This window comes from Battus philenor, unplaced genomic scaffold (assembly GCF_028537555.1).
Source record: "Battus philenor isolate CCGP_79_NKW_IND1 unplaced genomic scaffold, ilBatPhil1.0.hap1 SCAF_22, whole genome shotgun sequence".
NCBI lineage: Eukaryota > Metazoa > Arthropoda > Insecta > Lepidoptera > Papilionidae > Battus > Battus philenor.
The window spans coordinates 11,292,694-11,436,872 of NW_027181685.1; the positions used below are offsets into that span (position 1 = coordinate 11,292,694).

The 144,179-nt window shown below is 34.0% G+C and overlaps 1 protein-coding gene across 2 annotated transcripts; it reads right to left on the reverse strand.

The window, feature by feature from the left end:
* Positions 1-47,024: 47,024 nt before the first annotated feature.
* On the reverse strand, positions 47,025-101,050 carry LOC137923777 (leucine-rich repeat-containing protein 24-like). 2 transcript variants are annotated; one of them, XM_068767048.1, is made up of 2 exons: positions 100,915-101,050; positions 47,025-49,245 (listed from the first exon to the last, which is right to left on the reverse strand). In XM_068767048.1, the coding sequence occupies exon 2, from the start codon at positions 49,212-49,214 to the stop codon at positions 47,451-47,453; it is 1,764 nt and encodes a 587-aa protein (XP_068623149.1). In that variant the 5' UTR covers positions 49,215-49,245; positions 100,915-101,050; the 3' UTR covers positions 47,025-47,450. The 2 variants fall into 2 exon arrangements, with proteins under 2 accessions (XP_068623149.1, XP_068623150.1); XM_068767049.1 differs by having other exon boundaries at positions 47,025-49,249.
* Between the last annotated feature and the right edge of the window lie 43,129 nt (positions 101,051-144,179).

Sequence of the window (144,179 nt, forward strand, 5' to 3'; positions counted from 1 at the left end):
CATTATTTATCTGTTTTTGTATATATATATAAATATATTTATATATAAACATTCATTTGTTATAGTCAAAATAAAACTTTTAAAGCTTGTGTACATATAACACTTGACGGCATATATGTGTATGTTTGTATGTATTGAATCAAAAACCTCCACGATACCTCCAAGATTGATATTCACTTGACGCGTATTAAAAATAACAGTAAAAATTCACAGGCCATAAAAGTGTTTCAATAGTTAGCCGCATGTAAACAACAATGTCCTGTGTAATCCGAGCGGAAATTATTAAAAATTTAAAATATTAATTAAAGCAGTATGAATTTATTGAATAAATCGCGGCCAATGGTCATTTACGTGATTTGTTGTGTCCATTTGCGTAATCATCAATAACGGATGGCGCTGGCTGCAAGCGAATGCTCAATTATTTATTAATTTATCGAATAAATTGTGTAGATAAGTACCGAGCTACTGGAGTATTGTATTTATTAGTACAACCCTAATGATATTGAAATTAATTTTGAATAATTATTGAATCTACATTCTCATCATCCTTTCAGCTATGTCCCCCTAGTAGACATTGGCCCCCTCCTAAATTTCCAATAGGAGGATGTCTGCGACCAGTGCTCTACACTGTGTTTGCTGGCTCGTATTTAATCTATTTATATTAGGTAGGGTATTAATGAAAAAGCAGTGGTTGCCCATCGTAGATCACGGGTTCAATTCTCGGTATACAATCTTATATAATTAACACTTTTTGCATTAATTATATAGGATTACCACTGCTCGAAAATAGATTTTTAGGACATGGGCAGCAGTGTCGTCTGCGCACCATAATACTATACATTTAAGTAAGAAAAGGACCGATATTAGCCACTTCCGCACATGCAGTGGTAGTCGTGCAACAAATGCACCGCCCGCCAGCCCGCTGATAAATGCGTATGCGGCAAACAATACGAATTACACAACCGCCACCGCCAAACCACTCAACACTTGTTTCACCCCTCCACGGGGCATCTTCAGGAGTTATGTTACACCGATTAGTGCCAAACACAGAGCAAACTATACGAGTACATTTACACACATTACACAACTCGCCTGCCAATACCTTCGGGAGAGGAAAATGCCTTCAGTGGACTGAGAGAACGACGACTATCGGTCATTGTAATCTGAAATATGTCAATATATACAAAACATATAACTTTTATGACATCTCATTTGTGGCGCTTATAGCATCTGAGTGCCATCAACATAGATGGCCTCTTGCAATTTCAGATGATTCATTGAAAATTCATAATGCTATAATAAAAAAAAAACGATATAAAAACGCAGTGTAACAATATAAGCCGCCGCGAAACAAAGAGGTGTTTCGCGTTCATTTCTCATTTATTATTCGCGGTTTGAACGCGCGGTGGGTGTTTTTGCGGCGGTGGTCGGACCATTTTATTATCGGCATTACAATAGAAATCTTGCGGTGGGGTAGCGTCATGTTTGACTTACATTTCATAACGTTTTCATTTGAATTGAGAACGTTTTTTTTTTTAAATATTCGCTTTTGTTCGGATGATTTTACTATTATTTTTATTTAATCACATACTTAAAATAATAATTATATAGCTTTCTATTGGTACTTTAATTTTAAATTAAAATACTACTGACTCTTAATATTGAGTGTTGATGACTCAGTGATAGAGGACAGACAGACAGATAAGTCCTCTAATTGAACTGACGACATAGTTAACCCTTAATAACCACAACAAAAATAGAGTTTCAGTTTTGATACCAATCTTTTAAACTGAATGTTCATATTACTATTAGTTTTTTCATAGGTTGGCTGTACGTATTTTACTGTTGTATAATATTCTTTCCAACGAAATTAATAAAAAATCTATTTTTCCCTTCATCTAGACCCTCGAGCGAACACAGTAATATTAAAAGAAAAACACTTTCGTAAATCAGGCTACTAAGGGTTAAAGTCGCGAGGGTTTATGCCGTACAGTGGGCATCCATCGGCTGAAAAGAAGAATAATAGGACAGATTTGCGATCATAGATCAGGGATTTGATTCACTGTGCATAAATCATTTAGAATTTCCATTGCCCACAAACAAGTTTCTGACGGACTGGTTGCAGAATCCTTTGCGTACCATAATACCACACTCCGGTTGGCAACCGGCTTGCCAAGTGTGGCAGTTACGGTATATACCCTCATAGATGTATTCAAGAGAGGCCAGTGGGCATCTCTGGGCTGAACTGATGACGACATCTCTTAAAATTACAAGGCTAAAGTCGAAGACACTGAATGCAGCTCGCTTCCAACAGGTCTTATTGAAGATCTTTGGGTTGAGGTCTATGTCCAGCTGTGAACATCTTAAAAGATGATGATAAAAGTCAACAATGATATATCGCTATGTAAATGATGAATCAGAGAATCATAACTGATGGATTTATTAAAATTTGAATATCACTGCAGATTCCAAGCATGCATAAAGATGTCCCATAAATTAACGTCAAGAAAAAAATGAGGCGTTGAGTAGGTAAGAAAATTATTGGTCTTCAAAAATGTAAGTAAATATTGAGTAATGTTTTTTTAGATACTATTACTTCAAATGATTTCTTTTTATATTTGTTTTCACAAGTTATCGTGTTACATATTCTGTAAACGATATACAACAATACTAGAACTGAAAATTATACAAATATCCAAATTTTACTGAGTGTATTAAATAATTACGTCGCTTACACTTTTCTTTTTTATCTAGCACACGATTCTAACTTGGCGTTGATTTATGGGATTTTATAAATGACTCTTAGAAAAAGCTGTGTGTTCCATAGTGACAAATGAAAATATTGTAAGATTTTGTATTTCATAAAAGTCGTACTCTGTCTGTCCAAATCACGATGTCTTATATATTAAACTATTTTTAAAAATGAGCATCTAAATTGTTTCGTAGATAAAATATGTTCATGTAAATAAAAGTCAGCTAATTGCTCAACCAGCATAGCTCAGATGGTGAACAAGTTGAAATGCTAATGGTCAGATCAAGGAGCACGTATGATGACTGTTGGTGTCGTAGAGTGGAGACCATGTGCAAGTAGATCGTAATGATATCCACCAGGGTAGAAGACCTTGTTAAAAACGTTGGAAGATGCTTCGATGCAAGTCGCTAACAATCGGTTCCATAAGAAATCTAGGAGGAGGTCTAAAAGCAGCTGCGTGCGTCTTGTACCTGAAATGATGACAATAATAAAATAAATAAAAATAAAGTATAGCTTTTAAAACCCTTATTTTTCCAATTTCAAAAGACGTCCAAGAAAGATGTCATTAATTTATTGATAATTTCGAGAAACGAAATAGGAATGTCTACAACAAAAGTGAGCGTTTCGAGCAAATATATTGTAGAGGCATTAACTACGGGAGTGGAATGCGGCGTTCCGTTTATTGTGGTATTCCAGCGACATTTTACAATCAAAATAGATCGGAATCCGATTTAGCACTGATATGCTTTGTCTGCCGGATGAGCGGCAAATGTTTAAATATTCAAACCCACATTAACATTTATAAATCGAATGCCACTTAAACGGCGATTGTGTCCGTTATTTTACACACGCTAACATACGACCGCACTCGTTTAGAATTTTCTGTAAAGATGTAAAGGTATAATTATCATGTTCTGTTCTATTTTGTTCTTTTCTTTTCTATTTTACAACATCATGATTTAATTCTCTGGTCTCTTCTATTTTATTGTTCTCTATTTTGCACTTTATTTTTCCTTTTTTGTTTCTCCTATTATATCTATCCTGCTATATTACTTTCATACTTTCTCCCTCTTCTGTCCCGTCTGTTCTAAACTAAACTATTTTGTTTCTTATCCTCTCTTATTTTATCCTGTTCTAATCTATTTTATTTCGTCCTATACTATTCAGTTCTGACATATTCTGTTTCTACCTTTCTAACATTGAGGCAACCCTTTAGTTACTTTGATTAAGGGTCCATGCAAATTTGGAAATGACAGCAACACAAAATGTTTTAAAATTGTCGTGGGTTATAGTGGCTTCTGAATTATCAAGTACAAATTTTAAAAAGTTTTAATACGAAATTTGTAATTTTATGATTATATTGCTCTAGCTACTGGATATAAACGATCACAGGAGATAAATGCGACTAAGTTTCTTATTGGCTAGTCTTCTATCAGGGTGCCTTTGAAACTCTTGTAGGCATGTATTTTAAGTTGGAGAATTATGATATTTGTTTGTGGTTCCTATCAAACTAGGCTCTCTTTCTCCAAAGTACATAAGTTATCACTAAATAATCTAAAGTTGATAATAATTAATGTATTAAGTATCATGAGTACTGAGGTAGGTTGGAATTTCTCAACCTCCTTCAGATACGATTCATAAAAGGCTATTGATGAAAGAATGCATCATATATTAAAGGCAATAGATAATCGTATATCATCATAATTTGGTAATAGGTATATTATCATTATTTGGTACATTTAATTAAATTTTTAATTTAATTTAAAAACTTTAAAAATAATTAGTGTTAAGTGCACTTGTGCAGAATTTAACCCGCAGGTATTTCAATTGGGCCTAAATTTTGGCCGTAAGTAAATATAGTAGGTTATACGAAAACATCGAGCTTTAAAATGAATTCTAGTAATCCTTTTGTCTGTCTTTGGAAATTCAAATATTCAGCGCTATTTATTTATTCTGGTGCGCATTTGGACAGCCGTGATAAATTACTATTAGATATTAGATGATAAAATCTATTCTAAGAAAGAAAGATGAAAAAAAAACCTATCTGTTTGAACGATGCCTTTATTTAAGACTACTAAAAGATTGCATGTACAGACTTTCAATGACTGTTATACTGATACTTAAATTTAAAAATGTCTGAAAAAAAAATCTTATAGTCTGAAGAATCATAAATATAAATAAAATTACGGAAAATTACTACAATCATAATTTATCTAAACTACTTTTCACCTTATTGACAAGCTAGCAATCGCTCAAAGAGACATGAGCTGTAGTCGGAATTTCTCTACAAAATTAAGCCAACGATTTAGAACGTAGTCAACGACAAACAAAAGACACCAACATAGATCTGCAGATTGTTTGTATCTGGTAAAGGGCACATAGTGCGCAGGAAAGTTGACTGACGCTTTAAAGTCCTGGAATGGAGACTATGAACTCACAAGCTAAAAGCGTAACGTCTACCCATGGTAAACTGTGTATATTGTTAAGATCGTAAATAAACGCTTCTTTTGGCTCACTTCCTACTGGACTGGAAAATTTGTGCGGAAGATATTTCTAGCAGTGATGATAATGACGGTGAGCCGAACTAAGAGAGATCTGTATCTTGGGAAACTATATTAGAGTTATGAAACATTTGCATTTTATTAGTAATCAAGAATAGATAAAAATATAAGAGCGGGAAAACATACAACTATTAATGTAAAATTAAAAAAATAACATTAAATATTAACAATTTATATGGTTTGTTTGCCTTAAAAATACAACGAATAATTCCTTTTAAACTGTACAAAATATCAGACGTGGACAGAACCGTTGCGTTTGAAGGTATATATTCAAATGGGCTAGTACAGACCTTCTAAAACTCAATATCACAGAAAAAGTCGATAAAATGGGACTAAGAGATAGAATTAGTATGTGCATATCTGAACAAACCTGCACCATTCTAAATGTATACATCACTGACAACCGAAATTGATGGAAAATCCTCAGCAACCTCACTCCACCAAACCGCTCCTGTACCCCTTTATCTGGATTCCTACTGGCGTGGAGCGGTTCCTGCGTAATGACGATCTTCACAACGACCTTAAACTCACAACGGTCCAAGAATTCTTTAAGGCTTGCTAAGAAACCTACTTTGAGTCAGCTAACTCCTACCTAATTCCCTTTATAGAGAGCGTATCATGCTACTCCCGAGGTACTGCAGTCATGACCAATAGGCCTCTCAAAGACGACCTCGTCACTTTCATTATAGGGTTGCCACAAATCACTCGCCACACAGCAAACACTATATCAAAAGCCACTGCACCTGTTACGCATCACATAGGACATCGCGTTCTTCACAATAGAACAAAACATTGCTTACTACACCAGAAGGAGGAAAAAGGAGAAACGTTGTAACAGATAAGGTTACTGCATTATTAAGGTCAAGATTCGTAAGAAGAAGTATGCGTTAAACATTGCACTAGTATTAAAAATAGGCATGACTTGCCAAGGCTGATTTAAAAGGAAATAGTGTTCCATCCAATATTAAAGTTCGAGTCGGGACGGTCATAAATCGTACGTGCTCTCACAGGAGCGACATTTTTGGCCTCACGCCATGCAACAAACTTGTACCATAAAATTTGAATTTGCGCTTCGATTTTCGATCTCCAAAAAAGGCGTATGTATATAAATAACGCTCGAATATGTTTGGCGTTATTCGAATTTTGGTGCAGAACTTGTGTTGTAGCTTGTACGGTGGCGTGATTCATTGGGCAACGCTGGGAGTGTATTCAAGCACGTTCTCCGATACATGAAGGTTTACGTGGAATTTACGAACATGAAATCGTCACCGACAAGTAAAGGATGTATGCGGTTTAGTTAAATTTCAGTAACGTTACCACGCAATTTTCTTAAAAGCTTTACTACTATACTGGGTGAATATATATGTGTAAAAGCCTGAAAATGGTGAATATAGCTTCTTAATTTTCATTAACATATGGTGAAACTTGATACAAAAATTCATGGTTTCTGAAAACCATTTTCAAAATTAGGATAAGTACATATTATAATTAATTATAGATTAATGAACAGTAAATCGATTCCTGTCGACTTTGTATTTATACAAGTTACTGATCTGTCGTAGTCCAATAGAAAAATGAACGAATGCAACATATTTCATAGTTCATACATTTTATACGTTAAGTGTGTGTTGTATATGTACTTTGTCTACCTTAATTATTTAAAAATGCAAACACAGATATGCATTCTTTAATAAAGATGTGCAAAAAACATGTTAGTGTTGTCTCAAAACTAGGTAAGCACTATAATGGCTAGCTAGCAAAGAGCACATGAGTACAATGAACTCATAGCTGTCTAAACAGAAATTGACATTTTCTATAATTCTTTAACAAAATTTAAGCATTTCGTTATGAAAAAAACCGTGAAATATTTTTTAAATGATCCCTGTTTTTAGGGGTGTATCCTTCTTCCCCTGTTTTGGGTACACAGGAACTATTTTTTGCAAAATATTTTTTCCATCATATTATTTGCGTTCTCATTTTTTTTTAATGTTATTTTTTCATTTATCTTTTATTTTTCACAAATTCATTCATTCGTTTTTCATCTATTAACTTCCGCCTATTAACAACGCCTTTCCACCAGAACACTATTGGTTTACATTTTGTTCTGTTTCGCTTAATTTTTATTTCTTTGTTTGATTTTTTCTTACATTTTCTTTCCTTTGTGATTTAATTAAAAACTACATTTATTACAGATTTCATTATTAATTTTGACCAGTATTATACACTTGTTTTTTTTGTCTACTTGTTCCTTTTAATGGTCTCTCCTATGACCCTTCTGCAGTACTTTAGAAAGGTCCCGCGAAGCCCTTCGTTGTCCATAAGTGATGTGATCTTCCTTTCTTCAACCCCTTGCTGCAACTGAAACTGGAAATTAGTTCTTAGCGTGGTCGTAAATATTGTAGAGTAGTGTTTATCATGTATTATTTAAATTTTGTTTTAATTAATTTATTACTTTAATATTTCAAAGCTAGAAATATCTAAATCATCAGTTTGCTGACAATTTATTGCGTAATCTTTATTAAATAACTTAAAATAAAACAAACAATAAAGTACATATACAAAATTCCTATCTTCTTTAGCTCTATCGTTTCTCAATATCAGTAATCTGTTTATATCGCCAGGCCTATGTCCGGCGGTGGATATCCTTCAGTTTAGTGATGACGAAATTGAAATGTTTTCTTTTTCGTGATAAAAGTATTTGATAGAACAACGTTGTACAATAATTTGTCGGCTAAAGAGACACGGCTTCAGTCGGTTCGCAACCGGAACTATGGGTCTGATTATTTGGACTAGAGAACTGCGGGGTCCACATTCCTGCCTATTGCGTGAGCTGCAGATGGTTATGTGGTTGGTTGACTCCAGACTTCAGACATATTCGTTTGCTGATTTTGTGTGTGGCCGGGCGTTTGGCGTCTCGCGTGGGCGGCCACCGTCACTGATCTAGCTAACGGACCTCATGATGGCCAGGAGTGACTGTTAGCAGGAGATAGAGCAACTGAAGAGTTACAGCAGCTCGGTCACTTGCCTGCTCAGCAAGAGGTATATGCTAGATAATACCCACTGCAACCTGATGAAGTTTGGGCTAGATCCGGTGATGGAAACTAGGAAGTGAGTGTGTCAATAACTCTGGTAATATATCTGGATACTATGGAAGCCAGTTTATCTGACGTCCTGACCGAGGATTGTATCGTTAGTGCGTTGTGGAGAAGTACGGGGTGTGAGTGAGCCTTACAATTTCATCACCTGCTTGGGGTGGTTGCGCGTATCTAAGGGGCACTTACTGAGTATTGTTGTCGGAGACGGTGGAAGCAAGACCGTAAATAGGTCCGTATCGTCGAAATGATGTAGTGGTATAACTTGAAGGTTTGGAACTTTGGAGACAGTGTAATCAACGAATTAGGAATAGGTTAGAGAGGATATATTCGTTAGTTTATGAAGAGATATTTCATTATTTTTTTTTAATTACCATAAAAATAATATCACTAACTACAATATGTATAAAATTCAAAATACTGAAAGCAAATATTATTTTAATAATTCTTATTTTAAAGAAGGTATTTCTCCAAAGATCTCTATCGAGACGTAAAATGAATGACAGAATATTTAATTCAACGGCCATCTATCCACGTTATGTCATCACAGACAAGAAATTGAAACGTGGCGTCCTATAAATCAAGATGGCGTCGATATAGAACGCGCTATATTGGACGGTTATATCAATTTCTTCAAAATTTATGTGCACTACTTTGTACGATGTCCGACTTTTTAAAAGTAAACATTTTAAATGTTATTAGACATTGGTAAATAATAATAGTAATATATCGTAAACTTTTTAAAAAAGCATTGATTTGAAAAATGAAGATGCCCCGTGGAGGGGTGAAACACGTGTTGAGTGATTTGACGCTTGCGGTTGTGTAATTCGCATTGTTTGCCGCATACGCATTCATCAGCGGGCTGGCGGGCGGTGCACTTTTTTGCACGACTACCACTGCATGTGCGAAAGTGGCTAAATATTGGTCCTTTTCAAACTTAGGATGGACTTTCGCAAAGTAACGCCTGATTCCATTAAATATTGAAAAATAATATTCAACGCATTGATAACATAGTAAGATATTTTTTTTTCAAAACTCGGATTAAAACATACTAAAATGAATTTCTATTTACTATGTGTCGCATTTTAATAAGAAAATCAAATTGAACTAACATATTTCAAAGTGATCACTTTATATACCGTGATCGGAAAAAGGTGCAAAAATTTTAAACGGTTTATTGTATAGATCATTCTTTGCATATTAATATATGGTACACACTATGAAAAAAAACAATATTTTCAGAAATAATTAATTTAAAAAAATTCAAATTAATTTTGTTTACTATCCCTACAAGCTTTGTACTGCTAGAAGTTATTGGGCTTTTTCTTTTCAGCTAATAGACACATACTGCAAGGTAAAGGCTTCTCTCAAATATCGCCACGACAACCGGTATAGCGCTGCCCGCATTCAACAATTTCAGGGCATGGGTGTACCTGATGAGGGATCTACCCTGGCCGTGTCAGGTCATGAACCTTTCTTCCCTAAAGGCCATCGCTTGAGTGAACACTGTCCCTAAACCACTGCCACTTAAGACAAACAATTCTTCGAGTTACGTCAGTGAACATGGATTTTCTGCAGTCCTCCTCATTTTTGATTCAATCTCGCAACTAAACTCCAACTATAGCCCTCTCCATTTTTCTCTAGCTGGCTATATTCGAATGTTGATGTGCGCTGTTAGCCGTTTTGGTTTTTACAGCTTCATCGGACTCGGGGATCGCGGATCCGCGAGCTCATAAACTAAAAAAATCTGCGTCAGATGCTACACCTGACGTATTGTATTAGCTAATTGTTACCTAGTCGGTTTTCGGAGAAAGGTGTGATCCCTTCCTCCGATGACATTTTATCTGAATAGATATCGGAGCTGGGATAGGACCGGTTGGAGTTGGTGGTTACGACTGTTAACTTAAGTTAATAACTTCATAGAACTCGCAGCGAAACTCCAAGCATAGCTCTCTCCATTGCTTTCTAGTCGACCTTGGGTCTTCTTATAATACTCCTCTCGGATCCGTAAGATATCACCGGCAGCACACAGGGCATAAACCTTCAAGCTACCTAAATGCTACCTATCCGAATAAGATCTCTTTTTAGAAGTTGAACTTATTAAGCTGTACGGTTTGTACCAGGTTTAACCCTTAATAGCCCAGAGTTTCAAATTTTGATACCAATCTTTTAAACCGAATGTTCACATTACTATTAGTTTTTTTTTATAGGTTGTCTTTACGTAATTTAATGTTGTATAATATTCTTTCCAAAGAAATTAAAAATAAAACTATTTTTCCCTTCATCTAGACCATTAAGCAAACACAGTAATATTAAAAAAAATCACTTTTGTAAATCAGGCTACTAATATCAGTCGTCGCTTGCGCTTTGTTGTGACTGCACGCGTTAACGATGTCCGGTCCGGTGAGGTCAACGACCTCCACTGTGTTAAAGTGCGCTAATTGCAATATCGTGGTGAATGAATTACTTACTTTCATTCAAAATAAATGTGATGTAATGGACGAGGAAGGGATGATTCGCCTTTGTACTACAGCATTTAAGCCAGAGGATATTTCTGAAGCCAAAAGTTTGCTGTTTAGCTCACTAAAAATAAAGAAGACAAAAGTTAATCGTAAACGAGAGGGAAAAAGTCAACGTGAGTTGGAAGATATTATAAGCACAATAAAAGAAGTAGACCCGGAAGAATTGCCGAAATTTGTAGCTCGAGATTTACAAAAACTGCCGCCTGTAACGTTTGATCATATTGACGTTACTCGCCTGTTAAAGGATTTATTATTATTACGAAACGAGATCGATCATTAAAGACAACTGTGTAGATAAGAATACCTTTTTAAAACTACAAGATGAGTTTACGAACGTAAAAAAGACTTTAAGTATCGATAACGATTTTGATCGCAATAATTACGTGAACAAAATGCGGGGTACTACTAAAGAAGTAGACAGTTTTAATTGTGATAGCGACCCTATAGGCATAATTCATGTACCACAAGAGTCGATGACCCCAAACAAAGGAACATTGGAATCGTCGCTGTTGAATAGTAGTGCAGGTAAGTCGTTACCTATTCATAATAAGCGTTTAGCGTCCCTCCCGCACGCGCAGACCAATGCACTACCTATCCTTTTTCCAAATTCATCAGCACAGTGCGTGGAGGCCGCGACCTTAGTTACGAACGGCGAAACCGCAGTGCGAGCCTCATCGGCCGTAAGAGTATCGGCTACAAAGAAGATAGATACAAATATTATGGAAAACAGGGAATTAGCGTGTGAGCTGAATACTAATCAGTTAAGTATGGCTGATATATTACGTAAAAAAGGCGATAGTTGGAAGGATAAGGAAAAAAATGAAGGATGGGAAGTTGTGCGACGAAAGAGATATAGAAACCGTTTTATAGGTGAAAAAGGTACATGCATGGATACAGAGCTAAAGTTCCGCGCTGCGGATCTAAAGGTTCCTCTGTTTATAAATAATGTGCACACAGATACGTGCGAAAATGATATTATTAGTTACATAAAGGATAAAACAAATATAGATGTTACTTTACAAAAAATTATGGCCAGACAACAGAAAGAGTACAACTCGTATAAGATTTTTGTTCCTAAACATAAGTTAAGTATGTTTTTGAACTGTAACTTGTGGCCTGACGGTATATCATTCCGCCGCTTTGTTGACTTTCGCCTACGCAGGCAAAACAACAAAGATACGTGTTCAAAGGGAGGCGTTACTGAAACACAAAAATTATGAACGATACGACACTGATTAGTTTTAATTGCCGATCACTGAAACGATCAATGGAGTGCGTTCGATCCCTCAGCCAAAAAGCTGACATCATTGCTCTGCAGGAGACATGGCTTCTACCGAACGAAATTCAGGAACTAAGTACCGTGAACAAGGCTTTTGGATACGCAGGTAAATCTGCGGTTGACACTTCAGCTGGACTTTTACGGGGACGTCCATACGGCGGTGTGGCCCTTTTATGGAATAATTCGAGATTCGAGCGCGTCTCGATTATTGCGTGTGAGAGTGATCGAATCGTTGCAATTAAAGTGAGTGTTATGGGTCGTACCATGCTAGTGTTTTCAGTCTACATGCCGACGGACTCATCAGAAAATCTTGTGGAGTATGTAGAATGTTTAAGTGAGATAGTTGCCGTTGTGGAAACTAACAATATTGAATGTGTGTATGTTTTGGGAGACTTTAATGCACATCCGGGGGAGCCTTTTTATCAGGAATTAATAAGTTTTTGCTCTGAGCAAAACTGGGAGTGCATCGATTTAAACACATTAGGCTCAACATCTAACTCATACACTTTTGTTAGCGATATAAATGGTAGCCGACGTTGGCTCGATCACTGTTTGGTCACCGAGGCCGCGAGTGGTTCCGTAACTCAAGTTAGGATACTTTATGACGTTTACTGGTCGGACCACTTCCCATTGGAAATCCACTGTGATGTGTCCACTTTTCAAAAGACAGCGGAGCCGCCGCGAGCTTCTAAAAACAAAATTGTATGGGGGGAGCGTGATGCTAAGCAGATTGAAAAATACGCCAATTACTTTAATGAAAAGTTGAAATTAATTGACTTTCCTCACGCTCTTCACCACTGTTGTGATTTTATTTGTACAAATAGTAGCACAGAACATACAAAGGTTATTGATGACTTGTATAACAAAATAATAGTGACGTTGCAAAAGGCCGCTAATGTTAGCTTTCGTGCTAGTCAAGGTGGGAATAGCAGAAGCGGGGGCAGGCCCATAGCTGGGTGGAACCAGAATGTTCGTGATGCTCACCGGGATGCCAGGCAAAAGTTCCTAAACTGGGTATGGTACGGACGACCTCAGCAGGGCCGCATATACAATGATATGTATGTCTCTAAAAAAGTATTTAAAGAAAAATTGAAGTATTGTCAAAAAAATAAAGAGTTAATAAAAATGAATATTTTAGCATGTAGTCATAAAAATAAAGATTTTCGAGGATTTTGGAAGCATACAAAAAACATGAGCCCGAAGCTAGGCGTACCGGCGAGCATCGAGGGCATACACGATCCCAAGGAAATAGCTAATCTGTTCAGCTTAAATTTCCAAGTGCAATCGCCTTTAAAAACACAGGTTGAAGATGTTGAAGTCGTCGTGTCCGGTGTGCCGAAACGTATTAGCGCTAAAGAGGTGGAATTATTAGTAAAAGGAATGACGCGAGGCAAGTCACCGGGGCATGATGGCCTCAGCATCGAGCATTTTTTGTATGCCGGGCCCCACCTCCCGAGACTGTTGAGTTTGTTGTATACCATATGTATTAGACATTCGTATCTGCCGGCGGATCTAATGTGTTCGGTCGTGGTTCCCATTATTAAGAATAAGACGGGCGACTTAGGGGATAAGAACAACTATCGGCCGATCACATTGGCTACTACTGCAGCGAAGATACTTGACGGTTTGATTGAGGGACAACTTAAGCGCTACTTAGTCCTGCACGACGCTCAGTTTGGTTTCAGGCCACATTTATCTACAGAGTGTGCTATTTTGACCCTCAAACATACTGTCAAGTATTACACGGATCGGAAAACAGCTGTCTATGCTGCATTCCTGGACTGCTCCAAAGCATTTGATCTGGTTAGGTACGACATTTTATGGCCTAAGTTAGTCGATTCTGGTGTGCCAGGTGAATATATTAACATTTTAAAATTTTGGTATGGCCACCAAACTAACCAGGTCAAATGGCTGGACCAGTTTTCCCGCACGTACAGGTTGGAATGCGGGGTGTTGCTGAGTCCGTCGGTGGCTGCTTTGAGAAGGCTGATGGCCATATGTGAGGGGTACGCGAGGTCCCATGGCCTCTCGTACAATGTAAATAAGACAGAACTCCTTGTGTTCCAAACAAAAAATCACAAGGTCACTCAGGTACCGCCCATTAAACTTAATGGCGAACCGTTAAAAAGAGTGTCGTCTTTCAAGTACCTCGGCCATGTGGTTACTGAGGACTTGAAAGATGACAAAGATATTGAAAGAGAGTGGAGGGCGATGGCAGTTCGCTGTAATATGTTGGCCCGCAGATTTGCACGATGTAGCACAGAGGTGAAGATCACCCTGTTTAAGGCGTACTGCCAGACATTGTACACGTGCAATCTGTGGGTCAGCTACACGCAGCGGACTTTCAGTGCCCTCCGTGTACAATATAATAATGGTCTTAGGATGTTGTTGGGGCTTCCACGTCACTGCAGCGCGTCCGAGATGTTTGCGCTTACGCGCACCGACGGGTTTCACACCGTATTGCGCAAACGGACCGCATCACTTCTGCACAGAATACGTGGAAGCACCAACGACATTCTACGACAAATTAGTGATAAGCCTGACTGCCCTATTCTGCGACACTGGCTGCGTGTTCATGTTCACGTAGCCGGCACGAGTACGGGCAAATATTTAAATTAATTAATTACATATATTTTATTGTAAAACCAATATGGACAAACGTCCGAAATAAATGATAAATAAATAAAAATAAATAAATAAAATATTTATCTGAAGCTACTAGCACAGCTACTCCAATAACAACTCATTATTGGACCATCGCATTCCAATAGAAACACTCAATTAACTAAAGGTCACTGCCTGAGTCATCACTTTATTCAGAGTGATTGAAAATAGGTGAACAAGCTGCCAAATGTGATTTACATTCATCCCTTTAACAGGCTTGCTGCGTCAACATTTCGACAACCTAAGAACTACGAGATTGTTCCAAGGATTATATTTATCGTATAAGACAAATTCGTGAGATCTTTTAGATCTTGTAACGCAATGTACATGTTAAAAGGAGTGTTTAGTGAAACTATATGACATACATTTAACACTGTTTAGCAGTATTGAGGTTATATTTACAAATCTACATCTAAATGAATTAATAAATTTGCAATAATATAAACAGTATTCGAATCACGTAAAAACAAGTGCGTCGAGCAGTGAGAACTTATTAAGAGAACAGAAAACTTTTAATTACTACCGCTAACTGTAAGCGATGTCATTCCTTTTACCCAGTGTACTCGGAATTATGCTAACACATTATCACGTAATTGAAAGTTTAACTTGTATTATTTAACACCTTTTACATTAAAAAAATCCGTTTATATTACAACTTTTACATTTGTAAAAGTTCTAGAGATCTCATAGATAAGAATCGCTTCATCTTCAATAGCCATAGCCTTGTCACCCTTGTGAAAGTAATAGTAAAAATATCCTCATTAATTCAGCCGTAAGACGTCCAATACGACATATGGCTCCCTACGGGACTTTTTTATTTATTTTATTTATCTATCTTTCCATTCTTCCACTCTACAATTCTATCTATCTTTCTCTTTCATTCTATTTCATTCATCCATCCTCAATAACTGCAATTATGTCTATTTATTGTTTTTAATTTTCTTTTATAGATATATATCAATATTTTCGTATCACATTTAATTTTTACATTTATAATATAGTTTATTTTAATTCGTTTTAATTTACATTGTTTATCTTGCCTATTTACATTTCATTTCTGTTTGTTATGTTCTTTGTCATAAACTTGCAGAACTTGTGGAAGGACTCTCTACCAAAGAGACTTACGATAGGACAGGTTGGAAGGGATCTTACGGCGACCTTAAAAAGGTCATCTGTCTACCTTATAGGACGTCCCAAGTCTTGTCAGTCAATGGTCTCATCAGTACATGCCATTTGGCCTGCCTATTGTTACTTCAACTTGCCAATTCGCTGGTCAATGTCGGTTACATTCGTTCATCTCCGAATCTCCTCATTCCTGATTTGATTAGGTCGATAAATCCCGATCTTACTCATCTTCATGACTCGTTGAGAGACGAACTTTTCAATAGACTCAAGACCAAGTTTCTGTTTAAACTAACTTGTCAAATGGAAATGGGTAATAGCATTACTTGCGGTAGTATCGCTTCCCTTTTTGAAAAAAGAGAGCCGCTACAATTACTTGCGGTTTTGTTACAAGTGATATAATTAAGCGTAACAAAATCGTGTTACAATAAATATAGCGAGGGATGGGATGTGATGTGTGAATGCAATGTAAATGAATACTGTGAGAATGATAGAAAATATGAAAGAGGGATGAAAGAGAAATTTGTGAAGCATGAGAGAGAGATGTTAAAAATAGGAAGGTTTATATCCCTGTCCCAAAAATAAGATAGGGAAACAGGAGGCCCAACAATAACGGAGGCGATTAAAAATAAAATAAAAAAGTTTCAGGTGGTTACGACTGTTAACTTAAGTTAATAACTTCATAGACCTCGTAGAGAAACTCCACGCGTAGCTCTCTCCATCTCTCTCTAGTTAACCTTGGATCTTCTTATAATACCCCTCTCGGATCCGTGAGTAATCACCGGCAGCACATAAACATTAACCTTCAAGCTACCTGAATGCTGCCTATACGAATATGATCTCTTTTTAGAAGTTGAACTTATAAAAGTGGACGGTTTATACCAGGTTTAAATTTACAAAGGTGGACAGTTTGTTTGGTTTATATATTTGTCTGAAACTACTAGTATATCTCACCCAATAACCACTCGTTATTAGCCCATTGCATTACAATAGTGCATTACTTTATTTTCATTACCGAGTAATTGGAAATAGATGAACAAGTTGAGAAGTGTGATATACATTCGTCCCTTTAAAAAGAGTATTTAGTAGAACTATATCACATACGTTTAACACTGTTTAGCAGCATCTAGGCTATATTTATAAATCTGCATCTAAATGAATTAATAAATTTGCAATAATTTAAACAGGATTCGATACACGACGAGAGGGAGATGTTGAAAATAGTAAGGTTTACATCCCTCCCCCAAAAAAAAATGGGAGTACTAAAGGTCCCAATAACGGAGGCTTTTAAAAATAGTTTCAGTGTGGTTACGACTGATAACTTAAGTTCTAAATTAGCTTAAATAATAAGAGTATTATAAATAGGAATTAATACTATAAGAATATTAGGAAATAAGCAAAATAGTTAGAAACTAATTGTAACAAAGCCGACGGTGGGGGGTTTTAGTCAGTAAAAGTCTGACACTGCCTGGGCCCTCCATTCCCAGGCGTCCGATGAGGATTCCCCCCCCCCCCCCGTCTAGAAATTGTTAACTAGAATTAAAAAGGCTCTGACCATGTTAGAGGTACTTTTGCATTGTATATTTTAAAAAAAATAATAACTTAGGTTAATAACTTAATAATTAAATCTTGAATTGAATAACTATTTAATTCAAAACCCGTACTTTGACATCGGAGCAAGGCCTGCGAGTGTAATTGGCAATAAGTTTATTCGTTAGTGGCTTTCGTATAACCATGTTGTTTATTAAGTTAATGGTCGTTGGTATTATGCGTCAAGCCCGGCGCCATATTTATACGAAGAGGCTTTTTCAATTTATTTATCCATAAAACCGCCATTTAAAATGATATACCGTCAAGTTTGACCAACCGAAGCTTTTATTATTTTTTTAAACATTTCACAAGTTGTATTTAAAATTGTACGTTCTGTTTACGATAAATGTGAATGAAAATAAAAACATAACCTCTTTAACAACTTATTCATCGTATAATAATTCTGTAAAAGCACTTTATTTTTATTTTTATTCTACTTTATTTGAAGTAAACAGAAACAAAAGTCAGTATGAAATTACAAACTTATAAACATAAATTTAGTTACAATTATTACCTTGAAAGCGCATTCTGCAGAACAGACAGTAATAATTACGAGTCACAACAAGTAGTCACATTCAAATGATGTTTAAATTGTATTGTGTATATCCAATAACTTCGAATGAAATTGTCTTTTAAAAGATACAAGAGAGAATATATCAATATCACTAATAAATTAATTGTGGAGGTCACACATCCTATACGAGTATAATGATGCACGTTTACCGATATTTGGCTTAGCAGTTGATAAAAAGGAGACAGATCGCGAATTTTGTGAAAAGCAGCGGGCCCAATCCTCCTTAGGACTCTTTTCCACGGTGTTTTCAAATGCAACCATTGGTTTTTCATCTTGAAACCATAAACCTTAACGTTTTGTTTATTCATAATTGAAATTTAAATTCTTAATATCTTTATTTTTATTTGTATGCACTTTTAAATCGTTAAAAATGTTAACATTAGAAGTATCAAACTACTATCGGAATGCTGAGATATTGAGTAGAGCCAGCCAAAAATTCAACAGCTACTCTTTTTAAACCAAATTTAACAAATTAGATGTATACTGATGTGTGATGTATATGACAAAATAGATGTATACATTATATTTTGAACCACGCAAAATGGTAAATAAACCAAGTTTCAAATATTACGACCATCTAAAAACTTTTGAATGCTATAATAAGATTTATTTAATAATAATAATAAATTTTATTTCAGAATCTAGTGAGTTCATAAAATATAAGTAAGTTAGTAACAAAATTTACTTAAAGGCTTTATTACTTATGAATTAGTATTTCATACAATATAATATAACAGTAAATTTAAAAAGTCGCTTAATTTAGAAAAAAAACTTTTTAAAATAATTTTTAATAGTATTTGTTATTTGCCAATCACATGCTTTTGTAAGTTTGATAGATAGAAACCACTTTTGTACGCATCACGCGCGACCACAGCTAAAATACCATTAGTACTATTTCGTAGCCTATTCCACGCACTAGGTGCTCGACATCTTAAGATTGGGCAGTAATCGGGAACCCAGGCGTCTGCAAACATGCCCTTGGCGCTGCAGTATTTGAATTTTTCCATAATTATACGAAAAGCGTCATTATACTGCACTCGAAGTACGATGCCTTCGTATAATTTATCCATAGTTGGCATGTGTAAGCTTTGGTAGTAGGCTCTAAGTAATAAACTTTTAATTTTAGATTTGAAACTACGAAATGAAAGGTATAAGATATCTGGTGCAACTATAATATATATGCATACAAACGGAGCTTTAAAAGATATGTTTTCAGTTTATAGAAAATTCTAGTTTACACATTTGGTATTTCCTCAATAATAATCCCTATTCAACGAGTGTAGAAATGATATAATCTGCAAAGCTTGATAAGATATTATTTACGTGTCATAAAATTAGCGGCATAGGATAGATATGAGCAAAAGCGCGGGGAAATAAAATAGCGAGTGGCAGTCTAGCGTCTATCGGCGTCTGGTCGCGTCTGCGCGTGCGCCGGCTGTAATGTTGACAGTGATGCTAGTGGCGTGCGACTCTGAGGCGGTCGATGGTTCGACGTGGTCTCGAACCATCGTGATAGCACCACGAGGGTTTCGGGGGTAGCGTATTCACGCATACCCCGGGACGGGCTATCGAAAAATAGCACGGGCCGAGGGAAGACCGCGTGGCGATCCCTGACCGGGAGATACCGCAGTCCCCCGTTTAGCGCAGAGGGCGACCACCGGGGGGGTTTCAGTGGGTAGGACTCCCGTATATCCCTGTCCTCCCCCCAAAGGCAGGGCATCTTGAATACCGGAAGATTTCCCCCCACCGAGACAAAAAAAATGATGCTAGTGTCGTGCGCACGCCACACAAACATTTCTTAGTCTTCGACTATTTTAACGTTATAAGTAATAAGCTACCACTGGAAAGCTGATCTGCTAAGAACAGCCAATTTGAAACTTATTAGTTGCTCTTTCTAATTGATATAAACGATATATTATCAACCATGTAAATGAGTTCCACGCATTTCGATCAACCAAAAACTTTTAAATGCTATAATAAGATTCATTTAATATTATACTTTTAATTTCGTGTTTTAAACTAAGAAAAGGAAGATCTAAAATATCTTGTGAAACTTTATTACGTTTGAACATGAAATTTACGCGTTACAAGTTTATTTTTATCTCTTGTATTTATCACATGTATTTATTTTTTACTAAAATTGATTTTAAATTTTGACGTATAAATTATATGTTATTAAATATGTATTGAGAAGCAGCCGCCAGAGCATTAACTTCTATTGAAACATCTCTCTGGGAACTTCTAGCTTTTAAGATATAAAAAGTTACTTTTTTGTAAAATAAATAAAGAAATAATTCCGGCAGTATTGCGCCATAATCAAATACTGTAATATATAATTCTATGAGCTAAACTAAATAAACGACTCATGTCCAAAAATGTATTTATTCTTTTAATACCATTTATGAACTGGCCAGTTCTAGAAACTTTATATCACCGATATATTCACATATACCATGTCAAGAACAATTAAAACATTCAAATTAAAGCGGACTTGCACAACATTTAAAAAGCTAACATCATCATTTCAGCTGTAAGAAGTCCACAGCTGGACATAATCATCTATTAATTTACAATAGGACCGATTTAAAGTAGCCTGATTTCAGCGTCTGATGACGACCTCAGCATGTTTTTTTGTGGCCCCCATTGGGCCACTCGTACGTTCCTCCGTCATGGTTACAAACGAACAATTTTGGCTCAATAATTTTTCTGTGATCTTTTTTATTTGCTCTCTTCTTATATTCATCTTTATATCATTTACTCATTTTTCTTTTTCTTTCTCCCATTATCTCTCATTCCTATTTATTCCTTTACCTTTCATACATCGCTTCTTTTCCTTCACCTTCCTTCTGGACTGCTATTTCATAATATTTATTTCATTTTCTATATTTATTTAACATTTTACAATTATTTAATGTCTTAAGAAAATGTCATATTTATTTCACATGTTTATCACAAAATTTACAATTCATCTCCATTCCTAATATTATTTTCTCTTATTATTTTTGATTACTTATCTTATAATCTTTCGGCATTAATCCAGAAAGATCTGGAGGCTATCTCTTTTTTCACCAATGAGGCAATGTTCCTTTCTTTTATCTTTTCGTGCAACCGAGACTGGCATTCAACCCTTTACGCATCAAAAGTAAGACACAACATGTCGTTTGTCCGCATTGTGGATGCTCCTTAGTATCCATTCCAGAACCTTAAGATATCAGCAGCAATCTGTTCTGCACGCTGTGTGGCCTGTGCACTCAATCTTCGGGTTTCCAATCCGTTGGGTTATGTCGGCTACTTTCGTTTATTTCTTCAGATCTCCTCATTCTGTATTCGATATCGTTGAAGAGGTAATATTCTACATTCAATCTTGTAGAAGAGGTAACATTTTACATTCGATCTCGTAGGAGAGGTAGCATAGCCCTCTCCACGACTCACTGAGCAACGTTATTATTATTTTCTTCTTTTTTTCTTTTTCAGCCGATTTCCGCCCACGTCTCGTAGAAGTAGCATAGCCCTCTCCACGGCTCACTGAGCAACGTTATTATTATTTTCTTCTTTTTTTCTTTTTCAGCCGATTTCCGCCCACGTCTCGTAGAAGAGGTAGCATAGCCCTCTCCACGGCTCACTGAGCAACGTTATTTTTATTTTCTTCTTTTTTTTTCTTTTTCAGCCGATTTCCGCCCACGTCTCGTAGAAGTAGCATAGCCCTCTCCACGGCTCACTGAGCAACGTTATTATTATTTTCTTCTTTTTTTCTTTTTCAGCCGATTTCCGCCCACGTCTCGTAGAAGAGGTAGCATAGCCCTCTCCACGACTCACTGAGCAACGTTATTTTTATTTTCTTCTTTTTTTTCTTTTTCAGCCGATTTCCGCCCACGTCTCGTAGAAGAGGTAGCATAGCCCTCTCCACGGCTCACTGAGCAACGTGATTATTATTTTCCTCTTTTTTTCTTTTTCAGCCAATTTCCGCCCACATCAAGGCATAGGTTGTCACGATTACTTTTACACTTGCGTTACCCGCATCCAGTGATCTTAACTATGTCGTCGGTCCCTCTATTGAGAGACCTGCCCATGCCGCGTCTACCATCTAGTGGTCACCACTCGAGAACCTTTTGAACCCCAACAGCCGTCCTTTGGACGAGGGATATGCCCCGCCCACAGTCACTTCATATGAACAATTCTTTGAGTTACGTCGGTGATCTTGGTTCTTTTGCGAATCTCCTCATTGCTGATTCAATCTCGCCCTTTCCATTAGCTTTCTGGTTGACCTTGAGCCTTCTTATGAGGCCTGTCATTAGTGATCACGTCTCGGATCTATATGTCATCACCGGCAACACACATTAGTCAAAGACCTTCGTCTTCAAACATTGCTGTAATTTGAACAAGAGCTTTCAGAGCTTTCTGAACGTTGCCCATCTGAGTTAGATCCAGTGAGAGATTATTATATTATTATTTATTTAATAATATTCTTATCAAGTCTATTCTATTTGTTTCTAAGTCTATGTTAATAGTGTTCACTACAACGTGAAACTTTAATTAAAACCCAAATAAATGACTCAACTGAAACGGCACGCGAGGTCTAGATACGAAATTCCTTCCCTTGGCAGCACATCTAACAACATTTTCCATTGAAAATTCTTCACGCGGAAAATATTCCAACGATTGGAAATTGAAAAAAATTGAGGAAAAACTAGTTCAATTCACGTCGTACGCAAGATTATTCTGCCGGGCGGATTCTGTGAATTTTGGGTTCCTTTTTTTATCTACAGGAGATAGCTACTATGTAGTTTTATGTTTTAATTTTTGGCTTATCCATAATTTTCTTGAGAGAAATTAAATAAAAAAGATTAATCGTTAATTTCCAGTTTCTCTCGATTTCTGAATTAGCATGTAATAAATATTTATTTTTAAATACAAATAAAAAACATGCTAATAAACCTCATTGGAAAACCTTGTGATGTTTTAACTAACTGTAAATTAACTTTACGGTTCTTCTACTACTGATTCTCTCTCTCTCTCTCTCTCTCAAAAATATATACATATAACAGCTAGGACATATATATATATATATATATATATATATATAAATAAATAAGGTATATATATATATCCTAGCTGTTAATGTGAAATAATGGATTTATAAGTGATAATAAGACCTACGTCTATATTATATCATAAATATAAAAAAACACGTTTGAGTTTCTTGTGAGCATTTCTCTGATGAAGGGCGCTTAGGACACTTGTAGCTTTAAGTTGAAGAATGCCTTTATACTTACACTAGAACTACCTTAATACTCTTTCTCAGTACTTTAAAGGCGCACCAGGATCTGCGAAACAAGACAATGCCAGTCAATTCTGTATCAAGATAAGTCCTGTTGAAGACTAAGCACAAGATTATTTTATGTTACAGTCGTCTGGTTCCCCACCTTTAAGTTATAAAAGCTAAGTTATAAGAGCTGAGAAGTGTTTAATTAAAGACAAAGCTCGCTCTCGACTCAAGCCGGATGTAAGACTGCGAAGTAAAAGCAAGAAAGATATTCAGTACAATTCCAGATGAATTATTGCAACATTATATTCTTTAGTAGTTAAGGCAATTCATTCTCAAGATGTATTATCGTTTTACACTTTGCTAGTTTTAACTAGTTCTTGTTTGATGATATTTTTATTTTATTACCATTCCATAGAACTTCCACTGTTAGTCAAAAGCCTTACGCACAAATTTTCCAACATTTTCTTCAAACCTCCTGAAATCCTTTGCGATCAAACAACAGAGATTTTTTATATTTGTTACATTTATTATCATTTCTACTTTTTAGATTTTTCCTTACCGCTATTTCCTTACGAACTTTTTTTGTCTATACGATACCTAATTTTTTTAACCTAGATTGCTTATTGCTAAATTCTAACCTATTTATATTAATTTTTATTTACTGCCTTATCATAATATTCTTTACCTATCCTCTATTTGTTTTAAATTACCTACTAATTCTTAGAATTAACAGGTAATATAGGACACACATTATAAGATAGATTATCTACATGTACAATGTGTGCATGCCTTCTATATATTTACAAAAAAAAATTGTTCACACTTCTTTTATTTTACGTTTCTAAACTAATAAACTCTCCGTATTTTATCTTAGTTTGTGTTGATGCGATTTATTATACAAATAGATGGCATTGGACACACTGTTAAACCAAACTTCTTACCCTTTTTATCATATTTAAAAAGATGATATATTTCAATTTACTTAATCATACACTTATTTTGCGTTTCACGATATAATAATAAGACCAGTCGAAAGCAGTCGTCATCTAGCATTTTAGACGACCTTAATAATCTTTTCTGCACGTAATGTGACCTGCCTATTGCAACTTTAACTTGATAATTGATATATATATATAAAGTCAAAACAAGGAATTGTCCTTTATATATTTAAGAAATATGTAAGTCTTATATATTTTTTAATTTTATTTAGAGCCCCCTACAGAGAGAGAGTACAACAAAATACATATAAGTTCACATAATTACAATAATTACATTACTCATTTCTTGTACCTACTATTATAGATTAAGAAATTTTTAATAATTGAGACATTATGGGCAACACATCAAATAATTTTAAAATCTAAATTGGCCCGTTGATTTAAAAGGTTGCTCGCCCCTGCATTACTCGGTGTGAAATTTGTCGTGACATCTCGTCTTTCATCATTGCAGCCCGTAAACGAATTTACCATAGAAACTTGTTTCAGAGCTGTGACAATCCTATATAGTTTACACATAGTATGAATGATATAAGATTGTGTCCCAGGAATCGAAACCGCGACTTACGACCGCAAATCTTATACCTCTACCGCTAAGCTACCACTGCTCATCTAATATTTATACATATAATTTAAAAATTAATCTTGTGAATGTCTCTGTTGCTTTTATGAATAATATGCGTTTGTATAACAAAGCCAATTGAACCAAATCCGTGTTATTCTTAGTTAAAGTGGTAATTAAATCCATACTTTGACCACGGAATTCAATTACTCTGGCCAAATCTAATTGAATTTATAATTAATATATAGTATATGTATAGAATCAGAGGCGAATAATGTAACTGAGAGGTTATTTTTGAAAATGCTGTGAGCTATGAATCGAAAAAATGATTGATGTGCTGTTTTGTTAGATTATAATAAGTTTAATTTTTTGTCACCAGGTGTACAACTCTGTTCCACCCCCTAATTATAAAAGCAAGATACTATACTTATACTTGAACTGATGAATATGCTATGAGAATACCCTGTGCCCCATGAAATTTTGGACGGTGTCCTTAGTAATAATATTATAAAGAAGTTCCATTTGCAATTGGAGTTGGTCTTTCATTTAACTTAACCAGACTTAATTTGCTAAGAGCACAGGGATGCATCTATGCTCATATTGTAGCCTAGACCTCTTTCTAACATCGGTATGCATATGACCTATCAATGAGTATATCTGGAAATACACTTTCCTCAATTTGCTTATTTTCACCAAATCACTTTATCACTTACTTACTTGTTATTTGGATACCATGGTCGGCTTATCGAGCCCAGAGAGTGAACCTTGGTAGGGGTTATTGGTTATACCCTAGGAAACACTTCTGCTGTTCCAGAATATTCGGTTGATTTTTATTTCACTAGTTATTTTTACCATCAATCTTTGACCTCCGTAGAACGTCCACTAGCCTTTGCCTCCCCCTCCCCTTCACGGATTTACTATAAGACCACTTGGAAGCAGCTTGGATCTAAAATCTCTTTCTAAGATCTCTTTTTTTAAAAAGCAGATCTAGCGTTTTCCGTCTACAAAGTCATCTGTACACTTAGTGCAGCGTTTTCTTAGATCATCTACCCACCTGGTGGGTGTATGTCATGCGCTGATTTTTTTTAAATATTCCGTCTCGTTTTATCTCTCCCATGCGGCTTAGAGTTAAGAAAATACTTCTACCAAACCGCTCCAGGTACATGCGATGGAACAGATTTTCGTAGAGAAGCAACGATTAAAAAAATAAATCGAACTATATTATATTACATAACAAAGCCTTCGAATTACTTTAATAAGGTCTCTATTCATAGTAAATAGAATACGTTGAATAGACCTCTGAATAAGAAATGTATTGATTGCTATATTGTTTGCGTGGCGTGATGCCAAAAACTTCCCCATTGCCGCATCGCATCACTTGTTACCTAAATGAGATTACAGCATCTTCAATTTAATTATACACTAGCATATGGTTATACTTCACTCCAAATTATGTAATACTTTTAGTCTAGACATTATACAGGATGATTCATTATAAATGTACTCATTTGTAACAAAAATGCTCTTAAGCTTTTATACTAATTCCAAACACCCTGTATACACTGATCACTGTGAAGGGCCAATATCTTCAGACATTTAAAAATCTGCTGATAGAGATAGTAAACAATAATTGATTTCAATACGTAGTCATACAAATTTTGTAAACACATCCTTACTATTTTATAATTTCATTATAAACCCTTTCTGCAACAATTGATTTTCCAATAGTGTACCATACTTTTATTGAAATAGAACGTAGTAAACATTTACAACAAAATCTCGTCAAATCAGCTATCGTCATTGTATTTTAGTAAAAATTAACAAATAAATATTTAATGGAATCAGGCGTTACCTCGCGGAAGTCCATTCTAAGTAAGAAAAGGACCAATATTTAGCCACTTCCGCACATGCAGTGGTAGTCGTGCAACAAAGTGCACCGCCCGCCAGCCCGCTGACAAATGCGCATGCGGCAAACAATGCGAATCACACAACCGCCACCGCCAAACTACTCAACACGTGTTTCACCCCTCCACGGGGCATCTTCAGGAGTTATGTTACACCGATTAGTGCCAAACACAGAGTCAACTTAACACAAGTACTTAACAAATAAATGTAGCAAAAGTACACCTGTACTACATCAATACTTCACTTTGCGTCATAGTTGCATTCCAAAAAATCACGACGCAAATTGAAACGACGCAAAGTAAACTAAGATTATCTATAGTAAACTATGTAAAGACTCGAACCCATTACAAAGCAACCTCAAAAACCTAACGACGCACAGTGAAAATTAGTGCTAATTAAGCAGGTACACAACTTCGAAAAAACAAAGAACGGAACGGCGCGAAGTAAAGTATTGGTGTACACAAAAAATATTCTGTTTTATTATCCAAAATTTTGTTTATTCTTCAATCTCTTTATATTCGATTTAACTCTGTACACACAATTGTACACGACTTTTGTTTATTCTACTTCCAGCTACTTCATTCTCCATTGTTCTGCTATTAAATCTCAATTTCTCTGCATTCTACCTCTTTATCTTTTATTCTAAAATACGATTTTGTACTATTCCTCTCCATTTTAATCTGCCTTACTTTATTTTCATTCATCCTACTCTTTCTGCTTCGTTCTGCTTCATTTACTCCTGCACAGTCCGTTGGTGAAGAAAAGTTCTTGAGTAGCGATAACGTGTTAGTAGACGCGGAGTAGGTAGGTCCCCTTTAGGTGGGTCGACGACCTAGTCAGTGTTAGGGGGAGTCGCTGGATGCAAATATGCAAATATAATATAATAAAATAATATAAGACCGAAGTAAGAAAAAGACCAATGCGTATGCGGTAAACAATGCGAATTATACAACTGCCACTGTCAAATCGGTGTAATACGTCGCATACGCATTTATCAAAGAGCTGGCGGGCAGTGAACTTTGTTGCATGACTACCATGTGCGGAAGTGGCTAAATATTGGTCCTTTTCTTACTTATGATGGACTTCCGCAAGGTAACGCCTGATTCCATTAAATATAAGACCAGTCAAGAATGAAGACCTATGCCTTGATTTAAGGATGATAACGACAGTTCTATTTCATTCTGTTTCGTTTTACTCTCATCTGTTCAGTATTTTCATTTTCTTCTACAATATTATTCAATCTAATCAGTTTTATACACTTCTATTCTATTCTGGTCCGTTAATCTCTGTTCTTTACTAGCTTATTATAATTTAAATACCATACATGATCAGTATTAAAATGATTTATGTATTACAATGTGGAGTACTATGAAATCAATAAACTTGACCCAATTCACATTAACGTCAATGTCGAAGCTTCTGTAGCCACGTGACAGACGTTTCACTAGTGTGTTATCAAATATTCATAACCTCAAATTAAACTATGACCTTTATAGCTATATGCAGTTATCTGAATAGGTAGATCGGTTCTGTAAATCATTTTGAATCTTTATAATACATACATGCTTTCAAAATGTATAGATGGATAATTAATAAAAAAATATTTGTGGAACCGGAAAGTATTGTCGCTTTCATAAATTAAATTCACATGATTTTTATTATCAACAATCAACAACCTTTTGCAATCTAGGATATAAATTTTTAATGCCGAAGTTGTAAAATTATTCGGTTTTTCTGTAAAATATGTCGTGAGAAACGATATTATTTTCCGGTCCGGTTCCGGTTTTTCCAAACTGTTTTATACTGCAAGTATGTTGTAGTTATACATACGTTGTGTTGTATTATATTAGTGATGTCAGAAAATCAGGTATTTGGCACAGATATACATATATAATAAAAAAAAATCTTAAAAAAGATCGCTCCAAATTCGATCATTTCACGTATATTACTCCACTAATGGGTGGTTACTTTACCCCGCGGATAATATTCCGAACTCAGTGACAGCCTACTTGCTCGCGACACGTAGCCAATTTGCATGGATATAACATTCTTCGCGAATGGAATTTGCATTTAATTTAAATAAACCGAAGGTGAAATTTCGCTTACACCCCGCGATGCACGATGGGGGAGAGAATTTTTTGTTTCATTACAAATAGGCGGAGGAAATTGCTTGCGTAAATACAAAATGTTTACACATATAAAAATTATATTATTATTTACATTTGCTTTATCAAAATACTCATGTTGCTATTTATTGTAAGTCTAAAAGGTAGAAAATTTGACAAACCATTTGACCTCTGTCACGCCTGATGGTGCTATGGTCTACGACGGTACAAAAAATTATATTGTTATTTACGTTTGCTTTATCAAAATACTCATGTTGCTATTTATTGTAAGTCTAAAAGGTAGAAAATTTGACAAACCATTTGACCTCTATCACGCCTGACGTTGCTATGGTTTACGACGGTACATGCTTGCCCATAAGAAACCTACTCACTCTTGTTTTGAAGACTTAGTTGGCTGGAAAAATGTATCCAGTAGGTTGTTACACTCCTTGTTCGCACAATAATGGTAGCAGCGAAACATTTAGTGCGGATAGAAGGAATTTTAATCGTGTACGAATATCGTGAATCCCAGCGTCATGTTGTCCAATGGAAGAAAAGAGATGGTGAAAATATTTGATGTAATTCCAAAGCACACTACAAAAGTGCAGTGTGTAGAATACAGATAAACTGGAAACTTTTCGCCGATGCTCCAAGCTTTGAAACTTAGCGCTTACTAAAATGACTATGCGAATCTCGTATGAAAATACTAAATTATTATAAAATGTTTTAGTATATTAATAAGGATGATTATAATAATAATGTTATTATTTATTACGAGATTATAGATCAGATAAAGTCATATTAAGATTATAGATGTTTTAGTACAATTGTTTATTTTAAGTTTACATGTTAGGTAATATAAAATATCGATTTTATTATTTATAGCATGATTACAGGGTAGATAAATATATATATATGTATATATATATATATATATATATATATATATATATATATACACATTTATACATATATATATATATATATATATATATATATAAATGTGTGTGTGTGTGCGTGTATGTATTAATAAATATAAATATCTAAAAAACAATGTATTTTGTGTTATTTAAACAAAAAAAAAACTACATACTAAAGAGAATTTACTGCAGGTTTAAACAAACTATTTACAAAATAAAATAAAGGTTTTTGTGTTGTTTTGGTTAATACATACATTTATAATACAATACAAATACAGTTAATTATAAAAGCGTTACAACTGCTCTACCAATGTAGAGACGGAGTACCCCAATTCAGAGCTTAAAGTGTCACGTATGCGACGCCGAGCACAGAACAAGGTAAGTCGACCACTTGACACATAACTTCAGGTGGCTCTTTTAAGAATTGTCAATGAAGATCAGGAATGGAAGTACCTTGGCGGCGGTCTCCTTTACTCTTGCGATGTTATAAATACGCTTATATTACTGGATTAGTTTTATTATTTCTGTAAAATATATATACATACGCCTTTTTTGACCCTGGCCATAAAGCAGCAGCAATTTGTTTTTTTTATCAGACATTTTATTTCTTACTTTTTCATTTATTTATTTAATATTCCTTATTGTACACGTTAGGATACATTTAAATAGTACAAAAAGTACAAAAGGCGGTCTTATCACACAAGGCAATCTCTTATAAACAACCAAAGTATGGAAAAGGTAGAAGTACAAGTAAAGGTAGAAGCAGGTAGTTGAAATGTATAAAACATACATATTTACAAACAAACGTACATAAACATACATATATATGTATATATTATATTCATTATAAATAAGGTATAATAAATATAAAACAATAATAAGCAAAAATATCAAACGATAACGTTCGGATCTAAGTGGTGGTCGTTTGCAATCGGCCTTTAAGGCTCAAATTCACTGAGACTGCATTGTAGAGGGAATTTGCTCGAACTTACCTTAGCTGCTATCTAAGCAGAAATAATATCTGCAGAAGAACCAAAGTTATTTAAGTAATTCGTAGAATTGTAAGTTTAAAGTGGCAGTTTGCATATCTCTCGTGAAATCAACAGACTTTGGGACAAAAGGTTCTTGACTGTCCACCACCAATCGAAAGACGCAGTGTACGTATGTCAATGTAATATGATATGTATCTTAAAAAAGGTTAATCTAAATATATATATATATATATATATATATAAAATTCTCGTGTTACGGTGTTCGAACTTGAACTCCTCTGAAACGGCTCTAACGATTTCTAGCAAAATTTATATGCGTATTCAGTATGTCTGAGAATCGGCTACCATCTATTTTTCATACCCCTAAGTGATAAGGGTGGTCCACCCCTAAATTTAATTTTTTAACCACCCCTAATTTTTTAGACAATTATTTTAGTTTTTATTTTATTATGATACAGCATACAAAAATACATACAACCCTAAATTTTCACCCCTCTACGATCAACCCTTATATTTTATTTGTTAATAAAAAACTTAATTTTTTTTTTGCAAAACAACGTTTGCGGGATCAGCTAGTATATATATACATATATCATTTCTACTAAGTCAAGGTCTAACAACTCCTTGTAAACCATCTCTTGTTCCCGCCCACTCTCTAGTGGCGACCCATTACAACGAGTAGTTCCACAGACAATAATTATAGCGTGCCTTTGTTTGCGCTCGTAGCCTGTATTAATGCATTTAAGACTTATGTAACGTTACAATAGAAGTTCACTAGCATGCGTAACGTACTCGCACATTTGCGGCAAACTTGGTTCTTTAAGATAATTAACTAAATATAAACAAAATGTTATAAGAACTTTAAAAAAATAATATATATATATATCAGAGTTCCCCAAACTTTTTTGTGTCGTAGACCCCTTGCCATGTTTTTCCGTGTTGGGTAGACCCCCTACTTACCTGATATTGATTTCCTGTAAATATCTAACTGTAGTGAAGTTTAGTGTTAAAAACGTAAAGTAAAGACACATGTTAATTTATACATTTATTAATTGAATTTAAATTAAAACTACTTAAAATAAAATTTTGTATCTACTATACCAACTAAACCAATCTATTATACCAACATCCTACAACTTACACAATTTTATAAACATATATAATAAATGTTTACTTCATAGGTACTTTTATAAATAATGTAAATGTTTTGATATTTTAAGGTAGTATGATGTAAGTAAATAGGTACTATGTATGTGTTGAGATCCACTATCGTGGACCCCCATTTTCATTTCATGGACCCCCAAATTTTTTTTCGCTAACGTAGACCCCTTGCAGGTTGTCATAGACCCCTAGGGGTCGATATAGACCACTTTGGGAATCACTGGTATATATAAATACACATATTTGTTATTCCAGAAAGATATAACGGCTCATATACATATAATAAACTAAAAGAATGAATTATAAATAACAAGCCTTATCTGCCTTTCACAACAAAACAATTTTAAACCAAAGAAGTTATTTACATAGGTCGTTCCAATTTTTTTTTATTTAAGTGTCTGTCCCCTTTACGAGGCATATATGGTGTGATTAGTTGTGAAAGAGGTAAATGTATAACTCATTTTAAGCAAAAATCTACAACTAGTTCGAATCCTCCTGTATAAAGTCGTTATTTCAGTCAATAGATGCCAACAGCAGTGCATAAGCCACCCTAAAGATATTTATGGATATACCATTATTTTCAAGGTTGATAGACGGGTTGGTGATCATAGTGTAGTATTATTGTACACAAAAGACGATGCTGCATACTCTGGAAACTTGATCATGAGGAAAGGTAACCTAAGTTACTAAGAAAAGGACCAATGTGTATGACACTAATCAGTGTAACATAACTCCTGAAGATGCCCCGTGGAGGGGTGAAACACGTGTTGAGTGATTTGACGGTGGCAGTTGTGTAGTTCGCATTGTTTGCCGCATGCGCATTTGTCAGCGGGCTGGCGGGCGGTGCACTTTGTTGCACGACTACAACTGCATGTGCGGAAGTGGCTAAATATTGGTCCTTTTCTTGCCACCGTTACTGCCACCGTTAATTCACTCAACACGTGTTTCACCCCTCCACGGGGCGTCTTCAGGAGTTATGTTACACCGATTAGTGCCAAACACAGAGTAATCATAAATAAAGCAAATAATAAAAAAATAAATAGCTATAATTACATAATAACAATACCATAAATAAAATCAATACCATAAGTAAAGTCGTAAGAAATAGTAAAATGTTGTTTACATTTTAAAAGAAAAAATTGAGTCAAAACTTTGATAATGTAGCAAACTGTGGTCTAGGAACGAAGACGAGGGAACGAAGGTGATGGACGGGAGACGATTTGAATATGAAGAAAGATAGAGATTATGAAGGATTAGAGAAAATAAAATGAAAAAAATAGTCTACCCAAGTTATAACATCCCTGTATCATACATGGTTGGAGGGAACAAGGTATCCCCGAAAATTGGGGCCGTATATAAAAACACAAGTTATTAATACACATATTTTTATATTGACAGTAAACATGATTGGTTATAGATATAAAAGATTGATGAGTGAATGAGCAATAAATACACCCCGTGTTAATATTACGTTGGTTAGCGAAAAGTTTTGAAACTTGTACATCTATTTTTAATCAAGCTTTATTGAATGATCACTCTGAAACTATTGAAATGCGATAAACAAATAATTTATGGCAGCACAAATACTTTAATTTACATATATTTCATTACCTTATTTATTATTACTACATATATTATTTTTGTATAGGATGTACCATAAAATAAATGGCAACTGTTTGAGCTTTTATACCTGTGAACAATCATCCAGTATGTGAATCAAAGTTCGAACAACGCTACAATATATTTTTCATTCTCTGAAGCATCAAAGTGAAATCCTCAGGAAGGTTCTTGTTTCGACGTTTGCGGTGTGAGACGTTTACGTCGCAAATTCCGCCTCCGGCAGCCGGCACGATCCGTGTATTACGTTTCCTTTGTACTAAATGTTTTCATGAATTACGCACGTATTTATACTTGAAATGTTACTCGAAAAATAGATACTTTGTTACTTGAATTTTATACAAATATATGTAATAATAGACTTTCTTCAAATTCTATCTTAATATGTTTTTAAATTGTTTTATTTTGACAAAAATTACATAGGAAAATGTTTATTTGGTTTCTTTAAAAATTTACTAGAAACGGCCTACAACTGGTCAATGTGAAAACTGCTTTACATAAGTAACGAATTGTATTTAAAGTGTTTTATGTTAAATTATGATTTTTTGTGTAAAAAACATTACACAAACCATTTTATGTTTAATAATTTTATTGATAAAAAATCTACCTACTTGGACACCTTCCTAGATTCATGCAAAACAACTTTGCTCAATATCATCACATGATCAAATGCATAGTTCAAGATTCCATAAAGGATATACAGACAAACATTTATTTATATTTATATAGATTTATAGATAAAAATGGCATGAAATAACGCAGAAATTAATTAATATATTAAAAATTGCGCTCCCCTCCAGATTATTAATAGAAAACGGCCTGCATCCAACAGTCTTTCGCCGACCTTTTTTTAGACATTTACACCTATACCTACTGATTATCTCTACTTCACTCTTTGGTTGGCTAATATAAATTGCCTATGAAAGCCATGTGAGTTTGGTATATTACTCCAAAAATTTTTTTGGTGCTTTATGCCTTGCAATGGGTGTCTATAAGCTGAAACAACGAATATATTAAAAACTTATTATGAAAGAACTGGAATAACCAGACGGTTTGAATCACGTCTCTCGCCTTTAGCTTCAAGATTCTTTTATTTATTTACATAAAGAAACATTAAACATTTGTTGTATGATATGTGTTTATCTTATCAACAACATCTAAGAAACGCACGCTATATTCACAAATATAATGATACATATAAAGAAGTCAAGGTTTCATGTAAAATATATGTTTTTGACTTCTCTTTTGCATTTTTAGCTTCAAAATGTAATAAATACGTAATTTACGCAAAAAAAAACATTATGATGTTTCCAAAGATCGCCATATTATTTGGTTTATAAATATCCTGTATCCAGTGACTTCTAGTGTCTTCATGATTGCCACTAGAGAACCTTCTGATACAACTACAAAATACAATGCAATTTAAACCATAATATAAATATATAAACCATAGTCTTTGATCCCTGTTTAGTAATGTTTTTATTTGTTTTTTCGTTGTTTGACTATAAATCATTATATCTCAGTGAGATAGTTATAAGGTAACAACTGTAACTAATTTTATATTTCTAAGCTTCTAAGTTTGTACTTTCTTACTGCCTTTTGTTATTGTTTATCTCCAATAAAGTAAATAAATAAAAACTGTCAGTTTCACAAGCCTTATTAACAAAATCATTCATAGCATATATATAGCTCCATATTTTACAATGCATACATATCACAAAATTTAAGTTTAACCTAGTTTTGTAATATAAAGGTATTTAAAGACAATTACTATAGATTTATTTATAAAACAGCTTGGCTAACGACGTATGGTATACATAATGCTACGTTCGGAAATGTATCAATATAAACTTTTGCGATGAAGATAATAACACGATTCGGAGTTATTGCACGTCCCTTTATTTCTGAACGTTAAATGAATAATACGTACTACGTAACGTATACGGGGTGGGTCATATCGATGGCATAAATAACCAGACACGTGTCGTCCCCGCAATGCGGGCGTCCGTGATTTTACTTTTACGCATTTCCTTCGACTTCTCATTTTTTAGTCAACTTTTTTTTTGCAATACATCCGAAGTTTATCAAAATCAAATAGAGCTTTAAGTTATTTTATAAAACTTTCACTTGGAGTGAAAAGTAAAATATTTAATGGAATCAGGCGTTATTTTGCGGAAGTCCATCCGTTTCCATGCTGTTGCATTTATCATCGGGCTGGCGAGCGGTGCACTTTGTTGCACGACTACAACTCCATGTGCGGAAGTGGCTAAATATTGGTCCTTTCCCACACGGTCGCAAGTTTCAGTACTCCACCGCTGGGCTACCACTATTTACTATTACTATTTTCCTTTTCTTACTTAAAAGTAAAACTTGAATATAGAGAACAAAATTATTTTTACTTACAGAATACTTAAAGCTGCAATAACTAATTTTAAAACTAACTTTATTTACACAACCAATAAAACTCTCAAAAATCACGATACCTACTTTATAACCAATCATCACACTTGTCGTTTATGTGAGACGACGGAAGACTGTGTAAAAGAGAACGGCATACATAAACATGAAATATCCTGGTTTTGTAGCGCGCAGCAATCTATGCAGAGGGATGGTGTCGTTACAAGATCAAATATATTGTTAACTTAATATCAAAGCTTTTTAATAAAGATAAAAATATTGAATAAGATACGAGTAGTCAAAGAAATGGAAGACCGACCGAAAAGTCAAGGCATGTGCGGAAGTGGCTAAATGTTGGTCCTTTTCTTTCTTTTAAATACGTTATACCTAGATATGGTGTACTGCAGGGATGTATATTTTCGCCTGTACTGTTAACATATTATAAAATACATTTACCTATTTACAAGGCTGAAGACGCATCATATGTCTAGGTAACCTTAGATATGTAATTGCACTGGATTTTGCTTTATTATCATTAGTAGGATGATGTAGGAAATCGATCAATATAAGGACGTCCATAGATGGGCATAAGTCTTCAACATAAATTTTAATAAGACCGTCAACCTTAAATAGGCCTATTACCACTCAGTCTTATCGTAATTTTGCTTACAAAAGTGAGTGGCATCGTTGTATATATTGCTGACATTCAATAATATGTAAATGTGCCCTTAGCTTTAAATGGGGCTTGGTTTGAAACAAAATATACAATGTTTTCTTCAGGTCAAGGTTGTAAGGGGTTTGATAAGATTCTTTTGTTTTATTTTAAAGTTAGTTGAAACGTTTACTAATACGTGTGAGTAAGGCTTATAACGCACTATTAAGTTTAAAAATAAAATATTTGAAATTAAATTAAGTAGAAATTATGTTGTTCGGATACGGGTCTAGATAATATACAATCTGTGTTTTTCTTTATCGTTTGTAAGTAATAAAAAAGAGACAAAGTATACTGTGTCACGAGAAACCAATTTTCGTATTTTGGCCATAAATTGGTTTACTTTTAAGTAATAGACATAACTGTCGTCATAAATAGTTAAAGAAAATCTAACGAAAATTTAGATGATTATTTTATTTATTTGTTTATGAACCTGATCGTACCGGCTGTCCCGTATTTGGTGCACTAAGAACAGATTATCAGTTTCGGTTGCAGCAAGTGGTCTAAGAAAGGAACATCGCATCGTTTATGGACAACGAGGAGAGTCGCAGTACCTTACTAGAGTACTGCAGAAGGATCATAGGACATGCCATAAAAAGGAAGTAAAAGAAGGCAAAAAAATAACAACAAAAAGTGTATAAAACTAGTTAATATTAATACCGAAATCTGTGAAAAGTGTAAAGAAAATAGAAAAGTAAAAAATAAATTATATAAGATAGAAAATGTAAGACTAAAGCAAAATTAATAAATATAAATCAAAACAAAACAAAATGTAATGCTGTAGTATTCTGGTGGGAAGGCGACAAAATTGAGGTGATGAATGAAAGGATTACGAAAAAATGAAATAAATAAAAAAAAAGAATTAAAAATCAATAAATTAATGACTTTGAGAAGGAGAAAATTTGAGATCGCGAATAATAAACTGAGGAAAAAATTATTCTGTAAAAAATGCTCCCTGTGTATCCAAGACAGGTATAGCAAGACAGGTCCCTAAAAACTGGGGCCGTATTATAAACCGAACTCCGAACAGCTAAAATGCCCCGGGCCTTTTTGATTATTTTATTTAAACCATGGGAACGCCTTCTCATGTTTAAGTAGTTTTAATGGTGGTGGCTTCGTACCTCAACGTCTTGTAGAGCTGGAGTTCCTCATCTGTTATCATAAACACGAAATCAGAATTAGCTCGTCACTGCGGCTTCAGGACATAAGTGGAGAAGAAGCGGAACACCCTACTCCTCGGTACAACCTCCTCTGACTTCCAGGTCTCAAGCTGCGAATAAGGAGCTCTGATGAGGTGTTTACAAAAAAAGCCAACCTAATACATATTTTATACCTGGAGAATCTAAGTAAGATTTTTATACTGTCTGTGATTATCTTAGCAAAATTAAATTAAACTAGTAAGCCTTTTGGCGGCAAAGGAATATGAGTTGCGAAGAAATTTCATCCATGTACATGAGGTTTTAGAAATATGATCGTAGAGAAAAATTTTATACTTAACCGAGTATGGAATACAACTAGTTGCTTGTAAAAGCCCAATAATAGTCGACAAAGATCTTGAATTTTCTAAAACAAGAACAAAACAACGATTAAATAAAGCAGTAGTTGTTTTCAATGAGGTTTCTTCTAAGTTCTTTCTGTTTTTCTTGTTCTCTACAGCCTTTCCTACTTTAATTCGCTTAACAGGAGCCGCATTTTCGTCTACCTCTTCTTAAATCAACCACATACCTTTTTTATTACTTTATACTTCCTTTACTAGTAAACATTAACACTTTATGGGCTATAAGCTCCATAATCACGTAAATAAAATGCTTAATGTATATTTTATGCTTTATATAATGTGATAAGAGATCTGAATGATCTAATCCTATATATATATATATATATACACGTATATTCGTCTTAAATATCTTATCTATCGTACAGATTCTTACTACATAACAAAATTAAATCTGTTCGCAAAGAATTATAATATAAAATCATTATGCGCAGAATGAACTAATCATTGTGACAGTTATGATATATATCACCACGCAGAAATCCATTTTCTCTACTCGAGTCTAATTCTTCAAATTATCCAACTCATTACAAATTCTCAAGTGATTATACGTGACTTAAACTCACGTATGTGTAATCTACATATTTAAACCATTTAAACATGTATGTTTTGGCTTTGTGTAATTGATAAATGATTTTTGTTTCATGAATTGTTCTACTTTAAGGTTTAGATTTGCTATTTGATTAGTTATCAATTTAAATTGATTAATTATGTAATGATACATACCGTATATGATAACGGGACTGCTTCTATAGTTTACTTGCTTAGTATCCTTGAGTATTTTAGCTATATGACACAAAAGAGCTTAGAAAATCTGGCGAAGCTTATAATAAAAAGAATAGAGGATGTACGCATCTCAGTACCACAGTGCACGTCAGGTTTTTTATTATGTTTGATTATGTGACTTGATATAACAGTGATAGTCCAGCGATAGAAGTCTCACTCTCAAGTCTCGCGATTGTAGGTCGTGGATTCGATTCCCGGAATACAATCTTACGTAATTCACAACCTGTGCTTTAATTATATAAGTTTTTCACTGCTCACAAAAAAGTTTTCAGATGGTCAGCAACTTCCTCTGCGTACCATAACACCACACTGCGATTGCCAATCCACCTGCCAAGCGTAGCTATTATGGTATTCCCCATTACTAAATTCAGAACTCGTATCAAAAATAAATCGAAGGAAAAGGCTTATTATTTAGACAAGAAAGTAAGTTAAGACAAAACTTCTTGGCACGACATCGTTGCCTTGATTGTTTTGATTTTATTTAAGCAAAATCTATTATAATAAAGTGTATGTGTATAAATCTGTATTGTTAAACTTTATTAAAAGATATGTTGATGTTGAGTTTGTTCTTGGTTGTTCTCCACAACTATAGCACCTTGGGAGGCAGATTAAAGTCAAAAATAAAATATATTAAATAAAGTTGACCATCAATAAGAGTTGTGTTAAAATTCTAAAGGTCTTCCATTGTTGAAAAAAATAATTTTATCTTTATTTTGGAAGTCTCTCGCTTCGGAGGCCAAGACCCACTTTGGGTCACTGAGCTAGCGGAGTAGTAGTAGTATCTTTATTTTCATCATAGATAGCTATGGTGGAGGCCTATTTCAAGCAGTGGATTAAAAAAGAGAACTTTATTTTAAATAAAGTTTCAAAACTGTTTTTGAGTTGTCCAATAGTATAATATTTAAAATAAATGAGACCTCTTTTGTTTAAATAAATTACTGCATTTCGAGTTTTCTTCTTAATACTGTAAAATAACATCATCAAAATCAGCTTGTACTATTGACATCTCTTTATTTACTACTTGTCAATGTCCTTTTCATGTACAAGAAATTACGTAGTTTTATTGAAAAGGTATACTATAGTGAATATCTCAGATATTATAAATTTCTTCGGTGAAGCATCAGCTGAATATCAAGAATTACAATATTAGTATAATAATTTTGAATCCAGAATAACACTGTAAAATAGAAAGGCTTTGATATAATCATATAATGCATCCTTAAACCATTATTAAAAAAAATTCTAACTAGCAGACTCGGTGATTATAAAAGTGGAATTGGATAAATTATTAAAATATGACAATAATTAATTTGAAATTACTCTGGAGATTGACGTATCTGTGCTATTATTTATATATACAATCTGCTCTAGCTTGGAGAAACCAAAAACTAACTTTGCAAGGAACTACTACCTCGGAGAGCACAAGACGCGTTGCCTTCTATTGAATTTAACACAGTTTTAATTAAAAAAATATCTGTTATTATAAAAATAATATGCAAATAAAGAAAAAAGTTAAAAGATTTTGTATGATTTTGAAACATAGCGATATTTTGATATTAATATATAAATATTATATCAGATATGAAAACAAACTAGTTTCATTGCAGCAAAGTAGGTAAGGTTAAATAGATTATCTATTGTAATCAAATTAACGGTCGGCTTAGATAAACAGGATTAGCCGTTTTGTGGGCAAATAAAACTAAACACGGCATTTGATTCGTTTATTTTAATATTTTATGCATTCAAATAAAACGCTCAGAAGCTTTATTTTCGACACCAGTTGAAGTTTATAGCTTTAAACATTCATACTCACTAGAAAGAGGGACGAAAATAAGATGAAAGGGTCAGTCTTATATTTGGGAAAATTGTATAATATGAATAAACGATATTTACAAAAGTTGGGAAGACATATATACGAATGACTTAAAGAAATCACTAGGAAATAAATAGATTAAGATCGAAATATTTCTCACCAATCACCCACCGCACAAGTGACGAGTCGACCTCGAGTCAATTTGTAGTAAAATTTTTAATTTTTAACATCGATAACAACGACTTCTAGTGTCTTCATGATTGCCACTTGAGAACCTTCTAACACAACTGTCAGTTTCACAAGCCTTATTAACAAAATCATTCATACCACATATATAGATCCATATTATACAATGCTCTACCCCTATTCTATAAAAAAGCATACATATCACAAAATTTAAGTTTAACCTAGTTTTGTAACATAAAGGTATTTAAAGACAATTACTATGGATTTATTTATAAAGCAGCTTGGCTAACGACGTATGGTATACATAATGCTACGTTCGGAAATGTATCAATATAAACTTTTGCGATGAAGATAATAACACGATTCGGAGTTATTGCACGTCCCTTTATTTCTGAACGTTAAATGAATAATACGTACTACGTAACGTATACGGGGTGGGTCATATCGATGGCATAAATAACCAGACACGTGTCGTCCCCGCAATGCGGACGTCCGTGATTTTACTTTTACGCATTTCCTTCGACTTCTCATTTTTTCAGTCAACTAATTTTTTTTGCAATACATCTTAAGTTTATCAAAATCACATAACGCGTTAAGTTTTTTCTAGAAAACTGTCACTTGGAGTGAAAAGTAAAATATTTAATGGAATCAGGCGTTATTTTGCGGAAGTCCATCCGTTTCCATGCTGTTGCATTTATCAACGGGCTGGCGGGCGGTGCACTTTGTTGCACAACTACCAATGCATGTGCGGAAGTGGCTAAATATTGGTCCTTTTCTTACTTAAAGGTAAATCTCGAATGTAGAGAACAGAATTAATTTTACTTACAGAATACTTAAAGCTGCAATAACTTATTTTAAAACTAACTTTATTTACACAACCAATCACGATACCTACTTTATAACCAATCATCACACTTGTCGTTTGTGTGAGACGACGGAAGACTGTGTAAAAGAGAACGGCATACATAAACATGAAATATCCTGGTTTTGTAGCGCGCAGCAATCTATGCAGAGGGATGGTGTCGTTACAAGATCAAATATATTGTTAACTTAATATCTAAGCTTTTTAATAAAGATAAAAAATATTAAATAAGATACGGGTAGTCAAAGAAATGGAAGACCGTCCGAAAAGTCAAGGCATGTGCGGAAGTGGCTAAATGTTGGTCCTTTTCTTACTTTTAAATACGTTATACCTAGATATGGTGTTCTGCAAGGATGTATGTTTTCGCCTGTACTGTTAACATATTATAGAATACATTTATCTATTTACAAGGCTGAAGACGCATTGTATCATATGTCTAGATAACCTTAGATATGGTGTTGCACTGGATTTTGCTTTATTATTATCAGTAAGATGATATAGGAAGTCGATCAATGTAAGGACGTCCATAGATGGACTTAAGCCTTCAACATAAATTTTAATAAAACAGTCAATCTTAAATAGGTCTGTTACCACTCAGTCTTATCGTAATTTTGCTTAGAAAAGTGAGTGCCATCGTTATAAATATTGCTGACATTCAATAATATGTAAATGTGCTCTTAGCTTTAAATGGGGCTTGGTTTGAAACAAAATATACAATGTTTTCTTCAGGTCAAGGTTGTAAGCGGTTTGATAAGATTCTTTTGTTTTATTTTAAAGTTAGTTGAAACGTTTACTAATAAGTGTTAGTAAGGCTTATAACGCACTATTAAGTTTAAAAATAAAATAATTAAAATTTAAAATATGTAAATTTAACATTGTTCGGATACGTGTCTAGATAATTTAAAATCTACATATTTTTCTTTATCGTTTGTGAATAATAAAAGAGAGGCAAATTATACTGTCTCACGAGAAACCAATTCTCATATTGTGTTCATAAATTAGTGTAATTTTAACTAATAGACATAACTGTCGTTATTAATAATTGAAGAAAATCTAACAAAAATTTAGATAAATTTTTTTTTATAGGTTCATGAACCTGATTGCACCGGCAATCCCGTATTTGGTGCGCTAAGAACGGATTATTAGTTTCGGTTGCAGCAAGTGGTCTAAGAAAGGAACATCGCATCGTTTATGGACAACGAGGAGAGTCGTAGTACCTTACTAGAGTACTGCAGAAGGTTCATAGGAGAGACCACAAAAAAGAACTAACAGTTGGCAAAAAAACAACCACAAAAAGTTTATGAAACTAGTTAGATCAATAGTTAAATCTGTGAAAAATGTAAAGAAAATAGTAAAGTAATAAATAAATTACATATGAATGGAAATGTAAGACTAAAGCAAAATAAATAAACATAAAGCAAAACAAAACAAAAGAAAACCTGTAGTATTCTAGTGGGAAGGCGACAAAAGTGAGATGATGAATAAAAGGATTAGAAAAATAGGAAATAAATTAGAAAATAAAGAATAAAATTTCAATAAATAAATTACTTTGAGAAGGAGAAAATTAGAGATCGCGAATAATAAAACTGAGGAAAAAGTTATTCCGTAAAAATAGTCCCTGTGTATCCAAGACGGGTATAGCAAGACAGGTCCCCAAAAACTGGGGCCGTATTAAAACCGGACTCCGATCAGCTAAAATACCTCGGTCCTTTTTGATGTATTTTATTAAAACTATGGGAAAGCCTTCTCATATTTTCGTAGTTGTAATGGTGGTGGCTTCGTACCTCAACGTCTTGTAGAGCTAGAACTTGTGATCTGTTATCATAAACACAAAAGCAGAATTATCTCGTCACTGCGGAACACCCAACTCCTCGGTACAACCTCCTCTGTCTTCCAGGTCTCAAGCTGCGGATAAGGAACTCTGATGAGGTGTTTACAAAACCAATCTACCTAATACTTTTTTATACCTGAAGAATCTAAGTAAGATTTGTAAACTGTCTGTGATAATCTGGACAAAACTAACTCAAACTAAAAAGCCTTTTGGCGGTAAAGGAATGTGAGTTGCGAAGAAATTTCATCCATGTACATGAGGTTTTAGAAATATGAATCGTAGAGAAAAATTTTCATACTTAACCGAGTATGGAATACAACTTGTTGCTTGTAAAAGCCTAATAATAGTCGACATATATCTTGAATTTTCTAAAACAAGAACAAAACGGTTAAACAAAGCAGTATTTGTTTTCAACAAGGTTTCTTCTAAGTTCTTTCTGTTTTTCTTGTTCTCCACCGTTTTTCCTACTTTAATTCGCTTAACGGGAGCCGCATTTTCGTCTACCTCTTCTTATATCAACCACATACCTTTTTTATTACTTTATACTTCCTTTACTAGTAAACATTAATACTTTATGGGCTATAAGCTCCATAATCACGTAAATAAAATGCTTAATGTATATTTTATGCTTTATATAATGTGATAAGAGATCTGAATGATCTAATCTTTATATATATATATATATATATATATATAAATATAAATATTTAATGATTTCTGAATATAGCGTTTGTGTGATCATTTTCATTAATGCAATGTAAGTATCAAGAAATTTCATAAAGCAAATTAGACTAAATATATTTGTGTATAGATATATATATATATGTGTGTGTGTGTGTGTGTATTTATATGTGTGTGTATATATATATCAATTAACGTTTTGATGTCTTCAATATGATAAGACAATAATATCTCTTTAGAAGATTCTAATATCAGAAACATATATATATTTATATGAAAAAATTTTTTTCAATTATACTGACTGAATACATAAGACCAATTTGATTTTTACATACTTAGATATTACATATATAAATATGCACACGTATATTCGTCTTAAATATCTTATCTATCGTACAGATTCTTACTACATAACAAAATTAAAATTGTTCTCCAATAATTATAATATAAAATCATACTGCGCAGAATGAACTAATCATTGTGACAGGTATGATATATATCACCGCACAGAAATCCATTTTCTCTACTCGAGTCTAATTCTTCAAATTATCCAACTCATTACAAATTCTCAAGTGATTATACGTGACTTAAACTCACGCATGTGTAATCTACATATTTAAACCATTTAAACATGTATGTTTTGGCTTTGTGTAACTGATAAATGATTTTTGTTTCATGAATTGTTCTACTTTAAAGTTTACATTTGCTTTTTGATTAGTATTTAATTTGAGTTGATTAACTACGTAATGATACATACCGTATATGATAACGAGACTGCTTCTATAGTTTGCTTGCTTAGTATCCTTGAGTGTTTTGGCTATATGACATGAAGGAACTTAGAAAATCTGGTGAAGCTTATAGTTGGCGGCAATGCAGGTGATAAAAACAATAGAGGATGTACGCATCTCAGTACACGTTAGGATTTTTATTATGTTTGAATATGTTACTTGATATAACAATGATAGTCCAGTGATAGAAGTCTCACTCTTGCGATTGTAGGTCGTGGATTCGATTCCCAGAATACAATGTTACGTAATTCACACCCTGTGCTTTAATTATATAAGTTTTCTACTGCTATCAAAAAAGTTTCCAGATGGTGAACAACGTCCTCTGCGTACCATAATACTACACTGCGATCGCCAATCCACCTGCCAAGCGTAACTATTATGGTATTCCGCATTTCAACACGCATATCAAAAATAAATCGGAGGAAAAGGCTTATTATTTAAACAAGAAAGTAAGTTTAGACAAATTAAACAAAGTAAGTTAAGACAAAACTTCTTGGCACGACATCGTTGCCTTGATTGTTTTGATTTTATTTAAGCAAAATCTATTATAATAAAGTGTATGTGTATAAATCTGTATTGTTAAACTTTATTAAAAGATATGTTGATGTTGAGTTTATTCTTGGTTGTTCTCCACAACTATAGCACCTTGGGAGGCAGATTAAAGTCAAAAATAAAATAGATTAAATAAAATTGACCATCAATAAGAGTTGTGTTAAAATTCTAAAGGTCTTCCATTGTTGAAAAAAATAATTTTATCTTTATTTTCATCATAGATAGCTATGGTGGAGGCCTATTTCAAGCAGTGGATTGAAAAGATATTTTAAATAAAGTTTTAAAACTGTTTTTGTGTTGTCCAATAGTATAATATTTAAAATCAATGAGACCTCTTTTGTTTAAATAAATTACTGCATTTCGAGTTTTCTTCTTAATACTGTAAAATAACATCATCAAAATCAGCTTGTACTATTGACATCTCTTTATTTACTACTTGTCAATGTCCTTTTCATGTACAAGAAATTACGTAGTTTTATTGAAAAGGTATACTATAGTGAATACCTCAGATATTATAAATTTCTTCGGTGAAGCATCAGCCGAATATCAAGAATTACAATATTAGTATAATAATTTTGAATCCAGAATAACACTGTAAAATAGAAAGGCTTTGATATGATTAATGCATCCTTAAACCATTATTAAAAAAAATTCTAACTAGCAGACTCGGTGATTATAAAAGTGGAATTGGATAAATTATTAAAATATGACAATAACTAATATATACAATCTGCTCTAGCTTGGAGAAACCAAAAACTATCTTTGCAAGGAACTACTACCTCGGAGAGCACAAGACGCGTTGCCTTCTATTGAATTTAACACAGTTTTAATTAAAAAAATATCTGTTATTATAAAAATAATATGCAAATAAAGAAAAAAGTTAAAAGATATTGTATGATTTTGAAACATAGCGATATATTGATATTAATATATAAATATTATATCAGATATGAAAACAAACTAGTTTCATTGCAGCAAAGTAGGTAAGGTTAAATAGATTATCTATTGTAATCAAATTAACGGTCGGCTTAGATAAACAGGATTAGCCGTTTTGTGGGCAAATAAAACTAAACACGGCATTTGATTCGTTTATTTTAATATTTTATGCATTCAAATAAAACGCTCAGAAGCTTTATTTTCGACACCAGTTGAAGTTTATAGCTTTAAACATTCATACTCACTAGAAAGAGGGACGAAAATAAGATGAAAGGGTCAGTCTTATATTTGGGAAAATTGTATAATATGAATAAACGATATTTACAAAAGTTGGGAAGACATATATACGAATGACTTAAAGAAATCACTAGGAAATAAATAGATTAAGATCGAAATATTTCTCACCAATCACCCACCGCACAAGTGACGAGTCGATCTCGAGTCAATTTGTAGTAAAATTTTTAATTTTTAACATCGATAACAACGTCTCATAGTCTACCTGGAGGATGCAGCGCGTTCATATCATTCCTTCTCGATATTTACAATTTAAATGATTAATTACCGACGAAATTATCATAAATATAATAAAAATTGGGAAATAGTCTAATTGACTCAAAAATAGTAGGTACCAGGTCACCTCAAAGCCGAGGGATCTAGTACCAGAACCCTAGGCTAAAGAGAGACGAACTCCGGTGGTGGAGGTGGTAAACTTAAAACAGGAGTCTCGGATGGTTCAGGGTTCTCGCAGCTAGCGCCGGGTAGCGACCATGTAGAGCTTCCAGTAGCTGTTACTCTCGGACCCATGTTATCATATGCTGGAGCCGTGCAGCAGGTTCTGCTTCGACGAGGTAAAGTTGCTCCTCCACTCAAGAGATCAGGGTATTTACCCGGCTCACTTCTACCAGAAACTTGTACAGAAATAAATATGTTTCCATACGGCACTGGAACTGCGAACTCAGCAGGCGGTGGAGGAAATACTCCAGGTGTTCCTTCAATAGTAATATGCACTGGGTCAAACCCACATCCTCTAGGCTGATCGTTATCAACAGATAGCGAACGCTCTGTCAACTCAAAGTCGCAAGGGGAAGCCATATCGGCTATTGAACGATCACAGCTGACAACCACTGAGGCGTCGATCAGTCGTTTTTCCTGATCCATGAAGCTTCGGCTAGGCGGAACTGTTCGCCTTCTGAGATGCCAACAGGCGACTGCGGCGACAAATCCAAGGGCAGCTAACGCTCCCAGTGCCCCGAAGACTACTCCAAGAAGCTGAGGTATACCTGGGGCAGTACGAGCAGTCGCTGTTTGGGATCTTGGCAAAACCAAACTTATTACCGCTCTAGCTTCCCCAGCTGTACTTTTTGCCACACAAGTCCATTCTCCAGCAACACTAGAAGTTATATTTAATAACGTTATGTTTACCCATCTTACACTTCCGGGTACTCTATCTTCAGAATTATCATCTTCTACTGTGGTATCAGTTTCTTCCATGTCGCAATCGACTGTATTGTTATGAATGTTCATTCCATCAAACAGCCAAGTCACATGTGGTTTTGGTATGCCGTGTATCCAGCATCCGAATGTAACAGATAACCCGACCTCAGCCCTTACGACCAGTGTACTCGATCGTACTTCCGGGGCGCAAGTCATATTATCACTGGGAACGTGTCGCCACTTATTTCCGGCCTGCGTTGTCGGTTCTACACATAACAGTTCCTCTGTACCCAATTTACTATCTAAGAACCAATCTCTGAATTCACCCAATCTACAGTCACACCGCCAAGGATTGCCAGATAATGACATAGTTTTTAGGGCAGGTAACGAGAACGTTATCAAACGAAGGAATGTTAGTTGATTTCTACGCAAATCGATAGTTTCTAACGACCGTAGATTCCTCAAGGCCTTTGTGTGTATTATCCTCAGCCTGCATCCATCTAACATTAACATACGTAAATGCGGCAACGGTGGGAACTGATCTGCGATCAGAGTCGTCAATGGATTGTTGCTTAATACTACCAGTCGCAATCTTTCGTTGCCTCTGAATATGTCTCTTGGTAGGACTGATAAATCGTTATCCGCCAAGTCCACTTCTATCAATATCCTTAATTCTAAAAACGCGTCTGCATGTATGGACCGTAATTTGGTCGATTTTAAATTTAGACGTTGTAAGTTAAGCAAGCCGATGTTGGAGAAGACGCCTTGTGGTAGATTCCTCAGGGGGTTGTCGTGGAGGTCCAGCACTTGGATGTCGGATGATAGAGAGGGCGGACGGCGAAGGTCACCGGAGGCGCAGGAGGCGGTCTTCTTGCCCGAGGACCACTTACAGCGGCAAGTGGCGATGTGGGCGCAGTCCAGCCAGTCGCTGGCAGTTCTGGCTGCACAAGTCGTGAGTATAACGATCCAATACCATCTGGCCCACGACACGCGCATACTCATCTCATTTCGGATTTATGCTTACATCGGCCGTCTGCCTGAAACAACAAAGGAAACGTTAATCACAAGATATTACGCAAACAAAGAGAATACGAAAATACAATAGTCTTAGTCATCGTATCTGGTTCAATGTAATCTCGTACGTTATTATCGTTTCGATATCTTTTATGAGACGTTTACGTTGCGTTTATTTCGCTTGAGCATAGTTTCGACTAATTGATATGTTTATGCATTGACATCGGTTCATAAACCGTTTTTTTAAACTATAATTTCTAACAATTTTTTTTTTACTTTGTTTTTTTTTTAACATGAATATTAAAATAAAACTTAACTAAAAATCGAAAATACACAGACATGTTTATATGCTAGTATTACTTTTCCGCTTTTTTGCATACATTGTACATATTAAAGAGGGAAGCCTCACTGAATATGTTTGCGAGTGTAGATATTTCCAAATGAATAAAACGTTTTGTTAAGCTGTCTTTTTTCACACCTGAGAAACGTTTCACGTCATATTAAAATCATAATAAAAAGCGGTAGAGTATGTCCCATAAATCGACGTCACTGCTATGTATCGTACAATGGTTAACTGCTGATAATGAATAGATTTTTTTTAGTCAATTTAAACCGAATGCTATAACGAAGCCTACATATTTATTGTGTACATTCGTATAAACTTTATGGCAGCATATTTTGGAAGTTAATAAAATTAAGGCTGTTGAAAATTAAGAATTTATCGCCTGAAGTGGCATTGAGAGTAGCTCGTGCAATCGGTGGATATTTGGGACGAAAAGGTTCTCGGCTAGTGACAACGCGCTGGTTGACGCGGTAGGCTAGACCCCCTCTAGGGGGATCGACAATATAGTTAAATCGGTTGAAGTCTCTGGATGCAAGCGATATACAGGTCTTCATGGTAATCTTTGGGCTTTCGGCTCCGCCTATTAGAAATACTACAGAGGACGCTTATGTTTATCACTGTCTTACTCTTGATGATGAATTATTTCAACATAAAAACTCAATTTTATATATAAGGCCTTAATATATAGAATCAATTTTAATGTCGACCGGCACTACCCGTAATGTTGCAGCCTTCTCTTAACTTTAACTTTATACCGCAGCGGGTATCCTGACTTGGGATAACTTAGGGTAACCTAAGCTTTTAACGACTCATTACTGTTGAATTGTTGAAGCTTAGGTTTAATGAAAGTTGTAAATTCTTATTCAAGTATAAAGTTACAATATATGCGAAAGAAGATTTTTTTTCATCTTTACGCTTTGAGATATTTCACATATTTTTATATTAACAAACAGTTGTTAAATATTTATAATATTTATCTAACACAAATAGATAATTTTTGCGCCTTCAGCTGTATTTCACAGAGGCACTTTCGCTTTGATATTTAGTGAACTGTAGCATGACACGTGGGATTAGCTCTGAAAAGAATGCTCGTAGCACAAAACAAAGAAACTAATTTATAAACACTGATTTATAAAACAACTAGCTATTAACATTGATATAAAGACAAACTAAAACTAATTAATTGGAAAACTAACTACGCTATGTTTTAAAGTACCGTAGAGTGCTTAGATATGGTACAAAGGTCTCTTATTTTATTTTTGAATGGCCCCCACTATTGGGAGCCTCTCGTACCCCCTATCTTGTGTGGGACAGGGACTATTCAAGATTACTCAATTTTTTTGGATACTTTTTATTTTCATCATCGTCTTTCATACATCGTATGATCTTTCGTTCTTTTCATTCTTGTCACAATTCTTCTGTATTTCCATTTCGCTCTGTAACGCCTTTCATACATCCCTCATTACTCTTTTATATTTTTACTAGCTGATCCCGCAAACGTTGTTTTGCAAAAAAAATTAAATTTTTAATTAACAAATGTAAGATAAGGGTTGATCGTAGAGGATTAAAAATTTAGGTTTGTATGCATTTTTGTATGCTGTATCATAATAAAATAAAAACTAAAAAAATTGTCTAAAAAATTAAAAATAAAATTTAGGGGTGGACCACCCATATCACTTAGGGGTATGGAAAATAGATAGTAGCCGATTCTCAGACATACTGAATACGCATGTAAAATTTGGTAAAAATCGGTCAAGCCGTTTCGGAGGAGTTCAAGTTCGAACACCGTGACACGAGAATTTTATATATTAGATTATTATATTTCTATATAGGTGATTACAATATCACTTGATTTTACATTATTTTTTTTTATTTTTGTTGTTTAAATATTTTAGCTTTTATTTCTATGTATTACTATACTTATTATTTTTCTAAAGGTCTCTAATTTAATCTACTCGGGCCTGAGCTCTGGTGGAAGAGATCACCGTCTGGTCATTTCAGCAAATCTCTCGAGTCACGGTCCGCGAGGTAGAATACCACGCATGCTCGGCGCAAAGCGTCTAGATGCTAGGCGCGGTGCGTGTTCACCTATGACCACTCAGCTCAACGTCGGCTTTCCGTAACAGCAATTGATGAAGTTCAGCGGATTAGCAAGTACAAGTGGAAGAGAGCAGGTCACATACCGCGTAGAAAAAATAGCGGTAGTTTTAGGATTCAGAAGTGACGACCTCGGATCGGCAGACAGATGACCGTGTTTAGGTCGCCGGATGACGCTGAATGCAAGACGCTATCACTCCACTTTCACTACACCATACGATCCGTATTAGAGGGTGGCCCGTTTCCTAATCGCGAACAGCGTGGGTCATCCAGTGGAGGATCCGGATCATTCCTTGGTTCGAGTGGCCACGCTGCCATTTCAAACCGCAAACATGTCAAATACACTACATACTGGTAGAGCTGTTTCCTAAATGCAAAAGCCTAGGCATATTATATTAATAATTTCACGAATCCTTCAGTTCTGATGATGCTGTAAAATCAACAGAAACAAGAAAAAACTTGAATTTACTTCGAAAACTCTAATTAAAACAATTGCTTATCAAGTCCACCAAAACACAACAACAAAAGTTATCTGTCAAAATTTACCAGACTTCAATGAATTTAAAATGTTACTAAAATTGAACATTCCTTAATATGCATAGCATCGAACTTACAGCTGAAATGGTGATATTAGTGAAGATAGGACAACGGTTGAGCTTACATTATTATAAATAATGATAGACAATTTCATTAGTAGGCAGAAACTGCTAGAACAGAGATGATAGAGAACTATTTTAAAACTCTACATAGTACGAACGGTATAACAAATGAATCTACACTTGACTAAACGAAGGAACCAAATGAACAAAATTATTACAAGTCACGATAATATTATATGTTAGTTAAACCAAACTGTCATACGGATCTATTAAATGACGTCATTAACCTAAAAGAACTAACAGGTTAATTGCGTCATTTAGTAGCAAGAATCAATAGCCAATCAGAAAGCTTAGTTTTCGGAGGAAATGTTTACAAAAACCTCGCACGGCTACACCATTTGTACGTCAGCGCCAAAGTGGTCATTAACATTCGAATGGAAAGGAAGTTTCTGGAAAAATAATGACATAAGACGAATTGAGTTTCGTCTAAAGCGGTATAAAATGAAATATTTTAACAGCTGTCTATTAAACATCGGAAAGCAACTAATCAAGTACAGGTGTTAGTAAAATTGTCAAACAAAATAGCTAAATATCTACAGGTTGATTGGTTAAAGGTATAAAAGCATTTATATTGTGAATATATAAATCATTTGCTGTTAATTAATGTACAGAACCCTATTCGAAAAATCAATTGTGAAACAGTAGAAAAAACTAATCAATTTTTATATTTTGATTGGAAATGAGTGGTTTTTCAGCTACCATTTAGACCTTATTCATTTAAATAATAAATAAGTAATAAAAAATAATAAACAACTGTACATATATAAAAATAACTGCGCAATATGCACCTCCAATCTGACTATAATTAACATTTTCTTTAAATAGCGATAAAGGTTTTATCTGCTGCAGGTGACTGCCCTAAGCTTCCTCCCACGAATGTATGCCGAGTGACCTTGAATCAAAACAAAAATAGTCTCCCTGTCACACATCTCACGATCTATTTTCACAGAAGTTGCGTACGGTGAAATTTTTTCACACCTAACAAATCGCAGCTGCGTCGTTTAGTTTTCTATGGATTATATCTCGCGGGCTAAGCGTTGGAAAATGAATAGAATTCTTTTCATGGAGCTCTACGTGAGAAAGTTCCCACAACAAGAGCGTCGCATAAAAGTTCACAGTCCGAGATTCTTGAAGGTGGGAATGGAAAGTATTTTAATAAAATACCCTTTGATCTAAAAGTGACGTGAAATTGTCATATAAAACTCCCGGGTATAAGAAAGGAAGATATTTTTTCCTAGGTTGGTAGAACTGTCTATAACATTTGTCAAGCATCTGTTTGTCAAAAGGGTTAATTATTTCAGTGTTATACGTGTTTTTGTCAAAACTTTTCATTTTTTCAATCTCCATAAGTGCCAAAATCGCTCAAATTTAAAAAAAAACATTAAAATCTTGAGTCATATCCTTCTGCAACCGCTGTATTCGCTGATTTTGCTCCTTGTGACTTCTGTCTATTCAGCAAACTTAAAAGGCCAAAGTGGGGACACCGTTTTAATACGATTGAGGAGATAAAAACCGAATCGAAGATCTAGAAGGCTTTACCGGGAAAAGACTACTACGACTATTTAGTGGACTGTAAAAAAGCATTACATCGGATGGGGATGGATTATTTTGAAGAATGAATAAAGAATAAATTTTACAAACAAATTCACCTTACTTTTTGATCACAGTATTATGTACCTAGATATTAACTTCTATTTACTTTAGTCATACTGTATCTCGTGAACAACTACCGGTTTCATTCATCTCTATAAGTCTTGATACTTTTGTAGAACATTTCAGAAAATATGACTTGAAATTTCGCGCGTTTGGCAGTTCGCTTTGAACTTCGCCCGTTTGATAGAACGTTACAAGCTTATGTTGTTGTTTAAAAATAGCATCGGTCAGACACATATAATAAATATATAAATTGATCGATATGATATATGTTACATCAATTTACATACTTTAATAGATATATACGATAATCTGGTCATAGATGGTGGACTTCGGTCCATAAGAATATAAATAAATATAAGAAATAACGAATACATAAAGTTAACAAAATAAATAAATTTAAACTTTTATGATTACTCTTTATGTACTGTTTCATAGCGTATTACAATTCATTGTAATTTAATATCTTTGAATTATCATACTACGCTATGCTTTATGTAGTTTTAATTATAGATATTTAATAATTTATATAAACCACAGGTGAATCAGTAGGAAACGGAAGCGAAAGTTGGATCACACTGAGATATGTGTTATTATTTTTTTTCTGCAAGAGGAGAGGTTGCACAGCGGTAAGGAATGTGACTTGCGATCGTGGGTTGCGTGTTTGATTACCGTGATACAAGCTTCTATAATTTACCCTTTGTGCATTAATTGTAAAAGGTTGCTCTGCTCAGGAACAAGTTTCCAGGATAAGCAGCAGCATCTTCTGCGTACCATAATACCACACTGGGATCGTCAACCCGCCTGATAAGCGCGGTGATTATGATATCTCCCCCGATAGATGTCTTTGTGGCATACGCATTGCAACAGGCGTCTATGGGCTGCAATAAAAGACAAACAATTTTTTTTCTATTCGAGGTCAACAAGAGACAGGGCGAGCCATGATGCTTTACTTTTGTCTTTTAAATTACTTCTACAACGAAATCTTCAAGAGTGCAATGGTTATAACTCCTTAACTTGGTTGCAATATGACTGTGCTACTTGTAACATATCTAACATTAGCATGAAGATCGTACGATAAATGTTCATAAGAATCATATAGGGAGGATTTCAAGAGAAGATTTTTTAAAGAATTTAAAGATCTGTCTCCTGTACGTCTAACAAAACACATGCTAAATTAAAGCAAAACACTAGACAGAAATAGTGGCGGTTTAAATATAGAGTACACACATATTTTTTAAAATTTCATATAAAAGAGAAACTGTTGAGTTTCTAGCCGGTTCTTCGCAAAACAGTGTTCCGAGGCGGTGGTAACTTACTGCGTACTAGAGTGCATGTAAATGCATGCCTACTTGAATAAAGATATTTTTAATAGCCTAAACATGCTGGCGTGTTTTTGAAAACGCGTCATTTGAAAGAATGTTCATAACAATGTTCATAATGAAATGATTATATAACACTCACTCATTTCGTGTCTCGTCGTGTTTCACCCTTCCACAGGGCATCTTCAGGAGTTATGTTACACCGATTAGTGTCGGCCACTAATTATTTGGCGGTGTCAGTTGTGTGATTCGCATTGTTTGTCGCATATGCATTTATCAGCGGGCTGACGGGCAGTGCACTTTGTTGCACGACTACCACTGCATGTGCGGAAGTGGCTAAATATTGGTCCTTTTCTTATTTGGGATGGACTTCCGCAAGTCAACGCCTGATTCCATTAAATATAAGCCTTCAACACAAATTTTAATAAGACCGTCAATCTTAAATAGGCCTATTACCATTCAGTCTTATCGTAATTTTGCTTACAAAAGTGGTCCTTTTCTTACATGTATATATATATATGATACATATATATACATAAACATAAGCACAACATGTATTTTATTTATATTATTTTCAAAAGTGAACTTTACTCGCTCATTCTTTTTAGACGGTGTGACAGGGTCTCGTTTAAGACAATCAACGGTGTAATTGTAGCAACAAATGTAACTGTAAGACATTCAATATTTCCGCATGCCGCAACCGCGAACATATAGTCTGAACCGGCTTGCGCAATTCCTAATGCGCATAGAATTAGTTCCAGCGTTGGCATACGTCCATCTTTTACGCTATTCCGGGCGATGACCTCTTTAATTTCGCTTCGTCTTCGTACAAGCGAAAACAATACATTTTATAACGAGACACAATGAACTTTTGACTCGACTAGAGGCATTTTATATTTAATAAAATTTAGAAGGGGCTGCCCGTATCTTCTTACAATGACATAACTATGAATCAAAACACTCGCACTTTGCAAATATAAATAAAATTTATAGGGTGGGCCATAAATTTTTGCACTTTTGAAACATGTGTAGAAATAAAAGTACAAATGCTATTTTGTTTATGATTTATTTATCGTAATTATCATTTATTAAAATTTATTTTTTAAAAATTACATCGTCGAGATGTGCTCCGTCTCGCCGTTGGCCCCTTACTCTCACGGTTTTGGAGAAATCAAGTGTTGATATTTGCAAAAATTTTTGGCCCACCCTATATTTTAATGTATTTTTTATTCATCCTTCCTCTTCTCTAGGAACACAGGGATAAAAGTTAGAAACATAATTTACTCACTTAATTTTATTTTCCATACTCTTTCATCTTAATGTCATCAATTCATTCCCCTTATGTTCGTCACAAATTCCTTTCATACCTCGCCTCACTTACATTTAACGATTAACTACAGGTGGTACTTTTTATCTGGTTCATTTTTATTTATTTATTAAAACTTTTTTAATACACAATAGACAATGAATAGAGAAGAATAATAAACAATTCATATGGTAGAAGACGCGGTCTTATCGTTCGGGTCGATCTCTACCAGACAAGCTGGATGGAAATAGGAGACGTGAAGGAGAGGGCAGTTTAGGGTATACGTACATACAAACATACATTACTATACGCACATACATACAATAATAGTTACACAAATTCTTTTTTATTTTATTATAGAACTTATAAATTTTAAATGATATTTATTTACTTATTTTATATTTTTTTAACATAATAATAGTTCTATCACGTTTTCTAGATTTTGATATGTCTGAGTATTTGACTAGATTTTTTTTAAATTTTCTAGAATGTTCACATGGACTATAAGCTCACGTGGTCTTTTTCTTTGGGCCTCATTGATAAGCTCAGAGTCGTTCAACAAGCTATGAAGAGGGTTATGTTCATTCATGATATGGGATCCAATCAGGAAATTGTATCTGATGTAATAAGAAGTAACTAAGACTGCTTTTATTCTAGAAAAACTATTTAAAGAAAAAAGAAAGAATTTAAAGATAGAATAGAAGAAGAAGAGATATAATATATATTATCTGTATAAATACAGTGCCAGCTATTTTAAAACGGAGCTATGTTATTGACACCAACTTATATTTTATGTAAATCGCATGACCACAGTAGTGTTGGCGCAGGGGTAAAGGACTGAGATTTGCGATAGTAGCTCATGGGTTCGATTCTCGAAATACAATGTTATATAATTCACACTTTGTGCATTAATAATAAAGCATCATAGTTTCTAGAGGATGAGTGGCAGCGTCCTCTGCGCATCATAATACCACACTGCGATCGCCTACTCTCCTGCTAAGAGTGGCAAATATATTTCCATCAGGTATATTACGACCACTTCTCACAAAGCTTAAGGAAAATATCGTCTTCCAAAAGGCATGTGATATCTAACAATATTATTAAAGCCTCTCACTAATAGGAGACTTGTTGCCCAATTGAGGGAATGTTACATAACTTTATTAAGTTAAAAATATCTTTAAATATTTGTTATTATCTATTGATAATAACAACTATTTAAAGATATTTTTAATACAATAATCTTAAGGTGTCATTGATTCTAATAAATATTGTTTTTATTATAAATTATGATTACCTTTTTTAAAATTCGAATTTATAATTACTTAACGTTTGATTTATTATTGTCATTCTAAACAGAAACAACTATTATCCTCAAAATAGGAACACGGAAATGTTTGGACTGTGTGGAGACAATAAACATAAATTCAGCTGGAATTTTTTACCAAAACGGCATCGTATATTGAAGACAAGCTTTACTGAGGATTAGCCTGATTATTTCTACATCAGAATTAGTTCCAATTAAGAATAAATTTCCCCTCCGAATTAGAGGCAGCAAATTTTTACATGTTTAAATAGAAGGTTCGAGATCTTTTGACATAAAAATTGTCGTGAGTATTGAATAGTTATGTATAATTTATGTATATTTTATTATAAATTAGGTTATAAGTGTAGTATTTATCATATAAATATCATACAGTATTATTAATATTTTTGTATTTTTTTTTTTATAAAATGGCGTCCAATTGTCTCTGCAACATTTTGAGTTGATTGATGAGGCATTATCTTTTTATAATGCATTAAATCCTTCATAAGTTGTAAAATTAGTGAATTAATAGATAAATAAATAAAATTGTAAGTAATCTTTGCATATTAAAAATATTTTTTTATTAAGATTCGCTCCTTAAATTCAAGCATTTTGATGCATATAAATACTATTTCTCTGCACCGGTAGTACAATGGTAGAGGAGAGTGAACTATGGTAAGATTTGCGATCGTAAGTCGTGGTTTCAATTCTTAGGATATATATAGGTTTTACATATAATTCACACTTTGTGTAATAATTGTAAGACAAGAAGAAGAGAAGAGAAGAAGAAGAGAATAAGACTGCTACAGTTTACAAAAAAGTTTCTAGAACATGGGTCCTCTGCGTACCATAATACCACACTGCGATCGCCAACCAAGCGTGGCAATGACGTCATATCCCACACAGATACAACAGAACCTATAAAACTATTTATTTTCCATTTTTGAAACGTCATCTATTTAAAATTGTCAAAGCTAGCCAGACATAAACAGTACAATCAAAATAGATTTCGCTGCAACTTTTTACTTATAAAATACGAAAAAACTTTTTTCCCCGAACAGTTAGAATAACTTGAATGGTGCAGGTACGAGTTTTGCGTAATAAATAGTTAGATAAAAGTTACGTTTGGCAAAGTTTCAGAAACGAACTATATTGTGCCGTAGATTGCGGCAAAGGAAAATATTTTTCAATTGTCAATGTGCGCAAAAGAAAATGACGTAATATTTCTATTTTTAAATGGTTTTATATTAATGGCTTTATACTGCATATATGCTGTTCTGGTAGACTTTGTCCTGTCAAATTCCTAGCTTATTCCTAGCTCTCTGGCCTCTCCTATAGAATTGTAATAAAACCGAGTAGAAACAGCCTGCAATCATTTTCCGACTATCTCCGTCAACTTTTCATCTTGTGAAATTAAATAAAACCTTTTTTATTGTAATCACATCATTTATTTATTAAATATATTAATACGAGAGAAATATCAATAAATTAGAAAAATAGACAGAAAAAATATTTAGGTACAATACATTTTAATTAAAAATGCCTTTATTCTAAGACACTCTCACCATGCGATTTTTTAATTTAATTGAATCTATACAGGTATTTATACGGGGAAATAAAACTGTTTTCACACTTTTCCTTAATTTTTCCTATTTTTCTCTTTATTCTTCGTACCGGAACGAAGAGAATAACTTAAACGGTAAAGCATATTTGATTTATAATATCTAAGAAGAGACTTCATGCGGTAATAATTTTTGGTTTTCTTCTTACCGATGTTCTTTAGTAGTTCATCTTTCAGCACTATTAATGGATACTCTGACGTCACAGCGCAGAGTTTTGTAAGTACAATCATAACTAAAGGTTATTTATATCTATGATATAAGTGCTACTGATTCTTTCCTTTCTGTTATCATGACGTCAATTATTAAACACGATGTTCTTTATTTATATAATGTGATAATCGTCTGGAACAAATAATTCGTGAATTTTAACCGATAAAACTTTTCGAAAAAATTTACAAACACCTAGAAACGCTTAGAGCAACCGAACAGAACAAAAGAAAGCGTAATAAAATATAATAATGGAAAAGTTTATTTCTTTTTTTTGTTTATTTGTTTTATTTTACATCATCACAACCGTAAGACATCCACTGCTAGACAAAAGGCTCCTTCAAAGATTTCCAGATTCTCTTTTCGATGACCTTGAAAAGGTCGCCTATCCAACTTGTGAGTGGATGTCGTTCCGTGATGTTCACTCCTGTATTTTAAAGTCCTAGAAGCTAACTGTGCATGTGAAGAATGTGATGAAGAATGTGATATTGTAATAATCCTATACAGAAATAAAATAATAAAAATTTAAAAGAGTAATGAGGGATGTATGAAAGGCGTTAAACAGCGAAAGGGAAAGACAGAAGAATTGTGGCAAGAATGAAAAGAACGAAAGATCATACGATGTATGAAAGACGATAATGAAATAAAAAATTAAATAATGTTGAATAGTCCCTGTCCCACACAAGATAGGGGGTACGAAAGGCTCTCAATAGCGGGGGCCATTAAAAAAAAAACCCTGCTGCGTGATATGTAGCCTGCTTACTTATACTTCAACTTATTAATTATTTCTTATGCGTCGTAGACACTCATTGCGAGACATATGCCTCTCCTAAAGAAATCTATGAGAAGATATATTTGCCTCGCTTGGCAGATTGGTTGGTAATTGTAATGTGATTTTATGGTACAACTAGAACGCAACTGTCTATTCTGTGAAAACTTGTTTGTGAGCAGTGGCGATCCTATATAAAAATGCACAAAAGTGAGAATTATATATGGATGTATCCAGGGTGTCGAGCCTGTGATTTACGATAAGAAATCTAATTGCTCTACCGCTAGATCACCACTGCTCTGGTATACAATAAACATAAAATTTAATTTGTTGACAATAATATAGATCCGTTTTAAAATACTTAGTATTATATTTATACACATAAAATATATAATATCTTCGCATATAAATGTAAGAGAATTTTTTAAATAAATCCTTTATCGAGATTTATTTAAAAAACTAGCTGTACGACTTTATCTACGTGGAATTTGACAACAAAATTATTTAATGTACAAGTGTTATTGAAAATAAAGTAAATCTAGCAGTAACGATTTTATTGTCTTTAATTCTATTCGTTCTTTATTTTATTCTGCTTGTTGATGAACATATTAACGTGTTTATTAAAATTTTTCTCATAATTATGTATTTTATTGTTTAAGATGTCTTCAATTTTATATAATACTATCGTTAAATTATTTGTATTGTATTTCATTCTGTTACTTTATTGAAATAGAAAATACAATAGGGCACTTTATTATACATAGCAATAATGAAATAAATATACATATATGAAAGTTAAAAAGAAAAACATTTTAAATGTAAAACGGCTTTCAATAATAAAAGTAGCCAATCATTTTTAAAAACTAATCTTCAATGTTTTTATAATCGTGTAAATGGTCGAATAAAACCTTTTTGCTACTTTATACCTTTTTTATCACGTAGTATCGGTATCTTTGCTTTTTTTGTAGTTTCAAATAATGTTTTATGATTTAGCAAATTAATTAACATTTCAAAAATGATCAAATAAAGCAACATGTTTTGTTAGTATTTATAATTGCTTTTTAAACGTGTTTTTTTTTCTTAAAACTAAATCTTTGTTTTAAGAAAAAATTTGATATATCTGAAATATTTAGGGATAGTGGCTACATATTCCCCCTTTAAACTATCTATTTCCTATCACACTGAACAATCACTAGCCTAACATATTAAATGAAATTATTAAATATAACTCAACATACACAAAGCACAGTGTTAGAGGTCAGAGACATGCGAACGTAAGTTGCAGGTTCCAATCTCGTATACAGTCTTAGTAATTCACACTTTGTGCATTAATTATATAATATTGCCACTGCTCACAGCGTTCCCTGCGTATCATAAAACCACATTGCGAGCGCCAACCGGCCAGGCGTGGCAAATGGCATATCCTACCACAGAGATCTTTGGTGAAGGCCTATGTGTTATAGTGGGCGCCTATGGGCAAAAAATTGACATTAAAAAATTATAAGAAAAAAGTAAATATTCATTGCATTGTTTCTGTTCTTATCGTTGCCGCTAGTCCGGGCGGCTTTTGAAGATTCATCGGAATTGATATCGCGGTACTGAAAGGTTCGCGAACTTAACAAAACTTACTGACTCGATCGTAGGGAATAATTCAACACAAATTTTTTTAGAAGGCTTTTAGAAGGTAATTGGTGTAAAAGTCTTAAATAGGTTAATACTTATGTTCTATTGCTGTCAATTATTGCATAGGGAACCGGAAAGTAATAGTAAGGCGTTACCTTTCGGAAGTCTATCCTACGTAAGAAAAGGACCAAAATTTAGCCACTTCCGCACATGCAGTGGTAGTCGTGCAATAAAGTACACCGCCCGCCAGCCCGCTGATAAATGCGTAAGCAGCAAACAATGCGAATTACACAACCGCCACCGTCAAATCACTCAACACGTGTTTCACCCCTCCACTAGGCATCTTCAGGAGTTATGTTACACCGATTAGTGCCAACTCTGTGTTTGGCTGTGTTGATAACGAAGGTGAATATATTGTTGATTAGAAATAAAAACTTGTTAACTATATAGTCGAGTGAATTTAACTTAAGAAAGCGACATTACTTTCCGGTCACCCTAATATGATAGATACACTCTGTCAAAAATCAATGATTTTAGAATTTATAAATAACGTTATTTAATAAATGAAGCAAAAAAGCGCTTAGAATTTGAATTATTGTTCTATTTCTTTTGAGGCAATAGAAGCAAGAAGCAAGGCTTGATTGATCGGTCTTGAACTGTCCGCATCCAGTAACTTCTTTTGACCTTCTGAAAGCAGTTTTAGTAAAAAAATAAACGAAGACAACATCCCCACACTTATGGCAGATAACAACGACATGCCAGCATTCCTCGAAAGCTAGAGGATAGTAGACAAGGTAATAAAAATGAACAAAACAGATACAGGTCGATAGAAAAGAAATAGAAAACACATATTAGAAAAACTAAATTAATGGATTAACTAATAATAATTATATAATGAAATCAATAAATCTATAATATGTAGCAATAATTAGCAAAAATGGTACATAACTATATACTAAGTAAATAAATAAGAATGAACAAGATCTGTAATATTTAAGGAACGAGGCGAAGGGAGTGAAGCGATGAATGAACGGTAGTAAGAAAAGAAAAGAATAGAATGTAAATAGAAGAAAGATAGATCATACGAATCATGATAGAAGAGTATTGAAATAAAAAAGAAAGAAAAGTGAAAAAATTATTAGAAGTTAAAAAAGTCCTTGTCCCATTAATAAAATAGGGGAACGAAAGGTCCCCCAATAGCATGGACCAGTGGCGTAGCTATGGTATTTGGGGCTTGGGGCTGATTGGGCCTTGGTGCCCCCCCCCCCCCTAAAGAGTCTAAATAATTTCAAAATTCAGAACAGAATGTAGTTTTTGGGTTCAAAATAATAATAAATATATATGAAATAACATTAAATCTTAATAAAATTTATCGGGAAAATTAAAAAACGAACATTCCTCGATTTTTGGCCTGCACAGTCATTAATCACATTTTCAAAATCAATAGTATCGACTAGTTCATGTTCTATTGACATTATTGCAAGATTATTTAATCTATTTATCATTAAATAATCTTGTAATAATTTATTATTTTTGTCATTTAGGGCCCTTTTAAAAAACACTTTATGTGTTTTGCGAATGAAAGGCTTATTAAACACTGTGTATATTATATTTTTGTAATAGTTTACTTTTTTTAATGTTTATATTATTTAACAACTTTTTTAGCACAAAAATAGTAAAATTCGATATTATTTTTATGTTATTTACTTTAAATTATGGTTTTCATTTTTCTTTTAACATTTCATTAATCATTCAAAAAAAAATTATTTTCAACTTTTATACCCCCCCTGCTTGTGGTGCCTGGTGCGGCCGCCCCGCTCGCCACCCCCTAGCTACGCCACTGGCATGGACTTAACTTTTTCGTCGATACACCTAGTGGGATGCGCACCATCTGGAAAGCGTATCGATTATGGTATATCTTCCCTAGGAATGTCACATCAAAGATATTCGAAATACAATATATTAAAATTTATTATTGTGGACGACCTATCTTTACAGATATTGTACATGTATAAATTACAATGTAACTGTTGCGAATGGCTAGCATTACTCAGAGCCATATCCTTTAGTTGTAGTATATGTGTTAATAAGAGTGATTATTTAGAAGTTGTAATATATTCCTGAACAATATACATATCTGTTTACTTCGTCGTCCCGCGTGTTTCTTTTCGGTGTTAACCTCGTATGTCCGTTACAGTCTGTTAAATGTCAACGTGAAAAACGCCTCTGTGAAAAGAGAACGGAGCCGCAATAGTAACATATTCCAGAGTAATCTTTTGTGTAATGATCTCTATATTTAACACTTTAAAGCTTCTATGCCTATATCTAAACAACCTGTGTATGAAACCAGTTAAGTCATAATATTAATCTTAGTTAAGTAACTAAACTTAAGTTAACGTTTTATAGTAATCGGCCCTTATTGTGTTTTTAATTAAAATGTAATTCAGTTTCTGTTCTTTAATATTCTTTTTTCCATTTCATTCTAAATAAGAAACTGCAGGTTAATTTGTTCAAGTCCTTCTATCAACAAAGGGAAACTATTAATCTTCGTTTCCCTTTGCTTTCTTTTTTTCTTTCACGGCGGGCACTTTTTGCGACGTCCGTTTCGTCTCGAAATTTATGTGTTATCTGTTAATAATTTCGCTTTTTCTTTTATCAAAGAGAATTATTAACGTCTTTTAGATTCTTTATATGCCAATATAAGAAATCAATTTACACTCAAATGAGTACACACTAATTTATTTACATATGTAATAATATTGTTACATAAAAAGCCGCCATATGTAAATGTAAAAGTTCCCGCGGACGTCGTCACAACGCTCAACCGTTTGCTCGTCTCGCCCACTCGTCTCGCTCACTCGCACGGCGTGCACTATACGCGCTCTTGCTTGCGCCTTAGCAGGTAGCCAAGGCGCAGCACGTGCGCCCGCGGCCGTTGCAGTTCTCGGGGAGTCGGATTTGAACTAGGGAACGATGCGCAACCGCTCGTTGGCGCATTATTCATTTTCCGGGCACAAATTATGTTAATTATTCAATAAACGTTTTTCCACATGACACATATTTATTTATTTAAAATTTTTTACCTCATGTACTGTTGGATTTTTATGAATACTAATCTCCATATAAAGGTAGGTATTTTTATTAGTCAACCCAGAGTGGAATCATAACAAGAAGGAACCATCATCATTTCAACTGCAGGACGTACACTTCTAGTCAAAAGCCTTCCCCCATAGTATTCAAATAATACCAGATGAAAAAGGCCTGGTACTAGCGTTTACGCGTTAGCTTTTTAACAATATAATCTATTTGATGTAATTGACGTTGTGCTGCTAGCCGGTCTAAGCTTTGTACAGCTTCATCGAAATTGAGCCCGTGGAAACAGAGGTCCACAGAGTAAAATTTTACGCTATGGATCGTACCTCAGTTACGACGAAGACGTCTACACGCGGAGAACTACAACCGTATAGGTGTATAGTGTAATGAGTGGGGTCAATATAATCATATACTTAAATTATCATCACCTACATATCACTCCTGTTACATCATCTACTGGACATGGGCCTGCCCAAGACTAAGACATAGGCGTTCTCAAAGATCGACATAAAAATCAAAAATTCGAAATTCAAAATATTTTTATTCTAGAAGCCATTTACATGTGCTTTTAAATTGTCGATTATTTTAACATAATAAGCAGTAAGCTGCCACCGGCTCGGAACGGTAATCTGCTGACAGCCGGCCAAAAACTCAACAGTTGCTCTTTTAAATGAAATTTAATAATTTTTCATGTGTACTTTATAATATCAATCACGTGCACACGTTTGGATCAACTAAAAACTATTGAATCCTATAACAAGATTAATTTAGCACTTTTAATTTTCTATTTAAAAATAAGAAACAAATATTTTTGTTTAACAGCGTTTTTGGTGAGAATCGCCAAGATTTGGAACGACCTGCCTAGGTCTATTTTTCCTGGTATGTTGAACTCTGGAGCCTTTATAAGTAAAGTGAACAGGTTACTTTTGGATGGGCGAGTACCTCTATCGTCTTCATCTATACTTTCCATCAGGTGAGATGGAAGACAAACGCCTGTTCCATTACAACTATATAAAAAAATAATCTAAGATATCTCGTGAAAATTTATTATATATTCATACAACCACACCCATGAAGAATTTGTTATTTTTTGAAGACAAAATTTAGATATTACGAGTTTAAATATATATATATATATATATATATATATATATATATATATATATATATATATATATATATATATATATATATATATATGTGTGTGTGTATATATCTTGTATTTATAGAGATCTGTCACAATTTTTTAAATAAAACTTTAAAGCGCATAAATAATATGTTACTAAATATGAATTCTACTTATACTAATAATAACAATTTCTGTAAAAAAACATCTCTTAGAAAATCTCTAGCTTTTAAGTTATAAATAGCCTGTACAGCTCTTTTCTCCAAAATAAATATTGACTTAATATCGCCTGCGCAGTCCCGTAATAAAATACCGTAAGAGAGGATGCTATGAAAATAACTAAAATATACGAGTCATATTAATGTTTGTTAATTGTCTTACTTTTTTTAATTGCAATGACCAGTCTTGCGATGTCAATTATGCAGAGACTTCCACGAACCGTAACTATGTCGTCTGTTCATCCAGTCGAATTTTTTTAGTTCACGAACCTCTGTTCTGGAAACTCAATTTAGATTCAGCCGCAAAACGCCTTATAAAGGTAAGCAATGAAATTTTAATCACATCACATATCTACACCGCGTATACTGACTCATGGTCAAACCCCTCAAAACCTACTAACCTAACTCTATCATATAAACGACAGCTGTTGGTGGAGAAACCACCAACAGCTGTCGTTTATATGATAGAGAAGATTCACGAAGAACGTTCACGACCAAGTCTGATGGGCAATTGTTCGTGATATATTCGTGACATTGATTCTTACGCAGATTAACAATAAAATAGTGTAATGTGTCGTGGTGTCATTCCATAAACGCACACTGCAATACGTAATGCCTTTGCCAAAGATATCCATGGAGAAATATACCATAATCTCCACGCTTGGCAGGCGGGTTCGCGATCACAGTATGCAGAAGACGCTGCTGTCCATCTTCTGGAAACTTTTTCATGAGCAGTGGCAATCCTATATGATTAATGCATAAATTGTGAAATATATAAGATTGTAACCTGCAAATCAACCCGCGACTTATGATCTCAAGTCTCAGTATTTATCGTTGCGCTACCACTGCTTTAATATATAATGTGTAAGAAGTCTTAATAGATAATGAAGGATCTACTTCATCATCTTTAAGTATGAATTCTTTATTCACACCATACATAAATAAAATCGTTTTCAAAAGCATCTCTGCCCCAAAGGCTGGCGGTTGCACGAGAGAAGATGTGTCACGTTCACGACCAAGTCTGATGGGTAATTGTTTAAGTTATATTAGTGACATTGGTTCTTACACGGATTAACAATATAATTAACTATAAATGTCATTTTAAAAGTAATTCATTTTTTAAATCATTAATAAGTTTGAAGAAATTAACAAAAGAGGTTTAAATGTTTTGTCGAGAAAGAAGATAAATTAAAAGTACAACGTGATCACAATACACTTAAATTTAAATAAAGAATGTTGCGTTCTAAATTGTTTCCTTACTCCTATAAATTCACACACAGTATCAATATGTTGACTTCCACAGTTCCCCCGGGTAAGGCGTGCAAACAGTTTGCGGAGCCATTGTTCTTCTCTCCGAGGAATCAATTGTTTTAGCAATATTATAAAGTGTTCGCATATTTCAACCGCGAAACATTTGTCCAATATTAAACAAAAGGGACTTTCCCGTGATGAATACGTTCCAGAAACTCGTTTATATTAAAATCATGATTTATTTATTACACATTTATAATTGATATTTTTAATTAATCATTGTTTCTCTTCGATTTATATTTGATTGAAGCGAATGAATCGATGTGTTAAATCGGCTTTTTAAACAGCTTCAACAAAAGAAGATTAAATTTCTCTGAAGGGAAAGGTGGTCATCTCTCTCTTCTGGGGCATTAAGATTCAGGAGTGGAGTTCACGCGTGGGCAAACGCAGCGAAGGATTTCCACCTCCAAGTTCGACAGAGAATCTTGTTGTTAGACGCTGGATGCAGGCCACTTCCAACCGACTGTATTGTGAATTTAAAATTGGAATGCCTATGTCTAGCAATAGACGGTCTGACGATATGATAAAACATACCAACAACTGGAACTCGTCTGATACTCTTCTTACTGTTTCTTTTTAACTTACCACAGAGGGTAGACTTACTTAAGAAGGTAGAGCATCTAAATAATTTTAAATAGGTATTGGATTTAATCTAGATATAAATAAAACTAAAAGTTCAACTTGGATATGAGTAAAAAAAATTAGGAATTAAAAGAAAAAATTCTAATGCGTACAAAGTGTTTTTGGTAACTAAACCAGGTATATTGGTTAGAATTACAAACAAGACTTTTTACACAAAAGTTGAAAGGAAAAAAAGATATATATAGAGTTGATATAAATTTAGAAACGGTAATTGTAATATAAACAATTATTTGATAAGTAATGCAAGAGTATTTAGTTAATAAAAAAATGCATAATGTTGAATTTAGAACGTTATTCGTACTGGCATAAATAAAACGAATACGCAGTCAAAAAAAGTTACATTTTTTTTCTTGTGTTCGGATTTTAAAATTGGAACACCATCCAAACACACTACGTAGAACATATCTTCTTGGTGGAAGTTTGAAACAATAATACATCTTTTTTCAATAATGCCACGAGAATGTTGTGTACTTTATTTTTTATATTAGCCACGTTCCTGATGTACACTAATAAAATAGTGTAATATTTAGTTGTATCTGCCCATAAAGGCCACTGCAAGGCATTTGGCTCTCCCAAAGATATCCATGGAGAAATATACCATAATCGCCACGCTGGGCGATGGGTTTGGCGATCGCAGTGTGGTATTATGGTACGCAGTAGACGCTGCTGAGCAGTGGCAATTCTATATAATAATGTGATGTAATGAATCGAACTGACGATCTATGATCGCAAGTCTCAGTATTATCCGTTGCACTACCACTGCTTAAATGTATAATGTGTAAGGAGTCCTTATGGATGATTAAGGGTCTACTTCATCATCTTTAAGGATGCATCCTTTATTCATCCCATAGATAAATAAAAAACGTAATGATAAATAGATCGAAACATGGAAATAGATCAAAGGGTACAAAATGTGCCAAGCTAAGTATCAGAATCGATTTGTCAACTCATAGCACAAAGGAACGTTCGGTAAATCTTTTAACAATTTTTTGCTTACGTAAGTATCACAATTTCTTTGAGAGTTTCGATCAAAAGCGGGACCGCAAACCGGTAGAAATTCTATGTTTTTGTGGCTTCCGAGAAACTTTAATGTTTAAATCAACCTTTAACACTGTTTCATTGCCTATTTTAACCAAAGGGTATAGTTTATAAAGAAGTATCGTTCTAGTAGTTATTTTAACCGGTGGAATATTTCGTAGTATTTATATTTATAAATATGAAGCGAAGCTCATGAAGTTTCAAAAACTTGATACTAGATGGTGTTTGTGAAGCGTAATTTAGAATGACGCCTATAGATGGTGCTGGCAGTCGAATGCCTCGCGCTGTCGTTTTTCGCGGGTCATATAAGAGCGCTCAGTTGATTTGATAATTAAAAAATAATGGTGCTACTGTGGTATATACATTGTCGTTGTACATATGTGATACATTCCAGGCTTTAAATGATAATGTCGATAAATATTTCCGTGTGAAAAATCTTCCAATGACTTCGCGATATGTCTATAGTATCATATATATGCGAATAATGGACGGAACTACCGCCCAAGCATATATTCGTTCCTATTTTATGACGAAGAAAATGACAGCTAAGACAAACAAGATGGTTTATTCACACATATACAAATAGTACTTATAATTCACACGACTTTTATACAACGGCAGCGACCACATCACTGAATGCGTTCGAATTTCAAAACTCACATGAATGATTTAAAATAAAAATATTGTGACCGTACTGGCCAGCAATATGGAAAATTAATGATAAACTAATTCTCTTGATCTTCTCAAATTAAACTTGTAACTTTATTAAAAATTCTAAGACAGAATCAAAAATCAATGGACTTAATGATTATCTCAATTAATTACAATAATTAAATTGAAAGTCTCGTATTATTTTTCGTATAAAAACTTCAATGCTACGAATTGAGGACAAAGATCATAAAACCGGACCAGATCCCAGGGGACGTAGCTTGGTCAAATTAATTCGATAATTGGATCACGTAGGAGATGCGGCAACTTAACATACTTGGGGGAGAAAATTAAAGTTGCCTCTGCGCGACGTGTCTGTCCCCTGGCCGGCTACCGTTTCGACTATACCTACTAACTTGGTCAATTCAATTTAGGCCCTAGTCAACTTACGTATATGCTTAAAATTTATCTTGACTAAGTTATTATGTATAATACAGGTCATTGTGGCAATCTTTGGATGAAGTCGATGTATTTCTGACTGTGAGCTTTGAGACATCTGCTCAACAAGCCATGTAGATGTTTTGTTTGAAAATGAGGAACCCCGTAGACGAATGTAAGGAATCGACTAGTCTAGCGGTTTGGTATGTTAAAGTCAGGCAGACCAGAACAGACGGGCGCTGGAGCCCAAAGGTTTTTTGGAGACCAGGAACCTTCAAGAGCAACGTTGGATGTCAACGAAACAGGTTAAGGAAAGCCTTCTTGCAATGTATTGGAGTTCAACTTAACCAATCTGACTCCTTTTAGTTCTAGAAGCCTGTTAAAAATAAGCTGATGTTACCTCTTAATATACCAACATTTCTCTGCAGAAAATACAAATTCTCTGTTTGTTGTGTTGAGTTTATTCTAAGTTATTTCGTTTGATTAGTTTAAGCATGTAAACCACTTTAGTTATGTAGTATTTTTTCTTTACCAACAAACAGTAAGTTCTATTAAAATAAAACTTTTTTATTTACAATTACTTTATGTGGTGGTGGGTCTAAGTAATAGGCGATTATTTAGTATTATAACTAATTTGAATCAAGAGAAAATCTTAATACAGTACCCAGCGATAAATATTACACATCGACCTTTGGAAAGAGACAATCGGCTAATTTCGGCTTCGTGGAGCGTTATCTCTGTCGCACGAAATACAACGACTGACAAAACGTCACATAGAAGTGTGAGACGAAGATAGTGCTCTATGAAGCCGAAATTAGCCGATTGTCTCTTTCCAAAGGTCGAAGTGCAATATTCATCGCCGGGTATTGTACATCTCACACAATGGTGACGTCATCGTAAGCGAGAGAGAGTTTTACTTCTTCATTCATCCATCTCTTTCATACAGGCGTCGTTCAGAAATCATCTTACACTTCCTTTACCATTTATAAAAATACTACATTTAGTACAATTTTAGGTCCTTAATTTATGTATAATTAGGATTAGTCATTCAGCTATAGTCTGGTAAGAATATGGGCCTCTTTTTTTTCTAAGCAACAACTATTTTTGTCAATAAAAATAAAAAAATAGACAATCGACCATTTAGGAATTATTATTATGAGATAAAGATGTCGCAAAAAACTGACACGTTTTATTATTACAAAGTTAAAGGTGTAGAAGATTTTAATAGTTGAATTTATATCTTAATTTCAATTAATATATGGTATATTATATCCATCAATGGTTTCAGAAATGATAAAGAATATAATAATAATAAAGTAAGAAAAGTATTTTTAAAATTCGAATTTATTGTTTACTATATGTCGCTTCAGACTTTTCTACCAGAGGCTATCAACCAAAAACTAAACGAATTTCACATAATTTAGAGTTATCTCTTTATACAGTATAATTTAAAATAGGTATAAATATTTTAAAGATTTTTACTGATAAATAAGCTAACATCCATGCCCTTGAAACTTTTGCATTTATAACCTGTCATAAATCTTTAATATTTTATTTCTTTCAATTTCTAATGCCAATAAGAAGAAAAGTGTTTGAAACGAAACGACATCGATTCAACTTAAGGCTTGTTTTTGTGTCAGAAAGGTAGGTTGCGGTGTAAGAAAACAATCTAAAATACTTCGGACTCGGAATTCGAGACAAAGAGGCGACGGAGGCCAACATCGAGGCTTTGTTTGGAGCCTCTGTCGAATCTCCAATCTAAACAGAAAAGTGAGAAACGTTTTTAATTTGACAAAAGCACGTATAGTGTGAACATTTCAAAAGGTTATATATTTTTCCACACATTATATAATGGCCGAATTAGATATAACAAGTAAATGTGTATACAATGTTATACGAAAATACATGTTAATAGTAAACATGGTAAATACTATATCCATTATTTAATTATTAATAAACCCAGTGGCAGTCCAGTGGTAGAGAACTGATACTTGCGATCGTGGGTAGCGCGTTCAATTCCCGAAATCTTCTATGGATGGACAGCATCGTCCTTTGAGTACTACAATACCACACTGGGTGTGCACATAAAGTGTGAGATTCATGGTTAAGATCAAACAGAGATAGAGAACTCTATAGGAAGCTCATGTCGCTTCAGGCGACGCTTACATTAGTAACAAAATATTAACTTAAATTAAAACTTACCGTACTAAAAATATGAAAAACAAACTGTAGTGTACGTCATTAAATATAAGATATAGCGTAATAATAATAAATCACAGTCTAAAAATCAATGGTTATATATATATATATATATATATATATATATATATATATATATATATATATATATATAAACAAAATAGGGCCCACCATCATTTTGCCCCTTAATTTATGTGCATACATGATTATTAAATTTTTACAATTAGTCGGTGTTGAATTAGGGTTTTACACATTAAGTAAAAACAAAATAACGTTTGAATTATTTAATTTTATCGCAATACACTCAAATACACATTTTTAGAGAAAATGAGCACTAAGTATATGACTTTTTTTACTTTCTGTCTACAAGACTTTATACTGCCAGAAGTTATTGGCATGTCGCATTCGAATAGGAAAAATAAATTAATGTGACATACTACAGTCACACAAGGTTATTGGAAAAATGCGTAAAAATTTAAAAGCTTCTTGCTGACAAATGAGCTATTAATTGACTCCTTTAAAGCTTTAATATTTTTAACAAATCATACGACCTCAAAAATGCCGCATCTATTTTTACTCACAAAATATTTATAATTCCTTGATATTTATTCAAGCGTCTTTAGTTGCCGGTGACATACGATCCGAAAAGAATTTGCTTTTGAATATCGATATTTTTAAACTGTCATCAGGGAAACATGACGGGTTTTATTTATGTTTGGATATTAGACATGCATGAAATTGAAAATATTAACTAAAATATTTTTGGACTGTAAATTCAATATTATAAAGATCTCTTCCTATGATAAAAATGCCTATGGTCAAATTTAGCAGAAATTTCAATATAATTGTGTGTGTGTCACTTATGACATAGCAACATAATATATAATTTAAGTTGCAAAGTTTTTATTGCGGACTCTTATCAGATCATTGGTCGTTTAAAACCCTCTGATTCATTTTTATAAGGTCTTTTTTTGGGGACTTCTAGTTTTTCCGTCCCATATGTGGGTCGGAGACATTACGACTCGTAGTGCACTGGTAGCTCAGCGATAAAGCACAGAGACATGCGATGGTAGATCGCTTTTTCGATTCCCAGGATAGTGTTATATATAATTCACAATTTATGTTTTAACTATATATAATTGTCACTGAAAAAAAAATAAGTTTCCAGAGAATGTGTACCATAATACCACACTGCTATCACCAACCTGCCTACCAAGTGTGGCGATAATGATAGATATCTTTGGAAGAGGCCTTGTAGTGGGCATCTATGAAAAAACCAAATTTATTATATATAAAATATATATTTATAAATTGCATAAATGGTCTCTTCTAAATTCTGGAAGGAGGCAAAAAAGTAGGTAGTATAGTTACAACCTTTTTTTCATAATTATTTCAGACGTCATTTCAATGCTAGATTTATAACAAGACCAATTGAAAACAGCTTCCATCTTGCAGCCATATTTTATTTAGTGCACCCATTCAAAGTGTATTATCATATAAAAACCCTTTACATTATAATAGATTTCGTTTCTTGATTTTAACCTTTTTTATTTATAGTCATCTCCCAGTATTTAAATGAAGTTTCATAATTGAACACTTATATATGAACAACTAATGTTATTTCAAACAGCAAATGAGTGCCAAGGACATCGTAACCGACATGAACAAATGCAAATACTCTTACATTAATACGATTATCTGACATGCACATTAGCCGCTTGTTGACACAACCTTGCAACTAGACGATTGCCTATATAGATGTCCTATAATCTTCTCTTTATGCGAATGTACACAATTTATATTTTATTTTTTAGAACGATCACGAATGAAAGTAATCTATTTTATCCAGTGGATTTGACAAGTGAAAGCGAGAAAGCAGTGGCAGCTTAGCAGTAAGGACTGAAACTTGCGATTGTAAGTCACGCTTTATGCATTAATTATATTACCTGGATTATATTGCCACTACTAACAATACCTCTGCGTAATAATACCTTATATACAGTAACCGTAGATACCTTCGGGATAGGCTAATGTTTTGCAGTGGGCGGCTATAGGCTAAAACAACGAGGCAGCCCAATTATAGCATAAAACAGAAGACCGCTGTGACTTTAAGATTCTGGAAAGTACCATGGATTAAGCGCAGGGTAAAACCAAAGTGGAAAGATGAAGTCGTAGTAAGACGCTGAATGCAGGCCGCTTATAGTCGGTCTAACGACTAAAGTGATGATGATATTGGGTTGTGAGTGAATGGAATCAGGCGTTACCTTGCGGAAGTCCATCCTAAGTAAGAAAAGGACCAATATTTAGCCACTTCCGCACATGCAGTAGTAGTTGTGCAACAAAGTGCACCGCCCGCCAGCCCGCTGATAAATGCGTATGCGGCAAACAATGCGAATCACACAACTGCCACCGCCAAATCACTCAACACGTGTTTCACCCCTTCACGGGGCATCATGTTTTCATTTTAGTTCCTTCTATTTCGTGTGCTTTATCATATGTCCTCCTTTGTTCTGCTCCATTTTTCTTTTTTACTGTTTCCGTTTACCGAAAGATTCTCGACTAGAAGCCCAAAGGTATAATAAGGTTATCTTTATTAATATTGTTAACTTATATTTATTGCACACCAAATTGTCACGTATACATCAAGTTTGTACCGTCATAATAAATTTCACACCAAACTTTTTTGTAAGGAAGTCTATAGATATTTTATATTATAGATTGCACGAACTTACTCTTAGGAAATGTAAGTTGACCAAGAGTTACTTATCTTATTCTTGATAGTATTTACTCAGCACGGAAAAGTTCGAGGTTATTATTTGTACAAAAATTGTGATAGTGTTTCAGTAGCATATTTTTCGTTTTAGTATTTCACATATTTATTATTAATTTCATTCAAGTAATATATATATATATATATTATACGAGCGTTATATATATATATATATATATATAACGCTCGTTTGTAGTGACAGTTGGCGGGGCACATCGCTCGTGCACTCGATAGCTGATGACTGAAAGGTTCTCGAGGGCCAACTTCGAGCCGGTAAATGCGGCGAAGGTGAACCCCCCCCCCCTCCTAAGTGGACTGATGACATAGTTAAGGTAGGGGAAGTCGCTTGATGTGGACAGCGCAGAATCGTTCACCATGGCTTTCTTTGTGGGAGGCTTGTTCCTTGCAGTAGGAGTCAATCGGGTGAAAATAAAAGAAAGAAGAACTCCTATAGTTATGACAAAATCTTTCAATCACCATTATTATCACCGATATAGTCTTAAGGCATCCTCTACTGGAAATTGGCCTCCCCCGTGGATTTTCAATAGGAGTGGATTTTGAAAGCAGCTTGCTTCCTGCGTCTTCCGATGACTTTATCGAAATCTTCTTATCCTCCTTGTGGTAGGACATCCTTCGCTGCGCTTGTCATGGTCTTTACTCTAGTGTTTTAAGCGTTTGACTGCTAAACAATTCTCGCAAGACCGCACGAAAACTGCGGGACATGTTTTGACTTGAAATTGTCAAATAAAATACTCACATTTATACAAATATCAATTTTAATAATTATTTTCCTATTATAAAGAAGAAGATTATATAAATTGTGTTTATTTTTCGGAAAAATAGAATTTATAAAAATATAACTAGTGAGGTCAGACTACGTCCACTCACATAGAGCAACAAAGACACACTGAAATTCGCAGCGCATAAGCGCCGCGTCGCGGTTTTCGAGACTATATAATTAAGCAATTTGCGCAGCATTTTTGACCCGCTGCGTCTTCAATTTCCTATTCGCTGGACTATGTCAGTAACTTTAGTCTACAAATATCTTCGTTCGTTATTGGACAAACTCTGAGCATATCTCTACAGCAGCACTCTGTGTTTGGCAACATCGGTGTAACATAACTCCTGAAGATGCCCCATGGAGGGGTGAAACACGTGTTGAGTGATTTAACGGTGGCGGTTGTGTAATTCGCATTGTTTGCCGCATGCGCATTTATCAGCGGGCTGGCGGGCGGTGCACTTTGTTGCACGACTGCCACTGCATGTGCGGAAGTGGCTAAATATTGATCCTCTTCTTAATAAGCAACCGTAAGTTTATCAATGAAGCCAAGAATGAGAGACCACGTTTCAACGCCGTATTTTTCAATACAAGTATTGTGCAAAGAATTGTTTAGTCTAGTTTTAATTAGTTACAATATTCATTATTCTCAAAAGGTAAATAAACAACAGAATCGCTGAGTGAATTTCGTTAGTTCATCATAAACTGAAGCTTATTATACTACCGATTTGAAAAGTCACCTTTTTTCTGTTCCACCTGACTACGTAGTGACTATTGTTTTTGGCAGTTTTGCAGTCTAATATAAGAAAAATTAAAAAACGTATTCTATAATGATTATTTTCTATATATAAAATTAAATATTTTATTCTAAATAATAAAAAAAAACTTAATAAAATAATTTTTAAGTTTGCACTACATGACATATTAATATGATAATATTTTAATTGTAATCGTTTAAGAATCGGTTTATTTTTATTTGGTAACATCCCACGTATTTTCTAGTTTTGATTGACGTCAAATTTTTGACAAATATGTATGGCATAAAAATCTTAATACTTTAAGTGCGGTGTTTATATTTTTTATTATTATGATAAATACTGTTTCCCTGTTGGCTTTCATAGATGTCGCTTTATTATTAAGGAACCTCTGTTCGAGTCGGTACATACTACTTTTATTATATCCTATTACAATAGGATCCTAAATGTATAGAAAGTTTCGATACTTAGATTTTAAAAAAAACTTACTACTCTATGACTTAATACAAAATGTCCTTAGGAATTATGTGTTCACCTCATGAAAATTTCAATGTTTATGTTAATCCGTTCTGAAGAGATTTTTCATTCAAACAGGCGGTAGAATAAATTTTACTTCAACTTGAGATGTAATCCATGTTTTGAATGAAGATCTTTGAAATTTTAATTTCTCTTACAGATTTGGAAAGTCATTAAGTTCTCATTTCGCTTAAGCAGATTATTCATGCATTTATAGTTAATGTCTGTTGTTCACTAACTAATAAGTTTGACAGTTGGATGAGAAAGAACAAAATTCAAATAAAATTCACTATTAAACGGTTTAATTTAGAATTTAGCACAATACAGATAGGAAGAGATAGAAAATAATTTTAGCCAAAGAGAGAAACATTAAATGTAACAAACAGGATTTCACGGCAAAGCGAAAGAATATAATGCAAGGCTTATGTTGAAAATGAATTGCAAAAATCGCGGTAGCAAGAAGCGTGCGTCTAATCCCCGAGCCGGCGCGGAAGTAGCCGAAGTTGACCGATGCGCCGGCGCAGGAATTAGACACTCGCGTAATGCAGGTGCGATCTTTACTAAAGGTACCACCATTTAATGTGCGTCCTTTTACGTGGCCACAGAGTGATCAGCTCAGGGTGCCCTAGAAAAGCATTTGACATGGGCTGTCACAACGTGTTTTATATTCCGAATAATCTTAAAAGTGAGTAGTTCTTAGTATTCCGAAGAACGATCTTAATAACGAGTGGCTCTGTTTTTCATAATTAAGATGAAAGAGACAACGAATATTTCCTTTAACAAAACTCATCATCATTTGTCAAGTTATGCTGCTAGCCGGTTAAGGCTTTGTGCAGCTTCATCGAAATTGAGCCCGTGGAAACAGAGGTCCACGGACTGAAAATTTTACACTGAGGATCGTATCCCAGTTACGACGAAGACTTCCACACGCGAAGAACTATATCCGTGTAGGTTTATAGTGTAGTGAGTGGGGTGTAGTGTATGTAGCACGAAGCGAGGACTCGGCGGTCGGAAGACACGGGCCTCTCCGGACCGCCCTCGCTTGAACGCGGGTTAGGCGGACGCGGCTGCCGTGTCATGTGTAGGTGAGTAGTGCATGACATGTGCATCGAGACCGCCGGGGCTCGATGTGAGGCATGTATACGTTGAGACGGGTGAGCGGATATTATTTAAATTCCGCTTTAAGGGCGAGTGGGCTGAGTTTTCCGCAATACAGAGAAAGCTCTCCAAGGGACCGGAGGCTTTGCGGAGTTTTGCGGCGAGAATGCAGACCTCGTCAGGTCTAAATTGGCGAGGCATATACGAGGGCTTTGAGTGTCGAAGGCGAAGGGGCTCATCATTGTACCAGCTAATACACGTCCACTACAAGACATAGGACTGCTCCAAAGATCTTCAAGATGATCAGTCTCTCTTAGCTCACGCGACCTTGAATAATGTCTGGTAAGAATCCTTCCTACACCACGTCTTTCGACTCTTGGTCCCCACTCCAGAACCTTTCTTCTCTAACAGCCTTCGGTTGCACGAGCGACCTGCTCACTGCTATTTCAAACGAGCAATTCTTCGAGCTCCGTCAGTGAGGGTTATTCTGCAGATCTTATTTCTGACTCGATCTCACAGCCAAACTCCGAGCATAGCCATCCTAAGTAAGAAAAGGACCAGTATTTAGCCACTTCCGCACATGCAGTGGTAGTCGTGCAACAAAGTGCACCGCCCGCCAGCCCGCTGGTAAATGCGTATGCGGCAAATAATGCGAATCACACAACCGCCACCACCAAACTACTCTACACGTGTTTCATCCCTCCACGAGGCATCTTCAGGAGTTATGTTACACCGATTAGTTTCAAACACAGAGTCATAGTCTAGTCCGAGTAGAGTATAGTCCGAGCATAGCCATCTCTTTTAACCTCTAGATGACCTTGAGCCTTATAACACCAATCTAAATCTAAAAAAATACTCAATAAAAAAGTGGCCAAAACCATTGGTAAGTGAAGTTAAAAAAAGAATTTATAGCTGCCAATAAAACCAGATGTACACCAGGCCAAGGCGACAGCCGTATATACGAGTGCAATTTAAATGAAGACATTTATATGGTTTTCCAGTTCAATTGCAGTCAAAGCAGAATAAGAAGCAATTTAAAAAAAATAAGCAATTAATTGTCGTAGTTACTTAATTAACTGTTGTATTTAAACTATAAATAAACACTTAATTGTATGTAGTTTATATAAATTAAATTGGGGAAACTAATATGGTGTACGGGTTTCACAATAACTGGATCTAAAACGTATTGACTATTCAAAATGAAGTTAATGTGTCAATACCTGACCCAGCTAATGGGAAAGTTGTAATGGCCTAGTCCACCACCATCCGCGGGCTTTAATTAACGCCCGAATAAAGGAACTGTTACGGCCCGCAGGCATGAATTCACGTTCGAGTGACTTTTCCTTGATTTTTCTTTTTTTTTAATGTAATAATAAAACCTGTATTTCTTACTGAAATACAGTAATAGGCGCTAAATCGTCGTCATTTTAAAAATGATAAAGACGCACTTCCTTGGTCTATACTTTATCTTTTACACGTGTATATATGTATATGTATATAAATGTGTGTATATATATATATGTATATATATGTACATGTGTATATACGTATGTATAACTATTTTTGTAACTATGTATACGTGTACAGAAATGTATGTATTTGTATGTATGTAAGTACACCCTGAAGTGACCTCTCCTTCATGTTTCTCATCTCCATCTATTTAAATTTATCTTAGCGTGTATAAGAAACTTATATTAAAAAAAGAAACGCAACATTAATTCTGCTACTCTAAAACACGCACTTTTTGCCTTAGATTACAAAACCAAATATATCCGAACCTTTTACTTACGACCTGAATAAAATTACGGGTACTGTACATGTTTAATGTTCTCCAAATCTCAAGTTCTGGGAATACCGTGTACATATGAAGATTTATAACACCAAGCTTAAAATACCACAATCATTCAACAATATATCTTTCAAATCAATTATTATTCACACATTTCTGCTATACAAAGACGAATGTTAGATGTTGGGTTTTAAAAGCGCAAATAATTACGCAAAATTCAAAACGTAAGTAAGCGAAACTCTCATTGAAATCGCTGCTCCAACAACGCAGATTTTAATGATCTTTATACGCTTGGAATATTCGAGAAATTAGTATATTCACGTACATCTAATACGAATAAACTTTACAAGAGCAACGACGTGAGATGACAAACGCTTTTTGTTTATGTACTTTTATTGTTAATGATAAATATAAAATAATCTATTACTTCGAATCTACAATTTCTGTTACATGAGTTATAAAGTAATGCTTCGCTTATAAACGATAAATAACTATCACACAATTACATGATTTAATATAAATGTAATACTTTTTGAAATAAAATTGTTACGTACTGTGGGTTCTGACTTGATAAGAAACACCACTGGTTCACACGTAGTCCTTTGTTCACAAATCAGATCAGAACTAGGCTTCCTAATTACTCAAGAAATCACTGTTCAAATAACTTACCAAATTGTCACTTTATATCACTGATCGTAGATCTTAATCTTATAACTCGAAAAACAACACTGAACTGTCGACATTTGGAGTACACATATTTATACTACGGATTAGGGTCTAGTAAGTTCGAGATACTACTCGGTTAGAATTTCCGAGAACCTTCAAGTTCAAGGTCATACGTTTTCACGGCACTTCTTGATCCTAGGGTTCCGTGTTTATTGTTTAGAGGGTACTGTTACTCGTGCTTTGAAATATTTTATATGCAATACCGTTTTGTTTAAAATTATTTATTTCGATTTATCTCATTTCTCTAAACTACTAAAATACTAGGAAATAAAAATTTGGTGATACATGTTCAAGGATGAGATATCTTCTTCTGAGAAGCACCTTACACGAGAGAAAAGAAAAATCAATCAATCAACAATGAACAAATATGCTCTCTGAGACTGACTGTAGCTAACACGGAAGAAAAAATTATCTCTGCCCTTTTTCGAGTAAAAGCCTCCTCCATATTTTTCAGACATCCTATCAATAGCTTCCTTTTTCCATTCACTTTCTGCTATTGTTTCTGTTTTTTATTAAATCATTACGTATACAAAATACAGTTATTTTTCATTTTAATTTTAAATTGAGTTTATTTCTTTAATTATAGCTATTCTGTGTTTATTTCAAATTTATGCAACAATTATTGGATTTCAAGTTCATGTATAATATGTGTAAAGTTGATTAAGTTTAGTGTTTGAGTTTTTTGATACAATTATAGTGCGATGGATGTACTTATATAATAGTTTCATTATTTAATTTTGAATTACTTGCAGGATGTCTAGATGAATAGCAATATTCCTATTACGCCCATAGAAATGCACATTGTAGTGTTACCGTATGTAATGACATGAATCCGAAACGTGGTCGCTTATGACGGGCAACATAAGAACGCTCATCACCTAGACAGCAATGGAGAGGGCTATGCTCGGTGGTTTACTGAGAGAACGGATCACAAATGGAGATCATCTAATCACTGACGTAACTCAAAGACTCGGCAGTGATCGGGGCACATCGCTCGTGCGGCTGATTGCCATTGGGGCCGAGAGGTTCTTGAGTGGCGACCACGAAACGGTAGATGCGGCGTGAGTAGCTCTCCTCCCTCCCCTACCCCTAGGTAGACTAATAACACAGTTAACACGTTCACTGCGGGCCCAATTTTGAAGAACTTTCAGCTAGTGCGGCTGAGGTCGAATCAGCCTCAAGCTGAACTTCCTAGTAGTGCGGTTGAGGCCTTTTCTGCCTCATGTTTCAATCATTTTTTTTACAATATTGGGTCAATGCTTCGCATACATAAAGAAAGCTATATTTGTCTTTGTCATATCTCATACGGTTGAGTGTAAACAGCCGCCGCACTAGAGAGAAAACTCGAGTTTTACGCGCCGCACCAGTGCAAAGTCTACCATGAGGCTGAATCGGCCTCAAGCCGCAGTGAACATGTTAAGGTCACGAGAAGTCGCTGAATACGGGTAGCGCAAGACTGGTCATAGTGGCGTTATCCCTTTCAGGACCATAAGGTTACGGTACCTTATTTAATTAATTTAGCTAGATGTAATGAATTAATAGGCATCCTAAAAACATAATTTATACTAAAAATTCAAAAAAGTTTTACATTTTTTTTTGGAAATTTATGGGACAAATATGTCCCTATGGTCGCTAAGGGTTACTTTCTACTTAAACTCTAAATTTTGGTTTACTTGTTGGTAAGTCTGTTTTGTTGTAAATAATGTACATTTGTTACTTAGTGTACTTTTTTTACTTGTTTATGAATAATATAAATATAATAGGGCTAGTTATTTGTGGTACTCGGCGAAACAATTCCTGTTGTTAGATGATTGGTTACTGATTAGATGGATTGTTTTTTTGAGACGTTGAAGGTTCAGGTGATTCTTGCCGTTGAAGAGTCGATGTCTCTTCAACCTCGACATCAATTACCCCTTGGTCATCATCCTGTACTAGAAGTCTTTGGTCTTCATCATCAAGCACTAAGTCATCTTCCTCATCGCTATTGTCGCCCACAAAAATTTGAAGAATTTTATTTTTTCGAAGTTCAAAAACTCCACGTCCCTTACGAAACATATTCTGAGAAAAATATGCATAAGAAAATGATGGCATTTTGGTAGATCACCAGGCCAAAAGTTAAGAAATTCCGTATAAAAAGTATCCCTTTACGCCAACAGGGACATCCGTGTCCCATAATCTTTATAACGATTTATCACAGAATACAACATAAATACATTACTACTGAATATTTAGAATAACAATTTACTTACCAGGTAATGATAATTTGACACTGTAAAAACTTGAAAAGCACTTTTACAATATCAATTATTTATTCCAAACAGCAGATCATTCGCGCCAAAAGAACTCTAACGTTCCGATGACGATAAACAATAAACGGTGTTAGTTATCCTATATTGCTAGTAAAAAATAATAAAAAGGTACTTTCCGAAATATTAAAACAAAAAAATAATTTACAATGGTTACGTAAATATTTAATTAATCCATGATTTTTGCTTGGGACACCGGCGTCCCCGTGGTCGTGAAAGGGTTATACCTTGCAGTAGGAGTTCATCTGCTGAAAAAGAAAGAAGTGTTACCATTATCACAAAATAATCTTTAATCTTTTAAGTAAAAATAATTGGCAACATTAAATGTATAAATGCGATTTAATTTTACGTTCCCTGAATTTCCATTTGGCACTTTCTCTTACAAGCCCATTATCTCCGGAATTGGTTCGAATAAAAATTTTTGCCGCCACTTTAAATCGGAACGCTTCTGCAGTTGCAAAGTTGTTAAGTTTAATTCAACTTTGATATTCAATAAAACCTTTAACTACTATTTTAACAATGTAAGCATAACATTTTATGTTGTACAATAAAATGCGTCTGCGAAGTTGATGTATGTACAGTAAATATCTGTCTATTTTAGTTATTTAAAACCTTCTATTTTGAAGACATAGGCATGTGGGTTTGTTAAGTTAAAAAAATGACCGTTATTCTCGTATGGTTTTATATGAGGAGAAGTCGGACCGATAGAACATCTATCTACAGTGGGCGATTTTGTCCAACTGTGGACATCTTACTGCTGAAATGATGAAAATTAAAATGAATATATATATTTATACAACTCACTCCAATGTAAATAATCCTTTCGTGTAAATATATATATATATAAAATATATTTTCGTATAAATATATAGCATAAAAATTATCTATTTTAAGAACACAATATAACTTTTGAGGACAAGATAATATTACGTGGGATTCCCATGCACGAGATATTCTTGAAATTTTCTATCCAGAGCACCGATGTACTAGTAGCTTTCTTGTAAATTTTAATACGATTATATTACGTAATGAAGTAGTAAATAAATTGCTTATAGCTGTAAGATTATCAAGTACAACTACAAGCCTGTAGACGCGGCCTGAATAGACCCTTTTTTTATGGGATAGGATAGGATAGTATAGAATAAACTCCTTACAACGTGGAACTACTAAAGTAAAAGTCACAGGAAATCGTTGGATGCGGCAAACCAGGCATAATGGCCATCTTAAACGGAAACCCATGTCTTGAAGTTTTAAAAAAATATTAATTTGACATATTTCAAAGTGATCAATTCATACAGGGTGATTAAAAATTGGTGTACAAACTGTAAAAGGTTTTTCCTGACAAATTACCTATACATTCACAATTGGATTATCTTTAAAGAAGATCTATGCCTTGCGGTAGGCGTATTCCAACTAATATGATGATGATGGTGATGGTGATAGTGATATTTACCTAAAATACAATTCAGATTTTTGAAATTCAAAATTTTGAATCAACAATATTTATATTAACCGCTTTTAACGATAAAATAGCATTTTAGAAAATTTTAGAAAACCTGTTTCCACAGCAAAGATACATGTCCCATTTTAAATAGAATTTTTGATCAACATTTTGCAAAAGAAATCATCAAGACTCTTTTATCTCTATTCACAAAGTTAATAATTCTTTTATAAGCAACTTTGTATCTGTTTTAATTCATGCAGTGAATTTACAGTTTATTAAACAAAAAAATAACTCAAAGGCTTCTGAAATGTAAAGGCTGTTTATATTATAATAGGGCTTAGTAATAAAATGCTTTAAACACTGTGTTAAGAAAAACTTTGTTTAATGTGGGTTATTCTTACTCAGTTCAGAATCCTTGTACATTAAAAAAAAACTTAATCATGTTAACTGACAGTTATAACAGATTATAAAGGAAATCAATTTGCTTCTATTATCAATCAAACTGGGCTATTAAAACATTCTTTATTTGAATTACAGTGATAAAACTCTTGAGCAGAAATATAAATACATAAATCTATTTAATATATTTTCTATAACATTACTGTTATGACAATGTAAAATAGTGTCTGTAGTTGATTTAAAATATATTAATTATATCTCATTTTCTCATTATTGTGCTGTTTACTATTATTTTACTATTTTATTTATTCATTAAAGTTTAGATATGAGCTAACATAATTTAGGATAGGATTGTGTAGGTATAGACAAATATTTTTTGTTTTCATGTTGGCCTAATTATATATATACAAATAATAATGAATATTAACATAGACAAACGGTAGGCTTGACCAATGCGATACGACCACTATCATAAGCTGTAAGTAAAGACAAAAATTATATATATACACGCCAATACACTTTTATACATTCTATTAACCCATTTTCCGGAACTGGGTTAATGGTTTCGGTTCGCATTATAAAAAGACGTACGTCAAGATGGCCACCGCACACAAGTACTGTGTCAACTTATTAATCTATATAAACATGTTATTACGGGTTATGTTATTCTGTAAATAAACTACCGCAGGCATTTTATAACTGAATTATTATCAAATTTAAAAATGGACGACTCAGGAATAATATTATTTTGTAATACAAAATTATATCTACAGAGTGGTTGCTAATAAATAGATACAAAATATTTAAAAGGTGAATGTATATAGCAGGGGTGGCCAAACTGCGGCTCGCGAGTCAAATGCGGCACTTTGAACGATTATTTTTAGCACCGATTGATTGTCGAATTATTTCAATATTTAAATTTATATTACCTATCTCAACTCCTGGGAAATCGAAACAAATTACTGCTGTAAATAATTATTATTATTATTCTCATATAAAATTAGCGAAATCCAAACACCGATCATAATTAACTAACCTGCGTCTCAATTTTTATTAGGAGTGCTGACATATATGTGTGCATATATCTAACCTCAATACACTTATAATTTCAAATTTTATTTTTTTTTAAAAAAATATTCGTTTGCGTGTTTTAAATTCGTATTTAATTGCGGCTCGAAATTTCAAATTTCGATCAATGGCTCCAACTATTTACGCTCATGTATGGTATGTGTATGTACACCCTTTCCAAAAATCAATAGTTTCGAAATAAAAAATAATATTTATATTATAGTAACAACAGCGTTTTTAAAATTCGAATTACTACACATTAACATTAATTATTGTATTCTATCCCTGTCTGCATAGTGGGTAAGTCCCCACTTGATGAAGATTGATAGAGGTCACAAAAAGCATCATGGCGATCTTAGAGAAAGTTCATTTAACTTGAAGTTAAAGAAAAAATATATTTATATAGCATATTTCAAAGAGATCATACATCTTCATACAGAATGATTGGAAATAGGTGCACATCAAAATGTAGATGAATGAAATCGCCCCAACTTTTGGCCCTGTGGCGTGCATATCGCGCGCCACTCTGACACAAAGCTCTTACCCACGTGACTGTCAATCGCATCGGGGTCACCAGTGTAAGAGTGGTCGTAGTACTGTAGCTTCTCGTTCTTCGGTAGCTTCGTGTTCTTCGGTAGCTTCTTGTTCTTCGGTTGCTTCTTGTTCGTCGGTTGCTTCTTGTTCGTCTGTTACTTCTTGTTCGTCTGTTGCTTCTTGTTCGTCGGTTGCTTCTTGATCTTCAGTTGCTTCTTGATGTGTTGACCGCACCTCCGCTAGCCCTTATAATGAGCGCGGAAACTCAACGACGCGATGCAAATTTTCGTTGCGTCTACTGTGGCGCCATCTGTCATTTATCTGTTTCACTGCCGCCGCCGCCGCGATGCGATTGACGGTCACGTGTATAAGAGCTTGGTGTCAGAGTGGCGCGCGATATGCACGCCACAGGGCCAATGGCCATCTGTTGCACGGGCAATGTGAAAAACCAACTACCACTTCAGTGGAAGAAATCTTCAAGCTACGTCGATACCATATCGATACTAAATCGATTTCGCAGCGAGCATGGCATGGTGATCGTGGGCCTTCTTATTAGGCCCGTTGTAAGTGACCACATCTCGGATCATCATACGTCATCACCGTTAATAAAAGTTAAATAATGTTTACTAGCCAAGAAATGCCTTCAAATCAAAGTTTAACTATAAACAAAGACGTAATCTCTAACTTCATGCCTTATTAGCCAGCCTTAGTTCCGATGGAAAAAGATATACTCGGTGTTTATTTACGAGATCGAAAAAAGAATGATAAAATCCGTAGACGAATAAAAGTAACCCATATAACCCAACGGATTGGTACGTTGAAGTATCAGTTGGCAGGCCAGAAATCAAGCAAAAGTAATGGTTGCTGAGGTCTTTAAGTTCTGTAGACCCAAAACCATCAATAGCTTAGAATGCCTACCTTGTTGAAGTCGCACTTGATACAAGCTTCGTCGAACCGGAACCTTTGGATATATATGAGGCTAATCCAGCACTGTATGTCCCACGGCTTAAATATTGATAAATAAAGACGCGTTTCAATTTAGTATCATTATAATGTTATATTTTTTAAATTGATTATTGTAGAAACAAAAATAAGGCTTATAATGGAAAATTTAAAAAAAATCACGTATTTAAAAATCAAAATCTTGTATAAAATCATGTTGTTGCTTTTATTTTATAATTGAGACACTTTTCGTTTCCTTGTAATTAGATAATGTTTTAAATTAACTTAAATGTCATATGATACGTTTAATCTCAAAATTAATGTTAAATTTAATTAACTTCTGTTATTACTTTTAATATTCATTAAGAAATATATATAAAGAATCTCTAATGTTAAACCTGAAACAACATTGAAACAGCTTGTTCCCGTCTACAGTGTTTTATTTTGAACTATTTTCAGCAGCGGAATTTTTAAAAATAATGTTAAATGCCTTTTCATGTTGCACGGAACTAAAGTGGAGTTAAAAACGTAATTTGAGAAATTAAAACTGTATTACATAACGAATGATGTTTTTAAGTATTCATAACAAAATAAAAAACCATTTTCATGTTTATGCAAAGAGCTAAAAAGCTTTATATAAAAGGTACAAACTATTATAATTCAAAAAAATTGTTTAATCATACGTAAAGATTACATGTCTTGTAACGTCAAGTTGAATCCACCTGCTAATCGCAAGATAAATACCTAATAGATTCAGGCGTTACTTTGCAGAAGTTCACACTAAGTAAGAAAAGGACTAATATAACGCTACTTTCGCTATGTAGCAGTAGTCGTGCAATAAAGTGCACCGCCCGCCAGCCGCTTATGGATGCGAATTACTCAACTACCACCGTTAAATCACTCGACACCTGTTTCACCCCTCCACGGGGCATCATCAGGAGTAATAGTAATATATAATATTAGGCGGACGGTGCACTTTATTGCACGACTACTGCTACATAGCGGTAGTAGCTATATATTAGTCCCTTTCTTACAAGATAAATAATTCAAAGGTGAGAATAACAAGCACATACTTCAACCTCTTCAGACGTCACAGAACCGCTTCACCTGGCTTACAACCGGCGCGTTGGGATTCCAACGTAACATCGACCTGCACAGTGACCTCAAACTTGGAACCGTCCAAGAGTTCATCCAGGCATGCTCGAAAGCATACTTCGAACAGACGAAAGTAATTCAGAGTCTATTAATATTTTTTTTTAAAATAACTTAATATGTATATATACATATATAAAGAGCCTTGTGTTCGGCACAAATAATTCTCAAGATGTGACATCTTCTATAAATTAATTTGTAAACCTTAGAAATAATTTACATTTAACAATTCTCATTAAACGAGTCTCAAATCAAATATTTTCAATTTTATAACGACACAAAATCTATAGAAATCAATTTTTTGGTTGTTGGCAATGATTCATTAAAAAATTTCTTTAAGACCAATAAATTTACATTTTAACAAAACAATAATGGTTCTATGCTATCTGGTTAGTTCGAGATGTTCGAAATAAAATACAAGTAATACATTAATCACGTCAGTGTTGTTGTATATAGACAACGTTACTCTAAATTCAAAAAGGCTTGCTAATATTCTAAATATTTTGCTGATGCCACACCAAAGAGGTTAACAAAATCCAAAGAGGTCTCTTCAATATCTCATTTCAATAAAACTACTCCTGTGAAGGCTTTGTAGGACTTTAAAGCGCCATTTATTGCTCTTTTTAATTGCAGTGACGTTGGGTCAATATTACAGTTGATAGATTTACAGAATTACTTTTTAATTAAACCCTGTGACATGCAAAAACACGAATAAAAAGGTTAAATAATAAACATGGATATAAAACAAGGGCACGGATGGTAATGTCTAAAAATCGATCCTAATAATAATAATAAATTTATTCTAGATGAAGTATTGGTACTATTTATTATATGCATAGAGAATAGACTAAAAATTCCTAAAAAATCTTTACAATTCTCACGGTAGAAAAACACCGTGATAGAGAAACGAAAACGTGAAGAATATTACTTTAATACGAACACTCAGACATAATTAGTAGTTTAAAAAATTGTATGTTTTTACGGTAACAAATTTTTGTTTTTAACACAGTATGATTTATAGCTGATAATAATTTTTCTTTGATCTACACCTCTGAAGTACCAGATTACGATGTTCCGAAACTTTGGCATACATCCAGAATAATTCGCCCGAGATTATCTTGTTTGCATATTTCAATTTACTTCATATTTTTTAATTTTTAGCAGTACACCCTAATGTGTATCGTATATTATAACTGCTACGTATTTAAATCATTGCCTTAGTCATTTTACTAATATTAGATATCTTGCTGCTAACCGGTAGTTAGTTATCTATTGTATGATTTCATTATGTGAGTACGGTTGTCGGGGCTGACGGCTCGCGTAGTAGATTTAGGGTTACTTCCTTGCAATTTATTGCAACAGCAGACATTCAACGTCACTGACCAGACTACTCTTGCTATTAAAATTTAATATTATCCTATTAATGTGGCTTTGTAATTTTATTTCGTAATTGAGGTGATGCTTATCTTCACCCCACCTCCATCGCATACAAATTTACTACTTATGTATTCCTAGTTATTTTGTCTTATTTGTATGGTTTTTAAGTATAGTTTTGTTGCCAATGGAAAAGAAATTTTTTATCGTACTACACGCCTAAATAATAAAATGTCCGGTCTAGAAGACGTTACCGCCATTCATATGGTCTAGTTTTGCGATACGTAGCTAGAGTTCATTCGTTTTGAGATCGTCATTGCATGCATTATTATGTACTGACCGACATTTCAAATATTAATAATTATGAATCATACATATAACAATCATTTTCGATGATATTATGATGTAGAGAAAAGTTTATAAGTTTACAGTAAGATTTATTTATTTATTTGTTAAAAAAAGAACTACATAGATGCAATGACAGGTCTTATCACTTAACACAATTTCTTATAAACTAATATACTATTAAAACAGAATAGTAATTATTAATATAAGTATATGTATGTATTTATATTTATTTATATATATTAAGCACTCTCGCAAATCAACCCATAAACTTGATAATGAAAGGCTGCTCTTCCAGGTCCCGGAAGACAGAAGCACAGGTTTTGTGATAAATAATTATTTATTTTTCAGAGCAGTATTACACGCATACAGTTTTGTTTTAAAGAAAATAAATTGTCGGTAAATCAGTAACACATCTATGAGACTTACTTACTAGCGCCATCTAGTTGGTTTTAGGGAAAATATGATAAAAACAGTTCTAAGTATTTACCAGATATTTTCTATTATGTTTATGTTATCATGCCTTATGTTTCTAAAACAAACAAACCGGTCCTTGGTAGTGGAAAAGACACTTTGTGATTTTGAAATGCGAACGAATTTATTTTACTTTTTTCTCGCTTCTCATGGTAATTTTTTTAATTTTTTTAGCTCGACTTCTGTGACTGACATAGCTGTAACGCCATTAGGCTTACAGTGTCGACTTGAAACAGAAACAAGAGGTTTTTATTGCACTCGTCTATAATTAAGGCATTACAACTAAATTTTTTTTTTTAATTTTGTCAAATTTTGTCATTTTTAATATCTCTTTGTAATAGCTCGAATAATTGCACGTATGAAGTGATAAAGGCACATTGGTAGTGCAACTCACGATCGTCGGGGCCGAAAGGTTCCCGAATGTTAACAATCAGCCGTACCAACAACATAGACAAGGTTTCAGGAAGTAGCTGGATGCAGGCAGCGCAGGACCAATCATCATCATCATCGGTGATGATTGGGTGAGGCCTATGCCTTGCATCAGGCTTCTATCAGCTGATATGATGATGAATACATCTTACCCAAAATGCAAAATATAGTTTTGAATTACAAAATCGACCGCAGTTAACAATAAAATAGTTTTTAAGTCGTATAGTTCATCTGCAAAATAATCTTCACACTTTGAGACACCTTGCAGTGGATGAACGTCGCCTGATATGATAAAGAATGAGTCTTTTGCCAGTATACGTCTTTATTCATTTTATAAAAGAAGAAATGTGAGACTAAGTAAAAAAAAAGTTAAATTAAACTTATAAAACAAACAGCTTTACTTAAACTGCATGCATAATGTAATGGCGTTTATTACAGTCGGTGAACTGAGGAGATTTTCAGTCGAAGCGTCAAAGACTGCTTGGTCATGGAAATGAGGCGCATGCCCGGCCATATAATGGTCCGCGTGGAGCTTTTAGCAGCTTTTAAACTCTACTTATGTGTAATGAGCCAACTATGTTCTCCTTTTTTATATATCGCACACGTTAAAGAGATTTAATAGCTAAAGGCATAATTATTTATAACTTTATCTGCCTTAGATTTTTTAAAAATAAATATTTAATTAAAACTGTTTAATCGATAAAATTTATTGGTAAACTTTATTAAATACATACAATAATATCACAAAGAAAAAGACTCGACTATGTTGTTTGTATTAAACTGTTTTAATAGTATAATTATTACAAATATAATGTCTATATACATAGCTCCTGAAGATGCCCCGTGGAGGGGTGAAACACGTGTTGAGTAATTTGGTGGTGACGGTTGTGTGATTCGCATTGTTTGCCGCATACGCATTTATCAGCTGGCTGGCGGGCGGTGCATTTCATTGCACGACTACCACTGCATGTGCGAAAGTGGCTAAATATTGGTCCTTTTCTTACTTAGGATGGACTTCCGCGAAGTAACGCCTGATTCCATTAAATACTCAAACTAATATATTAAGATAACTTGTAAATAATAATAAATAATGAACAAAAATTGTACATATTTTATATAAAACTGCAAGGTATATGACTCCCCCAAAGATATCTATGAGCGGATATACCGGATCACAGTGTGGTATGCAGAGAACACTTCTAGCCATCCTCTAGAAACTTGTTTGTGAACAATGGCAATCCTATATAATGCAGTGTGAATTATATAAGATCGCATTCCAGGAATCAAATTCGCGAAATATGATCGCAAATTTCAGTGTTCTACCACGCATCCTAAACACTTAATGATCTCAAGTGCATTATATGAAAAATAAATATTGATTTATTAACCTAAACATTTAAAAAACAAATAATTTTAAAATCAAAAAGCATCTAGAAAGGTCTTCAGAGTTCACTATGCTGTCACATATGACACAACGGAACTCTGGTGGCTTTAGATAATTGTCTTCTTACTAAACAGCGAATCAGCAAGTCAAAGTCTAGCCTATTGCAATAGGCAGGCCACATAGCGCACAGGGAAGATGTACAGGAAACAGCGCAGCATAGGACATTCCATAAAAATTGCGACAGATGACCGTGTCAAGGTCGACAGATAACTCTGGATGTAGACCGGTCTCATTGAAAGTCTGTAAAAAGCCTTATTTCTTCCAATGGAGATCCTGCGGCGGAAATGATAATGATATTTACAATCTCAACATCAGTAGTTAAAATAACATTTAATATTTAATTTTCCACCTTAGCTAATTATTAGAAGTGTTTCCAAGATTGCGTTAAATAAGAAAACGTAAGCATAATTATAAAGGATTTATTAGCTGTGTAGCTTAAAAGTTGTGTGGCTAATAATTTGTAATTGAGGCTTTTTTATTTAAATCCTTTTTTAAATATTTGACATTAAGAAATGACCAAGGTTTACATATCACTGCATATTTAATATCAATGCCCATTTTAATTTATTTTTTATTGAGTTAAACATATTAATTATAACATATAAGCCGTAAGGCCTTCGACAATGGTATGGAAAGCAGGCAAAGATAAGAACGATATAAAAACATTATAATATTTATTTCATGTAGTAGCATAAGTTAGTTCAAATTAAAAAAAAAAATGAAGCACAAGTAAATCAAAGACTCATCTAAAAGACGATCTTATTTTTGTAAGACGCGTGATAACACCGGCGAGTTAATAGATAAAAAGGTTCTCCGACATCTAGTCGTATTGGAAGTTTTTTCTGTCCACTAAAATTAACTTAGTAATTTTAGCACGTGGTCTCTCACCTCTAGCCTTAGAGGAAAGCTAACAGTGGCTCAACAAGCCATGAAGAGGCCTATGTTCAGGATTACCCTACGATATAGTAGTAGAAACGAAGAGATCCATAGTTGAACAAGAGTAAATATATCTTATTTGATTAGCGAGTTTAACTGGCAAATATAAAAGAAATGTTCATCTAAAATATATTTAATACACACGCACTCGTAATAAAAATAAAATATTAAATGAGTAAATAAATAGTACTGTATAGATATATTAAGCAGTAAAAGGTAAAGTAGAAATAAAGACAAGGATTTTAACACTAGTATGACACGCAATGAATTCATAGAATATTTTAATTTACGTCTCACTGATATAGTATTAAAACTGTTTATAAAAACTATATAAAATACATTTAAACAGTATTCATATATTGAGACCGTCTAGATAATTCCTGACAACTACAGTAGAGTAAGAAAAGGACCAATATTAAGCCGGTAGTCGTGCAACAAATGCACCGTCCGCCAGCCCGCTGATAATTGCGTATGCGGCAAACAATGCGAATCACAAAACCGCCACCGCAAAATTACCCAACACGTGTTTCACCCCTCCACGGGGCATCTTCAGGAGTTATATTACACTCTGTGTTTGGCACTAATCGGTGTAACGCCTGATTCCCTTAAATAAACTACAGTAGAAACAAAACTTTATTATGTTACGATTTAAGAGTGCCTTTAGTACAAAATTTATAGATTAAAGACGTTTTAAAATAATCAAATCATATTTTCTATTTTTGTGTTACAACACCTGTATATTTAGGGGTGTGGTAAACGTTTTGATAATTCGCGTCGTCATCATTTTTACTGTAGAACGCCCACGGCAGGACTTGGTCGTTGGTCGATCTTAACAAGGTAGTCTGTCCACCTTATGGGTGCTATACTATGCAGTTGTCCACATACAGAACGTTTACAGACATAATATGATAACAATACATAAAGCAGAACAGATAGCGGCTGATGCCTCCTAGTAACAGAACTTTGTATTAATAAAATATTGAGTCTACATCCTACCCTGCGGTTGTCGATCCGTGGTCAACGTGGTCACTTCAGAACTTTAAGGACCCAGCGTCCATTCATCAAATTAAAACAATGCTTCACGATAAATAATTAAAATAAAATATAAATAACATTTATACCAAATTGAAAAATTAAGTTGAGCTTCCGTAAGGGAACTAGCGGCAAATAAAAGCAAGAAATTTCAGAAAAAAAATAATAATGCTCACGGCCAGATTTTTCAAAAGTAGAATATGCTGAATAAATTGCCTCTCATATTTCAAATATCGGGAGCTAAATGGATGTACGCGGTTTTCTTTTCACTCCGTTTTAAGCGTTCATTTATATTTTCGTTAAAAAAAAATTTCGCTTAAAGAATCGATAGCCCAAAAATAAAACATCGAAGTCGCTTCGAAATGTGTATCCGCGGAGAGAGCTTCGCTTAAAATTGGCTTTTATTAAAATTTTATCGGAAAAAATTTTAATCAAATAACAAGTTCATTACGTAACAACAAATGTTAAATAATTTATTTATAATTTATCCCACTATACTTTTACGACGATGAACATTAATTATAATTTTTCTATAAAATTTATTATAAATACATATATACATGTATATATACATATATATAAATATATATATACATGTATATATACATATATATATATATATACATCATTTAATGTATGTAATGGACAAAGCCTACTATGAAACGCCAAATCCGAATCTAATGTGACTCTACAGTACAGACTTTTCACCACTTACTCAGACACTGCTCCCGATTCGAATCCAAAAGACGTAACCACGTGACCATATGTGAAAACTTTAATATACCTCCGTTCAACTTACCGGACCTCCTCAAGAAAAAAATCAACGGCAGAATCTTTCGATGAGTTGGCCCGGCACATTGTCCTAAACATTTATTGGAATCAGGCGTTACTTCGCGGAAGTCCATCCTAAGTAAGAAAAGGACCAATGCGCATCTATCAGCGGGCTGGCGGGCGGTGCATTTCATTGCACGACTACCACTGCATGTGCGGAAGTGGCTAAATATTGGTCCTTTTCTTAATTGTCCTAAACCTCAAGGCATTTAACGGTCTGTAGCGCTTGGACAGCGACTTGAAATAGAATAATGTACCAACTAATACATAATTGAGTAAAACTTTCAAATTGTATTGTTAATATGTATAAATTTTAGCTGTATTTATCCATAAGAGAAAACTACATAAGAAATATTGTAAATAATCATAAAACGCTGTCATGCCTCGCAGCTGGGAGAAGAAAGATCCGTATCAAATAGCGGCAACCCTCTCCCAACCAAGTCTGCGTTTAGTAAAAGCGAAAAAAAATTATTGTAAAAAAAACACTTGCGATACAAATTAGAACTAATAATAAAACGCGATTATACCTCCAGAGGTTTTCTACAAAAACGTTCAAAATAAAAACACACACGTCTAGTTAACATATATCATATAGATACATATTTAATATATAAATAATAATATAATTAATTGAGGATGTAAAACTTTCACTAAATTCGTAAACATATTATCGAAACATAAGTAAAAATAATTAATAAATGTTCGCGTTTAAATTAATTATAAGTGTAATTAATATAGATTTACATTGTTGTGAAATCGTCTGAAAACTGAGAACCAATTAATGATATAACAAATACATCAAATATGTTGCATTGTATTGTTATCGGCATTAACATTCGTAACAAATTTTAAAAACAGTTAAAATTAAATCGGAATTCGAAATACAGTTTAATAAATTAAAACTATATTATTATTACTGAATATACTTAATAAATTTGATTTTATATGTTGTCGTCGTCTCACTCCAAGGTATAGGCCTCCCCTAAGATATCTATGAAGAGATATATCATATTTTCCACGCTTGACAGGCGTGTTGGCCATTAAAATTTTGTATTATGAAACGCAGAGGACACTAAATAAGAAAAAGACCAATATTTAGCCGCTTCCGCAAATGCAGTGGTAGTCGTGCAACGAAATGCACCGCCCGCCAGCCACTCTAGAGACTCTGTGTTTGGCACTAATCGGTGTAACATAACTCCTGAAGATGCCCCGTGGAGGGGGGAAACACGTGTTGAGTAATTTGGCGGTGGCGGTTGTGTGATTCGCATTGTTTGCCGCATACGCATTTATCAGCGGGCTGGCGGGCAGTGCATTTTATTGCACGACTACCACTGCATGTGCGGAAGTGGCTAAATATTGATCCTTTTCTTACTTCGGATGGACTCCCGCGAGGTAACGCCTGATTCCATTAAATATTCAGAGGACACTGGCCATCCTCTGGAAACTTCTTTGTGTGTGGCAATCCTATATAATTAATGTACAAAGTGTGAATTATATATAAGACTATCACGGGAATCAAACTCACGACAAACGATTGCAAATCTCAATCACCTACCGTTATAATAACACTTCGTAAATATGTTAATTATAAATATATATTATAGTTATATATGTAAATCTATTTGTTTCTTATACCTCTGAAACTAGCGCTGGAGTAATTTTAAATAAATAACCTAATTTTATTTTGTTAATAAAAATACATAAAAAATGCCAATATTAAGTAATACAATAAAAAAAAAATTAAAAATAAATCAATGTTAGATACATTACTATCTACTATACTTCTATCTCTTCCAAACTATGGTTGACTGTAAGAGATTGCTTTATGTAATAAGACCGCTCATTGTACTTTTTTGTGTATTATTGTTAAACTATTTAAATGTATCCTATTGTGCAGAATAAAGAATATTAAATAAAATAAATAAATTATTATTTAATTTATAAATAATTGCTTTCAATTATAATTACATTCATTAATTAATATTATTGAAGTGTAGTTCTTAATTGAAAAATAAACTGTGAAGTAAATAAAGAAACGATACTAGAAGTTTTTATGAAGATATCTACTGATTCAAAAGTATAACAGCGTAAGATTTTAAATATCAGCTGTCATTGCTTCGTAGTAATATAGTAAGTTCAGTTTTGATTGTTAATTTAGGAATAATAATATACAGGATGATTATTTACGCAACACAAATGAGTTATATATATCTCATTTGCTGTTCATTTATGTATGATACAACCTATTAAAAAATCTATGGTTTCAAGAACAATAAATAATATTATGATAATATAGTAAGAAAAAATAATTTAAAATTCTAATTAATACATATTTATAATATGTAATATTTAACATCTGTCTTAAGACTGTACTATAAGAAAATATTAGTCTAGTAAAATCTAATAGATTCAGAATGATCACTTTATACAGGGTGCTTGGAAATAGGTGTAAATGCATACAAGCATTTTGCTGAAAAATGTGCTATGTATTCACGGTTGTAAAGCATTTACAATTTAAGCAATCATACTGTAGATATTCCAATAGTATATTAATCATCCTATTGTTAAAATAACCAAACACTCATTATTAAGTAAATGTCAAAAAAAGAGATCGAAGGCTCTTTTCGAACCGATTGGGCCATCTCCATTCCTTTATAGGAATACTAGACGTAGACAAAAGTTTCATCAATACGTTGTTGACATACCCAAAAGTCAAACTAAACGGTTTGACAGCTCGTTTTTGGTGGGTTTTGCCAAGATTTGGAACGACTAGCTTGGGTCAATTTTTTCTGATGAGTTGAACTCTGGAGCCTTTAAGAGCAGAGTGAACAGGTTTATTTTGGATGGGCGTGTACCACCTTCGTCTTCATCTCTACTTTCCATCAGGTGAGATGGAAGACAAACGCCTATTCCACTACAACTATATAAAAAAAGATAGCTCTGTTATATTTTGAGTTAAATTTCAGTCAAGTAGTGAAAATACTTTCGCATCGTTTGTATTAAAATTCAGCAAAAGATTTAAATTTTCCTGCGACGTTTTACTTACTGGAAACTCAATGATGCAAGTTTTTTAATAAAAAATAAGATATTTAAAGGATATATTTCTTACAAAAGCTACATCGTCATTTAACGTAATAATCATTTTGTTAACGATCTTTTAAGTGATCATAATATATAGCATCTTAAACATAGCTTAAAAACTAATTTCTCTATTGCATAAGGTTTCTTTTTATCCTTTATGGACGATCACTGTCTACGACGCTATATACTTTCCTAGAAGAAACCTTTTCACTCTTATCTAAAAGACTCCTAAGTAATAATTGTCTGGAAACAATGACGCCGATAGTATGTTCTACACATTAGCTGTTGCAATATAAAAGTATTAGAAAAACGCTTAGGGCGGATGAACGGAATTTCAACCGTGTTCTGATGTTGTGAATCCATCTTGTTCAGTTGTGTGTTCTTTTCAAATCTATAAGCATGTTAAACTCTCGTTAACTTTAGTTTTGATTGAACGATGTCACAAGTTTAACTTGTTATCTGTTTTTATCGTATAAGGCTTCTGGTTCTATTCTCTTGCCGCACACAAATGACCACTATAATCTTTATTCTTCTTCTCATTTTTACTCTCTAGTGATCGCGATCACGCTCCAGTCGGTTCTGGTGCCTGATGACTCCGCTGCCCTAGCTAGCATGGCTATATAACTCGGTGTTTGGGAAGAGTAAGAGCATTCTTGTTGGAAAGCGTCCACGAGACCGCTTGCCTTACAGTTTTCCTTGCATCACGAAACGTTCCATCGAGTCCACTTTACGGGTGATATGTCCAAAGAACTTGAAGCTTCGTATATATCATACTATCGTTGTTACAGATTAAAGCATAAAGTTTGACTTTTTATTAAAAAAAAACTATTTAAGTACTAAAGAATTATTAATACATAGGTCCTATATGGGCACTGTTCGATATAAATATCTTATTTTTATACACACATTCATACTTTATATATATATATATATATATATATATATATATATATATATATATATAAGTATATTACAGAACAAAAATTATTCTTAACAAGCACTGCACTAAAAGGGCGTTGACTTAAAAGCAAATTTTTTTCAGTATTTTATAAAATCTTCGTAAACTTTTTCTCATGAAAGTAACGCAACGTAATAGTGTATTAAATGCATTAAAATTAATAAATTTGTTTTATCCTCCATAATTCGATATTTACTTCCATTTTTAAATGGATGCTTATTTTTAAAATTCAATTTAATGGTTTTCACCTCTTAATTTTAATAATGTTTTTGTGGTTGTATATATAATTATTATATAAAAATATTTTTATTAAAGTATCACTTAAAAAAATATTAAAAGAAATTAAAAATAATATATATTTTAATCTATGTAAATTAAAACGTGAAAATATAAAAAACAGAAAAATACCTTTTTTTAATTTTCACGTTTTAATTTTGGATTGTTTCTTTATTAAAAAAATATTGTCATTGACCCTATCCCACATAACCGCAAATTTTCTTGATTTTTTAATAATTTTAATATTATTAAAAGTTAAAAAAAATTATAAATTAGTTATTTTTTTGTATTAAAAATTGTGTTAAAACTAGACGTGAATTTAATGGTATTAAAAAAATTTAGATCTATCTCGAGTGCTTTTTATTAAATTATGACTAAATTTAATTAAAAAAGCACTTAATATAATTTTATTCCCAAATAGTTTTCATAATTGATTTCCCTTTTTTAATTATTTCAACTATAAAATATTAATTAATATGGAGTAACGTTTTTATTCACATCAGATTTTTATTAGCGTAATTTGGAACAATTAAAAAAAATAACCGCAACAACCCTATTCTTATTTCGTAAAGTTTGACGGCGCTGAAATTCTTGGTAAACAATTTACGACTCACCATTGAAGGAACCGCAGGATTCCTATAAAACTGACACAACACGCCAAACGGAAGACATGACCATCAGATGGCACACGGAGACGGTCACACATCACAGAACATCACTGCAGCTCGCCGCCGCGGGCACTAGCGGCCAGACGCCGAGACACGGTCGGACGACGGAGCGAACCGTCAGCTTATGGAAGCCGGGAGCACGAACTCCCCCCACCGGCTCCTTCCCCGCCCCCCCAAACTCCACCTCAACCCCCTCCATCACGGTGGTATCCCAGAATTCCCATAAAAATATTTATTTCGCAACCGTATTGCGCAATACATAAATTTTGAAAACAGATCCACATGGGTACTGAGTCTACGTAAATAAATTTCCACAAATAAACATAACCATTCTTAGTTTTATACATAAAATTAAAAGTACATTATCAAATAAATCATATGGATATTTATAACATTGAAACCTAGTTATTTTTTAATATATATTTGTAAATAAATTGTGTATTCTTAAGATAGTTTCTCAACACGTTTTTATAACATATTGTTTATTTGCCAAAATTTAAATGCTATTATTAAAAGCAGTGAGAGAAACGGAATTAGTACAATAAATTAAAAAAAACTCGAAAGCCCTAAATTACGCATATATATTAAAATTTCACAAGATATCTTAAACCTAACTTTTTTAGTTTTAAATCTGAAATCTAATATATAAAATTCTCGTGTCACGGTGTTCGAACTTGAACTCCTCCGAAACGGCTCGACCGATTTTTACCAAATTTTATATTCGTATTCAGCAGGTCTGAGAATCGGCTACTATCTATTTTCCATATCCCTAAGTGATAAGGATTGTTCACCCTCAAAATTTTTTTAAATTTTTTGTCGAATTTTTATTTTTTTATTTATTTATCATACAGCATACAAAATACATATAACCCTAAATTTTTACCCCTCTACGATAGACCGTTATTTTTTATTTGTTAATTATTTTTTTTTTCAAAACAACGTTTGCGGGATCAGGTAGTTACTCGTAGAAGTATAATATTTTTAAATAAATCTTATCATAGCATTCACAGGTTTTAAGTTGATGTAAATGTGTAGAAATTGGTTTGTTGACTCGTTTATATAAAGAGCGACTGTTTAGTGCTACGAGCCGGTGGTAGCTTACTTTATATAATGTTAAAATAATAGAAAATTTAAAAATGCGCGTAAATGTACACTTGAGTGTAGAAATACTTTATTCAAATTGCAACATATAAAAGCTTCGCAAGGAACTGATTGTCGACTTGCGTATTAGTGAACTGTGAACACCATTAATTAAACACATCCCCGGGGGGGTTCCCCTTTGAAATGGGCGACGGGAAATAATGAGATTTAATTAAAAAGGCAACTTGCTTGGGAAATAAAAAAAAAAGTGTAAAATTAAAACGTGCGACTCGGCAAATTGAATACGCGATGAATTCATAATACCGGCTTCTGATTAATAAAAATTGGTTTTGGCGACAAAAAAAAACTGTTTAGTTAGCACATTTCACAATTGATTTCTTAATTAACACGTTCACTGCGGGCCCAATTTTGAAGAACTTTCAGCTGGTGCGGCTGAGGTCGAATCAGCCTCAAGCTGAACTTCCTAGTAGTGCGGTTGAGGCCTTTTCTGCCTCATGTACATCAATATTTTTTTACAATATTGAGTCAATGCTTCGCAGACATAAAGAAAGCTATATTTGTCTTTGTCATACCTCATACGGTTGAGTGTAAACAGCCGCCGCACTAGAGAGAAAACACGAGTTTTACGCGCCGCACCAGTGCAAAGTTTACCATGAGGCTGAATCAACCTCAAGCCGCAGTGAACGTGTTAAATGTACAACATTTAAGTCCCTTTTTTCCCCATTATAATACTAAAAGCCGGTAGAAGCGGCGTGGGTAAATCATCTAGAAGGAATACTCCAACAATTCATGTGGTGATTATAGTATATTCTATAGATATCTTTGGGGAAGGCCTGGTTTCTATGCTAAAACGACGATGAGGAATCATCATCACAATTGAAGCAGAAATATTCTAGACTGGCCACCACGTGGCAGTAGACTCGGCGACGGTAGGGCTCCACTAGGGTTACCAACCATATAGTCGCTGTATGCGGACAGTGCGACACTATTTCACTGCGACTGTTTTTAGGGGAGGCCTACTACATAATCAGTAGGTGTCTATGCTGAAACGACAATGAGGAATCATCATCACAATTGAAGCAGAAATATTCTAGACTGGCGACCACGAGGCAGTAGACTCGGCGGCGATAGTGCCCCACTAGAGCTACCAACCACATAGTCGCTGTATGCGGACAGCGCGAAACCATTTCACCGTGACCGTTTTTTGGGGAGGCCTATACCTTGCAGTTGACGTCTATCACCTGACATGACAATGATAATAAAATGTAATTTTTTAAATATCTCAAAATAGCTATGTTATATTGAATAAAACATTGTCATGGGAAATCTTAACTAAGTACAAATCACCGTACGTTTTTAGAGATAGATGAAAAAAAATATTCAATATATGTAAAACATTCGTGTCAAAATGGCTTAACCGATTTTTATGAAATTTAATATGTACAATCAATAGGTCTGAGAAGAGAGAATCGGTTGTAAACTATAATCGAACCCTTAAGTGATAAGGTTGGCCAATTCAAAAAAAAATAGTTTTTCTACAATTACATCCCACACTATCTATGTGACGATTTTCAGTCGTTGTATTTCGTGCGACAGAGATAACGCCCTACCAAGCCAAAATTAGCCCATTGTCTCTTTCCAAAGGTCGATGTGCAATATTTATCGCCGGGTATTGTACTAGAAAATTAATATCCTTGATATTTACAATAATTTTTGAACATATACGAGTATGATTTTGTTTCATGATTGTGAACTTTTAATTCATTCAAAAACTCCTAAAAGCATAGTCAATAGTAAAAATTCAAACCATAGACTACCTGTAATAGATGACAAAAATTTACATACAAATTAAGAAACTGCCAACGAGATTTTTATGGACGGATGAAAAAATTTATATTTTATTTTGTCCTGTCTGAAACTTTCGTAATCCTAAAAATAATATTTAAACGATGGGCAGACTCTTTCTTACAAGCATGCCTTAGCAGTAAGTTTGAATACAATTAAGCAAGAATTTTTAATTAGAGTTAAATTGAAAAAATATTTTTATTTCAGAGCTAAGCTTAATGTTATATAAATGAAATATTTTTTCTACGAGCGCTGAATGCGATATGAAGGCTTATTTGATCTCACATGGGAGGTTCCATAGTATTTTTGTAACTATTTAGATATGCAAGACATTTATCACATTTTTAATATGACACGAGGGATCAAACTATTAGATTTGTAGAAGTCATGATAAATAAATAAATAACATAGTAGAGCAGGCTCACCTAAGCTCAGCAATTTAACATCGTCTTAATGATACTTCAATTAAATGTACTTCAAATAATGATACTTCAACGAATAATATTTCAACTATTAATACTTCGACTAATGATGCTCCAAATAATGATACTTCAACTGATGATACATACACAAATAGTATTTCAACTACTAATACTTAAACTTCTATTACCCTAACTAATGATAATTCAACTAATGATACTGTAACCAATGATACTTCGACTAATGATGCTTTTACTAATGTTACATATACCATTAGTATTTCAGCTAATAATACTACAACTAGTATTACCTTAACTAATGATATCTCAACTAATGATACTTTAGCTAACGATACTTCAACTAATGAAGATGTAACTAATGATTTGATTCTCACATAACTGTCACCCGTAGTCAACTTAGATCAACTTGACTGGGTTGGTTTATCTCAAGATATCAGGAACCCAAAATCTTTAGATCCAACGTAAAGTCAATCTTGCTATACTACATATGCAATGGTGACGCAAGAGCTCTCGCGACTGATCAAAGTTCTTCGTTATTTACTTTTGGTTTAAAATTATTCCCGTCAGTATTTATTGCTGACAACATTAATAACTTATTTATTAATTAAACATAAATAAAGTGATATGTGTAAAATAGTTCCTATTAATTTTTTTTTCAACTTAAATGTGGCTGGCCAATAACTTTTGGCCGTAAAAAATGAGCAATAGCCAGTAGAGAACAAGAATTAAAAAAAACGAAATGATGTAGCTAATATCACGCCTTATTCATAATTCTTTCGGAATCAATATAGAGGCGAATGAAATGTCTTGACAAAGAAATGTATTCTATTTGTGATAACGCTCCGGGGAATTCAAATATTCCGCTTATGTAAGCGATGTGCTCTTTAAGCCCAAAAGCCTGTTTTACTTCTATAACATTGATGCTTGTAACGCACTGAGGAATTTTACGAAATTGAGACAAAAGATATTATACGAATCGGTCTTCTTTAAAAGATATTTTCTTTGAATTGGCAAACAAATCATGTCTTCTGTATTTTGCCATCACCAAAGCATATTCTATATGGTTTAATATATTAACATTATAATAGTAATAACTTTAAGTGACAATTTCTACATGTAACAATAAGATTGATAACTTTTCTTACTTATAGTTTAGTTAAGATTTTTTTCTTATAGGGTTGTAGTTTTTAAGTATATGACATTAATAGGTACATCTCGTTTACCTTTCTTTTTTGTGACATTGACTTTGATTTTACTTAATTTTTGAGTATACTTCTATTTGTTTTACTTCTTTCCCCCATCGCAATATTTGACATCTTCTGCTTTCCTTCTCATTTTCTTTCATTTTTTTGCTTTTATTGATATACTTTCCATGTATACCATAATTCGCCATATTTCATATCATATCCTTTTTTACATTTCATTTGACAATTCTCATTTGATTTTTCTATGTCTATGTCTTGTTTCTATATCACAGTTGTTTTTATATACCTGTTTATTTATTAGGTAGTTTCAGCTTAGAGACTCCTAATGCAAAATATAGGCCTGTCCATAAGATATCTACAGGGGGATATACCATAATCGCCACGCATAGCAGAGAAGTTGCCGAACCCAGTGTGGTATTATGGTACGCAGTGGGTGTTGCTGTCCATCGTCAGGAAACCCGTTTGTGAGCAGTAGCAATTTTATTTTATTATTTACTTTATTGGAGATAAACAGTAACAAAAGGCAGTAAGAAAGTACAAACTTAGAAGCTTAGAAATATAAAATTAGTTACAATTGTTACCTTATAACTATCTAACTGAGAACAGAAAATCCAATACACAGCAATCTCGTATTAATCCCAGGAATTGCACCCACGACTTGCGATCGCAAGTTTTAGCTCTTACAACTAGAGAACCACTGCTACATTTTATTAAAATTAATTTCTTCGCCCAGCCTTAATATTTATTTATTTATTATTAACACCTTTATTATAATTTTTGTATATTGTAAGAATGTGTGGCGAAATCATGCCTTCCGCATCAGAGGGTAGGGGAGATGCTTCCACTGTCTATTTTTTCCCCCGATTTTATTTCTAGATCTATTCTCTTGCCGCAAAATATGGGATAGTAAGTCACTGACTACCTGATATTGGCATACGGACTATATAGCACTATATCATGATCATTTTAATGTCATAGCGTCGAGCATCATTTGTGAACTAATATAGGTCTGAAAAGTTTTCTTACAGCCTTAGTCGGAAGCGGCCTCCATCTAGCAATGTTGTCTGGTCACATTGCGTGTGGGCGTTCTACTTTTCGCTTGTCGATCCATGGTCTGCACACCGAAACCTTAATGTCTTCGTGCTATATGACCTGCTATCTACTTCCCACCACTTCGTTTCCAATCAGCAGAGCTGTACCGGCTAGTTTCTTTCATCTACGGATCTCCTCTCTCCTGATTCGAGTTCTTTTATAAATGATAGCATAGCTAGCTCTATAGCATAGCGCGCCTCATGGTTCGTTGAGCGAATATGCTTGCATTTGGAATGTTATTGTCTATCGTTAAACCTGTCCACTTACAAGGGTTGAGAACGAGAGTACCCAAAAACTCGAAGGTAGAAATATCCCATATCCCTTTTTTAACAAGCATTAACATTTACTATCCATATTTACACACACACACATATATATATAAATATGTGTGTGTAAATATATAACATATATATATATATATATATATATATATATATATATATATATATATATATATATATAATTATGTATATACAACATATATATATATGTATATATATATAATTATGTATATGTATACATGTATACATATATGTTAGTTCTATTTTCTTGTGCGTAAATAAAGAATGTTAAACAACATTGTATCACAAAAAGCATAACAATGAACACTGTCTTCAGAATAACCTTTTCTTATGGATCCGTTTTTATTATTATAATGTTTATATAATATAACTGTAGCATAGTATTTAACTATAGCAATTAAAGAGTAAACATATACTTAATATATTATTGTGAATTAACAAATTAACACAATTATTTTTCGAACTCGTTTCGGGTAAAAAAAATACATAAACCGAAGCAGTGCGGAACAAAATTTCGGGACGTTCGTGAATTGTAATGAGAAAAGCATACATTGTGTTTGTAATGCGTGAGTGTTTGCGGATCGGCAATTAGCCGCAGCAGTGTATGATGTTACTGAAACGATATTGGGTTACGATCTGTTTGCTGGTACTTGGACTTTTATTATTTATTCGATAATGCACATAAATAGGTGTAATCAACAAAATAAAGCTATTCATGTAATTTATAATATAAAACTTAAACACTATCTAATTAAAAAGTTTAAGATTTTTTTAGGATCATGCATAGTCGATATATCTATGATAATCTTGTCTACGTGTTGTCTTCGTTTCAACCCATAGACGCCCATGCAAGGCATAAGGCTCCATAATCGCCACGCTTGGCAGGCAATCGCAGTGTGGTATTCTGTTACTCAGAGGACGCTGTTGCCCATGCTCTGAAAACTTGTTTGTGGCAGTGGCAGTATATAAGGTAACGGGTATCGAACCCGCAACATACGATTGCAAGTCTTAATCCTCCACCGCTGGGCTTAAACTGTTTATTATAAATATATATAGAGAAAAATAGAGCTGTTTCTTTTTTTTCATTTCTATTAAAAATAATGGTAAGGTTGTAATGCCTTTCCCTAGGATTATTTACCTAAGAAAGTCAGTTATAACTAAGTTGCAATACATTTTCTTGTATTGTCTTTGTGTTGTAATGCAATGAATTTAAAAACCTAATTAAAATTTAAAGAAATCCTCATATAGTGTGAAGGATTTTTTAAAACGTTGAACGCCAGACTAAAAACCATGTTTAGTTCAGTGGGCTGCGACGGACATGTGACTGCCATCATGTTGGGTCCAAGAGGCCGCGTCGAACACCATGTGTCCGCATGCCCTCGATCACTTCTGAAGCCTCTATGGAGCCAACGGACAGTGTTTCGACTGTTATTACCAAAGCATGTGACCCGCGCGGCCCCGCAGAAAAATAATGGGTAAATCGCTGTTTTCGTAAGTCGGCCATTATTTTTAAGGGTTTTACTGACAATATTTGCAAAAAAACACCTTGGCGATTTTTTGACGATTTTCGATTTAATGGTGTGGCCACAGGGGACAGTATACTGTCACATGACACATGACACATGGTGTCCGCCATGGCGTTCAAAGTGTTAAGTCATAATAAAGCTTGGGACTGAATTTCTCTAATCTTACAGTATTAATTTCTGAAGTGAAGAATAGCCTGTCTAAAGTGACAGTGGGCGGGCACATCGAGCAACCGATGGTTGTTGAGGCCGAAAGGTTCTCGAGTGACCACCACAAGCCGGTAGATGCAGCGTAGGTAGACTCCCCAGTAGCCTGAACGACGACATTAGTAAGCTCAGGGGAAGTCCTTGGAAGCGGGCAGCACAGGGCCGATCATCGTGACGATCTTTAGAAAGAAGATATGTAAGTGTAGTGTCATCTGGTATCGCAGTGGTAGCCCGGCGAAGAGGACTGGGATTTGCGATTGTGGATCGCTGGTTCGATTATCGGTATTAAATGTTATACGGTTCATTCATACTTTACGCCTTAATTATATACAACTACCACTACTAATAACAATTTTTCAGAAGATGGACACTAGCGTCCCCTGCGTTCCGTAATATTGCGATCGACAAACCGCCTGCTAAGTGTAGCGATTATTATATATCCTTTCATATATATCTTTGGCGATTGTCTATGCCTTGCAATGGGCCTCTGTGTACTAAAAAAAGAGATATATATCCATCATTGTGAAAAATCCTAAACATGTAATACTGTGTATTGAAATGAGTGAAGCGAAATAATCACAGTTGTTAAAATGCTTTCGCCTATCTGTCAATCCATCGGTCTACGCATGCGCAAAATGTAAGGACGCGCGGCGTATGATTTGTAGGCGGTTGTCAAAAACCGCGTCTCACGCCGAAAAATATTATGAAATATAATAATGGCGAACGGCGTCAATTGGCATGTGTTGTTGTTTGTGAATTTGTATTAAATCTTTAGTGTTGTGATGGAATATGGAATTAAATACTTTCTTAAATAAATTTTGAATCAATGTTTAATATGTACAAATGAGTGGTGAAAGTTATATGTAAAAATTATTTCATTCAAGTGAAAAATATTACGGCGTTGGTGTATCTGAAGTTATTGCATGACTTTTAAAATTAACTATGTCTATCTATCATCCAAGCGTTTTAATTGTTGTGCTCCAGCTCGTTAGGTGAAGTCTCTAACATTGCCTACCTAACAACTCCACCACAAGAGTATATAAAGGTTTCATTTATTTTAATTACATTACATTGCGTGAGGAACAAAGCATCAATTATAACTTAATCTCTGAACATTGACATTTGGCGCGTTCTTGGTACAGGATTTGTGATTTCGTTGCGGAACAAGGATTAAGGATTAATTGCCAAGACGGAGCCATCGCTGGGCGTAATAGGCTTATTAATTGATAAGGAGAATTATGCTTCATGTACATTAATTACCGTACATTTATTTGTTATAATCTAATATATAAAATTCTCGTGTCACGGTGTTCGAACTTGAACTCCTCTGAAACGGCTCGACCGATTTTTACCAAATTTTATATGCGTATTCAGTAGGTCTGAGAATCGGCTACTATCTATTTTCTATACCCCTAAGTAATAAAGGTTGTTCACACTTAAAATTTTTTTTTTTTTTACTAAATTTTTTGTTTTTATTTTTTTATGATACAACATACAAGAATACATACAACCATAAATTTTCACCCCTCTACAATCAACCCTTATTTTTTATTTGTAAATTAAAATATCAATTTTTTTTGCAAAACAACGTTTGCGGGATCAGCTAGTTGTTCTATATAAATAACGCAAGGTCATTAATCAATGTACGTGGTCGCTTACAACGGACCTCATGAAGGCTCAATGTCACTCGGAGAGAAGTGAAAAAGGCTACGCTGAAATGAGGAGTTCCGCAGAAGAACCAAGATAATGAATGTAGCTCGAAGAATTGCCTGTCTGAAATGGCAGTGAGCGGAGTACAACGCTCGTGCAACATTGTTTGCCATTAGGGTCAAAAGTTTTTCAAGTGGCAATGTGGGTAGGCCTTTGATGCGATAAGTCACTGTTTGCAGCGCTGGACCGTTCTATACCTTGCAGTAGGCGTCTATCAAGTGAAAAAAGAAGTAAAGAATTTTGCTATTCCGCCGAAACCTATTTTAATTCGGTATATTATAGAGAACACTCATGTAATTTAGTTTTTTGATTTTATATTTTATAACTGTTTTATAACCTTAGTATTTGATCAAATATATGTCGGAGAAATAGCCATAGAGGTATTTAATACATCAATAACATATATCTGATTATGTAAGTAGAACAGTGTAACAGTGTTTTGATATTAAACAAAAATTCAATATAAGCTTGAGTAACAAAAATAATTGTAAAATAAGAAACAGTAATAATATAAATAAGTGTAAAAATTAATAATAGCCATACTAAAAGAATGCGACGAAGTAAAGGACGGTATGCGTGCAAGGATTGAGAATGAAAGAAGTATAAAGAGTATACAAGAAAATGTAGAGGATAAAGAAGATATAATAAAAGAACTTGTGATGGATCACAGAAGATAACGCTTATAAAAAAAATATTTGAAATAAAGTTACCACTCATAGATTTAACAAAGGGGAACTAGAGGCCTCAAAAAGGGGGGGAAGCATAAAAAACAATGTTTTGAGAGATCCGAACGCTCCGAGCGTCCAGCTACAACTCTCTCTCTCTATCTCTATTTCTCTCTCTCTCTCTCTGTGTGTGTGTGTCTCTCTCTTTGTACTGTCAGTGTTTTCATTCGTTATCGGTTCAACCTCAAAACTTATCCATTTTTACAATCAGACATTAACAAAATAATGCCTGCCGCTTTTAATTATTTTCAACAAATTACGCGACATTACAACGCGGTTTTTCCGACTTATATAGAATGATTGGTTATTAGTTTAAAAGCTTTAAAGTGTTGATTGTATAGCTCATTTGCAGTAAATTAATACATGGTATACTTTATTCAAAAATATCCAATACAATAGTTTCAGAAATAATAAATAACATATTGAAAAATCGTTTCAAGAATTTAAGATATCACATAATAAATAAATAAATTTAAATTATAAATTGTTTTTATTTCAGTAAGCTTCCCATATTTATCCATATTATTATTTAAATTATTATCAAAAATTATAATTTAAATGAAGATAAAAATACGTCTAGGTCTAATTAAAATTAAAAACAAAAGTTTTCTACATCATTGAATAAATAAATAACATAAATAGTCGTGGTTACTTGTCATTCACACTCTTGTTTAAGTGTATCCAGTGGTGATAGGTGATAACAAAATTAATCATTGTTTACTATCTGCCGCACAGAATATCTGCTAGAAGTTATTGGCATATCGTATTGTAACAGAAAAAGAAATTAATGCAAAATATATCAAAGTGATCGCTTTATACAGGTTGGTTGGAAATAGGTGAAAAAAAAAATTGTTGGCCAGTGTGCTATAAATACACCCTTAAAGATTGTACCAGTGTAGACAATCAACCTGTATTAGTGATTTTTTTAAACACAAAGTAAAATAAGAGTAAAGTATTTTGTAAATTAAAAACATTTAACAAAATGTTTAGCGAAATCCTGATACAATGGTAAAGTTACAAATATGATTCGTAGCTTAAAGGATGATACGGGATTATAACAAAGTTATAAATGGGAAATCATTTGTATTAACTCGACTCGAGCAGCGGCGGCACAGTGATAAGGATTGAGACTTGCGATTGTAGGTCGTAGGTTTGATTCCCGGGATATAAGATTATATCTTATGAATTATTCACACTTACCCATTATACAGGATTGCCATTGTTCACAGTGAAGTTTCTAGATGATGGGCTCCAGTGTCCTCTGCGTACCATAATACCACACAGCGACAACAAACCTACCTGCTATTCTATTGTTTCTGAAGATGTTAATGCTGTTAGTCCTAAGGCTTTTACAGCTTCATCGGTACTGAGTTCACAGAGCGGAAGGGTCCGTGAACATCTACCTGCTAAGTTTTTGAAATAGTATTGGTAGAATCATTTACTATTTGGTTAGGTAGGAAGAATTGAATAGTGGGGGAATGTGAATGCCAATGCATTGTAAAGAAACTTCCTTGAACTTGCTACACGCATTGTTGAACTGGGAACCATACTTGTCATCTCTCTACAATACGATAATCCCGGCACCCGCCCAACAAATCTACGGAATGCTGAATTTTACTTTTCTAAACAACATCAAAATTATTATTCGATTTTACCTTGTCGTCACTTTAAACTTTTCTAGAAAATATCCACTTGGTTCCAGGATCTTGTGTTGAGACGATAGACACAGATAAAGAAAGACGTTTGACCATAAGATTGTTATTGTTAAAGTCATCTTTAGATGCTGAAAGTAAGCTCTAGGAGTTGAAAGTAAAACTGTTTTTACTACTATGTGATGTTTATCACATTAGGCTGCCAGATATTTTGGCTTTGTGCAGCTTCTTTGGAATTAAGTTCACGGAAACAGAGGTCCCCAAAATTCTTAGTCTGGCATATCGCATTCTAGTAACAACAGTGACGATATCACGAAGAGGAACTATATGCATATAGGTTTATAGTGTTGCGACTAAAGGTTCTGTTGGTAGTGCGAAACGAAGCTGCTCAACTGATGGGAGCGACACAGGCCGACCCTGGATGCCCTCGCTTGAACGAGGGCTAGGCGGGCGCGTTGTCGTGAGTACAAGAGTAATTAAAGTACGGTGCATCGCGCCTGACGATTGATCTAGATAAACTAATCCACAGCCGAAACATTGCAATCAAAAAATTAATGTTCTTTAATGTAATTTTTTATTTTGCTAACGAAAAAAGGCAAAGGACAAAAGCCTATAGAGCCAAATGTAAATTAAATAAATCACCCATCAATTAATTTCAGCATTCAATCACTGAAACTCAGTTTCTTATTCAAATTGAGAGGAAAAGATTTCGAATCAATTAAAACGAGGTTAACTTGGGAACTCGAGTTTCGGGGGCGTTTCAGTGATTTAGTTTACTTAAATAATTCCGTGAGCGTTTCCTCTGAAATAACGCGATGAAACCATTATAACTTAGTGGCCGGGTCGAGGTGATGTTAAAAGGTTAGATCACTTTTACAAACGTACATACGACTAGAGAATTTATCTCCGCTAAACTAAAATTAATATATATCATCTACAAAGATGATATACCTAAATAAATAGATGAAAGTAATTGACGTAGACCAACTAATTGGCATTTTGAAGTAGCAGTAGGCAGACCAGGGAGTTGGTGGTACTTTGAGGTCCTGGATTGGAGACCACAGAGTGGTAATCACAGCGTTGTACTTCCACCCACAAAGTGGACAGACGATATTGTTAAGGTCTTTAGACGACGTTGGATACAGACCTCTTCCAAATGATCTTATTGGGGGAGGCCTAAATCCAGCAGTCTTATAAATAAAACGATAATAATCAATATAATTTGAAAGTAAAATATATATAGTTATAAAATAATAAGATGGCTTATTGTAGAATAATGCGTAAGTTAGGTACAAAACTATATATATATTTCCTAGACTTATTTTACCCGAATAAACTATCTTCAAAACTATGTAAGCATCCGACATCACTTCCAAGAAACACGACTTAACATGTGGAACATCGAATGGTCATAGCATGAGTTCTAAGTAAGTATCCGGGGGAATCGCTGCTCACCAGAGTACTGGATCAGATACATGATCCTCAAATCGACACTTAGATAACTTAAACAATAGAATAAGAAATATATTCTTATTTTTTTTTTTAAAAGAAGTCGTAGATTTATGAAACTTAACAAGATATGAACATTAAATTGTTTACAAGAAAAAGCCAACAAACAAACCATAGAACGCACCAGGCGTATTCCTTAGAAAGTTACGTAAAACAGGAAGCCGATCTCTCATTCAAAACTCCAAAGTGTAGCTGAGATTAAGGGTAAATTGCTTTAATCTGAGACCCCTCGAAACTTGGTGTTTAGTTTTACTATATTCTGCATGCGAACTGCCTTTGAGCAGGTTGCTTATAATATCTTCGTGGTCTAATCTCACAACACTTTCCTTATTGAAAATCTTAAAAGTTTCTCTTTATTTATATGTATAAAAGTTCATATATTATTAAATTTACGAGTTTTCTTCACTAGACCCATTCGAAATTCTTCTAAATGTCTATAAAACATATCCAACCAGTACAAAAGAAGTATTGAAAAAAAAATTATATAAGACCAAATAATAATAAAAGTTTACTAAACGAATGGTCAAATCTCGCTTTGTTTATTTGAAAGTTATACGGGTGATCGTGTAAGTCATTTACATTCAATGAGAACATGGTACAACCTTTCTGAAAAAGAATAATTTTAACAATAATAAATAATGTAATGATAATATAGTAATATTTTTAATTTAGTTATAGTTTACCATCTGTTCCTGTAGATTTTATAGTGAAACTATCTGTATGCCTGACGCATTCTAATAGAGAAATATATATATATATATATATATATATACATATATCAGACTAATTTGTTTTGGTCGGTACAATGTGTAAAGTCTATAAAAGTTTTTCCTGGCAAACTAGCTACATTCACTGTTTTAAAATTTTTACATTAATAAACAATCATTTATATACTATTATTGAATAAATATGTGATTTTATTAGTATTATTAGAGAGTGTTGTAAATACAATTTTAACATTCTATAATTAAAAAATATATAAAGAGGTCACCCATCTTTTAGTAAAGGCAAAGTATAGTTTTATATCGCAACAGCCGTTCTGTGTGATTTAACTTTGTGTTGCTGTTAAGTTGGTTAAGCGATCGTTAAGTTGAACCCTTTTCAAAGTTGCATTCTAAGCGTCAAACGCACGACTTCCTGTTCTATAAATACGCGTCATATGAATCCATTAGTTTAGTTACAAACCACCCTATTATTAGTCCATCCTAAGTAAGAAAAGGAACAATATATATATATATTTAGCTACCTCCGCACATGCAGTGGTAGTCGTGCAACAAAGTGCACCGCCCATCAGGCCTCTGATAAATGCGTATGCGGCAAACAATGCGAATTACACAACCGCCACCGCCAAATTACTCAACATGTGTTTCACCCTTCCACAGGGCATCTTCAGGAGTTATGTTACACCGATTAGTGCCACTCTGTGTTTGGCACTAATCTGGCGATCGGTGCACTTTGTTGCACGACTACCACTGCATGTGCGGAGGTGGCTAAATATTGGTCCGTTTCTTACCCTATTATTTATTTATAAAGATAATTAATAGTAATGGTGTCAATTACTCAAAATATCAATGAGCTTTTTTCACGAAGTCATTGAAAAAAAAATCGGAATATTTTTAATATTCGTACAATAAGTGAGGAGTGGTATCCCAGCGATAGAGGAATACGACTTGCGATCACAGATCTCTGGTTCGAATCTCGGGATGCAAGAGATATGTAATTCACACTTTGAATTAATTTTATAAGATTACCACTGCTAACAAACAAGTTTCCAGAAGATGGATAGCAGCGTCTTCTGTGTAATATAATACCACACTGCGATCGCCAACCCGCCTGCCGAACATAGCGGTTGCGGTATATCTCCTATAGATAACTTTGGGGTAGGCCTATGTCTATCCTAGACAACATATCTTTTTGTCCTGTTCTAATGTCCCTGCTAATGCATAGTTGCAGTGGACTTGCATTGGCTCCAATAGACTTGGTAGTGTCAAAAGTTAATAACAATTATATAATAATATAAAATTTAATCCCACAGATAAAATAATCATTGAATAAACGGAATTAAAAATTATCAATATCAATTTAATTTGATTTATTAATAGTAAACAATACATTTGTATATATTTCGTATATTACTTAAAATAAGTAGTAGTAAGAGTATCACTTCATTGTAATGTTTCTTGTGTCCCATCTTTTTGGGGATTCAAACGTTACAGCTCATATAAAGTTTTTTTTTTATTTTATTCGTTTATTTCATTTTTCCTTTTATCTTTCACAATCTCTTTTATTGCGGTATCCTTCTGTTCTACACAATGTCTATCTTTCTTCACACTTAATTCAACCCCCATGCCTCACCTTCCTTCCTTCGTCTTCGTTCCTAGACCACAGTTTTCAACATTATCGCAGCTTGTTACATTATTACGGTTTTGACTAAATTTTACGATTTTATTTACATTTAATTGTTTGTTGTATTTTTTCATTTCTAATTTTATTTTTTTGACACTTATAGCTAATTTATTATTTACTAAACTTGTATTGACTTTACTCATGATTAGCTTGGGATCTTGCCCGACTTTTTGGCCTTGCTTCCGAGTCTTATTTTTTTCTACTGTATATTGTACTACTTTTTAGAAGGATTCTAGGAATAAAGAGCGACGTTTGTTGTCGCCCATGTGGAAGGCAATGCTGTCCTCTGCGATCCTCCTCATCTGGACCTTGGAATCAGAGTGAAGTCCTCCAAATATTAAAGTTAAAGAATAGACAAAAGTAGTAAATATATTAATTGATTATTACTGTATCGAATAAACTTGTTATACCTTCATTAATACTCTTATTGCGTGTGGTACAACTATACACTCCCATTAAAATATGTTCAAATTGTATTTTAATAAATTTAAAACGTTCATTAAATGTAAGCTTTTATTTTGTGTAAGATTTTTAAGATTTTTTTTCTACTACCATATTAAAGATATTAATATGTGTTTATATGTATAATATTTATATATATATGTATGTGAACACAATAAAACCCGCCTATTTACTCTGTACTCTCCTCCGATCATGCCGCGTTCGGAACCATCGAAGCTTTTAGATAAAGAATACCATTATGGGGTAATTCAACGTGATTCTACTAAAAGAGTCTATCAAATTGGACTCTACTGGCACTGGTTACTGTGAATCATGCTTTATAGGTAATAATATAAATAAATCAATCAATGAGTGGCTTAAGCGGGTACATCTTGCAACTGACGATCTTTAGAGCCGAAAGTGACCAGGAGCAGGTAGACGCGATATGGGCGAGATCTCAATTAGGTAGACCGATGGATGAGAGCATCGAAAAATCATGGCAATCTTTGGAGGAGGTATATACCTGCCAGTGCGCGTCTATCGACTGGCATGGTGATGATGAAGAAATGTGTTTCATGTGGTAAGCGGAAAAGTACGTAAACATTTGATATCAAAGCGTTATATTGTCGACTCATATTAATGACTGTTTTATCATTTGAATATGAATATACAGCGGTTACAGAATAAATTGGCTCTATCATTAATTCTATTACACCTATTAAAGTCAACTAACCTTCACTCGTAACGGTCCATCGTGAGATACGTAGCGTAAACGATATTGAATATTCAAAACCTGAAAAAGGTTAGCCCGTTTATATTTCGTTCAAGAATTATAAGTCGTGTTCATCGCTCGAGAAAAATACTTTGATCTTTGTTTAGAATATAACGTTACTTTTAGATATATATATATATATATATATATCTATACATATTTTAAAACTAAAATAAAAATAGAAACTTTTTATCAATATTCAGACTCATCATCAGCATTATTTTAGTAGATGGACGTTCACAGCTGGGCGAGTTCGAGTCCATTTTTCTCTATTTAATGGAATCAGACGTTACCTTGCGGAAGTCTAGTCGTTTCATGGTGTAACATAACTCCTGAAGATGCCCAGTAGAGGGGTGAAACACGTCTGAGCGATTTGGCGGTGGCAGTTGTGTTATTCGCATTGATTACCGCATACGCATTTATCAGTGGGCTGGCGGGCGGTGCACTTTGTAGCACGACTACTACTGCATGTGCGGAAGTGGCTAAATATTGATCCTTTTCTTACTATTTTTTTTCTCTGTTTACAATCTATATTTGCGTATGTTTTATTTATTCGTTTTTGGAATTATAAAATATGGGCAACTTTAAGTTGTTATCAAACCCAACTTTAAGTTGTTATCAAAACCACTGTTGGTCCTTTTCTTACTTAGGATGGACTTCCGCAAGGTAACGCCTGATTCCATTAAATATTTAAAACTACTGTGCTTATTTACCAGCCTCATAACCATTTCAACCGTGAGACGTTCGTTATTGTCTATAGGCCTTCCACATAAATTATTCAATAGGACATCTTTCGTCAAACATAACAAGGTCGTCTGTCCACTTTGTGAGTGAATGCCCTACGCTCTGTTTGTCGGTGATCTCCAGTTTTGAACTTTGAGACCTCAGTGGCTATCTTTCTGATATATAGCCAGGTCACTGGCTTTTTTTCGAAAGGAAATATTCGGGATGGACATATGATCCACACTCTCTAGGTAAAGGAAAGGGTTATGTGGGATTTCTACGCACTAAAACCCTCTCGGTGGCCGTCTTCGGTGCCTTTAGAGGAGCTGCCAGATCTCATACGAAACTCGCAGCTGCCCGTCAGTACTTTGCCAAGACACATCCGGAGAAAGCTGTGCCGCCGCCGGCATTCTCGCTGTACCGCAGCAATATGAGACCTCTTCGCGCCTTTCTCGGGTTATCTTTGGGTGGATGATGAAGGCCCCCACCCTCAACTCCTGCGAGCCCGATGCCCTTTTATCCGCCTCTTACATCTAATGAACCTGGGCTGAGGATTTGTAGGCACTGCTACCTCAACCTGCCAATACACTGTTCGATGTAGTTACTTTCGTTCGTCATCAGATCTCGTTACTAATTTAGCTTTCAGGGCTTAGATGTTCACATCTACTAAAGCTTTGACACTAATTACACCAACACTTACTAGATACCTATATTTACCATATCGAATCAAATAACTCGACTTTATGTATCCTTGCTTGGATGTTGTTGTTTACAGTAGTTAAGAAGGAAATAAATTAGATTGAATAATAAATAGGAAAGAAAAAAATGGAATAAAAAACTATGGATTAATTAGTATATAAAAGTCATTAAATCAAACGTGCAAAAATAATAACTTGATATATGCATTTTCAATCAAAAATGAGTCATTCGACTCGTTATGGTAAGGTTAGTGTTTATATAAAAATGTTTACTCATTACTGGCTTCGTACTGTTATCTGTACGAAATGAGATGATGAGATTCTCCAGTTTTCAAAGTTACAAGAAGGCTGTATATGTTGCAGCGAAGAACTTCGATTTTCAAAGTGAATTGATGACTCTTTTAGAGCTAGAGCTAGAGCTAGCTAGAGCAGACCGACTCCATCTAGTCTCATTGAAAATATCAGGGGGAAAGAGTAAAAAGTTCCATTGAGTTACGCGTAAATATCTAAGAAAATACTAAAGTAAATTGCATAGAAAATGAAAGATGAATTTTAAATTTAAAAAATATTCCTCTGAAATTCGTAACTTTAATTGTTCAGTAACGTCATTTGCACGGACAATTAAAAGCGAGCGAAAAACTAAATCCGCTGGAAGCATGCGGTGAAAGTAATTTACCGTTTTGCATGGACACTTTTACACAGAAAAGAGACGACACTCGCGCCATATTATATTTTGTATGTGATATACATGTATACATAACTTCTTAGACTTAAACAAAAATTACTCATGAAATAAAACGAAATTTCAACTAGTTATTTTGTCGATAATTTCATTTCTAAGTTCTGTATAGGCGTATTGTGTAGATTTAAGTTTTTATTATCACAGCAAAGACATGCAGTCTTTGTCGGACTCCCAATTAAAACAATTTTCCTGTCAAAATTGTTAATAATTGCTGTTGATTCGATCTATGCTTCATACTATGAGAGTGTTGGAGGTTCACAGCTTCAGTATTTGGAAAACCAATCTGCAAGTAATTGATATAGCCCAGCCGAATTTGACGATGAAGAGGAATTAGATAAGTTGGAGACATGGCCATGGTTTATGAGCCTCAAGGTAGACAGACAATCTTTTAAAGGTCTTCGGAAGATCCTGAAGGTAAGCAGCTTCCATTCAATCTTATTAGAAATCTTTGAAAGAGAACTATGGCCAACAATAGATAGTACATAATTTATTTTTTTTAAAAAATAAGCATTCGTTTGCAACCAATGTCATCCGTTATTCATGCTATTTACGGCGTAAGGCCGTGAATCTTCTTGAGAAAGTGATTTAAAAATATTCCTACAGTAGTCTCAAAATATATTTACATCAATATCATGTACCTTTACAATAATTACAATAAATTAAAAAAAAAATTAACAGAAATTCTCCAATTCACATCACAGTAAATATTTTAATTCCACTTTTAATACTTTTATAGGCCAGCTAGCACAGTTGCCACTATACAACTTATCACTTCGATGGTTATCGAACGAGTGACCGAGCTCCCGACTCAATAATCAAAACGCTGTTTCAACCCTACCACTCTCAATCCTTTTACTGGAAGTTGTCACAAAAAAGTGACGGGGTCGAGTAGTGTTGCCATTTAAGAAAAATATAACCACCTTTTTATGAAATTATTACAAAATTGAGGACGACTATAGTGTATTTACAAGGTACCGTAAAAAAAACTGGATGTAGCAAAGTTTCGACTGCAAAAACTCTTTAATTCATTGTAATAAAGGTAATCACATATTTTAATAAAATTCTGCAAAATATTATTGGACTACCATAAACAAAATTCAAATCGGATGTTAAATTTAAATTAACTAGGCTAAAGGCTTCTTTTTTTAAAAAAAAAGAATATTTAAATGATAAGAATTAAATTTAGACTATGTCTTGTCTGTAATATGTGTTTTGTGGAGTTTCTTTCTGCTTTTTCTCCACAATAATAACACGTTGCGAAGCAGAGTTTTTCAATATGTGTAAAAAAGAACAGATAAATAATTCAAACTAAAATTTAAATAATAAATATCAAATTGAATCTAGTATTCATAAAAGTAACATTTGAATAAAGAAAGAATAAATTTAAAAATTTATTTGAATAAATACAAACTTGGTTGATTAAATCTTGTATCGCCCATAATATGAAAGGTTTATTACTATTCAAGTTTCTAAGTGGTCAGTTTAGTGAGCTCACTCTAACTTAACCTTACTTAATTTAGTAATGTGGTTAAAGTGTCTTTCAATAGAATTCATGTCAACAGGTCAACTTTAAAATAAACCTCGTAAATAACTCTCCAACTAATAAGAAATAATTTTTCCATTTATAAGGTGTTTATAAATGCACTCTGATGAAATGGGTAAATATATTTTTTAAATGTTTTATTTTTATTTCAAGTCAAAAATGTGTATTATATTTTTGAAATTCAGCCACTGTTTGTAAAGCGGCGTTCACAGGGTTCGAGTCAGTAATATCTAAGTTTTTTGACTACGCACGGTATTTTTTAATTTACCAAATAAGAAATAAGTTTGACAGAAGAACGAAAGTATCAGATATAGTTCAACGCGGAATAGATGTCAGCTGAATCCTTAATAACGGACGACTACAATAACGCAGACCCAAAATATATATATAAAATAATTTTATTAAATTTATAAATCATCGGGAGATTTTTTGGATAACAACGCAACTGCTTGATTCGAATCCAAAAGACGTAACCACGTGTCCTAATGGGAAAACCTTAATATATTTCGGTTCAACTTACCAAACCTGCTTAGGAAAATATCTACAGTAGAATCTTTTGATGAGTTAGTTCGGCACATTGTCCGAAACGTTAAGGCATTTAACTGTCTGTAGCGCTTTGGCAGCGACTTGAAATAAAGTACTGCACCAATTAATGTATAATTGAATAAAACTTCCAAATTTTATTATATATATATATATATATATATATATATATATATACAGTTTTGATCGTAAATAATGATAAAAGGATATCGCGACTCGTAGCTGGGAGAAGAAAGATCCGTATTAAATAGCAGCAACCCTCTCCTGTCTGCGCTTAGTAAAAGCGAAAAAAAGTATTGTAGACAAAACACTAGCGATACAAATTTGAATTAATATAAAAATATGTCTCCACTATAGATTCCCAATAAGATTAGTAAAAAGCGGCTCGCAACCAGTGTCTACCGACGTCTTTACGAGTGATATAAGTTTAGTTATTTCAATAATTACTGTTACAGTAATATAGTAATGTTAATACATAATGGCCTTATGAATAAATGCAACAATACGCCACTCGGAAGAAATCTGTGAATGTAGGTTTATTGGAATCGATTCTGTCGTCTCCTGGCGCCGTTCGTGCAATTTGCATTTTTAATTTTATGATTAATTGTTCCGCGGTTTCCGGATCGTTGTAAAATTATTGCATTATTATGTTTATTTTAAGACATCATACATTTAAACGAAGATAAATGTAAGTGGTTTTTTTATGGCCCCCGCTATTGGGAGCCTCTCGTACCCCCTATCTAGTTTGGGACAGGGACTTTATTTGCACATATTTTTTTCAGAGTTTCATCTTTATTCGATACTCACTTTCATGCTTCTCAATTTCTTTTATTCTTTCCTATTATCCTTCACAATATCTTGCAATTTTTGTTCTTTCATTCCTTCTTGCTTTCATCGCCTTCATATCCTCATATTTTTACTCCTTGGTGGCTAGGTACATTTTTATTTTACAATCTTTACAAATGTAAGTTGTGATTGGGAAAAAACGTTTATTGAATAATTAACATAATTTGTGCCCGGAAAATGAAAAATGCGCCTACGAGCGGTTGCGCATCGTTCCCTAGTTCAAATCCGACTCCCCGAGAACTGCAACAGCCGCCTGCGCAAGTGCTGCGCCTTGGCTATCTGCCAAGGCACAAGCAAGAGCGCGTATAGTGCACGCCGTACGAGTGAGTGAGACGAGTGTGCGAGACGAGCAAACGGTTGAGCGTTGTGATGACGTCCGCGGGAACTTTCACATATGGCGACTTTTTATCCGGCCAGCAAGGTCGCGACGGATTTGTGTCTTCGAAGAGCCGACCAGGTTATTCCTAGGTTGTTCCTGTGTTCCTGAGCTTCAACTTCGTCGCCCTCCATAAGTGTCACCACCGTCCCTGATACGAGTTCCGACACTCAAACTTGTTAAGTTTTAAAGTTCACGGACCCCTCCGTTCCGTGAACTCATACAGATGAAGCTGTAAAAGCCGCAAGGCTAACAGCATTAACTTCTTCAGAAACAGTACAGTACAGACTTTTTATGTAGCAATATTATTACAAAGTGTTATGTGTCATATTATTTTTAATTAAATAATAATTTGAGCATTGATAGCCTAGCGGTAGAGGACTGAGACTTGTGATCATAGGTCATGAGTTTGATACAATCTTAAATAATTACTTGTGAGAGGTGAAAATTTAATATAAAATTTTCACCGCTCACAAGGAAATCTACGTCTACTGCTTAACATACATAATACGACACTACGATCGCCAACTCGATAACTAAGCGTGGCGATTATGGTATATCCCCACAAAGATCTTTTTTTTTCTAAAATGACCCTATTTTGACAGCGTCTTGTTGCTCTCTGCCTTTTGTGGAGCATTGACGTTACAAACTCTAGTAAAATGAGTTTTCAATTTTTTTTCTAAATTATACTTTATTCATTCCTTTTATGTTACACAGTTTGTCACTCTTCGCTATCAGAACTTCTTTCTTGCATCTTCTTACTTTTTCCACCTATATTCCTAGATTACATTTATTTACATTATTTATAAGAGATTTTTTTTTAAATATTTAGTACTTTATTGCTATTTTTATTCATAGATATTTCGATGTAGATCGATGCTTTGCAGTTGGCGTGTATGGGCTAAAAGGATGATGACTACGATCTATTCAAACAAATTCAATTGGGTTTTAATTTTCATGTTTGCCACGCCAACAGTCGGCCGGAAGGTAGCCGATAAAGGCAATTAATCCTTAATCTCTGACCCGCTTCCAACTTGCGAATGAGAACTCCCTCTTACTTAATGTTATTTGTTGGGAACAAGTAAACTTCACTCGCCCTTCCGCTACTTATGTACGTTATCAAGTTGCCTACTGGATCTATTTATATTATAGCTTAAGCCAACTTTGTTTGTTTGTAATTCAAAAGTTCATCAAACACTGAATACTTAACCTACTCTTTTAGATGAACTATTAGTTACACCGGAAAGTAATGACATTTCTCTCGACGTATTTTATGTATTCATATAAAATGAAATATATTTTATAAAGCCATATACGTATTTTTATTAAAAAAAATTACTTCTGTACGTCATTGGTAAAATAATAAAGGAATAAAAATCTTCACTTACCAAGCCTTTAACATTAGGAAGACCAGAAAGTAATGTCTAAAAACCGATTGATTTTTACCGCTCCAGCATTGAAAATTTATACACTAGATGGCAAAAGGTTATTGATAACGAAGGCGAACGAAGTTAGTTAAAATTTAAAAATCAAATAGCTTCTAGATCATCGCAATCATCTATAATCATCAGATTAAAATTAAGTTTAAACAAGTTCGTAATTTGCCACCTACTGAAAAAAAAACTAAGAAGAAATTCGGTAGGATTTTTAAATTTTTTATGATTGTTTAAATAAAAACCTTATTTTTTTAAATAAGAACAATTCCTTTTTTAACATCTTTATCGTGAATAATATATGAAATCTTCTGCCACAAAATGGCAGAAATTTTTTTATATAAAGTAAATTATTTTTGCATTTAGCTTTATTGTACAATATATATCCGTATCTATTATTCTTATTGTACTAACTTTTGTTGATCTATGCGATCGACCAACGCGAGCTTGTACATCTATTCCAGCTTTTTATTTCCTAGACTGCTCAAAGTGTGGTAACACCGTATCCAATAATCGATAGTTTCAGAAATAATTAGAAGAACTAACAAGAAACTTAGTGGGAGAACCGTTAATATGATTTCCAACGAGAGTACAATTCTTTTATCATGGTATCTTGTACATTATTCAACTAGATACCAAAAACGTGTCAGTCTAATACAGATACGACCCTTATCCCTTAAGGTTCTATTAAAACATATTTTAGTTAGATCAAATGGAAGACTTTATAATTAACTACTATATAATTAAAATCTTTGATCGTGTTAAGCGTTTCAAATAGTTCATTACATCGTTAATTGAGACAAATAGTAACATGTGTTTTAATTCATACAGCCTTTTAATTATCTCTATACAGGATGATTGGTTATAGATGTAAACGTTTTAAACGGGCTGAATGTACAATTCATTTATCAGAAGATATAACACTCTTAGACCTATTTACAAATCACCTCGTATAAAGTGATGAAATGTGGTGCTGACGAAGGGTACCAAGCATACCGCTGACTGCCTGTAGAACCAACAGATTTATATTCGATCTACTCCATATAAAAATCAGGCTCTCCAATATCTCCTACACTTTGCCTTTGAGTGCCGGATGGACAAAAAGATTAGCGAGGTCTTTCATTAGTGGGGCGATGCTGTGCTTCACTAATGAAGTTTCTTTTACGCTAATCGTGTATCTTCTGTTAAAATTTCTTTTGTATTTTTAATGTTTTTCGTCCTTCCATACCTCACCACATTCTCTTCTCCACAATTTCCACAGTTTTGCAGTTACAATTTTACCTTTTATTTTTTTGGTTAGCTAATATAACTTTATTATATCTAATTTTTAACATTTTTCATTTTATATTTTTGGTTTATATTGGTTACACTATTATATTTGAAAGCGCAAGAGGGCCTTCAACAGAATCCATTTCAGGTGGGCGTGGTCGTATGAGATTTAAAATTATTGCTAAAAAGTCTTTATAATCACTTTCTTTACACAATCTGATAATAATAAAGTTGGAAATCAGAATGATTGATACTATATTGAGCGGTTCGTCGCTTACGTGGTGTGGCGACCCTTAGATCTAAAAACTGCTTCGATCCAAGATGGCCGCCCCACTACCATAGACACGATGCTCCGCTAGACTGACTCACTCGTGACGTTGACTTTGGTAGCACGACGATGTGAACACGCCGTTATATACATTTGAGTTATGTTCTGACTTGATATTTAATATTTACCCGACCTTATTAATTTATACTTATAATTTCTTCGATTGTGCTATCACATTATCTTTGAAATACTGGGCAACGTTAGCCGTTGGTCATTAGAGAGATATTGACGACCTTTATTTTTCTCTTTGTTTGGATTTCGACGAAGGTACTCCGAGGATCCCTCGTGCCTCAAGAATGTCTGGACCAGCACCGTATCCAGCTGCACCTGGCGAAGTAAGTAATAAGCCTGCGTGTCGCTCGCGAAAAATATCTGCGTTGTCGAAGCCATCATATCTTCCACATACCTTCTACTACATTCATCTACGAAACTAGCCTGAGTTATTGGGTGACGAATGGACCATCTCTCATATTCCACAGCAAATATTCGCTATCACGTAAATGTAATACTTTATAAAATATAGTTTTATTTTTCTTAAATGGCAACACTACTCGACCACATCACTCTTTTGTGACAACTTCCGGTAAAAGGACTCAGAGTGGTGGGGTTGAAACAGCGTTTTGATTATTGAGTCGGGAGCTCGGTCACTCGTTCGATAACTATCGAAGTTATAAGTTGTCTAGTGGAAATTATACTAGTTAGCCTATAAGAGTATTAAAAGTGGAATTAAAGTATTTACTGTGATGTGAATTTATGGTAATTATTGTAAAGGTACATGATATTGCTATAAATATATTTTGAGACTACTGTAGGAATATTTTTAAACGAAAAAAAAGCTTTCTTAAGAAGATTCACGGCCCTACGCCGTAAATAGCATGAATAACGGATGACATTGGTTGCAAGCGAATGCTTAATTTACTACACAGTACTGTAAAAAAGTGCATCACAGTTTATAAATATTAAAAATAGTAGTGTAGATGTATTCACGAAATGCAAACAAAAAAGATATTTACAAATAAATAGCTTACCAACCAAGATTACTAATGGAACTGGAAAAATTGCTTGTCTAAAGTGGCAGTGGGCAAGGGACATCGTTCGAGTAGCTACAAGCCAGTAGACGCGACGTTGCCAGGTCCTAAACTAGGTCAACTGATGCTGTAGTCAAGATCACGGGAAATCATCGTGCAATCTCTTTGACATTCAAGGGCATACCAAGACTTGCGGTGTATGATATATAGTGGATTGTACAGATTCTTGTCCAGTGTTATTCATGCAATAAAAACAAAGGAGTAATACAGTTTTGTTTTCCGAACAAACAGTAAAAAACGTGAGCGATAAAGTTTTAATTAATTACGTTTATTAATAAAAAAAAGTATGCACAAAGCAGTTCGCACAGTTAAGCCGTCAGCGGTCGGCAAGCAACGAGCTGTTGAAAGCTTTTACGACTCTGCCCTAATTTAGTTCAATTGTTATCGGTTAATCTGCTAACCGTACGCAACGCAGCTGGGCCCGCTAACCACAAACGCACACATGCAAAACGGCTTATTTTTATAAGCTAGTGTGTTTGCATGTTTTAATTTGCCATCGTGGACTCAAAATTGATATTAAACTTGGTGAATCTCGGACGTAAATTCACCACATATTTACAAAATAACTACTTAACACGTTCACTGCGGGCCCAATTTTGAAGAACTTTCAGCTGGTGCGGCTGAGGTCGAATCAGCCTCAAGCTGAACTTCCTAGTAGTGCGGTTGAGGCCTTTTCTGCCTCATGTTTCAATCATTTTTTTTACAATATTGAGTCAATGCTTCGCAGACATAAAGAAAATTATATTTGTCTTTGTCATACCTCATACGGTTGAGTGTAAACAGCCGCTGCACTAGAGAGAAAACACGAGTTTTACGCGCCGCACCAGTGCAAAGTCTACCATGAGGCTGAATCGACCTCAAGCCGCAGTGAAAAGTAGTTTCGTGACGTGAAAAGGCACGATTGAAACGCACATGAGATATTTAAAAACAGACTACTTGGCTGCCTACATCCCACTTTTTGGCAGTTTTTTTTTTAATAATTCTAAATTGTATCTCCAGTGTTTTTTTTTTCACAATATTTATTTTTTGCTTAAACTAAACGCAGACAGTAGGGAGAGGGTTGCCGCTATTTGATACGGATCTTTCTTCTCCCAGCTGCGAGGCACGACAGCGTTTTATAGTTTTTTACAATTTTTCATACATACAATATTAACAATACAATTTGGAATACTCAATTATATATTAGTTGCTACATTATTTTATTTCAAGTCGCCTTTCGGCAGTTGTAGACAAGTTGTTAAGAAATACGACTAAGGTCGTACATCTTCTGCTTGATTAACATCGTATTCATTTCAGACTTGATATGTCCACTGCTGAACATAGATATTGCTTATAGATTTCCATTTTCCATTATCAGCGTCTTCGGAAGATCCCAATAAATTAAGAACGGCAAGTACAGCGTATGATATACATGAATAAGGACACGACTTTTTTTAAGGTTGTTGAAGATTGAAGACCAGATCGCTTCCTTATCTTGTTGGTAAACATGGAGGTAAATCTATATTTAGAACTGGTTTACGGCTGAAGATACAACATATATAGACTGTTCGCTACACTTTATAAGCGAATTAATATCTTCACCATAAGTAAATTGTTTTATAACAAGCTTCATATATTTGGTCAGAAATTCCTCGATCCTCTGCATGATTGCGTAAATCCTCTAGAAAATGCAGAACTCGCTCTTTTGAGTGCATTGGGTGTATAATGCAGTTAACCATGACAGTTGCAAAAATTGCATCGCCTTAGTCACCATTGCGTTGGATAGATGACGCTGTTATACATTTTAGTAAGTTAGTACAAACTTGTCCACATTTGGTTTTTGATTAAATGTTAAGAGAGAGAACTGTGTACTCCAACTTTTACTTGAAGTTTGTTTAGCCGGTGACACGGTTAGGTTTCCAAGTCGAGAGCAACGACCGCATCGGTGTACAGAGTAATAAGGCGTAAGACATTGTGTAACTGGTCGATTTTTAAAATGTTTTATATAGATTATATAGTGAATTTAAATACAAGGTCGTTGGTTATTGATATGAAAGCATGCAAGAGGTGAATGTATAACTAATTTTTCAACAAAAAGCTTTATTTTGTACACATTTACAGTCATACTGTATACAGTGATCATTATATTATATTAATTTATTTTTCTACCGGAATCTCACATTAATCTGCAAGTAATAAAGAGACTAGTACAGTGATTCTCAACCCATGTGCCGCGGCACTTTTGTGTGCCGCGAGATTTTAAAAATGTGCCGCGAAAAATTTAAAATATATATAACACATATACAAAAAAAAATATTCAACGTAAATATTTATATATTGAACCAGCTAATTATATTTAATTTACAAAACGCTTTTCTTAATCCCTAATTATGATAAAGTCATGTTTATGTATTAAAAATTGTCTCAAGTCTACCACACTTGTCTTTTTCCAAATGAGCATGTTGTTTGTGTGATATTTTAAATTTACATGATTTTCCATTGTAATACTAATCTACCCTTTGTAAAATTAGAAAAGTATTTGATTCGTATCCTTATTAATTTGTTGGCATGTAGTTTCGATAAAAAAATAGGAGGTATATTGACTTTGCAATGCACGTATTCTTTGATTTACAATATCTAAGACTTTTCAGATTTTATTCCATTCGATGAATATTTCTGTAATTAAAAAAGTTTGCTGTTTATATCTAAAAAAATCCCGAGGTTTGCTGCTAAATTGTTTCACGAATACAATGGCAGCAATTATTTAAATAAAATTCGATTTTATGCATTAAAAATTGTATTTGTGTGAAAGTTATATAACTTCATAAGGGTTATATTTTTCATTTTCATAAATTACAAATGGTTACAGAATTTGTATATTTATAAATTTAAATTTATATATTCTTCGATTTTTTTGACAGTATTTTTTTTGTTTTTTTCAGACCCCTTAAAAATGGACAAATGGATAAAGAAAAAAAAGAATAATGATGATGATGATGCAAGTAACAATAATGATGACATATACGACCAAAGTAATGAGTGTTCCTCTGTTTTAAGTGAAAATAGTTCTATTTTAAAAAAGTATATAATTCCTAGAAAATATAACGACAATTTTTTAAGATTTGGATTCACCTCATCGTTAGAAAATAACATAGTAGTCCCAGAATGTATTATATGCAATTTAAAATTATCAAATAGTGCTATGGTTCCTAGCAAACTTCTTCGTCACTTGGTTACCAATCATCCCTCTTTATCAACCAAAGATAAGAACTATTTTAAAACGTATCTTTCAACAAAAGTAAAACAAGGAAAAAATTTTAAAAAACAATTTTGTGTGTCCGAAAAAGCTCAGTTTGCTTCTTATGAAATCGCGGAATTGATCGCAGTAAAATTGAAGCCCCATAATTTAGCAGAAGAAATTATATTACCTGCTTGCCGTAAAATAGTCAAAACGATGATTGGTGAATCAGCCGATGTTGAAATTTCCAAAATACCCCTTTCTAATGACACTATACATCGCAGGATAAAATATCTATCAGAAAATATCGAGCAGAATACTACAAAAAATCTTCAAAATTCCTTTTTTGCAATACAAATAGATGAAACCACCGACATCACAGGAAATTCTCAGTTAATTGCATTTGTTAGATTTATCTATGAAGATGATATTATAAATCAATTTTTATGTTGTCGGGAGCTGTCAAATTTTACAACCGGGAAAAATATTTTTGAAGTAATTAATTCATATCTAGAAAAAACAAATGTCTCTTGGAATTTTTGTATTGGAATTTGCACAGATGGTGCACCCTCAATGACCGGGCATATTAAAGGATTTGTATCTTATGTAAAAGAATTGAATCAAAATATAATAGTTACACATTGTTTTTTGCATAGAGAAGCTCTTATAACAAAGTTCCTGTCACCAGATTTAAAGATAGTTTTGGAGCAATGTGTTAAAATGGTAAATTACATAAAATCAAGACCATTGAAAAACAGATTATTCAAGGAACTATGTAAAGCAATGGAGTCCAAGTATGAATCTTTGCTACTCCATACTGAAGTAAGATGGCTATCCAGAGGAAAAGTCTTATCTCGGGTTTTAAAATTAAAAAAGGAAATGAAAGCTTTTTTTGAACAAAATAATAATATTGAATTTGTTGAAATATTAGAAGATTTAACATGGACAACGAAACTTGCTTATTTGTCAGATATTTTTGTCATTTTTAACAGTATTAATTCAAGTATGCAAGGTTCAAATGAAAATATTTTAAATTCAACTGATAAGTTGGTGGGGTTAAAAAGACAAATTTCTTTATGGAAAAAGAAAGCCCAAGAAGGTAATTTAGAAAAGTTCGAATCAGTTCCTAAAGACGGGTATAAAATTATTAAACAAATTGTTCTTGATCATTTGACAACATTAGAGGAGAGAATTGTTTATTATTTCCCGGAATTGGATATTAATAAGTTTGATTGGGTTCGTAACCCATTTCTAATTACGGACACTGCTGTATTTGAGTTAACTTTAAATGAAGAAGAAGAGCTTATTTTGCTTTCAACTAATCGAGATTTAATTTTAAAACATTCTGAAGAATCACTTAATACATTTTGGATAAAAATCAGATGCATCTATCCACTTTTATCTAGAAAAGCTTTAAATATTCTATTACAATTTTCCACATCTTATTTGTGCGAATTCGGATTTTCAGCATTAGCCAATATTAAAACTAAAAAAAGATCAAGGTTGTTAAATGTAGAAGACGATATGAGAGTAGCATTGTCATTTTTACGACCAAATATAAATGAAATTATCGAAAAACATCAAGCTCAAATTTCTCATTAAAGTAGTTTAGTTAATTAGCTTTTAATTTTATATCGTTAAGAAAACTGGCCATTTTGTTGTATTTTTAGATTATTTACATATAATACAATTTTTATGGTTCTTTTTATTCAGTTTGTCATGCCAACAAAAAAACTTCTGTTGGTTTTTTTTCTTTATGTGCCGCCAGATTTCAGAATAGTTAAAAATGTGCCGCAGGTGAAAAAAGGTTGAGAACCACTGGACTAGTATATAGCTAGTTCCGTTATGTTTTTTGCGATTTTACGTATTAGATGAGGGATTTAAGCTAGTTAAATATAGAAACTATAACTGAACTATATTACGTAAAATCGCAAAAAAACGTAGCGGAAGTAGCTATATATTAGTCTCTTTTTTACTTAGGATGGACTTCTGCAATATAACTCCTAAATCTATTAGATATTAATCTGCAAAAGTCTCCAGGGACATGTTGTAAACAATAATTAATTTTAACATCTTTACATTCTTTATTATTTCCGAAACTTGATTTTTAAATAAAATATACTGTACATTAATCGACAGCAAATAAGCTAAAATCACTCCATTGTAGTTTTAACACTAATCATATACCATAAATAATTTATAGCTTAGAACTCGCCTATCTATTTACAACATTTAAATGTAATTTCACTTTATTGTTAATAATAATCTTATGTAATTTCAACTAAGTGCATTAATTACATAGAATTGTCATAGATCCTTGGCGGAGGCCTATGTCATTCCGTGGATGTCTATCTGCTGATAATAATAAAAATAATTAGTTAAATAACCCAGGATCAGAAGCTAATAAATGCTAAAGCCTTCGTAAGCGATGACTTAGTGTTTGATTTGAACATTTGTACATAAATACAGACCTGCGGAATAGACATTGCTAGCGTAAACAGATCCGAGATGTTGTTTACTGTCAGACAATATTGGAAGCGAAATTTTGCTGCGAAAGCTATGTAACATTTGAAATAATAGGATTGATTAAATAATTCATATAACTACAATTATACTCGAAAGAAGAAAAGGTTGTTTATTATTTATCTCGAAAGTTATCTTGTTTACAATTAGATTAGTGACAATATTGTATCAATAGGAGATATTCTAACGTGCTGTTTCAGTTATTTAAACCCTTCGTGGTAAGAAAGAATATTTTAAAAACTTTAATGCACCTAATCGTAGAAAAATATGGCTATGCCATATACTAGGCGGAACGATGACGTAGTCAAGGTCTCGGGAAGTCGCGGGAAGTCACGGAAAGTCGTGGGAAGTCGCGGAAGTCGTGGGAAGTTACGGGAAGTCACGTGAAGTCGTAAAAAGTCGCTGAATTCGGACACTATAAGACCGGTTATTGTGGCGATCTTTAAGAGAGTCCTAGGCATTTGTAATGGAATTATATCATCTGATATGATGATCTAATCTTCACTATTTATTTCGTTACTTTCTTGTATATCCCCGAAATGGTTTCCGCCTTGTGGTGGCGGAAAGTCACTAGCAGTAAACCAAAGCTAAAACTACGCTCCCGTTCTGTGGGTTCGTTGAGATGGTTACAGACTATAGATGTCAGCATCTGTCTTTGCTTTTGCAGCAGATATCTTCTCTTCCTAGATTGGTCTACGAGGGCGGCTGTCGCTCGCTTGGCTAAGTATATCGGAGCTTCCATGATGACGAAATATCGTATAGACTTCAAAAAAATAACATTATTTTAATACTTATATATAGTATATAGTATTAAGCATACACCGTTTCGCTTATGGAACGAGTCGACTTGCATTTCTCTTTGAGAAAGACAAATTGATTTATTTTAATAAGGCTATTAAAGCTTCACTATTTTTACATATAAATTATATTCACTATATAGTATATTAATTTCAATGTGTAGTTTAGATTTTACCCCATCTATCACTTATTGACCGCCTGCTCAATTTCAAGTGATAGTTCAGCGGTTGAGGATTGAGACTTGTGATCTTAGGTTGCAAGTTCAAATCTCGGGATACAATCTTACATAATTCACACTTTGTACATTAATAAATAGGATTGCCACTGCTCATAAATAAGTTTCCAGAGATAGGGCAGTGGTGTCTTCTGCGCAATATAATACCACAATTCGATCATTAACTCGCCTACCAAGCATGGCGATTGTGGTACATTTATAGATATCTATAGGAAAAGCTTTTTTTAAAATCGCTTTCTCCTATCATATAGGACAGGGCATTACAATCTAATTATAAAATATAATATTCTTAATTGAAATAGTTACTTACTTGCACAATTGACCAATTTTTTGCATATTTACATTAGTTTCTGTGTTGTTTATTTTAGCTTTATTTACTTCACATTAACGCCCCTGTCTCAAATAATTAAACTTTATCTTGTAGAATTCTGAACGAAGAATTTCAGGCATCATTCCATATTTCCAATAATAAAGGTGCGAAGCCTCCTGCATCTAGGCGCGTCCAACGCCAAGGTCGACAAGGTCGTCAAGAGACGTTACTGCAGTGTTTCCCTACCTTTCTTTGTGTGATGCTCCATCTAAGCCTTTCTAAAATCCTTACGCCCCCCTATATAACATACGTAATTTATATATTAACGCGAAAGGTTTAAACTGGTATCTTTATTTATTTACTTACTTTATTGGAGATAAACAGTAACAAAAGGCAGTAAGAAAGTACAAACTTAGAAACTTACAAATATAAAACTTATAGTTATATATGTTAAGTTGATTTTTAAATCACCCCCGTCAAATTGCTCTCTTCTAGAGCGAGAGTTCAGCATAACACGTAAACACGTCTAATTTAAATAATTATTTAAAAAATATAGCATAAAATGCTACGTTTTATTAAAAAAAAGTTCGACATAACCGTAAACAATTCTAATTTAAATAATTATTTAAAAAAAATTAAACGTAAAATGCTACGTTTTATGAAAAAAAAAAACCTGTTTCATGTCTGTTCCGTCCTTGTTTATAATTACAGTGTAAAGTTCACGGTGTGAAGATACTGTAGTGTGGGCACATTAGCTGGGAAGCTAGGCGTTGCGGTTGTTAGAGTGTTTCGGAGCATTTCTATTTAAAACTCTGACGGCTCTTCAATTTTTTTTTTATGTTTTGTAACGTACAGAAATGTGAATGTTTACATTTAGGTAACTTTAACATAACTTTTTGCATTTCGCATATAGTTTTATTTGTAATTGTCTAAAATTTTACGATAAAGTAAAGGAAATTAAAAATTATAATAAAAAAACGTAGTACAGGGTTTATAAAATAGCTTGTTAAAATCGTTGTTCGGTAAAGCAATAAGGTTCTGGAGTAGAAACCACGGAGTGGCAAGCACAAAGCAGGACATCCATTCACAAGGTGGATAGGTGACCTTCTTCAGTTCAACGGAAGACGCTTGATTCACACCACTTCCTCCAGCATTGGTGTCCCACTGATGAAATAATGGTGACGATGAACTAAAATTTCACGCTTATTTATTTCTCAAAAAATATCATTCATTGCATTAATCTAAAACTTAATTACTACACAACTTATCTAAAACTTTATTACAGTTAAATTAACTTAGTATATCCAGTGCCGCCCGCCCACAACTTTCGGTATAAGCTTATGGATATTCACTTCCTGTATAAAACCGCCCCCGCCTGCAACAGCTGCAGCTCAGCATGCAACCTGTTATTAATTCCAGCACACCGCTGGGACGTGTATCTCTAAAGTAGCTTGAGATGTAAGATTAAATTTAATTTTATTACACAAGTACCTATTTTAGTATCTAATGTGGCTGTTAAAATTTTCAGTTTTTAGAGTAGGGACCACCGACTGGCAAGCGCAGTATAGGATATGCATCCATAAGGTGGATTGATGACCTTGACAAGGTTGTCTGGTAACCTTAAACATTCTATTCTCTCTCTCTTTCTTTCTTTCTCTCTCTCTCTCTCTCTCTGTCTCTATTGTAGTGTCTCAATTAGTATATATGTATGTATATATATATATATATATATATATATATATATATATACATATATACTAATTCCCCCTTTTAAAGCTTTCAAACATATGTACGACGTACAATGCAATGGTAGCCCAGCAATTAAGGACTGATACTTATGATCGGAGGTTGTGAGTTCGGTTCCGGGGACATAATCTCATGCATTTAACGTTCTGATATTTATTACATAGGATTGCAACTGCTTGCAAATAAGTTTCCAGAGGATGGGAAGCAACGTCCTCTGTGTACCATCACACACTGCGATCGCCAACTCGCCAGCCAAGCGTGGTGATTATAGTATATCACCTATACATATTATCATCAGTGTAAAAGTATTATTATTCAGTGGCTTGTTCCATTCAATGAATCGATAGCGAAGTATAAAAAATGGCCGCTGTTGAAGTTCTCTATACATTGAGTTAAGGATAATTAATTAAATAAGAAATAATTATTTCCTTGTAATGTTATAATGCATTAAACTTCCGCATCTTCATTTTAATATTATTAACGTTAGCCGATAGATGCACACTGTAAGATATAAAGCCTTCCACAAAGATCGCCTCTATGATCAGTCATACTCTGTCTTCTTTTCCAGTAACCTTGGTTTTGTCGTCTACCAAGCTACGTCTACAGGATTGTAGTTGCCACTCTATAACATTTCAGCCCCAAACACCATCGCTTTCTCGAGCGATATGACATTAAATTAGACCAGAGTTCCCCAAACTTTTTTGTGTCGTAGACCCCTTGCCATGTTTTTCCGTGTTGGGTAGGCCCCCTAGTTACGTGATATTGATTTCCTGTAAACTTTTAACTGTAGTGAAGTTTAGTGTTAAAAACCTAAAGTAAAAACACATGTTAATTTATAAATTTATTAATTGAATTTAAATTAAAACTACTCAAAATATAATTTTTTATCTGTTATGTAAAATATACGTAACTTTATATATAATGATGTAAATGTTTTGATATTATAAGATAGTATGATGTAAGTAAATAGGTACTATCAGTATATGTGTTGAGATCCACTATCTCGGACCCCCATTTTCATTTCATGGACCCCCAATTTTTTTTTCGCTGACGTAGACCCCTTCCAGGTTGTCATAGACCCTTAGGGGTCGATATAGACCACTTTGGGAATCACTGAATTAGACGCTCAAACAAAGCAAAAGAAATAAAAATGAACCAAATAAACTAAATTTATTACCAGTAGTTATTTATTCAGGGAAGGAGACATAAGTGAGGAAAGGTATGAAAGGAATTTGTGATGAACAATAAAAAAAGAAACGTATGACATTTAGATGGAAGAAGGAAGAATAAGAGAATAAGAAAATAATCCCTCAATAGCGGGAACTGTTAAAAAAAGATTTTAACCAGACAAAATCATGTCACGAATTCAGTAACTACATAAAATTCTTTTAAAAAATATATCCGGCTTTTAGTTAAAATTCAACATTTTTTAAAAATAGAATCTGTTTAAAAGTAAATAGAGCGAGAAGAGTCCAATGTCTAGACAAATAAGTCACGATAAGATCACCGGAATGAAAATTAAAAACAAAGATGACTCACTAATACGAATGAATTGAAGCAATTTCGCTAGAAATCCATTCCTTTCGTTCACTATTTAATTAAAACAACGCAACTGAATGATTTTTTATATATGGTTCCAGTTATTGGGGACTTCTCGTTACCGTATCTTATTTTTGGTACAAGGAAATATCTTTTCGATATTTCTTTGATTTACATTTTTATACTTTCACCCATTCTTTTACATTCTTTCTACCTTTTTTTAATTCTCTTATCCTTCACAATTTCTTTCATTTTTTCTTCTCTTCGTTCTTTGCATTATCTTTCACTCTTGCGCCATAATTTCACATTGCATTTATGCTTCATCTTTCATCCATAGCTACAATTTCCTCACTGTACATTCATTTACGTTTTCCGTTTACATTTTATGTATTAATTTACATTTTACACTTACATGATACCGGCGAAAATTTTCATCATTATTTCCACCGTAGGCTGTATACAGCTGTACATGGGCTTTTCTCATAGATTTGATCACGGTGAGACTCTGTCTGTTCCAGCGTTTTCCGACGAACTTAACGACGTCATCTGTAGTACATTGTCCATCATAGGTTTTATTCTCAATTAGCAAGCGAAACATTTAGTGATGGTTGACGTTTCAACCCATAGAATCCATTTGCAAAGTATAGGCCTGCCGCATAAATATCTATGGAAGATATACCATGATGACCACGCTTGGTAGGCAGTCTGGTATTATGATACACAAAGGATGCTACTGCCCATCCTCTGGAAACTTCTTTGTGAACATTGGCAATTCTATTTAATACACAAAGTGTGAATTATAACATTGTATCCCGGGAAATGAACCCATGACCTTACAATCGCAAGATTCATTTCTCTACAACTAAGCTACATACTCTTTAGTAAAGGTACTAGGAGTATATAAATATTTGTATTGTTGGTCACTACGACCGCAGTACTTTTTGTTTTAAATAGTTTTCACGCATTCGAATTAAAATTCAAACGAAAATTAGATTAGTACGCCATCAGTAATGTAACCATTGTCAATACATTGGGGTTGATTTTAAGGAACAAATGTACTTAATTGTAATTAATAAAACTTATATTGCTTTGAATATGACGATAAACAGAAACGTACGTTATATATACATTGTCGTACACATTGTTATGGAACTCAAGCGCTAGCCATTAATTGCGCTTTGTCGCAAAAGCTTTTCCAATTCGGAAACTTTGCTCCGGACAAAGTTTTCGTATTAATTTTACCTTCCGGTCTCCTATCCATTGTATTAAGGCTTAGATTATTAATAATGTTATAAACAATTCGTTCTAACGGCTGTTCGAATGGCCTTGTGGAACAATATATACTTTTTTCTTTGTTAAATTTTTATCCAACAATTTCCTCACACTATGCTAATTCTGTATTATATTATATATATACAATAACATTCATTTGAAATATGATCAAAGAGAAATATTTTTAAAACATACTCACTAATTTATATCGTAAATATATAAATGTATATATGTGGAATGGAACGTAATAGCATGCGTGAACAGGAACGTCAGATGGTGCAAGCGAGAGGTGTGTGAGAAGAAGGGAGATAGACGACGGTTGAACGACGATGTAACGTGCGCAGTTTAGGTTAAGAGTTCTTTTTTTAAAATGAATATTTGTGCCCCACGAGACTTTAAAATTCAATCCCGATTACCACATATTTATGCATATATATAAATGTATATATATGTACATATAAATATATCGCGATGTTTGATAATAAAGGTCTTTGTGTGTGTTGTCGGTGATGACTTATAGATCAGAGTCACTTACGGGTCTCATTATAAGGCAGTGCAGAATGTAAAGGAGTGAGCAATGCTCAGTTTCGCTGCGACGTCGAATTATAAATAAGGAGATCTATAAAAGGACTTATGATAACCGACGTGACTCGAAGAATTGCCCGTCTGAAATAGCAGCGGGCGAGGCACATTGAGAAACTGAATGTCTCAAGTGGCGACCACAAGAGGGAAGCCGCATCGTGGGTACGTTCCCACTGGGTGGACCGTCAACATTGTTATGCTCACGGGAAGTTGTAGTATCGTGCCGATCTTTAGAGGCAGATTAAGCCTCACAGTGGGCATCCATCGGCAGAAAAAAAATACATGTCTTTCAAAGTGAATACCTATTTCTCTTTGTCACAACATAACTTGAAAATAACTTTATCGATTATATTTAACTTATTTCAAAGTTTATTAATACTTTAAAAAAACATTACTATTGAAATAAAAATGAAATTTTAAATTGTGCGTAAACTTTATTGAAATATAGTTGTATAAAATTTGTTTTTACTTCTTGTATTTACATTGTGTGTTGATTTACAACATTTAATGGAATCAGGCGTTACCTCGCGGAAGTCCATCCTAAGTAAGAAAAAGGCCAATATTTAGCCACTTCTGCACATGCAGTGGTAGTCGTGCAATAAATTGCACCGCTGATAAATGCGTATACGGCAAACAATGCGAATCACACAACCGCCACCGCCAAATTACTCAACACGTGTTTCACCCCTCCACAGGCCATCTTCAGGAGTTATGTTACACCGATTAGTGCCAAAATGCCATGACTCTGTGTTTAGCATTTATCAGCGGGCTGGCGGGCGGTGCACTTTATTGCACGACTACCATTGCATGTGCGGAAGTGGCTAAATATTGTTCCTTTTCTTGCTTGATTTACAACATCTGGGAAAATCGGTAATGATTTTATAAACATACAATACATTTTCATAAGAATTTTTACCTAATTGTTGGTACTACAATTCAATACTATTAATAATAATATTATTAATATCAAAGTAACTAACTACATTCAGGCTGTAGCAAGGGAAACCTTTCACAGTAGTAACATCACAAACAATGAACGTGACGTTTTATCACAGGCTATATAAACTTCAAATTGGTTTCACTTTATACATTATTCCATTAGGATGACAAAAATTTTTAATTTGCTCCTGAAATGGAATTTATGATGTCTTGCAAACAAGCTTTCCGTTTAATTTCTCTATTTTTAATATTTTTTTAATGAATGTTAAATTATTTACATGTCTGTTGTTTAAAACTTTTATATAAACAAATGGTAGAACTGTATCCAATTACTTCAAGTTTTAAATCTTTGCACCTATTTCCAATCAACCTGTATAAAGAGATTATTTTTAAATTTGCTAGATTTATTTACATATTAGTACTAGAATACCACAGGCCAATGAGTTCTAGCAGTAAGAAGTTTGTATGTAGAGACAGCAAAAAAAAATATAATTCAACTTGTATAAAGTGATCATTCTTAAAAGTGTTACATTAGTGTTATAATAAATAGTTAAAAAAAAATTTAAATGTGTATTATTCCAAATTTTTAAAATGCTATTTCTTTTAACGTAGCTCTGCTATACAACCTCTTCACAGCTTTTCCCCCATAACGGTAACCTTTAACCTAAAGCTTCCAGCGTTCGTCAAGATCTGAGAAAGGCCTGAATTAAATTCAAAGTTGTCTTTTGATATTTATATTTTTACAGACATTTACAGAATAAATTGAGTCTTATATTCTCTATTTCTCTAAATATTACACACACACACACACACACACACACATATATATATATATATATATATATATATATATATATATGTGTGTTTTAACTATTTATTATAACACTAATGTAACACTTTTAAGAATGATCACTTTATACAAGTTGAATTATATTTTTTTTTGCTGTCTCTACATACAAACTTCTTACTGCTAGAACTCATTGGCCTGTGGTATTCTAGTACTAATATGTAAATAAATCTAGCAAATTTAAAAATAATCTCTTTATACAGGTTGATTGGAAATAGGTGCAAAGATTTAAAACTTGAAGTAATTGGATACAGTTCTACCATTTGTTTATAAAAGTTTTAAACAACAGACATGTAAATAATTTAACATTCATTAAAAAAATATTAAAAATAGAGAAATTAAACGGAAAGCTTGTTTGCAAGACATCATAAATTCCATTTCAGGAGCAAATTAAAAATTTTTGTCATCCTAATGGAATAATGTATAAAGTGAAACCAATTTGAAGTTTATATAGCCTGTGATAAAACGTCACGTTTATTGTTTGTGATGTTACTACTGTGAAAGGTTTCCCTTGCTAGAGCCTGAATGTAGTTAGTTACTTTGATATTAATAATATTATTATTAATAGTACTGAATCGTAGTACAAACAATTAGGTATGAATTCTTATGAAAATGTATTGTATGTCTATAAAATCATTAACGATTTTTCCAGATGTTGTAAATCAAGTAAGAAAAGGACCAATATTTAGCCACTTCCGCACATGCAGTTGTAGTCGGCAATAAAGTGCACCGCCCGCCAGCCCGCTGATAAATGCTAAACAGAGTCACTTTTGGCACTAATCGGTGTAACATAACTCCTGAAGATGCCCCGTGGAGGGATGAAACACGTGTTGAGTAATTTCGCGGTAGCGGTTGTGTGATTCGCATTGTTTGCCGCATACGCATTTATCAGCGGGCTGGCGGGCGGTGCACTTTATTGCACGACTACCACTGCATGTGCAGAAGTGGCTAAATATTAGTCCTTTTCTTACTTAGGATGGACTTCTGCGAGGTAACGCTTGATTCTATTGTATACATTTATTAAATGATGGTCGTATATTGATTTAAATATTTATTTATATGTTGTAAATCAATACACAATGTAAATACAAGAAGTAAAAACACATTTTAGAACTATATTTCAATAAAGTTTTCTCGACATTTACAGAATTAATTGAGTCTTATATTCTCTATTTCTCTAAATATTACACACACACACACACACACACACACACACACACACATATATATATATATATATATATATATATATATATATATAAAAGGTTGTCAAATATCTCCCTTCCGCTTTTTTGCTCTTTATTCAATGCTTTATAAAAAGTGTTACAGTGATCGGATTTAGTTCAAATATGCGCCGTTTTGTTCGATAATCTGTTTCCATCTAGACGGCAACTTCATAATACCTCCCTCGTAGAAGCCCCCCTCCTTTGAGTTCAACTTTACACCACCAAGGGCGTTCGCCATGGACAGGAACAGGTGGTAATCACTTGGTGCTATGTCCGGGCTATATGGTGGATGTGATAAAACCTCCCATCCGAGCTCCCGTAGCTTCTGACGAGTCATCAACGAAGTGTGTGGTCTGGCGTTGTCCTGGTGGAACACTACACCCTTCCTGTTGGCGAATTCTGGACGCTTCTGGTCGATCGCCTGCTTCAAGCGGTCCAGTTGTTCGCAGTAGATGGTAGAATTAAGCGTCTGGCCATATGGGAGCAGCTCATAGTGGATGATTCCCTTCCAATCCCACCAAACACACAGCAAAACCTTCCTGGCCGTCAATCCCGGCTTGGCCACTGTTTGGGACGATTCACCGGCCTTCGACCACGACCGTTTTCGCTTGATATTGTCGTATGTGATCCATTTTTCGTCGCCAGTCACCATCCGCTTCAAGAATGGGTCGAGTTCGTTCCGTTTCAGCAGAAGGTTTTTTTGCGTCAAATCATGCGACACCCAAACATCAAGCTTTTTTTTGTATCCAGCCTTCTGCAGATGGTTTAAAATGGTTTGGTGACTAACTCCCATCTCCTGGGCGATGTCACGAGATGCCACATGCCGGTCTAACTCGATGTAGTCCATGATTTGATCGATATTTGTCGTCACAGGTCTTCCGCCGGCTGGCTTATCCATGGTGTCGTTTTCGCCGGCTCTGAATCGTCGAAACCATTCCTCCGCAGTTCGCAGTGATAGAGTACCATCCCCCAAAACACCATTAATCTCACGGAACGTTTCTCTAGCGATTTGCCTTTAACGAAGGAAAACTTTAAAATGGCGCGAATTTCGGCGTTAGTGAATTCCATGTTTACACGTCTATAACTGTTGAAAGCAATATCCAAACTAATCATGCATAGCGTCGTTTTGTAAGTTATGTCAAGACCTTTCAAATTATATACGAGCTCTGTAGCGCTTTGTACATAGCCGCGAAATTCAAAAGACGAAAAGGCGGAAGGGAGATATTTGACAACCTGTTATATATATAAAGTCTCTTTTCTTTTTATTGTCATCGTCTTTTAATCCATACAACATCGCCTGCTGGATAGAGAGCATCCACAGGATTGACGTCCTCCCTTGCGCTTGTCGCTCCGTTAGTATGAGCACACACTACTAGACATATATAAAAGTTTAGTTCTTCATGCGTGCAAACATCTTCAAACACCGACATGCAGTATGATGATATTTTTATAGATTTA

Excerpts from the sequence above, each read along its gene's own strand:
- LOC137923777 (XM_068767048.1), bottom strand. The coding sequence starts at position 49,214 with ATGAGTATGCGCGTGTCGTGGGCCAGATGGTATTGGATCGTTATACTC.